General features: G+C 32.6%; 6 protein-coding genes, 1 long non-coding RNA gene, 1 other non-coding gene and 2 pseudogenes across 14 annotated transcripts; 6 read left to right on the forward strand and 4 right to left on the reverse strand.

Moving 5' to 3' along the window:
• Nucleotides 1-9,008: 9,008 nt before the first annotated feature.
• LOC110651493 (protein TOPLESS) lies at nucleotides 9,009-19,524 on the forward strand. Of its 3 annotated transcripts, none has more exons than XM_021806850.2 (27): nucleotides 9,009-9,241; nucleotides 9,727-9,863; nucleotides 9,972-10,151; nucleotides 10,255-10,368; nucleotides 10,446-10,604; nucleotides 10,935-11,112; nucleotides 11,193-11,316; nucleotides 11,434-11,543; nucleotides 11,709-11,874; nucleotides 12,002-12,111; nucleotides 12,194-12,263; nucleotides 12,373-12,446; nucleotides 12,538-12,633; nucleotides 12,707-12,802; nucleotides 12,973-13,100; nucleotides 13,224-13,458; nucleotides 13,555-13,716; nucleotides 13,799-13,903; nucleotides 14,130-14,276; nucleotides 16,019-16,129; nucleotides 16,231-16,410; nucleotides 16,491-16,619; nucleotides 16,712-16,807; nucleotides 17,451-17,645; nucleotides 17,733-17,899; nucleotides 18,640-18,911; nucleotides 19,234-19,524. In XM_021806850.2, the coding sequence occupies exons 2-26, from the start codon at nucleotides 9,784-9,786 to the stop codon at nucleotides 18,845-18,847; spliced, it is 3,420 nt and encodes a 1,139-aa protein (XP_021662542.1). In that variant the 5' UTR covers nucleotides 9,009-9,241; nucleotides 9,727-9,783; the 3' UTR covers nucleotides 18,848-18,911; nucleotides 19,234-19,524. The 3 variants fall into 3 exon arrangements, with proteins under 3 accessions (XP_021662542.1, XP_021662544.1, XP_058004775.1); XM_021806852.2 differs by having other exon boundaries at nucleotides 18,643-18,911; XM_058148792.1 differs by lacking the exon at nucleotides 9,009-9,241 and adding an exon at nucleotides 9,438-9,610.
• Nucleotides 19,525-20,225: 701 nt separating this feature from the next.
• LOC110651495 (terpene synthase 10-like) lies at nucleotides 20,226-24,974 on the reverse strand (annotated as a pseudogene).
• A 12,070-nt stretch (nucleotides 24,975-37,044) lies between these two features.
• LOC110651930 (terpene synthase 10-like) lies at nucleotides 37,045-40,187 on the reverse strand. Its single transcript, XM_058149312.1, has 7 exons — nucleotides 39,943-40,187; nucleotides 39,474-39,738; nucleotides 38,966-39,347; nucleotides 38,448-38,666; nucleotides 38,218-38,356; nucleotides 37,888-38,136; nucleotides 37,045-37,579 (listed from the first exon to the last, which is right to left on the reverse strand). The coding sequence occupies exons 1-7, from the start codon at nucleotides 40,156-40,158 to the stop codon at nucleotides 37,286-37,288; spliced, it is 1,764 nt and encodes a 587-aa protein (XP_058005295.1). The 5' UTR covers nucleotides 40,159-40,187; the 3' UTR covers nucleotides 37,045-37,285.
• A 2,133-nt stretch (nucleotides 40,188-42,320) lies between these two features.
• LOC110651929 (EIN3-binding F-box protein 2) lies at nucleotides 42,321-56,468 on the reverse strand. 5 transcript variants are annotated; one of them, XM_058148795.1, is made up of 18 exons: nucleotides 56,310-56,456; nucleotides 55,795-55,854; nucleotides 54,544-54,834; nucleotides 54,334-54,462; nucleotides 54,028-54,235; nucleotides 51,245-51,391; nucleotides 50,464-50,538; nucleotides 50,040-50,111; nucleotides 49,614-49,685; nucleotides 49,119-49,190; nucleotides 48,932-49,003; nucleotides 48,744-48,851; nucleotides 48,247-48,318; nucleotides 47,475-47,546; nucleotides 46,127-46,270; nucleotides 44,608-44,679; nucleotides 43,391-43,537; nucleotides 42,321-42,929 (listed from the first exon to the last, which is right to left on the reverse strand). In XM_058148795.1, the coding sequence occupies exons 3-18, from the start codon at nucleotides 54,739-54,741 to the stop codon at nucleotides 42,745-42,747; spliced, it is 1,845 nt and encodes a 614-aa protein (XP_058004778.1). In that variant the 5' UTR covers nucleotides 54,742-54,834; nucleotides 55,795-55,854; nucleotides 56,310-56,456; the 3' UTR covers nucleotides 42,321-42,744. The 5 variants fall into 5 exon arrangements, with proteins under 5 accessions (XP_058004778.1, XP_058004780.1, XP_058004776.1 ...); XM_058148797.1 differs by having other exon boundaries at nucleotides 55,156-55,854; XM_058148793.1 differs by lacking the exon at nucleotides 55,795-55,854 and having other exon boundaries at nucleotides 56,310-56,468.
• Nucleotides 56,469-69,048: 12,580 nt separating this feature from the next.
• On the reverse strand, nucleotides 69,049-73,506 carry LOC110651702 (disease resistance protein RPV1). The gene is made up of 5 exons (XM_058148799.1): nucleotides 72,881-73,506; nucleotides 71,628-72,720; nucleotides 71,035-71,466; nucleotides 70,013-70,942; nucleotides 69,049-69,894 (listed from the first exon to the last, which is right to left on the reverse strand). The coding sequence occupies exons 1-5, from the start codon at nucleotides 73,417-73,419 to the stop codon at nucleotides 69,214-69,216; spliced, it is 3,675 nt and encodes a 1,224-aa protein (XP_058004782.1). The 5' UTR covers nucleotides 73,420-73,506; the 3' UTR covers nucleotides 69,049-69,213.
• A 559-nt stretch (nucleotides 73,507-74,065) lies between these two features.
• On the forward strand, nucleotides 74,066-76,498 carry LOC131180863 (histone chaperone cia1-like). The gene is made up of 2 exons (XM_058148800.1): nucleotides 74,066-75,923; nucleotides 76,020-76,498. The coding sequence occupies exons 1-2, from the start codon at nucleotides 75,865-75,867 to the stop codon at nucleotides 76,189-76,191; spliced, it is 231 nt and encodes a 76-aa protein (XP_058004783.1). The 5' UTR covers nucleotides 74,066-75,864; the 3' UTR covers nucleotides 76,192-76,498.
• Nucleotides 76,499-86,756: 10,258 nt separating this feature from the next.
• LOC131180864 (disease resistance protein SUMM2-like) lies at nucleotides 86,757-97,052 on the forward strand (annotated as a pseudogene).
• Nucleotides 91,776-94,423, forward strand: LOC131180865 (uncharacterized). Its single transcript, XR_009149539.1, has 2 exons — nucleotides 91,776-92,394; nucleotides 92,689-94,423. It is a non-coding gene; the product is annotated as an uncharacterized LOC131180865 (long non-coding RNA).
• Nucleotides 97,053-97,708: 656 nt separating the features above from the next.
• On the forward strand, nucleotides 97,709-98,513 carry LOC110649191 (uncharacterized). Its single transcript, XR_009149538.1, has 3 exons — nucleotides 97,709-97,990; nucleotides 98,104-98,190; nucleotides 98,374-98,513. It is a non-coding gene; the product is annotated as an uncharacterized LOC110649191 (transcript).
• A 29,302-nt stretch (nucleotides 98,514-127,815) lies between these two features.
• LOC131180680 (probable disease resistance protein At1g61310) lies at nucleotides 127,816-130,619 on the forward strand. The gene is made up of 7 exons (XM_058148039.1): nucleotides 127,816-128,264; nucleotides 129,075-129,334; nucleotides 129,404-129,619; nucleotides 129,989-130,139; nucleotides 130,196-130,217; nucleotides 130,330-130,408; nucleotides 130,519-130,619. Exons 1-7 carry the CDS (start codon nucleotides 127,816-127,818, stop codon nucleotides 130,617-130,619), a joined length of 1,278 nt encoding a protein of 425 aa, XP_058004022.1.
• Nucleotides 130,620-132,439: the final 1,820 nt, after the last annotated feature.

The raw sequence follows: 132,439 nt of genomic DNA on the forward strand, positions 1-132,439 counted from the left end.
CCTTTTAATTTATTGGCACATCTCCACTTCAACCATCCGGCTTTAATCCTATGACTAACATCCTCCTCACTTCCCCCATCTACTTGAAGGACTGAGCCTAGATATTTAAAGTGATTACTTTGGAACAGTACCACTCCATTCAAACTAACTCATTCCCTATCACCAGTTTGGCCTTCACTGAACTTGCAATGCATGTATTCTGTTTTCGTTTTACTTAACTTAAAACCCTTTGACTCTAGAGTACTTCTCCAAAGTTCTAGCTTCCTATTGACTCCTTCTCGTGTCTCATCTATCAGAACAATATCATCCGCAAACATCATGCACCAAGGAATACTCTCTTGTATATGTTTCGTCAGTTCATCTAAAACTAATGTAAAAAGGTAAGGGCTTATGACTGATCCTTGGTGTAATCCAATTGAGATTGGAAAATCTCTTGTGTCCCCTCCCACTGTGTGCACAATAGTAGTCACTCCTTCATACATATCTTTCAATACTTGTATGTACCTAATAGATACCCTCTTTTGTTCTAACACATTCCCTAAGACCTCTCTTGGAACACCATCATAAGCCTTCTCCAAATCAATAAAAACCATGTGTAGATCTTTCTTCATATCTCTATATTTCTCCATCAAGCTTCTAATGAGAAAGATCGCTTCCATAGTTGAACGACCGGGCATGAAACCAAATTGATTGAGAGAGATAGAAGTATCATGACGTAGTCGATGCTCCACAACTCTCTCCCACAACTTCATAGTATGGCTCATGAGTTTAATTCCCCTATAGTTTGAGCAACTCTGTATGTCTCCCTTATTTTTAAAAATAGGTACTAAAATACTCTTCCTCCATTCATCAGGCATTTTCTTTGAGTTTAGAATCTTATTAAATAATTTAGTTAACCACGCCACTCCCATATCTCCCAAATACTTCCACACTTCAATTGGTATTTCATTGGGTCCACAGGCTTTACCACTTTCATTCTCTTAAGTGCTTCCTTTACTTCTAAAGATCTAATCCTTCTAGTATAATTTACATTCTTTTCTATTGTTCTAAAATCTATATTCACGCTATTTCCATTTTGACTATTATTAAAGAGATCATTAAAATAATTTCTCCATCTTTCTTTAATGTCCTCATCTTTCACCAACACTTTTCCTTCTTTATCCTTAATGCACCTAACTTGATTGAGATCTTGACATTTCCTTTCTCTACTCCTTGCTAATCTATAAATATCTTTCTCCTCTTCTTTAGTTCCAAGTTTCTCATATAACTTTTCAAAGGCCTGTGCTCTTACTTGACTAACTGCCTTTTTTGCCTCTTTCTTTGCTATCTTGTACTGTTCACATGCCTCATTATTATCACATTTAGGTAATTTCTTATACCACTCCCTTTTTCTCTTCACTGCCTTTTGTACTTCCTCATTCCACCACCATCTCTCTTTTGAGGGTGGTCCATGTCCTTTAGACTCTCCAAGTACTTTTCTAGCTACTTCTCTAATCTTTGATGCCATCTGTATCCACATATCATTGGCCTCCATATCTAGCTTCCATACTTCGGACTCGAGAAGCTCATTTTTGAACTTCACTTGCTTTACTCCTTTGAACTCCCACCACTTTGTTCGAGCTACACTATTTCTTATGACCTTACTTGAATTATTCCTAAACTTGACATCCAAGACCACCAACCTATGTTGACTTGTTAAAGCCTCTCCTGGAATGACCTTGCAATCCTTGCATAGAGCTCTATTTGTCTTCCTGGTTAAGAGAAAGTCGATTTGGCTTCTATGTTGCTCACTTTTGAAATTCACTAAATGTGACTCTCTTTTTATAAAGTAGGTATTTGCTAGTATTAGGTCATATGCCATAGCAAAATCCAGGATGCTTTTTCCCTCCTCATTTTGACTGCCAAAACCAAAACCTCCATGAACATTCTCACAACCTTGCCTATCACTTCCTACATGTCCATTCAAATCTCCACCAATGAAAACATTCTCTTCATTCGGTATGCTTTGCATTAAATCATCCATATCTTCCCAAAACCTTTGTTTACTCTCACTGTCTAGTCCTATTTGTGAGGCATAAGCACTAACAATATTTGTTGTTTCTCCTTCTAGTACTAGCTTTACTAGTATAATTCTATCTCCTACTCTTTTCACACATTACTCTGCGTCTTTCAATGTTCATCTATGATTATACCCACTCAGTTCTTGTTTCTCTCCTTTCCAGAAACCACGTTTGTACCACTGAATTACCCACTTCCTTACTTTTCTCTCCTACCCATTTAGTCTCCTGAATGCAAGCAATATTCACCCTTCTCCTTTCCAAGGTATCCACAAGCTCCATTAATTTTCCTGTAAGTGATCCAACATTCCAAGTACCAACCCTAATCCTCCTCCTATCCTGCTCCTTCCTAATTGGTCTCCTTCTATGATATCTTCTATTGTTTTCTATGTCTATCTTGTGTTCTGTTCCACTATTTGTTCTACTATCTGTCCTATGGACTAACTTCTTTACCCACACCCGTCCATGATGTGGGAACCCTTGCTCACTTAACACCACACTCGGGCGCCGGCATGGCGAATCGCTTTCGGTGAACGCCCTACACCCTTGCATATTTATCACTACACCCGGGCTCCGATGTAGCGCGTCGTTAGTAGAGGACGCCCCAACGTTTATATCTTTTGAATCCATATCATAGGGTGTGACGAAATTTTTACGCTGGTTGTCACCTACCGCAACCCTCCTCCTTTGTCCGGGCTTGGGACCGGCTAAGTGCAAACTACTTACGCGGAGTTAATGTGAACAACACATATCATTTATAATTTTTAAATTATACTGTAATGTTCCCTTTCAAATCAAATCTCGAAGTAAATTTTCATACTATTCAATTAGATTAATTCAATTAAAAAGATAATAAATTATATTTACTATTTTTTTATATCTTATAATTACGTAATAGTCTTTTAAAAAATTGAATTATTTATTTTTATTTTATTAATAAATTACTTTTTATTTTCAATATTATTTTATATATATCAAATTGATTTCATTAATTGGCTAATACAGTGACAAATCCTTTTTTAAAAACATTAATAATAAGATAGGCATTATGATTATAGCCTTTAAACTTGTTGTTTAGGCAAAAGATTGTGGGTATTCATGCCTTAGGTTTTAAATGAAATTGACAAGATATGAAGTGTACTTCTCATCTATCTAATATTTAGAGGATTGCATTTCTTTATCCCTTTAATCTTGCTAAAATGAAATTACTGTTGAACAACTTGGAGCATATACCTTCACTTTTCTTGGCAATTATGTGACGTTTCAAGGATCCATGCATAGAATCTCCATGAGCCTTTGTTCTTATCCTCATCTTTTTCTTGTCACCTTCATTGTTACGGTACTCTAAAGAATTCAAGATAAGAAAATAACATTAAAAAAACACTGCAATTACGTGGTATTTACGAGCTCAACTACTTCGCAGAATATAATTTATATAATTTGAAAAATTATTATAATTATCCAATAGGTTTATTCACAATTAAATACTCTAATATAGTAGCCTAATAAGTTATTAGTAGTAAAATGAGTGAGAAATGAAAGAAAAAGGCCTAGTACACAAGAAAATATTATAAAAAGATTTATAGATTTTGAATATTAATTAACATAGACTAGGTGTTTAATAAAATTAAATGATGAAAAAGAATTTATATAACCAGTTTCAAGTAGTTTGAGATTAAAGTTTAATTATTGTTATGTATGAAATGGGTTTATTTTTATTTTAATTATTAAATTTAATTTTTATTTTTAGATTGTAAATAAATATTTTTATCTAAAAAAATCTAGTCAGGTCAATGTCAAGTGTAATTTCAAGAATTTAAATTTTTATGAATAATATAAAATATAAATTAAGTTAATTTTTTAGTTGAAAAAAAAAAGAAAAAAATATTATATAAAATGGAGAATGCATAGTGAAAGAAAAAGCCAAACTTGAGTGTGAAACACAAGAAAGTCTTTTTCAAGTATTTTGTCAAAATCTTGAGGCCAAGTTTTCCCACTAGTGAAAGCAAAGTCTAAAAATAATCAAATTGAGTTTCAAATGCATTTGTTAATTAATTAATCACATTGATGGTTGTATCAATACTTCCTTTTCCCTTCATTTATGGATGCAATTGTGGGGTTTCCTTTTTTTAAAAAAAAAAATAATAATAATATTTTCTAAAGTGTGCCCACAACATTCAATAGTGGGGTTGCAAAAGGATATGTCAAAAAAAAAGGCTTTGATTGAATTCCTTGTCATGGTTTGTTTGTAGCATAAAGGGAATAAGTTTATGAGGTCTATGTACTGTGGTGCTTTCTTCATATATATATATGAATAAGAAATATTACCAGAGAGAGAGAGAAAAAAAAAAAAAAAACTCTTTTTAAGAACTTTCATCCCACATGCTTTGTCTCTAGTTTTTATTCCTTATTTTATTATGATTTTTTTATATAAAAAAATCCTTTTTAAGCAAATCTTTTGTCCAATAGGTTATATGGATGATTTTTTAATGGAAATATAATAAATTGAATAATAATTGATAAATTATATAATAAGAGATAGTTATATATATATATATATATATATATATATATATATATATATATATATATATATATATATATATGAATAACTTTAAAGTTCATTGGTATTTTCTTTAGTTTATAAGGATAATTATTTATTTTGTTTTCACAAATTATTTTTTTTAATTATATTAAGAATGAATAATATAAATATTTATCTCAACAAATTTTATTTTAAATAATTAAAGAGATAATAAATTAAATTTGTTAAGTTAGATTGTACTTTTAAATCAACTTTTTTTTTTGGTAATGAGTTAAAGTATACAATTTGAGATGAAAGAATTCATAAAAAAAACTCATTTATTAATATAGCTTTATAATTTAAACTATAATAAAAAAATGAAGAAAATATATTAAACTAAATTAATTTTTTGAAATTTGAGAATTTTATTTTGGCTAAGTGTATAAATTACAATGTGATTTAATATTTTTTTATGTGTTTTTTTTTATGACAATTTAATGCATCATTGATTTATTAAAAATTAGCAGTTAAATGCATTAACACAATTAAAAATTATGAAGAAACATAAATGAAATAATAAAAAATATTTTTGAAAGCTAAAACATAGATTTATTTATTTTTTATATTTTTTAGAAAATAAAAATTTAATTGTGCTTTAATATTTTTAATTTTGTTAATCCGTTTGATGCTAATAAAAAAAAAAACTGACTTATCAAAAAAATTACATATTTTACTTTTAAAAGCATTAAATTATATAACATTCTCTTATATTTTACCCTTTATTTTTTTTACATTATAATATATATTTAGATATTGAGTTGTGAATCCCATTACAGATAAATTGAATTATGAAGATGATAACTATTATTATTATTATTATTATTATTATTATTATTATTATTATTATTATTATTATTATTATTATTGATGTTGTCATTAGAATCCTCACATATATAGATCTATAAAATAAGAGAGCACTAGTTAGATTTGTTAATCACCATTCTTATACCTAAGTCAATGTTTAAACTAGAGTATAAGAATGAAAATTTGAGCGAATAAAAGTTAGATCTTTGCATACTTATAAGTCCTCGTATGTGGGCATTAGTTGAACTCTCATTCCGATTAAGAATATTGAATTGTGATATAAATTAAATGTCTTTGATGATAGAGCGCTTATTGGACTAAGAGTTATCTTTGGATTAGGATTTTCATTATATTATGTGAGTATCTCAAAATCTAGTCCATGAAGAGAGAAATATCTCATATTTCTTGTCTATGTATTCGAATGCCCATTTTAACTAGTGGGCGATAGGTGAATCGCCCATTAAAATGAATATATTTTGAGCGAATATCACTTAAACGAATTGCATCATCATCATCATTTGTAAAAATGCCAAATTAATTACTGCAAATCAGGCCATTGTTTTGTATATAAATGTTTTCCTAATATGTTGTTTTGTTATTGATTGCTTAATGCTGTTCAGATGCCTGGGTTCTCCTACATCAAATAAATTATCAGGCAGGATCTTCTATTTATTTATTGAATTAATTTAAAGTTCTTGCCTGCACGTGTCATTAGTGTTAACTATTCTCTTCGTAATTAGATTTATATTCGATAATATGAACGCATTTAATGTCCTTGAAATGAGTTGAAATATAGTATATAATAAAATAAAAATTATAAATGATTATTATTAAAATTATTGAAAGAACAAACAACATTTTTAAAGAAAAACTAAAATTAAAATTTTATTATTTTATAATTAATGAGTTTTAAATATTTTTTATATAAAAATAAATAATTAAAAAAAATAAATAAAAAAATTCGAACCCTGAAATCTCCAACAATAAAAAAAAGTAAGAATATGTGAAGATGCCTTATACCATATGGCTTGAAAATTCTATATTTTTATCATTTATGTGTGCGTTTATTGTAACTATTGACAAAAAGGTACCGATCAGATACAGTCTGCCACAGACTGCAACCCTAAAAAATTGTAGACCCCACTCTGACACAGCCACACAACCACTTTGTTCTATTGTCAGTGCGTCGTGCCAACCACGCGCCATCCCCATGAACGTGAGCGTGGGTTTTTTTTTGCTCCCATTTAATGCTAGAATCTTGCCCTTTTCCATCCTTGTTTTTGGTCCTTTCAGGTAATGGTCTTCTGAATTTCACACCTGTCACGCTGTCTTTTATGGACTCTTCTCCACCGTTGATCTCTCTCGTTTCTGGAATTTTATAGATTAGTGCTCTTTCTATGCTCTTCATCTCATCCTTTCTCTCCTGCTCATGTCGTTTTTTTTTTCATTAATTTTTAAAATTTTCTTTTATAATTTTTACACACATTATCTTATATAATTTTAAGACTGGAGATATATTATTTATTTAATAAATATAAATTCAAATCTTTATTTCTTCGATCTTTTACTAAAAAAATATAAAAAATTATATCTTAAATTTAATTATGAAAATTTGCAATGATAATTGTAAAAAAAGGCTAATAATGATGTTTAAATTTTATATTATGAAATTTTTTTTATAGATATTTTATGAGAAGTTAGTGTTAATAAAGACAAATAAATGGATTAAAAGCAACTTAATTAATTATTTTATTTTCAATGCAATGATTTTTAATCTTGTGAATGCATGCAAATGATGAAAAATATCAATAAAATATTTTTATTTTTTTCCTTACATTAATCTAAAAGAATATTCTCAAACAAATAATACTACATTATAGTATATTTTTAATATTTTTATTCATTATTATATTATATCATTATCATATGGGTTGATTTAATAGTTAAAGACATATCATTAATTTAATAACTATCAAGTTCGAGTCATCACTTCTATCCTTTATAAAAAAAAAGATTATATTATTATTAGTTAATTAATAGGGCGGCATGCTAAAAATAATATTTTAATTGAGTGACATCAATTTTTTAAAAATTATGATATTTTAAATTTAAATTTTCATGAAAATCAAATTATTCAAAAAAACAATGCATATAGATTATAAAGAATTATTCATTTATTTCTCATTAAGTAAACTCTAAAAGTGGAATTTTATAAGGTTCATTAATTCTAATAAACATATCTAGAATAACATTCAAATATCATTAGAAGTAAATTTATATCAAGATAGCAAAACATTTTATTTTTCTCATGAAAAAAGGAAGTATAAAATGTTTATTTTATAAAAAATTAATAAATTCATGAATCAAATAGACACTAATGTAAATGCAAGGCATGAAGATACATCTTTAAACTTTTTATGGAAGATGGGTTAATTATGACGTGTATAAATACAACTTTTACCATATTGCATTGGGGTATATATATATATATATATATATATATATATATATATATATATATATATATATATATATATATATATATATAGCATGTAATAATTTATGAGGGGATTGATTAATTGCACTTTAAATAAAGAGAAATTATTATTTCATTTATGTAAATTTTCATAATTATTATTGAATCATTGTTATATAATTTAAAAATTTGATTAAAAATAGAATATATGTATATATAAATTAATAATAAAAATAAAATACAATTAAAATCATAATAATTTTAATAAAATTTTTATTCTCATATAATACATATTCACACACACTCAAATAAATAATTTAGTATTTATATTTTAATTTTAAATCATTTTATATAAATTTTAATATAAATATTTAATTTAATAATTATAAAATCTATTTTTAGTAATAAGATCAACCTATATTATTAATTTATCCATTTATTGCTAACTTTCCATTATCAATCCCGAGCAAAAGCAACGTCCTTTTCTTCCCTTAATATCTCGCGATAAATTTCCAACGAATTTTGAAGCGACGAACTTCATTTCTCATTTCATGCCTCATCCCATATATCGAAATCATGAACCGAAACCACTGTATCACGTGATACAATCAGTACCGCGTCTCCATCTCTGCGCAAACTGATCATCAATGGCAACTCTCGTAATATTCTCCTCAATCTGAGGGCAAACTCACTGCGTCCAGTCCGAGAAAAGATTGTCGTTTCTTGGGGGATCTGAGAGGGTAAAAATCGCTTTCTCAATTTTCATAATATGTTCCTTAGTTCCACCTTCACCTCACTTCATGGCCGATAGATCATTCAACACAATGCATCCTGCAATGCTCTTGGGCACTAATTGCCTATTTGGGTCCCACACTTTTGCTAGAACACCATATTACGGTGGACTATATGTAGATGATATTTCAATCTGGATAGACAGTTGTCAGCTAGAGATTCCGCGCCGATTATCTCGACAAATTGTAGCCGGCTAAGTAGGGACCACAAACAACTGCTCGTATCGATAGGACCAGCTTCATATCATAATAGGATATCATTCAGTTTGATAAGCCATGGGACATGTAGTATGACTTATCACTTCTTTATCTGTCTCCTCTTTCCTATAAAAATCGCCATTCTGCAAGTTTTAATGTTTGTATGTGTATAAATCTAATTTTTCTAGAGAGAGAAGGTTTAGAAAAGGAGAGATAAATCTTGCTTCAATTCTGGAGAGAGAAAGCTGTGGTTTTTAGAAAGAGAAAGCTTCTCTTAGCGGTCGTTGTCTCTCTCGCTCTGGTTCTCTGATCTCTCTGCTTTGTTTATGAGGTGAGTTTCTTAGAAATTTCGCTTATGTAACTTTTTTTTTGTGTTTGTTTTTTATTTTTATTTTTTGAGTGCTCTCTCTCTCTCTCTCTCCCTCTCTCTCCTTTTGCTTGACCTGCTTTTTGTTTGGGTTCATTTTTGCCCTTTGTATCTTTGAATCCTATCTAATATAAAGCTGCTTTCTGTGTCTCTTTGATCCCTGAAAACAATCAAAACCCTAATTTTTCTTTTGTTTTCTCTTCGTTTTACTTGTCTCTGATCCTGATTTCATTTCGCATGTTTCGTAAATGCTTATTTTGCGTAATAATTATGCCCGAAATGATGTTTTTTTGTGTGTTAGTGGAGTATTGGTCGAAAATGATCTGCTTGGAGGTCGATTTCCAAATTTACACGTTATTATTTTTTTTTCTGCTTTTTTTTTTAAAAAAAATAGTGCGTTAGTCTTGGCTGACCCTTTTTTTGGTACTTTTGTGGAATTCCCCACGCAGATCTAGCGTTAATTAGGTGATATTTGAGCATTTCTAAGCGAAAACGGGGCTGTTAAGATGTCCTCTCTCAGTAGAGAGCTTGTGTTCTTGATCCTGCAGTTTCTTGATGAGGAAAAGTTCAAAGAGACTGTTCACAAGTGAGCTTTTCTAACATTTAAGTTATCCGTAATTATTTTTATTTTTAGTTATGTTTCTTATCACTGGCTGATGTGGACACATTTATTACTGTTTCAAATATAAAATAGGCTTGAACAGGAATCTGGGTTTTTCTTTAATATGAAGTATTTTGAGGATGAGGTGCACAGTGGTAATTGGGATGAGGTGGAGAAGTATCTCTCTGGTTTCACAAAAGTCGATGATAATCGATACTCAATGAAAATCTTTTTCGAGATTAGGAAGCAAAAGTATCTTGAAGCATTGGATAAGTAAGCAAAAGATTCCAGTTTTACATCATTTTCTACTTTAGCAGTCGTTGCTTGCACGTAGCAATCGTCTGCATATGGATGACAATGTTTGAGATTTTGATAGGCATGATCGTTCCAAGGCAGTGGATATATTGGTAAAGGATTTGAAAGTGTTTGCCACATTCAATGAGGAGCTTTTCAAGGAAATCACTCAGCTATTGACGTTGGAGAATTTCAGGTATAAGACATGGGAATAATTCAAAGTTTCCATGTGAAATAACTATAGCAGTTGTAATGAAAATGGTCGTCTTACAGGGAGAATGAGCAACTATCCAAATACGGAGACACAAAGTCTGCAAGAGCAATTATGTTGGTGGAGCTCAAGAAGCTTATTGAGGCAAACCCCCTGTTTCGCGATAAATTGCAGTTTCCTAACCTTAAAAATTCAAGGCTGCGGACTCTCATTAACCAAAGGTAATTTTTTAGGGATGCTGTATATTTGAATTTGACCAGATGACATTTGTGGCTTTATGCTTGACTATGTCTAACAGGTTGGTTTTCATCTTTGTAATGTGTGGTTGGGGTTTTGCTTGTGAAACTATGCGTTTTCTGTGTGTTGCTCAAATAATATGCCTTTCTGTCTTAATTTGTGGAATGTATGTGTAAAAGCGTGGAGTGGTTATGCTTATTCAGTTTTAGCCTTTGCAAAATGCACATTAATATTATAGTTTAAGCAGCATCAATTACTTTTTTCACGCCAGATGTTGCCACGAACAAAGAACTTACTTGCTGTGTAAATTACAGCTTGAATTGGCAACATCAACTTTGTAAAAATCCAAGGCCAAATCCAGACATTAAAACTCTCTTTGTGGACCATTCATGTGGGCAACCAAATGGTGCTCGGGCTCCATCACCTGCAAACAATCCACTGCTTGGATCCTTACCAAAAGCTGGAGGGTTTCCTCCTCTTGGTGCACATGGGGTGGGTTGTCTGGCTTGCTCTGTTTTACTACTGTTTGAGCGATGAATTCTAATCTTAGTGTGCTTGTATTTTGTATTTAGCCATTCCAACCTACAGCACCTGTTCCAGCGCCTCTTGCAGGTTGGATGTCTAATCCTTCCACTGTAACTCATCCAGCAGTTTCTGGAGGAGGAGCCATTGGCCTTGGTGCTCCATCAATCCCAGGTTGTATCCATAGTTTTGATATAAATGTCTTAAGTTTTTCCACATTATCATGCTGAGATTGTATGAAGCAGCTAGTTCTTTGTTTTAACAACATATATGTTTTGTTGCCTCGCATAGCTGCTCTGAAGCATCCAAGGACTCCTCCAACTAACCCTTCTGTCGACTATCCATCTGGAGATTCTGATCATGTTGCAAAACGAACAAGGCCTATGGGCATTTCTGATGAGGTAGCAATGCTTTGTTCTCATTGCACGCAGTTATGCGAATATTTATCTAGCCATTGGTTGTCATAAAGCTATCTCTCTTTTCTTATTTATGCTTGTGTAATCACTAAATTATGTTTTTGTGATGTCTGCTGAAATTATGTTATTGATCTTTTCCCATTTATGCAGGTCAATTTGCCGGTTAATGTGTTGCCAGTATCATTTCCAGGACATGGTCATGGTCAGACTTTTAATGCCCCAGATGACTTGCCAAAGACTGTTGCTAGGTCTTTGAATCAGGGATCATCTCCTATGAGCATGGATTTCCATCCTGTTCAACAGACTCTTCTTCTAGGTCTTTTGTTTTTGAGTCTTCCATTTGGTTAATTGGTTGATATTCTGTGTTATTTTGTATGTGAATGTAAGCATTTACCATGTGAATTGTTAAGTGGTTACTGAGTATTTTTAATATACTGCTACAGTTGGTACCAATGTGGGTGATGTTGGGCTGTGGGAAGTTGGTTCTAGGGAACGACTGGTGTTAAGAAACTTCAAAGTTTGGGATCTTAGTACTTGTTCAATGCCTCTGCAGGTTTAGTCATTGTGAAACTTTGTGCTTACTGATTGTTATGTTGGAATTACTGAAAACTGAATTTATTTTTCTTGAAATTCAGGCGGCTCTAGGGAAAGATCCTGTTGTGTCTGTGAACCGTGTGATTTGGAGTCCTGATGGTTCCTTATTTGGTAAGCTAAAATCTTTTGCAATCCATTGTGGCATCATGGAATACATCTATCAAATGCTCTAGGGATGCAAAGGTACTTTACTAATGTGTACTCTCTGTTCCGAGAACAGGAGTTGCATACTCGAGGCACATTGTACAAATATATTCTTACCATGGTGGTGATGATGTAAGGCAGCACTTGGAGGTATACTGAGTTGAGCCAGAATTTGGAGCTTGTTATGTGTGCTCTTTGATTTTCTTAAATACATAATGACAGTAGAGTCTCTGATGTTTAGATTGATGCTCATGTTGGCGGAGTAAATGATCTTGCATTCTCCAACCCTAATAAGCAACTTTGTGTAATAACTTGTGGTGATGACAAGACCATCAAGGTTTGTTTTTCATATTATGTGCCTGTTACCTCTTAGTTGTTATTGGTTGCTTATTTTTATTTTGTAATGCTAGGTATGGGATGCTGCTACTGGTACAAAACAGTATACTTTTGAAGGACATGAGGCTCCTGTTTATTCTGTCTGCCCTCACTATAAGGAAAACATTCAGGTAGCTTGTCAATTTTCACATTAGCTCTCCCCTTCTGTTAGGGGGGGGCCTTCTTTTAATTGTTGCTTGTTTCCTACTTTGGGCTTGCCATGCATTTTTTCCCTTCCTGTAACAAGAAATTGTCAGTCTCCGCATGTGGTTGACATATTCTTGCTTTTTTACCTCGTTAGTTTATTTTTTCAACTGCATTGGATGGGAAGATAAAGGCATGGTTGTATGACAATTTGGGATCTCGAGTTGATTATGAGGCTCCTGGTCGCTGGTGCACAACCATGGCTTACAGTGCTGATGGTACAAGGTTAATATGCTCAACTAAGTGTGCCAGTAATGCTTGTATTTTGAGGTTTATTGGTTTATGGACAAACTAACATCAACCTATTTATTTCTCCCCTTTTCTTTGGGTTAATGGGTGAAAATGTAGGCTTTTTTCATGTGGGACAAGTAAAGAGGGGGAGTCGCATATTGTTGAGTGGAATGAAAGTGAAGGTAATGTGAAAAGGAGCTATCTAGGTTTCCGCAAACGTTCTTTGGGTGTTGTGCAATTTGATACAACAAAGAACCGGTTTTTGGCTGCTGGTGATGATTTTTCTATCAAGTTCTGGGATATGGACAATGTTCAACTTTTGACGTCAATTGATGCTGATGGAGGCCTTCCAGTAAGTTCTTTTTGTACTAGTAAATTGTTAAGAGAATGTGTAGGCAATTGATGCTGATGGCTTCTGGTGCTCTTTTTTTGCTTTACTAATTTGTAGGCAAGTCCACGTATCCGCTTCAACAAAGATGGCACTCTCTTGGCAGTTTCTGCCAATGAGAATGGTATTAAAATATTGGCAAATTCCGATGGTCTTAGATTGTTGCGGTCATTTGAGAATCTCTCTTATGATGCCTCACGAGCATCTGAAACAGTTACGAAGGTAGTATTATTAGATTATTGGCCCTATGCATCATTGTCCTGTTAGCAATCAAGTGTTGCCTAACATGTTTTCTCTTGTGCAGCCTATAATTAGCCCAATCTCAGCAGCAGCGGCAGCAGCAGCAGCTGCTGCAACTAGTGCTGGACTTGCAGATAGAAATGCTTCTATGGTTACTATTCCTGGAATGGTTAGTTGAACACGCTTCTTGTTTTGCATCCACCATTACAATTTCATTCTAAAAACAACTTGAATAGTTACCCTTAATTTGCATAATTACATATTTACTTCTGGTAGTGTATGCTTTATTCATGAGAAGTAGGGTCTTTGGGTATGGCCATGAGCTAATGCACTTTTTGTTAGTACCATATGAATTGTTGTCATAAACTTTACTTAAAGAAAATTGATTTTGGTAGAATGGCGATGCTCGGAACATGGGAGATGTGAAACCTAGAATAAATGAAGAATCCAATGACAAATCGAAGATATGGAAGCTCACTGAAATTAATGAACCATCTCAATGTCGATCCTTAAGGCTTCCTGAAAACTTGAGAGTGAACAAGGTAAATTTTGCTTAATTGCATCCTATTTTATATTTATTTGTTTGCCCCGAACGACTTTCATGGATGATAATGGTTTGATTATCTTTTTGGTCCTGCATGGTAATTTATTGTATTCCTATATTTCTGGCTTTCATGGCAGAGCTGCTTTCCTTTGGACTTTGTTATGTCTGTATCTTGCAGACTTCTTTAAGACATAATGTACAGTCACTGGTGCACATCTTAGTTCAGCACCAGATGCACTATGATTTTGGGGTGTATATTGTACCGTTCATACTCCGACCTTGACATTTGATTTTTGCTTGTACTAAGCTTCTCCTTAATGCCAACACATATACCTTTATGAGTTGACATGGCATGAGAAGGGCTGGTTCAATGTGGCAAGTGAAGCTATTTTTCATTGATGAAATCCTGCTAAAGCATTTTTTAAAATCTTTTTCTGCTATTCAAGATGCATAATTCAAGAGTGTTTCTTAAGTGATAAGGGTTGAAATTGTTTTAAGAACTCTTGAAGGCAGACAACGTATTGGGAACTAACTTTTGAAGATGCTAATTGTGCTTAAACTTGAATGTGCACAACTTGGAGGGCCTATGAACCTCATCATGCAAACTTGTAGGGCCTATGAAGTTATGAAGTAAATAACTTCCAAATTTGCCACCTTAGTAATAATTGTACAAGTGCTGTTAATATGTTACAAATAATGTGATATTATCCTACACCATAAATTTGAAATGAATTCAAGAGGCATAAAGAGTAGATTCCTGTTTTTCTTTTTTAAATGGCTTGATGGTCTTGGTGTGTGAGCATGCAGAAAATGAAAAGTTCTACTTTAGTTATTGGCTAATTGGTGGCATGAAAAGACAAGCTTGATATTAAGCAAATATTTCTCCACTAGGAAAAAATGGATTTAGACAATTGTAAGTTGTAATGGTTAATGAATGATTATTTTCTCGTTATTTCAAAAATCAACCTTGCTTTGTGGGATCAACAGTGGGTAATGGATTGCTAACTGTCCTGAATTGAATTATTGATGTGGTCATGGAGTTCAAGAAAATTCATAGTCAAATGCTCAAGAAATGTAGAATTATGGTTCACTTTTAATGTAGAGTTTATTGGGGAAATTATAGAGTACTTGTTTATTTTATAGTTTTACTTATTTGTCTATTTAAATTAAATACATTAGTCATCAGTCATTTATTTAGGTCTCAAGGATAATTTTGTAATTTCAGATTTTTTAAAAAGATCTAGATTTCTATGGGGTCTTTATTTAGTGTCCTTGTTGGTTTAGGATTACTGTTTGAGTCTATAAATACCTATGTTTGTAATGTTGTTTTGAAGTATTTGATCAATATGAATTCTAGCAATTATGCTTCAAATTGTGTGATGCAATTCAACTCCAGGTGTGATGCCTAAGGAAAGTTTAGGTGTGAAGCCTAAACCTTTTATTTTACTGTTCACAGCTCATAAATCTTCTCCTCTTTGAGCAAATTCGTTTCTCACTTCCATCATTTCACAAACCCTAATTCTCCACCTAAATTCCTGCTCATTTTAGCCTTCTCAAGGCCTCAAATTAACATTAATTCTATGACATGCAGGCTGTCTAGCATCACTGTGGCCATTACTATAATTAATTAGGTTGTGATTCTGTATAAAGTAGACATGCACCCCACTTATAAAACTTTCTTTGGCTCTTTCCTTTTTCCAACAATCATATCCTTATTAGTTTCCTTTTTGAATATTGCAGATATCAAGGTTAATTTATACAAATTCAGGTAATGCCATTTTGGCATTAGCATCAAATGCAATTCATCTTCTATGGAAGTGGCAACGAAGTGACCGTAATTCAACTGGCAAGGTAATATGCAAAGTATTTTTCATCAACCATCTACATTTGTATTTTACTTAAATTTCTAAGTGAATTTCATCATGTGTTAATATTGCTGCTTCATCCTGTAGGCAACTGCCAATGTGTCCCCTCAATTATGGCAACCATCAAGTGGCATTCTGATGACCAATGACATTACTGACACTAACCCTGAAGAGGCTGTCCCATGCTTTGCTTTGTCCAAAAATGATTCTTATGTTATGTCAGCATCTGGAGGAAAGATTTCCCTTTTCAATATGATGACATTTAAGGTACTGCATAAATCCTTGTAATTTGGATTCTTCTGCCAATTTCATTTGGCTTAATTCATCTTACGTTTGATCAAATGCAGACAATGACAACTTTCATGCCACCACCACCTGCAGCAACATTTCTTGCTTTTCATCCTCAAGATAATAATATTATTGCTATTGGCATGGATGATTCCACAATTCAGATCTATAATGTTCGTGTAGATGAGGTACAATTTAGTTGTAAACTGTTATTCCTCTTTTCCTGTTTAGGAGTAACACTTCTTATACCTGTTATTTAGTACTGTTTTTATTGGTGCAGGTCAAGAGTAAGCTCAAAGGCCACTCTAAAAGAATAACGGGCCTTGCCTTCTCCCATGTTCTGAATGTGCTAGTTTCATCGGGAGCAGATGCTCAAGTAATAATTTTCCCATTAGATGTCTTATGCTTAGTCATTTTCATCAGTTTTTTATTGTAGTAGGATTACTACCTATTTAGATTACTGAAGTTGTTTTCCTTTAGTGATGCTCAACTAATAATTTTCCCATTAGATGTCTTATTCTTCGTCACTTTCACCAGTTTTTATTGTAGTAGGATTGCTACCTATTTAGATTACTGAAGTTTTATTCCTTTAATGATGCTCAAGTAATAATTTTCCAATTAGGTGTCTTATGCTTGGTCACTTTCATCAGTTTTTATTGCAGTAGGATTACTACCTATTTAGATTACGGAAGTTGTTTTCCTTTAATATGCATTTATAATGACTTTAATTTGTTCTAATTTGGCCTTTGACATAATTCAGTGTGTCATTAATTTGCAGACACTACAAAATCATTTTTTCGGGTTTCTTAAAAGATGCAGAGATAATAGTGTTTCCCTCTATTTCGTGAATTGTTTTTCCTATTCTCAACTTTTTACATTTTCTGCACTTCTTTACTCTAATATGCAAAGTGACAATTCCCAAGTCTGTAGGCTGCTTTCCTTTGTGGCCTCCACTTTGAATGAATAGTCAAAATTTTGATTTTTGCTCCCTAACCATATCTATTTTGTCCTTTCTCCAGCTTTGTGTATGGAACTCTGATGGATGGGAAAAGCAGAAGACAAGATTCTTGCAAGTTCCACCTGGGAGGACAACAACTGGACAATCAGACACACGTGTACAATTTCATCAGGACCAGATACAATTTCTGGTTGTACATGAGACTCAGCTTGCAATATATGAAGCAACTAAACTAGAGTGTCCATGTCCAAAGCAGGTAGCTTTTGTCACGTTGTGCACCTTCTTGCAGAAGCAACATAATGCATTTTGTTCTTAATGTTTATTTTCTGATTTCTTTGTTTAGTGGGTCACACCTGAATCTTCCGCACCAATCTCTCATGCAACATTCTCATGTGATAGTCAGCTGGTATATGCTAGCTTCTTAGATGCAACAGTCCGTGTGTTTAGTGCTCAAAATTTGAGACTACGTTGTCGCATCAATCCTTCCTCTTATCTTCCTGCTAATGTCAGGTAATGCCCTTGCACCATTTCTTAACATTTGTCTGTTTAAATTCATCTATCCTTTTCTTGGATGACATGTTTGCGCATTAGTTTTTGTTGGTAGGCATTTTCATGTGAAATAATTCCCTATTCGGTGACCAATGGGTATTCTGATTAATTACTGTCGTCATGTTTTTAGGAGGCAAAACTTTAATGAATGGTTACACTAGCACAGCAGAAATAAATCCTAACCAACATTTTGCAATGAGGGTTGCATTTGTCCACCCCCTTTTTTTGTCCACCCCCTTTTTATACTATTAAAATTTGATTTGGCTTATTCTTCCCTCAATACCTTTACAAGGTGGCGGCATATCACATTATTATGTTGTTCTAGAGAAGGCAAATTGTCTGAAGTGTAAACCAAGTAGTGGAATGGGAAAATTTTCATATCAACTCCTTTAATTCTTTCCAAAATATTTATATCCTACCTTAAGGCAATATTCAAAAACAAATAAAGGAAGAAAAAATAAATTTTATTATGATTGAGATCTCTTATCATGTTTAATGCTGAATTAGCAGGAATGAGTTTCAAAAATATGATTAAAGTTGCATTCTCTTTGTTCTGTCATTATCATTCTTTTGATGCTGCATTATTAATTAATTCCATTTATTTTTCTTTCTATGTTATTGCTAGTTTGGTCAGTAACAATATTTAATATTTATATATATGTAACAGCCATTGTCAATTTTGACACTTGTTTACCTTGCAGCAGTTCTAATGTCCACCCACTTGTGATTGCTGCACATCCACAAGAATCAAATCAGTTTGCATTGGGACTATCTGATGGTGGGGTTCATGTCTTTGAACCCCTTGAATCTGAAGGCAAATGGGGAGTGCCGCCTCCTGCTGAGAATGGGTCAGCAAGCAGTGCTGCTCCTCCTGTTGGACCTTCAGGTTCAGACCAAGCCCAGAGATGATCTATTCTCTGCCAGAGCGCAAGTTCTTTTACATACTTGGCTTGCTGGCCTACTCCTAAGTTAGGTATGAGTATGACTGGCTTTTATACTATTTGGTACATGATCATCGGGACAAATCATTTGGTTCAGTCGGTTCAGTTGAAGAAATATACTGTTGACTTGTCTGACTTTGCACGAATATTTCCCTTTGCCCAATCCATAACTAGTTGGTAGATAGATAGGCCAGTCTTTATCCAAAGATCTTCCTTATTGTCTTGCTTTAAACTTAGTCAAATTTGCGTTATACCATCATATTTTCATTTTTTGTTTAGATTTAACTTGATATATGCATATTTCTTCCTCCTCCGAACAGCTATTATCTTGATTCCATTTTTGTTTGTTTGCAGTTTGACGTTCATGATGTGTAATTTACTCAAGGACCAACTTGCAACAGATGTAGATTAAGCATGTTTTGTTAGATACTGTGTAAGGTAAATGCTGTAGGAACATTGTTAGTAAATGCTTTTCACCATTTAGAAAAATATATCTTGAACATTTATTTATTTATTTATTTTGTTCTGTGTTTATTGTCTTTCCTTTCAATTGTTCAATAGTATGAAAATTTTATCTTTTGACCTGAACCCTTGGCATCCTCAAATTTTATCTATGTATGGAAAACTCTTATGTTTATTTTCTCATTCTCTTTCCCTTCTTCATGGAATTTTAGATATCTCATTCCTCACAAGAGATACATTTGTTTATGTATGCTAACTTAGTTGTATCATAAGTATTATCATTAACCTAGATGTGTACTAGGTTGTGATAACTTGGCTCTTGTACCTGCATCTCTGGGATTTTTGTGTGGAACAATTGTAAGATTTTAGCATCTGAAGGATGCAGGCTCATGTTTCTCATCCTTCAACTTACTGTTACCCTTGGCAAAGCATTGTGGGTTTCCAGTTCAAGTTGCCAACATTTGCAATGGTCCAATTTTCCTTCATTTGTTGAACTTAACCACAAATGAATAGTTCTTGCATATTGTCCAGCCTTTGTAGTTACAAGTGCGCAATCAATGTTCAATTCTGTTCTGGTCTAATATGGAGGAGAAGGGAAAATGAAGAATAAACTCCTCTTGGAAGAAATTAGACCATTCCTCTGATATTTTATAATTTTTGAAAATAAAAATAAATGGATGAAAAAAAAACCCCCCATGCCATATGTCGCTTTAACTCTTATATGATGTGATCCATGTTACTCATTTCAATGTTAATTTTGATAAATTGCATTAAATCAACAAAATTCAATTCAATACGCGCTCGGTAGCAAAATTTTTGTTACGAACCGGAGTTTTAAAACTTGTCGAAGAACAGAAATGGAGGAGAGAAACGCGCACAAGAACTCGAGAGAAGAATTTCTCATCATCTCATTCAATGAGTTACGGTTATGGGAATACAAATATTTATATGCAAACGAATACAATAGAGTAACAAAAATACAACAATCCTAATAAGGGTTCTAGCTTAGCATAACGACTACTCCTCTTTCCTCCAGCGTCTTAATAGCTTTAGCCGATGAAAATTCTTCATACTTGAAAATGTTACTTCCCTCCTTGCCACAATACATGGCACCACTTCAGTCTGCAACAATTTTTCACTCGGAAGAATGGCCTAGCAGAAGGGAGTTTTTTAAGTTTTTTGGTGAGAAGAACAAGGAGTAGTACATCCCCTACTTTGGAGGATCTTCTCTTTTCAAATCTAAACATTCATTGAAGATGCATCTCAAGCCCAAAATCTTCTTGGATATTTCTTCTGACCAGTATTCTTCTCCTCTGGTATTTAGTAATAATGTAAGGGGAAAAAAGTATAGGAAGTTTCGTGAGAAGGATGAAACTCACATCACCATCATACACCACTCCATTGCAGAAATAGGATATTTAAAATTTGTTATAAATTGATTTTCCCCATTAGCATCTGAAGTCTGAAGAAGGAGCTACAAAGGAATAGGGTGAACAAGCAATGAAAAGATGCGATCCTTGGTGGTGGAGTCCTCAACAGCATGGCCATCTCCATGCTGGTAAATGCACTGTGACATCCTGGCTAGGTTGATTGCGATGCCAGCAAAAGTTTCTGAGAGATGATCATTACCATTACCATTACCATTGCCAAATCTATCTTCGTTTCTTCATCCATGCTTCCCTAATTAGGTTTCTTCTGTTCTTTCTGGCTTCTTCTTCTGAAGCTCCTGTTTCCTTTATGTAACATTGAATTGATTTTGAAACATCTCCTCTCTTTAATTCATCCTACATAAAGGAGAAAAAAGTATATAAACACCGAGTTATACATGACAGTTCGCCATTTATTTTTTATTTGAATTAAAATTGGAAATCAAACTTGATATCTCATAAAATTTCTGAAGAGTAAATCAACAAAGTTCAAAGTAATGTCTCTTTCCCTTCAAATTTACCCTCCACCAGACATATGAAACACTTTGGACTTTAAATGTAATTTTAATGATATTAATCAAAATAATGGTATTAAAGTAATGATAACAATAGATGAAATCTCATATGGCACTGAACATACCGAGGATGTTTCAAGGTCGTTTGCAAGCCTCATAATGATTGATGAGTATCGAATTATGTCAGGATATTGGCTTAAGCATTCAAATGCCTCATCTGTAATAGGATTTTCCACAAAAACATAATAATGAAGAAGTATCAGCGGAGCTGATATGGAAAGCCAAGCTCTGTCAATGTACTCCAGCAAAGTTGGCATATATCCACTGCAGTACCATTTGGCCTCCAACAGATAACATTCACATAATTCTGCCCACTGAAACTAATTAATTCAATGGTTTAGACAATTCATTTAAGGAATTAATTAAGATGATAATAAATCTGCACCGATTTCTTGAGGTAAGGAATGATGTTAAATCCTTGTTTCCTCAGAGCATCAAAACCCATTTCGTTGATGGAGTTGTAGAGGGCTAGGAAAGTTATCTTCATATAGTCTGGAAGAGGCTCAATTGCATTCACATCCCATCTGAAATTCAAAATCCATAAAAAAGAAGCAACATAGATATGCGTAAATTGATGCTGTTAAGATAGAATTAATGCTACTATAAGTAAAAACCTTTCAGTGGCGTCGGTGAAGAGCTGGAGTTCATCCAGTGTTCCGTAGACATCATAAATATCATCAATTATTGTTACTAGAGAATTGACCTTTGTGGACATTCTCCGACCATAAGAAGTTTTGCCTTAACCTTTATCTTGCAAAGCTCAACTTTTCCCCGAGTCTTATACTGTTCCACCACCTTCACATCACATGAAACCAACAAACTTAATTACAGTATTCATCTTTATTTTTCTTTTGTGGTTAATATTATAGAAAAGTATATACAGAAAAGGGCTACGTTAATTATTAAATTTAATTTAGTTGCGGTAAAATTTTGTGAGGTTTATTATTATTATTATTATTAGTATATATGAATCGAAGAAGTGAATCTCGAACCTGACACCTATCATATGGATAATGTATTTTTATTCACTTGATTAAGTTAGGCTAAACCAATATAGGTAATTACATTTAGATATTCCCATTTCTTTTTTATTATCAAACCAAAAGTATTGAATTTGATTGTGGGATTTTTCCTTTCTTATAGTCTTACTTTTTTTTGTTATGAGCCAGATTTTATTAAAAGAACAAGGTTAAAAGCCTGACAAAGAAAACTGATACAGAACTAAGATAAAGCAACAAACCAAGCCAGACAACTTGCTCCAAAACAAAAAGAGACAAATAGGGACCTAAAACGCTAGCAAACAGAACTAATCAGGTCCAGTATCAGACAAAAAACAAAGAGGCTAGAACAGGGCGAGCAACAATTGAAGGCGAGACTATGAGTAGGAAAACCAAGCAGACCGAAGGCTAAAAACAAGAAGGAAACTTCGAACAAGACAACTCCTCAGCATAAGAAACCAAAACCAAAAGCCTCGAACACTAAAGGGAGAGCACTAGAAAGAGATCCACAATATGATTCAATAATCCCAAAATTTGACAAAATCTCCTCCAATAAGGAATCACAAGATAGAGAAGAAACACAAGCAACAAAAGAACCAGCAAAACTAGATCCAAAAAACAAAGCCAAAACCCAAAAGGGCACCATCAAAAAACCAACTCAAGCAACTGATGCGATTCTTGGCAAGACAAAAAGCATCGCCACGAACGAAGTCCCAAAACAACATTAAAAAAAAAAAAAAAACGCAGAAGCCAAGAGCCACAAAGTCGAAAATTAATCAAATTGACTCATTGAAAAGTTGCCTATTATCTGAGATTTGCTAAGCTAAAAACTCAATAACTTCATCATCTGTTCCATCGAAAGTCAAACTGAGATCTTTAACAAGCTGGAGCGTCACGGTGGCTTCCTTGTGTGGTGAGAGAAGAGAAGACAATTTAGGCTTGGTGCGAATCAGCTTGTTCATTCGGCTGATCTCATTATCTATAGCAAGAAGATATGGATTCTTGGTTCTATTCTTATTCTTGGTTTTGATCTCACTATCTGTATCAAGGAGACATGGATTCTTGGTTGACTTCTTCGATTTCTTCTTGGACTTGGCCATTCTTCTACAGCTCAGCTTAGGATACAGGACCCATAAATGCACAATAGTTCTTGATTTTTCGCAACTTTTAAGAACTCTATTTACCTTAAAATGAGAAAGGGAAATATCAGAATTTAGGCTTCTAACCTGCTCTAAAGGTTTAGGGACTTCAAGACCGAATTAGGAGGTGAAGAGCCAAGTCCGAATTAGTGGTGTTTATTTAAAACAAAGTAAGCATAAAAACCATCTCTAATATACTATTATTTTCTCTAAAAATTGATATTTTGAAAAATAAAACAAAAAGAAATTAGATACAATCTAATAATGCTATTAATTAAATGCTATCATTTGATAAACCATGTGTAAAGTAATACTTGAACTTTAGTTGAGTCTCAAAATCATAAATGGAAATCTTCAGAGAAATGAGCATACCATGACACATATTTCAGATCTTGCTGGTGCACCGCTTGAACATAGTTGAAATCCAATTTAGCAAGCTTTAGAAGAAGAGGATTCAAGGTTTGTTTTCTCTCACAGACATGTATGAACCACCTGGTTTCCAACCTTGGCACCCTCCAATGCAATGGGAGCTCCAAGGCATGGCTTACTAACATAGAAAGATAGGAGTGGGAGTCCTTGTTCTGTTCCACATACTTGCTGTGACGTTCGGTTGAAAATTTTCTTGCATCCTCCAAGACACTCTCACCTTCTTCAAAGAGATACGACGCTTCATACAAAGACAGCATTCCCTCAATATTCTCACACAAGCCCGCTTTGAATTTTCCTTGCTGGTCCTTGAAACGATTGAAAATCTCTGCATCATCATATATTAATCAGCATTTCATTATGATTCACTATTATTAATGATCAAGTTCAAAACCCTTATTTGTTCCAAAAAAATAAAAATAAAAGGAAAAATTTGTTTTTGCATGCGCCTTGAGGTACGTGGAAACCATGTTGTCTTAAGAGTCTAAATTGAAGAGCAGTGGCATATAAATCCTCCTCCATCTTAAAATTACCATGGAAAACGTTCACTAGTGTGTTCTTGATTTCATCTTGAAAATGGTAACCTACTCCAAGTCTTTGCAAAGTATCAATTAGTTCTACTTGATCTAAAGGGTTCATCATCTCTTGGCTATTAATAAGCATCTTCCTTACTTCTTCCTTAAGCTTGTTGATTCGTTTTGTGTGTACTTCTCCCTGTAAATCCACCGAAGCATTTTTATCAGTAATATAATTAAATTGCAGGGAGTCTCTTTAAACAAAACCAAAAATAAGTGGGGATATATATATGCACCAGAAATTCACTCGTGAGTGATTGCACATAATCATAGTCCCATATGGAAGGTTGGTAATTTGCTGATCTTCTAAAAATGTGTTGGCTGGAAATTCTAGGGGCAACCGTACCATATCGAACTGAGCTTGCTGATCCAACTGGGAAGTAGCTGCTGCTTCTAACATGGATTTTCTTGAAACTGCAGATAGCAAAAGAAGCATACAAGCTAAGAGCCATTTGCAAGGGCTTTTTTTGGGGCATATGCCTTTATGAATGTTTAGCGTGTGTGTGTGTATATATATATATATATATATTTAATAAGCAAAGAAGAAATTTACTGAAGTAAAAAAGGAAGGAGGGATAGCTCTTAGCCACACCCAGGCAAAAAAACATGCCAACCTGTAAAAGGCCAATCTCCAAGCTAAAACAAGGACGAAATACAATTACAGGACACTAACCCCTCAAGCCTATCGTTACATACTACCAGACAAAACAAAAAAGCCCCAACACCAACACACCATATAGTGCATGTACTTGCCATTCTGCATATTTAAGTGTCTTTGCATCAACAGTCAAAGGAAACATGTCCAAGAGAGCACCACATGTTATCAGTTACTTGCAGATTATATTTTATACGATGACAATAAATATATATTGATTGTATTTGAGGTGCACTCCACAGATCACTTTCCATCTCTGCTCACTCAAAAAAAAAAAAAATAACAAAACGATGCCACTGAGCCAAAACTAAGCACCCAAACAACAGAACCTAAACAAAATAACACTAAACAAGCCAATTAAGTTTCTTAGAAACAAAAAAGTGAAAACAAAATAACCACAAACCACATATCAGCAATGCAAATTATGGCTTTCCACTCATACTCATAATCTAAGAGCATAATCAAACAAAGGTGCAAAAAGGCAAAATGGCCATCAAGAGAGAGCCATAAACACAGTTCAAAACAGGTTAGGCCCCTTGAGCCGTCGGCAAGGCATACACATCATCAAAAACAGAAGCTAAAAGCTCAAAACAATTACAAACATGCCATAAAATCTTCAGACCTAGTCAAACCCTGCTTTACTAATGAATCTGCAATTGAATTGGCTTCCCTCAAAGAGTGTCTAAAAGGTATTTTGCAATGATTTTAACAGCTCCAAAATTAAATTAACAATCCTTGTGAAACGCCATGGAGCTGACTCTGGATTTAGCAGCCAACTGAATCCATTCATCAAATCAGATTCAATAATAATGAGATTTGCAACACAATTAAGCTCAGGCAAGAGGACTAAGAGCTTAATGGCTCTAAGGATATTTTACAAATTAATCTTTAAATATTATAACTATATATAAATAATTCCTTATAATTTTATAAAATTTTATTTATGTTATTATTATTTTAATGATATTTTAATAATTATATATATACATATTATCAATTTATAATGTTTCATATATTATATTATATTGTCATATTTTAAAAAAATAAAAAATGAATCTAAATGCAAATTGTTAATAAAATAAAATTTCATGGCTAAATTATTTTCATATTAAAAATAGAGTTAAAAATATTTTATTATTTTTGTTAAATTTAATGGAGATTTAATTGTAATTCTAACAGTAGGAACTAATTTATAAATTTATTAAAATGTTAAGTAATAAATTGCTTGATTTTAAAACTGCAAGAATTAATTTGTAGATTTAACTAAATTTCAGAAATTAAATTATTAATAAAATAAAATTTCAGAGACTAAATTATTTTCAGATTAAAAATAAAATTAAGAGTATTTTGATATTTTTGCTAGAATTAATAATAAATTAACTGAAATTCTAACGGTAATGATTAATTTGTAGATTTATTAAAATGTTAAGAACTATATTACTTGATTTTAAAACTATAGAGACTAAATTTTAAATTTAATCAAACCTAGGAACTAAATTATAATTTACCTTTTTTTATCACATTATATTGAATTGTTAATTTCTATATATGTGTTGACAATATTATACATTGTGCTATCCCTTTACTTAATTTTAAGGTATAATTTTTTAATGTATATCTCTTCACATATTATGATAGGTTTGACAATCACTAAATTATTTGGCAAAAAACAAAATCACTAAATTGATCATGTTTCAAATTACTGACCTAATAATTTTTTAATGTATATCTCTCATCAAAGGCATGTTAATACATGCATTTACTAACATCTAATTTTCCTATACTGGGATAAATTAAAAAGAAAAAATGTGTTTAGTCTATTCATTGGATCAAATTGAACACCGATGGTTCATTAATTCCCTTTTCAGGTCGAGCTTTTAGTGGAGGTCTCATTAGGGACTGGTCGGGTTCTTGGTCTGGTCACTGGTGGTTCTGTTCTAAATCTGGGCATGTGTGCCATTGTTAAAGTTGAACAAGGTTAGTGTTTCAAGGGTTGAAGATGGTGCAGTCTCAGGGTTGTGCCTGAGTTATTGTAGAGTGTGATAACCTGGTGTGTAGTCCAATTCTTGGAAGTTAAGGTTACTTGCGTGTAGGGAAGCCAACTAGTTGGCTAAACATGCTTGAAGTTTTCCTCTAAGCAGTCATTTGCGGCACTCTCCTCCCAGTGACTTCTTCCTTGGTTGTTGCATGATAGAATAGGCGTCTCTTATTCTTGCTAGTCGGTGTGTTTGTCCGAGCTCTGCTCATCCTTTCTTAAAAAAAAAAGTGTTAGAACATGAATAAGCATAATAATAACAAACAAAACATGGACCGCCAAATTAACGGATATTAATTTTGGCAATAAAGGCAAAGATGCGATCGTTGGTGGTGGAGTTGTCAACAGCATGGCCATCTCCATGCTGGTAAATGCACTGTGCCATCCTGGCTAGGTTGATTGCAATGCCAACAAAAGTTTCTGAGAGATGATCATTACCAACCTAATCTTCGTTTATCTTCATCCATGCTTCCCTAATTAAGTTTCTTATGTGCTTTCTGGCTTCTTTTTGTGAAGCTCCCGTCCTTCATGTAACATTGAATTGATCTTGGAATATCTCCCCTCTTTAATTCGTCGTACATAAAAAATAAAAAATATAAATAAACACTGCAACGGTCTACTATTTATTTTTCATCTAAATTTTATTAAAATTTAAACTCAAAATCTCATAAACACCATGAAATTAAAGCTTTGCAGTTTTCGATTTTTGACAAATTACCCTAAGCATAATATTTACTAAAGAATTCAAGTATGTATAACATATCAAAATATTACTCTAAGCATAATTTTTATTTTTCATCTGACATGTTATTGATGTTTTATACATATTATATTATGCGAAATTACATTAATTTAAAAAATAAAAATATCTATATTCCGGAAAAAAAGAGATTAATTAATGCCGACAGCAGATCAAGAGCAAACGATCATAGAGAAAGAGACCAATGAAAAGAAAAGATAGCTGGGACAAAATGATTTCTTATTCAATGTTTCGCTTCATCTCTACATAGAGCTAAGTTTTCCAACTCATTAACATCACTTTCTACTGTTTTGCATTTACTTTGTCGAGTAAATGATTTCTTCCTAGAGAACTACGCCTTTGCGTTCCTTCGTAGATAAGCAATTTTCTGAATAATTGCTATTCCAAAATTATTTTAATTAGCATGTTTTTTATATGTATAAATTTAATAGAAATTAATTTTTTATATTTAATTTAAAATTTAATATTATTTATTTTTATTAAATTTATTTTTAATATTTTTTATATAATTTTATTATTAATATTTATAATATGTAACACTTTAATATTTTATTTTTAATTTTACTATTTATTTAGATTTCCAATGAAATTGTGTTTTTTTAATTACTTTTCACAATCTACTTTCTCTAAAAAATAAATTAATTAACATATATAATTAAAATATATTAAATAAACGAATGAAAAAAAATAATTATAAAAAAGAAATAAATGAAAAAATAAAAAATATATAAAAATGTCATTATAATGATTAATAGATAAATAACAAAGACAAATAAAAAAAATAAAAGATAAAAGAAAACAAATGCAAAACTAATATTGCAAGCTCATCTTCATATATATCTACAAGTAGTTATATTTGCCTTGCTATTTTTTTTTTTTCTTGGTATTACTTGATCTTTTAGTTTTGAATTCAATAGTCTTTTCTGAATAGTCCAGAGAATCAGACATTAGCAGAAATGTAAATAAATTTTGAGAACAAAAAATAAAAAAATAAAAACAATTAAAATAAAACAAATAAAAGAATAATTTGAAAGTATTAGATGATCGAAGAAAGTTTCATAATTATCAAATGGCACAAAATACTTATTATTTATGGGCAAAGTGATAAAGAAAAATTTAAAATAAATTTGATTCAATCATTAAACAATTTTAATTGAAAAAGCATTGCACCATTAACTTTTGCATTTAGAGTTTGGCCATTTAATAATTAGTGTTATATGTATGCGAAGAGAGAATATTAGTTTTGACAAAAATACCATTTACTATTTATATTATTTATAAAAATATCAATAAAAATGTATTTATGGTGACAAATATATTAATTTGTTGCTAATAACATATATAGCGACAATGAACTGTTGCTAATCCGCATTATATTTCAAAAATAACTTGCAGTGACAACATTTTTTTTAAATACTTTTAGCAATAGAAGAATATCCATACTAAATTGTCACTATAAATTTTTAACAACGAATATTCATAAATAATTTCAATTTTAATATAATTAGTATAATTAATATAAATTGAATTTTTAATATTATTTTAATAATAATTTTACTTACACCAAAAATCTTATTATAATTTTTAATATAATAATTCTATAATCTTAACCTTATTTTTCATTAAAAATAATTTAATTTATTATAATAAAATTAATAAAAACCTTAAACACCAAATACCACATCTACTAATTTGTTTTATTCATTCTTCGAAATATTTGCAAACTTATAATATAAAACAAATAATATATATATATATATATATATATATCATATCTGCCTCGATCATTGAATCGGTGAAAGCAGGGCGTTTTAAGATTCACCTAGGGTTGAATCAAGATTTAATTAGTATACTATTATATAAATATTAAAATTAATAATAATACTTTATTATAATTAATTGTCACAACTCAACCTATGGGCCAGACCAGTACTAGGATCTGGGACAGCCTAAAGCCCCTAAGACCCGTAGTAAGCCTAATTATTCCTCTACCCAATCCTGAGACCCATTTGGGCCCAATTTCAAGAATTCAGCCAGACTCTGTCCGGCTATAAAATGGACAATATAACGGGGAGTTTTTGACACACCCGACATGTAAACACAATATAAAATAAATTGAAAAGCTCAGTTCACCCTCCACATGCTCATAATATCAAAAATCCAATGGGAGTTCAGCTCCCTCATCCAATCCAGTTATACATGCAATTAATAATCTTACAAATTCAACATTATATTATATTACAGACCCAAATTAATTAAAATACTCTTAACACATGCGGATTCTAAAATTTAACTCAATTGTATAAAATATATTAAATACTACTAATTGACCTGCGAAGAAGAAGAGCAGATTAGTCACAACAAGTAATCCTCCTGTAGCTTGGAAAAATAGATGAACAAGAGTGAGCGTTCGACTCAGAGAGTAAAATACTAATTTTAATCATAATTTCTATAGCTAATTAAAGCTAATGCATCATAAGGCATGGAATGCAATATCATTATAATTTTCATACAAATTACATCATAGCAGTAAAAGGGCAATTTGGAGCACTCACCCACCCAACATTGTACAAACAGTACATATCTGGGACCTGATCCCCTATACAGCTCTCTTAATCTAACCTTTGCCAGCGAGTGTTTCTCAAGCCATGTCTATCTGTCCTGTCCATATCCAATACCATACCATACGCACACCAATACACGCATACTGCTCCAAATTAACACAAATAAGTACTTCATCAATTATGAATGCAATATAAAAAGTGCATAGTGTTTAACTACATAGATATATATTTATAAGTGATGCATGGGCATGCTTGAACATATAATAATATCGAAATTATAATTAAAATTAATATTTTACTCACAGACTTAATCAAGGTCACTGCGGTGGCTGGGTGGAGGAGGAAGGCTGTCCCGGCTCACCTGAAAAATTTTATTACAAATATTTAATATATTTGACTCGATACAAGCTTGGAAAAGACCAATGACACCCTAGGTCATGCCGAAAATCCGGCAGAGTCTTTCCTATACTTAAGACCTACCCAACTTGAAAAAGGGTTCAAAATGCACTTCTATATTCACAAGCCACACATCCACAACTCAATCACATCACATGGCCCTTCCTGGGCTCATCCAAATAGTCAACAACCACAATTTGGAAGATTATAATTTAGTCCATATATTTACCCCTTTTGCAAAAACTACCCAAATGAGCTCTAAAAATTCTAAAATTTTGTCTCGCGGTCTTTAGCAATATTATAGAGCTAACGCAAAAGGAATTATATTTTTCTAACCTACCACGAATATTTTATAGATTTTAATCGAAATCAAGCACTAGATAATTAAGAAAAATGAGGGTTCGGGTTTACCTATGCCAATTCTGACCCTGGAGACGTGTCCGGGATATCTGAAAATGGTGGGGTAGCCTATAACCTTGACCCAATTCGGAGACTTTTTCGGTAGCTTGTTTGCCCGGCTCAAAATTGTAAACCCGAGCAACTATTGAATTTCCTCGAATTGAAGGTACCTACGCGAAGCTCACAACACGAGGGTTAGTATAAAATTTTTACGGAATTTTCTAAACTCATTTAATTCTCGAAAAAACACTGTAAAGTCTCGTGGGACCCACTGAAAAACAGTGTCGGAAAAATTTGAAATGGGTATTGCCGCGAAGCTCTCAACGAGTGGAGCACTCCGGTACTCTCGGATTTTTGGTGGGGTTTACGGTTTTTGAGAAATCTAGCCCAAAAGTCAAAATGGGCTAAAACTTCCAAGGCAAAAATTGGACAAACCGCTTGATGGATTTTGGTGTTCTTGGTGTCTATGGAAAGCTCTCGAGGTGTCGATGGGTTTTGGCACAAGACTCGGTCCAATTGGTGGCCGGATCGGCCGAATTTTGGCCGGGAAGACGAAACGATGCGCGTAGTGCGTAAGCACCTTTGGGCGCGTTCTTCAGGAGCTACAGGCGGCAGCCGGGGAGGGGGAAGGGCTGAGGTGGTTCGCCGACGAGTTGAGGTGGCTAGGGCAGTGGTGAGGCGGCGAGAGGAGGAGAGAGGAGAGAGAAAACGAGAGAGAGAGGGAGGGTGTCGGGGGCGCGCGAAGGAGAAGAAGAAAAAAGAAAATAGGCCTGTCCGATTTGATCGGTCTGATCCGGTCTGATTCGATTTGATCGGTTCGATTCAAGATACCCGAAATTGAATATTTATTTTGCGCTGGAACAAAAAACAAGGCCCAAAATTTAAAAAAAAAAATTCTAGAAAACTCAGAAAAATTCATAGAGTCCAAATATATTTTTAGTTTTGTCATGTGGTCTTTAAATTAATTTTTAAAAATCATCAAAGTTTTATATTTTTGAAAAATCGAACCCGATTTCTAAAATCAAAAAAATTTCAAATAATTTTTCAAAATTCAAATAAAATAAAATATTAATATCTACCCATAAAATAATTAATTTAAAAATTAGGGGTGTAACATTAATATTATTATATATTTTACAAATTATTATTAAAATAAATTTAGTTAAATTTTCATGTGTAAATAATTTTAAAAAAAATTCTGATTTTTAATTAAACTTTTAACTAGTAATATTTAATTATTTATAATAAAGTAATACTTAAAATTTTATAATAAAAAATTAGTTCATATCCATAAAAAATAAATAATATATTAAATTATATAACGTAAAAAATAAAAAAATATTATTTACAATATTATGAAAAGATAATTTAATAATTCAAGTTAAGGCACTAATGTAATAAATTATTAATATTATCAATTATTTAAATTATAAATGGATGAAATAAAGAAAATTTAATTATCTTTACAATAGTTGTAGTATTAATTATTGTAAATTAATATAATAATCTAAATTAGTAAAAGGAATTATTTTACATTGTTTTTATTGGTTATATATATATATTTATATATACATACATATTGGAAAAAATAATACAAATGGTTTGCTCTCATAAAGAGTGCTTGTTGGTCATAAGTTCAACACCCAAGCCTTACAATTTAACTTCTCTAATTTTTTTTTTTTAATAGCTCAGTCGGTTTTTAGCTGGAAAATCGACTCAAACTCCATCAAGTCATCAGTTGGTTACCAGTCAGTTCAAATTGGTTCACACTGATTTTCGCAAATAAGGATTTATTATGTGAACCAAACTGGATCAGGGTTCGATTCTCATTTATTTCAATCCGACCATCTGATTCGGTCTAATTTTGATAACCATGATATATATAATAGGATAAAAAAAATCCTTAATATAATTATAAAATTACTATTAAAGGTTAACTATTTAATTACCATAATTATAAAATTATTATTAAAAGATTTACTATTAATTAAATAAAAGTTTAAATTTATATAAAGAGATATGAAATTTTAGTTCAGTTCATTGACAACTATTTTATTTGTTATAAATTTGTAACATTTCTTTTAAAGAACAGATAAGTTTTAATTAAATATTAAAATAAAGAATTTAAATTTTTTCATGTTAAATGTAACAACTTTATTGGTTACAAATTTATAATTATTTTTCTAAAAAATTTATTTTTATTGATAAAAATATAGCATTACCAACCTCAAATTCGGTCAGGTCATCAGTGTGCTGGTTATCGACCGGTTCAAGTTGGTTCACACTGGTTTTTGCAAATAAGGATTTATTAAGTGAACCAAACGGGATCAAGGTTTGATTCTCAATTAACTCGATCCGACCAACCGATTCGATCCTATTCTGATAACCATTATATATATAATAGGATAACAAAAATATCCTTAACATAACTATAAAATTACTATTAAAGATTAACTATTTAATTATCATAATTATAAAATTATTCCTAAAAAATTAACTATTTAATTAAATAAAGTTAAATTTATATAAATAGATATGAAATTTTAATTTAGTTCATTAACAATTATTTAATTCGTTACAAATTTGTAATATTTCTTTTAAAAAAATATTGGGAACAGATAGGTTTCAACAAAATATTAAAATAAAAAATATAAATTTTTTCAAGTCAAATGTAATAACTTTATTGGTTACAAATTTATAATTTTTTTTTTTCTAAAAAAATTATTGTTATTGATAAAAATATAGCATTACCAACCTCAAACTTGGTCAGGTCATCAATTCGCCGGTTATCAGTAGGTTCAAGTTGGTTCACACTAATTTTTGCAAATAAGGATTTATTAGGTGAACCAAACGGGAGCACGGAGCAGGGTTTGATTCTCAATTAACCCAATCCGACCAACTGATTTGGTCCAATTTTGATAACCATGATATATATATATATATATATATATATATATATATATATATATATATATATATATATAGGATAACAAAAATATCCTTAATATAACTATAAAATTACTATTAAAGATTAAGTATTTAATTATCATAATTATAAAATTATTACTAAAAGATTAACTATTTAATTAAATAAAAGTTTAAATTTATATAAATAGATATGAAATTTTAATTCAGTTTATTGACAACTATTTTATTTGTTACAAATTTGTAACATTTTTTTTTTAAATTAGGAACAGATAAGTTTTAATTAAATAAATCGAGAATTTAAATTTTTTCAAGTCAAATATAACAACTTTATTGGTTACAAATTTATAATTATGTTTCTAAAAAATAATTGTTATTAATAAAAATATAGCATTAGCAACCTTAAAATTTATTTTTATATACAAAAAAATTTTCATTTATTTTATTACTCATTAAAAAATAAAATATTTTTATATTTTCAAATTATTATTAACTATAATAAATTAAAAATAATTTTTATTAAAAAATTGATTAAAATTATTATTTCATTTGAAATTTGACTAATTTAGTTAAACGGAATAAAACTAATACTAACTTTAAAATCTTGATAAAATTAACCGACTTAAAAATTTAAATATAATTTAAAAAAGTTCCTATAGTTTTTTTTTTAATTTATTAGTCCTATTTCTAAATAAATATTTTGTGTCAATAAAATATTTTAATTTATAAATTTATAAAAATTTAAGAAAACTATTCATAATTATTTGATAATTAAGCTTTTAAAAACAAAAACAGATTTTGATTTTGTATTAAAATATAATAAAATATCATAATTCAAATTTAAATGCTCACTCACTTTAAAATTTTATCTATTTAAATAAATTTTATATTATTATATAGTTGTTCAAGTATATAAGTATTTAAAATTATATTAAAAAAATAAAATTAAGATACAATATATAATTGCAATAATATATTTTTAAATTATATAATTTAAATTTTCATCAACATATTTATGATATATACTTTTTTATTATAAATATTTCAATTTATTAAGTTTTTAATTTATATTTCATAAAATTGTAAGTAAAAAATATTAATAAATATAAAAGTATGAATGAGAGAATTTATTTGATTAAATTATTCTGATAATTTTTTAATTTACAATAAATAATAATTAATATATTAAAATCTCAATTTTATATATACATATAACCTATTTCAAAAAATACTTAAAGGCTTAATGGTAAAAAATTATTCTTTACAATTTTTATCATTGTTGCTATTTTTTTTTAAATTTTAACTTTGTATAAAAAGTTTTTTTTTTTTTTAATTATAGTCAAATTTGATTTAAATAAGTTAATGAATTGCAATTTTTTTTTATTTTTAATCTATTTTTCAGTCAATTGACATATTTTGACCATTAATCTATTTTAATTTTCATCACTAACTAAAAATAATAAATATATGTAAAATCAATATAAAATTTATAAAAATTGTCTACAATAGCAAAAGTTGAAAATTTAAATTCTTTACTATTAGGATTAATTTAATTTTTTTAAAATTATGAATAATAAAAAGTAATTATATATTATTCTTAACTTATCATATATTTATATATTTATCAAAATAATATGGTATTAAAGTAATAATAACAATAGATGAAACTATGTTTAACAAGAGGAAAAAAAAAAAAAAACAATAGATGAAATCTCATGGCACTAAACATGCCGATCGAGAAAATTGTGAGTAGGTGTGTGTAGTTTTGGTTTTGATTCATTCATGATAAGAATTGAAATTAAATTTTGATTCTTTTATTTTTTTAATTGAAACTGAAATTAAATTTCAGTTCTGTTATAGTTTAGTTTTAAATACATTTAGTTCTAGTTTAGTACTAGCTAGTTTTAATTTCAATTCCGATGATCGGTTCCTATATTCAAAATTACAATATTATTATATTCCTTTTAAAAAATAAAAATAATTATATATTTTTAACATCAAAATATCAATAAAAAATAATAATATTAATATTAAAATAATAATATTAATATCAAAATAAAATATCAATAGAATAACATAAAATCAAAGTAATAATTCTCACATAAAAATACAAGATAACACTAAATATTTATAATAAGTCATATTATATTTCTATATTCCTAATTATAAAATAACAATAAATCACTTCACAAAAAATTTTGTAAATTATAATTAAAACTTTTTAAAATTAAAAATATGATAGTTAATGTAATTCTAAGTCACTCAATAACATATCTCTTAATAATTATATTCTATTATCTTATACATATTTTTCAATAACATAATTTTTAATTAGAAAGTATACTACATGACTAAAAGGTGAATTTGTCATGTAATTAATGACTGTAAAATAATTTAACATATTTATGATTAAAAGTAATAAAGTTAATATTAAGTTACATATGTACATTTATATTTAAGGACAAATTAGATTATATATACAAAATTAAGGACAAATTAGGTTTTATATATATACAATCTTAGTTGCATATAAAAACATATAATTTTGTTGAAACTATATAATATATCTAAAAAATCATAAAAAATATGTATAATTTTGATTTTTTGGTCTAGTTTGATTTTAGTACGATTTTGATATGATTCTAATTCGGTTCTTGATGAAAAACTAAAATTAAGTTAAAATATTAAAATAAATTTAATTCAATACGATTTTTTAATTCAGTTTGAAATCCAAAAATCATGTAGAACGCTTGTGATTTACAAGCTTCAAAGTCATGGATGAGTATCAAATCATATCAGGATATTGGTTGAAGCATTCCAATGCCTCATTTGTAATTGGATTTTCCACAAATAATAATAATAATAATAATAATGAAGAAGCATCAGCGGAGCTGATATGGAAAGCCAAGCTCTGTCAGTGTACTCCTGCAAAGTTGGCTTACATCCACTTCAGTACCATTTAGCCTCCAAAAGATAACATTTCCATAAATCTGCCCACTGAACAATTTATCTGAAACTAATTAATTAAGATATTAGTTTTTATTTTTTATTTTAATTTTTTAAAAAGGACCTACAAAGGAATAGGGTGAACAAGTAATGATAACATACGATCCTTGGTGGTGGAGTCCTCAACGGCATGGCCATCTCCATGCTGGTAGGTGCACTGTGCCATCCTGGCTAGGTTGACTGCTATGCCAACAAAAGTTTCTGAGAGATGATCATTACCAACTCTATATTCGTTTATCTTCATCCATGCTTCCCTAATTAGGTTTCTTATGTGCTTCCTGGCTTCTTCTTCTGAAGCTCCTGTTCCCTTCATGTAACATTGAATTGATTTTGGAATATCTCCTCGTTTTAATTCATCCTACATAAAAGAAAAAATATATATATATATATATACACACACACAGTATTATACATGACAGTATGCCATTTGTCTCTCATTTGGTTTTTATTAGAACTCCAACTCAATATCTCATAAAATCCGAAGAGTAAATCAACAATGCCCAAACTAATATCTCTTTCCCCTTCAACTTTACCTGCTACGTGTCAGAGTAAATGGGATCTCACAAAACATAGGTAACACTTGGACTTTAAATGTAATCTTAAGATATTAATCAAAATATTTAAGTAATAATAACTATAGATGAAATCTCATGGCACAAAACATACCGAGGATGTTCCAAGGTCGTTTGCAAGCCTCAAAATGATTGATGAGTATCGAATTATATCAGGATATTGGTTTAAGCATTCCAATGCCTCATCTGTAATAGGATTTTCCACAAAAACATAATAATGAAGAAGTATCAGCGGAGCTGATATGGAAAGCCAAGCTCTGTCAATGTACTCCTGCAAAGTTGGCATATATCCACTGCAGTACCATTTGGCCTCTAACAGATAAGATTTACATAATTCTGCCCACTGACCAATTTAGAAACTAATTAATTCAATTGTTTAAACCATTCATTTAAGGAATTAATTAAGATGATAATAAATCTGCACCGATTTCTTGAGGTGGGGAATGATGTTAAATCCTTGTTCCCTCAGAGCATCAAAACCCATTTCGTTGATGGAGTTGTAGAGGGCTAGGAAAGTGATCTTCATATAGTCTGGAAGAGGCTCAATTGCATTCACATCCCATCTGAAATTCAAAATCCATTAATGAGAAGCAACATACATATATGTAAATTGATGCTGTTAAGATAGAATTAATGCTACTAAAAAGTAAAAACCTTTCAACAGCGTCGGTGAAGTGCTGGAGTTCGTCCAGTGTACCATAGACATCATAAATATCATCAATTATTGTTATTAGAGAATTGACCTTTGTGGACATTCTCCTGCCATATCCGTACTCAGGCTCGAATTGAATCCCAAGAGTCCATAAGAAGTTTTGCATTAACCTGTTTCTTGCAAAGCTCAACTTTTTCCCGAGTCTTATACTGTTCCACCACCTTCACATCACATGAAACCAGCAAACTTAATTACAGTACTGATCGTTATTTTCCTTTTGTGGTTAATAGTAGAGGAAAGTATACAGAGTTTATTATTATTATTATTATTATTATTATTATTATTATTATTATTATTATTGTTGGTATTTTTTTTTCTTTGATATGGGAATTGGGAAAGTAAGAAAACTTGTCAGATGAGTGATATATGTTTATTTACTGGACTAGTTTAGGATAGTATTACTTGAATTTTAGTTGAGTCTCAAAATCATAAATGGAAATCTTCAGAGAAATGAGCATACCATGACACATATTTGAGATCTTGCTGGTGCAGCGCTTGGACATGGTTGAAATCCAATTTAGCAAGCTCTAGAAGAAGAGGATTCATGGCTTGTTTTCTCTCGTAGACATGTATGAACCATCTGGCTTCCAACCTTGGCACCCCCCAGTGCAATGGGAGCTCCAAGGCATGGCTTATTAACACAGAAAGATAGGAGTGGGAGTCCTTATTCTGTTCAACATACTCGTTGAGACGTTCAGCTGAAAATTTTCTTGCATCCTCCAAGACACTCTCACCTTCTTCACAAAGATACGATGCTTCATACAAAGATAGTATTCCCTCAAGATTCTCACACAAGCTCGCTTTGAAGTTTCCTTGCTGGTCCTTGAAACGATTGAAAATCTCTGCATTATATATTAATAATGAGTATGTCATTATCATTCACCAACATTAATGGTCAAGTTCAAAACCCTTATTTGTTCTAAAAAATAAATAAATAAATAAAAAGAAAATTTTGTTTGCGCATGCACCTTGAGGTACGTGGAAACCATGTTGTCTTAAGAGTCTAAATTGAAGAGCAGTGGCATGTAAATCTTCCTCCATCTCAGAACTACCATGGAAAATGCTAACTAGTGTGGTCTTTATTTCGTCTTGAAAATGGTAACCTAATCCAAGTCTTTGCAAGGTATCAATTAGCTCTACTTGATCTATAGGTTTCGTCATCTCTTGGCTATTAATAACCATCTTGCTCACTTCTTCCTTGAGCTTGTTGATTCGTTTTGTGTGTACTTCTCCCTGCAAATCCACCAAAGCATTCTTCTATTAATTTTCATCAAAGTATATATATATATATATATATAGAGAGAGAGAGAGAAACACAGCCCCCTCCCCTTTTTTTTTTTCTCTAAATAATATAATTAAATAAAAAGCAGACTCTTTAAACAAAAACAAAAATAAGTGGCTATATATATATATATATATACACACACACACACACACCAGAAATTCACTCCTCAGTGATTGCACGTAATCATAGTCCCAGATGGAAGGTTGGTAATTTGCTGATCTTCTTACAATGTGTTGACTGGAAATTCTAGGGGAGACCGTACCATATCGAACTGGGCTTGCTGATCCAACTGGGAAGTAGCTGCTGCTTCTAAGATGCATTTTCTCGAAACTGCAGATAGCGAAAGAAGCACACAATCTAAGAGCCATTTGCAAGGGCTTTTTTGGGGGAGATATATGCCTTTACGAATGTTTAGTGTGTGTGTGTATATATATATATATATATATATATATAGCTTTTTTTAGTGCAGACACAAAAGACATCATATATATGCTAATTTGCATGAATTTTTATACAATATTTTAATTTATAATATTTTTGCATTTTCCCATTTAACATAAACCAACTGTCATGTATGTAGAACATTCATGTTATCAGTTACTTGAAGATTATATTTTAAAATGATAATAAATATATAAGAATTAAAATTTAGCATACATTATATTATTGATCGTATTTAAGGTGCATAATTTAACTAAATATTTACAGGATTTTAAATTCAAGGATACTTATTATTAATTTATAAAAATTAAAAAATTAATGAATTCTTCTAATTAAGTAGTATTGGATATTAACTATAGCTATAGCAACTTCTCCAGCATGGATGTGGGGGCTGAGGGCTACAAGCCCAGAATCAAAGCTGCTTCATTATAAGCTTTTCTAGTTAATTGCAACTTTATCTCAACGCTTATTGTCTCTCATGTTCGTGGAGTGGCATCTTGTTTACAACTCTAGAGATTATTTTATTAAGTATAACATAATATGCTAAAAAAAATGTTTTTCCAGGAAAAAGTTTGTTTAAATTTTGATAATTATGAATTTAAATCACGAATATGAAGATTTCACTCTGTTTGTTATACCTTCAATTTATGATGGATTAGGTTTTTTTAAAAAAATATTTATCTTTTTTATATTATATTTAAAAGAGAGAAAATAAAGGAATAAAGTAGGAATATGATAATAGTAAGATATGAATGAAAATTATTTGATTTAACTCGTATATAATTATAATTTATTTTATTTTATTTTATTTTATTTTTTATTAATTTTAGTTTATCTATCATCCAAAAATGATTTGGGTGTCTTTAATTTTATATATTTAATTATTAATTTAAAGAAATCACAAGTTTTGTAAATTTATATTTTGAAATTTAATAATTTTTATAAAGGTATTTTAATTTTATTTTTAAATATAATATATCAACACTTATATTTTTATATCAATCAATAATTTATATAAATGAAATTAAGTAAACTTAATTCAAACTTACATTAATTATTAAATTAAAATTCGTTTTAAATATGATAATTTATTAACCAAACCCATTTTAGTAATATCAAATCAAATACTTGAAAAAAACACTCAAATCAATAGAAAATGAAAGCCACCTACCTCGTGTTTGATTTACAAATGAGTTTTTACCACGAAGTTCATCAAGATTCAAAAAATAAGGACGAGGAGGAGGGGAAAAAGGCGGCTACTCACATGGGGACTGCAGATGTGCATTTAAAGCTCTTTCATTCAGCTGTGACGGTTTTGGATAAGGGCAGTTGATTTGGCCATAAACTGCAGTGAGGGCATTGAAAGAAGGGATTGGATGGTATGGAGCCTTTACGCGTTGCGTTAACCAAAGGGTTGGTGGCTTCGCAAAAGACACAGAAATATGAATACACCCAAACAGCAATGTTTGTCAACTATTTCCATTATTCTGACATGATATCTATGCAAATTATTTGCATTTGCCATCCTACCAGCTGACACAAACTGCAAACTAGCGCGCATTGCAATGCAAGGCTACGCATGACCTCCAAAATAAAACATCACCTGTGCCGATCACGTTTCCACCATTATTATTATTAAAATATTATCTTTTGTAAGCAAAGAAATATAACATCCTTTCGAACCTAGAATGACTGAAATAAATAGATTTAACAATGTTACTGGCTCTCTCCCTTTCTTTCCCCGCCAAATTATACTCTTTCTAACTCTTTTTTTTGACTTACAATTAGACTCTCAATTCTCATTTTTGTAGCAAGTAATCAAATTTATCCATATTAACATATGTTGATGCCTACTATGATCAAATTTTTCTTAGCTTCAAGAAGTTGCTGATATATATTATTTCCCAAGTCTAGGTCTAGGATAAATAAATAAATAAACTTTCTTTTGTAGTAATATATTAAATTAAATAAAATTAAAGCTTTTATATAGACAATTAAAATCCCAATCTCATTCTCTCGACTAAATAATAATTTAGAAAATTCAACTAGAATTTCATAGAAGAAAAAAAGGGGTAAATATGCGAACAAATTCAAAATCATATAGAAAACTTAAATGGAATTGGTTTAAGAGGCTGTTCAGATAAGCTGAATATATAGTTATTTATATAGCAACATGGTTAAAAAAAAAAAAAAAAAAAAAACCTTCATCCAAGAATATACACATGGTTCCTTTTTTTTTTTTTTTTTAATCCTAAATTGCCATTGCTCAAAAGACTTGCCAAGGAAGCTTATCTACAGTTTCTTTCATACTAAACGATATGAAAGAAAGCTTCAAATAAGGTGAAAGTTCCTTTTTCAAGCATCCCAAGACCAACATTTAGGTCTACCCATATCATATGTACACTTCTTCATTGGTTCATTTGCCTTTTGCCCCCTAATATTTTTATTTAAAACATCAGAGCTCCTTCATGCCACACTAGCTATTTACAGAATGTCCCACATTACCTCCTCAATTACTCAGGCCGGAAGCTCACCAGTTGAGGGAGGTCAGTTGACTGAAGCTTCTTAATGTCATTAGCTGTCACTTTGCATGACTCCAAGGTCAGTGATTTTAAATTTTTCAGTGGCTTTAAATGCTTCAACCCTGCACTGGTTATACGTGAATTTGACATGTTCAAAGAGACCAATCTTGTCAACCCTGCATGCATAGAGACAGGTGGTGAAGTAAATTTTCTTTGAAAATCCTCAGTAAGCCTATACACACTATAAAAAATGATGCAAACCACTCCACAACAAAATTAAGGGGATTGGGTCACTTTTTTCTATGTTTGGACATTTGAAATATAGTTACTTCAGCAAAAATGGAGGATAATTAAAAAAAATTTACTAGCTAAGCCAGTTATCAGTCGATGCATATAAGGTGTGTTGATGGTAAAAACAGTGCGACTCTGATCTTTAATTAAAAAAAAAGTCAAATACAAGTTTCTGTAAGAAGCACATGAAGTCTACACTAGAATAACTTTATAATAAAAATTTCAGCATTTTAATAAGAAATAGAAGTTCTATATCTATACAAATCATAGATACAGTTTACTGTTTACCCAAAAGAAGCAAATGGAGTTAAGTAATTCATGTAAAGCGAAGTGGGTCAGATCTTACCAGAAATCAATTCCAATGATTTATTTGTTAGATTGCAGTTTTGTGACAAATTTAGCAGCAACAGGGATGAAAGATCTTTAATGTTCCTTACGCCAGCATCAGTTAATCCTCCACCACATATTTCCAAAGACTGAAGATTTTTGAAATCTAAAGCAGCAGCAGCAGCAGCAATTGAACATAGAATGAGAAGGGGAAAAATTAAGGCAGAAGCTTTCTTCCAGAAGGCAGGCAAAATCCAACAAAAAAAAATGTGAACTTTAAACTCGTTCTCAGTGGTGTCATGAAACTATTATCAATAAGATTGTTTTTTCATCTATATCAAAAATTAACGATGAAATAACTAGTTAAGAAAAATGTTTTCCAGCTATCTTAAAGTGATTTTAGCATCATACGAATATTTCAATCACATATCGTGGGGCAGGATAATATTCAGTAGATCAAACTTACGATTGTGATTTATATTAACACCATTACCATCTTATTTCCTATAATGATAAGAACCTAAAAAGCCCATAGATTTATTTCCAAAGTCGCCCTCAATTCTCCCATTGGAATAATAGCCTAAAATCCTTTCTTCTCTAGTAAGCAATATTATCAACCAAAGGCAGCCATAATCTCCAGCCAATATGACTGCAATTTTGTTCTACTCCTTATACCTAGCTTCCTCACAAGCCTGCTCATTTTATGACCAGGAATTCCCAATTCAGCCTGATACTTTTGCTTAAGACCAAGTTTCACACAACTTTAGTCCAACCCAATCCAATTTAATAAAATGTGTATATGTTTTTCATTTATTGGGCCAGCTAGGTCAGGTTGGGCCTGAGAGAAATAGAATTCTCACTCCTAGGAGGAAAACCCTTGTCTAAACCTGACATTTTAATGGGATAGGTGGCTCCAAAGTTTATGAAAAGGTAACTTCCTAATGCAAAACCTACATTTCTAAAGTTTTTTACCCCACATCTATTTAGTTGGTGGAACCTTGAGTTTGTCCCACACCAATAGCATAATCTAACAGCAAAAACAGATGAGGATCAATAATTCTACCAAAATGAGTTTTCAGCTCCATGGTCAAAATGGTGCCATAATCAGACAAAACAAATGACCTATTAAACAAACTTTTCAGCACTGCAGTCAAAATGGTGGTTTGAGTAATTACGCACTCAGCAGCACAAATAACATTTTGGCAGGCAAATTAAAGCAAGTATAACATAGCATACTTCGCAAATAGTTTGTTCCAAAATCCGTAATACGAGCTCCAAAGAGGTCCAGATGGGTCAATCCTGTCAAACCTGCAGAAAGAAAGGCAGAAATACACAGTAAGTTCATGCATCTAGAAATCAGGACGCTTAAGATATTCAATAACTAAAATAAATAATAAAACATTATTCACATATGTTGCTGCTTACAAACTTCAAGTTAAAATAAATATGAATTACATTTTTGTATAAAAATTGTAAACATAGACTCCAAGACTAAGAATCGTTCAATCATTGTTACCTGGAATCCGACTTGGTATGGGTATGGCAAAATGGCATGCCATTTAATTAAATATAGGGCATGTAAGGGGTAGGCTTAGTTGGTACTCTAGTTTGGATCGCGATAAGAGAATTACATTTATCCAGTACGTGAATGATATTTTTGTGGCACAATTCATTTTTTTAATTTTATTTAGCATAATATATTAATAAAAAATAAAATAAAACATTGATGTACTATGAGTAATTAATTAATGTGGTACATTTTTTGACATAATAAACACATTATTCAAAATTTAAAATTAATTTTATTTTTATTATCATTATTAATTGTTTTTAATAATAATAAACAAATACCACAATGTCCCAGGATGCTGAAGTACCACATTTTTTAAGGCGTGTACCAGAACACAGAACGCATGGCACTTGGGTTTTTTGGGAGGGGGTTTGGGGGGCGGCATTCAACTAATACACAACTGCAAATTCCATTACATACATTCTCATAAAGTTGGTTTGTTTCTACTGTCCTTAGCCCAAGAAGCACGGTTCAGATCCAATTGTCTTCAATCCGACGGGGTAAAGAATTACAGAATACACAGACTGTAGAGTCCTTAAAAGAAAATCATATCAGAAGTGGGTTTCCCCATCCCATAGAGGAGAACACTGTTAGATTGACAGATGAACAAAATATTTGGCGCCCAATTGAAAAGCAACATTTTCAGTAGGTTTGGCTTTGAAACACTTGCAAGCCAAGTGGCAGCCTAAAAATCCATTGCACAGGACACACTCTAAGTAGGATGCACATTCAAATTATTAGTCAAACAGGAATTAGAAAAGCACCATAAGAGGGCATCTAGATCTTGTCTTATGAAATAATTGCCATTTTCTCAACAATATAAAAAAAGAGTGTAATCCAACAAAAAAATAGAGTTGATATGGATGCAAAAGTGCATAAAAATATTCTCATGATCTCTTCTGCAACTATAAGTTCATTGCTTTCCAACTCCCCTGCAGTAATACCATCCTTTTTTTTTTCTTGCTTTGAACCGAGGCAACCAGGGTTTTAAATAACAGATGAAATATCCCATATGCAATTAGAAAAGTACCATAAGAGGGCACCTTAACATGAAAACATACATATTTTAGACATTCCAAAGATAAGCTCACTTGAATTGAAGCAACAAGCTAGAAGAGAATTTGAGGAATCAGCAACATCAAGAAAAAGAGCATCTATAGGCACCATCCCCAAAAACAGACTTACTAGTTAGGGCTGCAAGTCCACTATCAGTAATTTGGCGAGCATCAAGATTAAGTGATTTAAGAGATGACAATCCAGACAATTTTCTTATACCACCATCTGTAATCATGGTGAATGACAGATTTACACTCTCCAAATTGGTCAAACCTAAAATGAACAAACCAAGAAGAAATTAGATTATGCAGTGTATATAAACCAAGAAACCACAGTTCATAACAGAAACTGAGGAGAGAATACGTTAGCAACTGCTTGATTATCTCCTCACCAAGCATTTCTAGAGGAACCACTCTATGTTGACTCATGCAGTAAAAATACAACACCCTGTGCTTTTTTGCATCGCAACCATACTCATATCCTATAGATCTTAATATTAGTATTTTATGTTTAAAATTCCACTTAAGACAAAATTGTCATTTCCTCCCTCTAAAATAATCTCAGTATGATTATTTTCCTGAGAACCACCCTTCAATCTGCAACTTTAGGATTCCATTTCATTGATCATTCAGCATGCTTGAGAATATGAGCATGAGCGTGGCAGCTGTTGGATGAGAGTGAAATTTCCCACCCAAGAAATGGAGTGCTCATGCTCATGCACACAAGCTCACTGAAAACCTATCCTTCTATTTCCCTTAAGTAGTCTGCCAGACTGGTTTATGCTTTAATCCATGGGGGTAGCAACCACCAATATCTTTATTTCAAGTAGCCTTTCCAGTTATTTTTCCTTCACTGAGGTAGACGTCAAATGAACTTTTACAATCTTTAAAAAATGTTGCATTAAAAGGATGTACATAAACCAAAAGAAAACCATAATTAATTATAATTTAGACAAAATATTATGAAGTGCTCCTTCAAAAAAACCAGATCCTCAGAGCTAAATCTAGTATTAAACTATCAATGTCTATCCAAATGCTTATTATCTTTGCCAATAGATCAACCTTTAACCTTCAAGGCCTGCACCTCATAGATCTAGACTCAATGGAATAATATTTGGAAGTTATATATTATAGCTAGCTCCAAAGCAATTAAAAGTGTTACTCCATGAGCTTTCCCAAACTATGGCCCCTTATCTAAACATATAAAACTGTCAAAGGTTGCATTTGAATTGAGAAGCTGACATTTCAAATGCAGCAGTAAAAGATGAATACTACCCAAAATAAAAATGGCTGAATGAAATCAATAACTGTAAAGACTCCAAAACAAGCAAAATTGATTACCAAAGGAAGGAATAATCTATCACAAAGATAAATGAACTAACAGAATTCAATCTATAACACAATCAGTTAAGGGAAAGGGAACATCTATTTGAACTTATTTCAAGTATCAAGTCACAAGTAGGATACAAATTTCTAACCAGATAGGTGTCGAAGCCCAGTGCTTCCAACTTCAGTATCTGACAACACTAAGCATTTCAAACATTGAAGGCCTAACAAAACAAATGATATGCAAAATCAGCACTTCCAAAAGAAGGAAAAGGAGAAGTGGAAAAAAGGGCTGCATGGTACACTTCAGACAATATTAAATTAACATAGGGCAAAGAAGGGATGGGAGAAAATAGAGGGGAAAATGTAGTACACATTAGATTGATCATCATTGACTTTGGACTATGCATCAACAAGGCTTTCTGAAAAAAAGTTCCTTTATCAATTTGTTGCCACATAACAAGGCCTCTGATAAAAAACTGGCTTCATGTCAATAGAAAATTGCAATCACACTGTTGATTCTTGACAAAAAATTAAATGTTCACTTTTTTTTTAATTGTTCTTTTAAAAATTTGCAAGTCAACTCTGCAATTTCAGCTACATGTTTGTAACAGAAGCAATGTTTAAAGCATGACCACATTGACTCAAGAAAATTTCTTGATTAATTCCAATCTAATTTGAGATTTTACGTACGACAGAAAACAGAATATCAATTCCATCTACATGACAGATGCAAATGCACATAAAAAATGAATCGGCAAAACCTAAACCCATGTATTACATTGACACAACATCTTTGACTACATAGTTCTTATATTTAATTATAAAATACAAGCATGCTTCTAGATAACCTTTTAATTAAAATAAATTTTCAAAAATTGAAATAAAAACATTAGACAAAGCAGTGGCAAGCCATTTAATAACCTGTTATATTAGCCAGGCCCTCATCATCAATTCTACAAGAATCCAAGTTCAAGCTCTCCAAATTTGTCAAACCTGCTCAAAACAATTCAAAAGAAATAATTTCCGAAAGAAGACCATCTAAAATAAATTTTTATAGTTTATCAACCCATTAGAATGCAAACCCATTTGTGTTTCCAAATTTTTTAAACATGCCATTGCGATAATTCCAGAAAAAATAAAGATATTCAATAAATTTTTATAACTCATTAACAGCTAACAAGAAATTTTGCCCATAGATTGGAAATTTAAAACAACTGCAATAAATTTCAGAAACATTTTGCCAACAATTAACCAAAACGCAACCAAATACTGAACAATATTGATGTTTAACTAGCATGTGTTCAGGGCAGACGAAATTCAATGGGAAAAGTAGTAGCAACTTAGTATACAGTTAAAACATTAGCGCAACAAATTCTATGGATGAAGAAATATCAGAGCTCTGTTTAGTGTTTATGAACCAAGGGAGGATTGCATCATGGTACATCTTTCAGTTCCCTTCAGAAGTCCATAATTTCTCCATGCTTTCTCATCTTTTTCAACCATATTATTATATCCAGAAATCTTATCTACAATTGATGGAAACAAACATAAAAGAAATTATTATCTACAAGTCTTGGCATGAATAAAGATGAGAAAAAGAAAGTACCTTTCAGGTGTACCAAACATGCATCTGTGATGTCACTGAAGCCCAAGTTTAGCACCTTTAGTTTTCTGAGCTCTGTGAAAGGAAAGCCAAGACAGAAGAATGGGATCATTTCTAACATTTTAGCATGCATTAGCTACGATTTTAAAATACCATACAAGATTCGGTTGAAAATATGAATTGTACTTACTGGAAAAACCCTCACATCCTTCATCAGAAAGATGGCATCTGTTAAGATTCAAATACGACAGTGAAGCAAGAGCTACAGAAAAAAAAGGGTATTTAAGAAGTCAGATTAAACCCAAGCTATTGCAAAAGATTAAATAGATTCAGTTTACAAAATAAAGATATAATAAGCAATTTTTTTTTTTTAAACTATGTCCACAGATAGACACTCATTATATTATATTCCCCAAAGACTTTCTATAGTCACAATCATAGGAAAAACAAGCCTATCAAGCAAGCATCAAAAGTCAATTTCAAACAAACAGAAGGAATGAGTTAGGTGCATAGTATGCCACAAATCATCAAAAGTAGATTCTCATAATTTGCCAAGTGAGACACTGCATATATCACTGATAATAATAATAATAATAATAATAATAATAATAATAATAATAATAATAATAATAATAAAAGCTTTAATGACCAATAGAAATGTTAAGCAGTCAAACGGAATGCAAACCTGAGAGAGTATCCAAGCATGCAGCCGTGACAGGGCACCCTTCTAAGTTTAACAGATTAAGCTTATGTAAACCTGAACCACATAACTAGAAATCAACATTTTTCCTTTTGGGATGTAAGAATTAACTTCAATAATAATTAAGAAAATTTATATGTTACTAAGCCAAATAACAAAAGGACAATATTGCTATATAAAGTTGTCACAATGTGAGAGAATGCTTAAAAGTACTGGTTGGGCACCTCTAAGAGTACAAGAAGTATCACATAACCAACAAGGATGTACCTCCCCTAGGAAATACACCTACCGCATGGTGTCTGCTTGGTTACATTAACACTTACTGAGCAAAGAATGGAACTGTCCATATTTTCCAAGAATATGGCATAATTAACTATTTTAATATTAATATAAAAATATGAGAATTAATACCTTTTAAATAAGAAATGCCGATATCCGTAACCTTGCTGCAGGAGATTTGTAATACTTTCAAATTCGTCAACCCTGAAACAGAATTTAATGAGCAATTAGCCCACCTGGCAAAAATGGAAAATTAATATATGAAGTTGAATTTAAAATATTTGCAATTTTCACATCAACTTATCTTGACAAATAGAGAACTATTTCAAAATTCAAATTCCTATTCTTTTTATTCTCAAGTCCAAAAACTTGTAAAGGCACACCCTCAAGTAGTAAGAGTAATTCTATCAAGTCGTTGTCAATGCAAGCCATTCAACAACACTGACCTAACCAAAATTCTATCAAGCTGGCACATATCTAGTGCATGCACTTCTCTCTCTCTCTCTCTCTCTCTCTCTTTTTTTGGGGGTGGGGGTGGGAAGGAGAGGCATATTACCAGAAAGATGCTTTATATCAGCATCCGTTATGCAGTTACACCATTTGATATTAAGTGACTCCAACTTTGTCAACCCTGTAGTATAATGACAGATCCCATAAAGATTAATTAAAAATTGAAATATTAACACATTCACTAGGTAATATTGCAGCTTGAAAGCTCCAAGTTCAAGCTTCACCATCTTAAATTCTTCAATTATATCACACACAACAAGTACACATGCAAGAATAGATAAATGTAATGACTCTACATAAATACTTCCAGCTGCAACTGTGTCAGTCCAAACGTGCATACTGTTACATACAAACATACAAACAGAGCTTTGAAGGATTTCAAAAATAAAATTTCCAAAAATATAACTGCCTAGCTTCAAGGATATAAGGAATACAATACAACACAACAATGATAGTACTACATGATTCTCAGAAAAAGACACAGATACAGAGGCACAAGTGCAAACGTTTATCTGCAAAGAGAGACTGTCATATGTAAGCTTGAACAATACACAATTTTAATGCTGCTATTTTAGAGAGAATAGAAACCAATAAACCAATATAGATCACTTAAAGGAATCCAAACAAAACTTAGCCAAAACAATTAAACTCTGTATTGTATCTACTAAGTAAACAAGTCATATTCTCAAGCAAAAGCCATAACTAAACAATATCCCAACCAAAATTATGGTAAATTACCATTGTAAAGACAGGCATTTCTTTTATAAATAAAGAAATTTAGAAAGTTTTCTAATCAAGTCAAGACTACCTTTAAAGGTTAATAATACCTTTCAGATGAACAAGTCCACCTCCAATGCCAGGACACCTCTCCAAATCCAATTTCACCAAGTTAACTAAGCTAGCAAAGGCACTCATGCCTTGCGCTGTAATTGAATCATTTCTTCTAAAACTCAAACTTGTCAAGTTTGAGAGGCCTGTAGATTTTCAAAAAGAGAATATTACCAAAACTAATCCCAATTACGGCTGCATACTATTCCCATAATTTTTAGAAAAATGAAGGGTCAAAAAGATCCAATAGAGAAAAGGATAATAAAAATAGAAGATAGTGCAATGGAGATATCAAAAGATACATAAATTAATGAATAGAAGTCAGGAAAACAGTACCCCAATTAGGGGGTGGTTAGAGTTGAAGAAGAAATTGTACCTAAAATCTCCTCTTTAAAGGTGCAACTATCAATTGGCCTATGCATCACAGAAAAGAGTAAATTGGTAATGCTCAATTTTCATTTAAAATAAAGAAAGGGAACAGCAAAATTCCTTGACTCCTAACTCCCCACTTTCCCGAAATGGCAACTGCACCTCTCACATTAAGAATGGGGAGATTATCAGATTACCAGCTCACATAGGAAAAAAGAACCAGGTTCTAAATAACAATACTGATAGTAGTATTGGTTAGTTTCCCGTGCAACTGTATCAGACCTTATTGGACCATACTGGACCATATTGCTCAGTGCTACAGTGAACATTTTTAAAAAGATTCAAAAATGACTTGAATCAATAATAAACAGGAACTTGACTAAATAGGCAGCTCTCTTGCTGATCAAACTGATCAAACAATAAATCATTGCTTAAAACAAATAAGAAAAAGCCAAACAAATAAAAAAAAACAAAACTTATACCTTGTTTTGCATAAGGCTTTTGAAGCAACCATTGTAACTGAACACATCAAGTGTTTTGATGCCAAAACAGTAGAATTTTGAAGCCAAAACAAGAATCTAAAGGGCACAAATGAAAGAAAGAGAGCTAGACAGGAGTTCATTTTGCAGCTACTGGGTAAGCGAGAATAAGATTGTAGGCAGATATAAAAGGAATACTAGTTTTCTGTGTTTACATTAGCAACCAAATATGGTTAAATAGCTGTAAAATAATCGTATGACGTATATTGGACTGTAACACCCGTATTGTTCAGTATTGCCTAATCCTGTAACACTGCCTTAAAATTCAGGGTGGTAATGGCTCATATGGGACATATCAGCCTTTTCTAATACCCTGTAAAGGACTCCATATTTAGATATGATTGAAGTTGTCCAAAAATTAAAAGGCATCTCAATAATGAACTATCACTCAATGCATGAATCCAGCAAAGAAAAAACTGCTCTTACTTTGCTTAAAAACAAAGAAAACAGGAGATTACAAAAAACACAATGAGTTATAACCAAAAGAACCAGTCATAAATGAGATAGCCCATCTTACTTTACATAAAACCAAAGAGATCAGGAGATTACAAAAGACATACTGAGTTACAACCAAGAGAACCAGTCATGAATGAGAAACCAAATCAGAACCACAATTACAGCAACTTTGCATCCAGAGAACAACTAAGCTAAAGTTGGACAGAATTATGGAATATGTTAATGAGTGATATATGAATGCTGATTATATTTGAATTTCAGCCTTTTGTTTTCATTTGATATAAAGCAACTTGACTGACATACAACTTTAGGATCATTATTTTCAACTATTATCACAGTGATCTTCACAAATCAACATAGTAGAACACAGTATACTAGAACAATAATCAGGATGCATGAAAGCCTATAGCCAGATATATAAGATAATACTAACAGCTAGCATGATAGGCATGCCAAGTTGATATGAACATCTTTCAAGGTTCTCTCCCAACCAATACGATACAAAGGGAAATAAATAGCTAAATAATCATGAAAAAGAAATTAAGCTAGTATAGCATCCATTGTCTGGTATAATAATGGCTGGGGACAAATGCATTACCAAACTACACTGAGAATGGGAACTCAACTAAGCACAACCTAAACCTATTTGAATTAGCTCTAAATCTCTTTTCTACATTCAGCCCATTTAGACTCCAAAGTTTCATTAGCTGTTGAAATATAACACTGAATATTGGGGGAAAAAAAACTCATAAAACCACATAAAAAGTTATTAGAATTTCACATCCCACACATGAAACCATTTAATCCTTTTAGGCCTCTCCTCGTGCCATACTTTGATGCTTAAACTTGATAAAATTCAAATGAAGGTAAACTATCCATATGCCTAAGATTTATAATATTCCTAGCTTAACAGGACATAGAATTCTATTCATGGATAAACTACTCATCAGAGGAAAGTCCAGAAGGGAAGTGACCAAACAATCTAAAAATTATTTTAAAGTAGCTGGGAGCATTAGACAAAAAAATGCTTAAATAAACCCACAGAGACATATGATGTATCCAGAAAATGGTACATAAAAATAGAAATCTGAGTGTTGCTACTGGCTAAGCAGTTAGACTTGGCTTTCCTCTGAAGCACAGAGGTCAACTGGCTAAAAGAAATGCCAATAATCCAGCATGTGGGGCAAGATAAAGGATTCCATTTTATTCTAGTTTTCTTAGGTCAAGAATTATACCATTGCATTCACAATCACTTTGTTCCATTACTTTATTGTTTTATTACTTTACATTACTCCTACTTTTGTCCTACACCATTTTCCACAAGTTCCAAAAAATATCATTATAGTGCTTATGAACTGTATAACTAGGACTAAAAACGAAATAATGTTGGGGGAGGAGAGGGGGCAGAGAGAGATTACCACTAATTTGATTAAGCCCAAGGTCTGAAATCTGGTCACAATAATTAAAATTTAAGGCTTGAAGGTTTGTACAGCCTTTTAGATGAATCAATCCAGAATCAGTGACATCTGAACCAGAAAGATCCACAGAAAGTAAAGATATTCCTTGTGAAGAGATTACATCCATCCAACTATCATTAACCCCAGGGCATTCTCCCAAGTGAAGATCCTGCCATATCCACAAGCAGATTTGCAAATGCAACAATCAACAAGCAAACAATGACAAAGATCTTCAAATAATTAGCCAAATAACTAGCAGGAAATTACCTGGAGAGCACAATCTCGGAAAGCTTTAAGAGAAATATCAGTCAAACGTTGAGAATACACTAATTCATTGAAGATCTGCTGACTAATGTCCCTTGGAAGCATAGAAAATGTACTATATTTATCTATGTCCTGTTCGAGTAAAAAGATATAGCTATCAGTGTGTCTGGAAAACAATTTGGGGATCTTGATACGGCACCAAACAGAATGTACCTCACGTATGTTTTGGATGCACAATTCCATGAGGGATGGACATCTCTGATTTCCCCGCTGCGGTTCACAAGCAGGCCTAGAAAATGAAGTTGCTAACCACTTTGAGCTCGCACTTTTGCTATATCTTCTAGAAATCCCATTATGAAAATTATCTACATTGTCCAATTGATCTCTCTTCCTAGAACAAGCTCCCCCCATTGAGGAAATATCCTTTAATCAACTATATGTCATAAAAACTGCAGCAGCACACTACCCTAACCATCCAATTACAATTATGCACTCTACTTCACCCTGTAAAAATAAGAAAGAGTATAGCAGAATAAGTATTCAGTACAAGAATCATCAAGTATTAGGCTCCTAAAAAGAATTTTCAACAATTCCTTGTTATAAAAGAGACATTTCTTTCAACAGGGAATTCTTGAAAATACTTCTGAGAAGGGAATTCTGAAGAGCTCCTTTTCTTGAAGAACTAACATGAAATGGAAAATCAAAGTACATATATGGAAGCACCACTGACAAATATAAGCACCAAAGAATATTGTTTTGATAAATTATTCAGCAGTCTTTAGAAGGAAAGTTAATTTACATTTAGGAGGGAGAACTATTGCATACCTAGGCGTGTATGGATTATATAACTCTCATTTTGAGACACCACCCTCACTCCAAAAAGCAGTAGACTATAAGGTTTCTTCTCCAGAAAAATTATTAATAACAAAATGCATAACAAAATTCCCATAATGCATTCTAATTAAGGCATTCATACCGTCTTTTAGACAAAAGTGCAAACATAACAAAATTAATGCTGTTGCTGGAAATAAAGATTTCATGTAAGGTTAACTAAGCAACAGTTGCCTATTTAAAACATCAAGGCCTAGCAAAAGCTCTGCAGAACCAACAAAGCAAATACCACAGACTACTAAAAACAACACAAAAATGTCCAAACAATTAAAGGTATATTAAAAAACAACAATAATTACCTAAAACACTTTCCCTAATAACAAATTGAAGTCATTTACAGTTTGACATGATCATTAATAACTAAAATTACCATTTTAGCACACTTAAGCTCGTTAAAAAAGTAGGTTTTTTAGCAAGTGAACATAATCACATAAGAAGTACAAATGAACCATCTCCCAAAAAGAAAAATATTATAACTAGAAAAGGGCCATTTTCCAGAAAAATTAACGGTAAAAAAAATAAATAATTTGATACTTTTCATTCCAAAAGAAAAAATCAAACTGAAAAACTCACAGGACAGGTGACCAGACTGATATAGATTCACAATTGAGGAACAGTTAAACCGTGTCATATCTTCAAAAATAAAGAATTCAAATTTATAATCAGACTAACAAATTTTCTCAGCAACCAAAAAAAAAAACACTGAATAGCAAAATAAGCAAACATGAAACAGAAAACTGTTAAGGAAAGGGTGGATAATAAGGTAACTTTGTACCCAGACAGATAACAACAATTAATTCAAAAAAAGACTTGAACAGAGATGTTTGATCATTAACAAAAAAAAAAAAAAAGAAAAAAGCTAAAACCGAGCGAGGAAAAAAAGGAATTTATTTTTTTCATAAAGCTAACATACATGTACCCATCAGGATAACGACTAAAGCTCAAAAAGTGCGATTCCATTCCCCAGAAAGATTTCCACAAATCATTTTCCAAGGAAACAAACACACTCGAAACCATACCACAATAAAACAGGTACAAACATGAAAGAAAGAGAAACGCATAAGCGATTCTCCAATCCCCACAAATACCTCATGATCGATTATTGGAACCGATTCTATTTTTCTACGGAATTCTCTGATCACCGAAAACTAAAACACAGAAGAGAAAAGAGAGAGCAGAGAGTGGAGGAAACATTGCAGAATAGTGAAGCCGGAGTAAAAGAATAGAAAAGGGCAAGGTGGCTGTGACCGAACCAGAGTCCCAGACCATTCGATGACATACACGTGGAATAGAGTCAGCGAGAAAGGAAAAAGGCGGGATCGGCGTTAGGTGCACTGAATGAAGAAAGATGAGATAATAGGGAGAGAAATGTGGGGCCCGTTGAATGGAGTTAAGATTTTTTTTTTTTTAATTTTCTATAGTCTTTCAGGATCGCTTTGCTTTATCCATTAACGTAAATGGGGCCCATTGGGTTTTCTTTAGAGGATAGTGCACGCAAAGGTTTTTTATTATTATTTTTTGATTGATAATGATGATTATCTTACGAGTAATTAAAAATTTAGTATGATTGCGGTGGGCGCCTAAGGATAAAGTTGAGTGATTAACGCTAGTATGCAATTATCAGCTTTTTAATGGGTGTAAATATTCACTAAGATTTATTTAATATAGTTTATTAGTATTTAAAATTATAATTTTAATAATAAATACACTTAATTAATATAAAAAATATATTTATCATAAAAATTTAATTCCCACTACGTTAAAAAAGTTTTAATAATAAATATAAAAAGTACGTTAAATAAATTTTAATAAGTTATTTAATGTTTTTTAAAAAATAGTTCTCTTGAGATTGTAAATTAAATGTGATGTGTGTATGTAAATAAATTATATAAAAATAATAATTTTATTAAAATTATTATAATTTTATTAATGATTTATTCTCTTTGTTGAGCCGTATGAATATATTTTATTTATTAAAAAAAATAGTAATAAGTAGTCTTAAGGGCTTGGAGAAAAAAAAAATCTTATGGGCTTTTAAATGAGTCTCAATAGTCAATATGAGCCCACGGTTTTATATTTAGGAGACTTCAAATATTCAAATATTCTAATCTAAATAATCATTTATAATTTAAAATAATTTTATCTTTAAAATTTGAGTATGCGAGAAAAGCCATTTTATTTAAATTTTTTATTTATAATTAATTAATATTTTAAATAAAATCAAACTTACAATTAAAATAATATTTTAACAATTAAAATGATTAATGAGTTCTAGTAAAAAATAGAATATAGGGTGGGGTTTTCAATGGATTTTGAGTAGGAAGGGAGGATAGCAATAATATGATATACGTGAAAACTATCTGAAACCCAAATTAGGTTACTATTCTTAATATCTTAAATAATTTTAATCAATTCTAAACTTAATTAGTATTGCTTGAATAATTCTTGAATATTCAACTCGTTTAATTTTATAAATTTTAATTAATAATAATATATATAATATATTTTTATTAATAATAATTTATATTTTAAAAAGTAATAATTTATAAAATATTTAAATGCTATTATTTAAATATAATATATAAGAATATATAAATATTATTATTTATATATATTATATTTAATTATTTATTTATTTAAAATTTTGAGGTGGATTTGAAAGAAACTATATTTTTCGCCCTGCTTTGCTTTATCAATTGTAGGGTAAATTATAATTTTATCTATAAGGTTTATCAAAACTTATAATTTAATTTTTATATTTTTAAAATAAATTAATTAATTTTTGATATTCGATAAAATCTATAACTTAATTTCTGTGATTAAAATTTCATTAAGTTACTATTAATTTTAAAAAAAATATCAAATTATCCTTATTTTTATTTTTAATATGAAAATAATTTAATTCTTAAGGTATTATTTTATTAATAATTTAGTTTTTAATGTTTTCTTTTATTAACAACTTATTTCATATATTTTTAAAATATGAGTCTCACTAGATTAAATAAATTTTAAATTTAAATTATTAAAATATAAATTAATTACTTTAAGGATATTTTAACTACAGCCTGTCATTTCATTTCAACTTGTAGTTCAATTTTACTGTGACCCCTTCAGTCTTCTAGTTTTGCCTCTGTCGATGGCTAGTTTGTAGGGATAGATTTCGGGTATAATATCAACATGCCTGTGGATTTTTTAAACTTTTAGATTTCACATGGTGAGGGACACATTAATGAAATTCTATTGGGAAAGTGTTTTTATGCTTTGGATTCCATGGATAAATTTTAATAATTGTCCTAAATTTTAGAAGTTGTAATAGAATTATCATTAAAATAACGAAAATAATATAAGAATGGCTTTTATTAAACTCAATGACATCAACAACTTCAATTATTTATTTATTTATTTAATAATAGCATAATCTAAAATCGTTTAGAATGGAGAAAGAGAATTTATATAGTCGACTCTAAATTCTTGGGACAAAGGATTAGTTGAGTTGAGATTTCAAACATTTTTTTTTATCTTTTTTTGTTATTCTTCCTAAGATTTCCACATATTTCCATTGTAACACCCCAAAATTTTAAATTTTTTATTTTATGAGTAATATTAGTATTTTAGTTTTATTTAAATTTTAAGAAATTATTTGAGATTTTTTTCGGATTTTAAAAATCGGGTTCGATTTTTCGAAAATATAAATTTGATGATTTTTAAAAATTTATTTAAAAACCACGTGGCAAAACTAAAAGTATATTTGGAGTATAATTTTTGTTTAAATTTTTGAATTTTGGACCTCGCTTTTGATCGAGTAAAAATTCAAAATTTTATATTGAATCGGACCGACCGGATCGGACCGCTCCTCCCCTTTTTCTTCCTGTCTCCTCCCCTTCTCTCTTTCTCCCGCTTTCTCTCTCCTCCCTCCTAGCTCGCCGACCACCTCCCGCCCCACCTCCTTCCCGCGCGAACTCCCTCCCTTGCGCGCAGTTTGACTTCCCGGCCAATATCCGGCCGATCCGGCCACCAATCGGATCGGGTCTTGTGTCTAAAATCATCTACTCGTCGAGTGCTTTCCATAGACACCAAGAACGCCGAAATCCATTGAGCGGTTTGTCCAATTTTTGCCCGGGAAGTTTTAGCCCATTTTGACTTTCGGGCTAAATTTCGTGAATCCTAGAAAACCGAGTAAGCGCTCCACTCGCCGAGAGCTTTGCGCGACATAAATTTAATTTTGTTTCGATGGTTCCCACGGAACTTTGCAGTGTTTTTTCGAGTATTAAATGAGCTTAGAAAATTCTAAAAAATTTATGTACTAACCCCCGTGTTGTGGGCTTCGTGTAGGTATCCTCAATTCGCGGAAATTTGTGATTGATGCAAATTTGGAAAAGTCGAGGTTTTGGCTACTCCCCCATTGTCAGACGTCCCAAGCGCGTTCCCGAAGTCGGAATCGGCAAAGGTAAACCCGAACCTTGCTTTTTCGTAATTTTCTAGTGCTTAAATAGGATTAAAAATTTATAAAATATTCGTGGTAGCTCAGAAAATTATGATTCTTTTTGCAATAGCCTAGTAATATTGCTAAGGACCGCAGGGAAAAGTTTTAGAATTTTTAGAGCTTGTTTGTGTAGTTTTTGCAAAAATGATCAATTATAAGGACTAAATTGAAATTTTACCTATTGTGATTGATGACTAATTAGATGGGCGTGATGTGATTGAGTTGTGGATATATGGATTGTGAATATAGAAGTGTGTTTTGAGCCATTTTGCAGGTTGGGTAGGTCCTAGGTATAGGAGAGACTTTACCGGATTTTCGGCACGACTTAGGACGTATTTGATCTTTTCTTGATTGTATTGAGTCATTTGTATTAAATAATTGTAATGTAATTATCAGGTGAGCCAGGACAGCCTTCTTCCTCCACCGACCGTTGTCAAGTCTGTGAGTAAAATATTAATTTTAATTGTAATTTCACTATTATTATATGTTCAAGCATGCCCATGCATCACTTATATGCATATATTTATGTAGTTAAACTCTAGGCACGATTTATGTTACATTGATAACTGTTAAAGTGCCATGGATGTTGTTGTGGTAATTTGGAGCAGTGTGCGTGCATTGGCGTGCGTGTGATGTGGTGTGGACTATGGATAGTAGTCACGCTTGAGTTCTTCATTGGGACCCGATCCTGGGTAGTCACGCTTGAGTTCTTCGGGACCCCGATTTGGTTTATTAAGCGAAAGTCCGCTTGAGTTCTTCCGGCACCAAGTTGGATTTAAGAGACTCCCATTTATTATGATTGATATCACTGGGTGTGTGAGTGCTCCAAATTGCCTTTTTGATGTTATGATGTGAAAATGTTGTTGATGTTGCATTTCACTCTACAGGGTGCATTAGTTTTAGATAGTTATAGAGATTATGGTTAAAATTGATATTTTACTCTAACGACGCTGCCCTGTTCAATATTTTTGGAGGATTTTATTGTGGTTAACCTGCTTTTCTTCTTCGCAGGTTGTTATTCAATATTTGTGTAATTTTATTTACTCCTAGATTTTTCGCATGTGTTAGAAATATTTAAATGATTCGGGTCTGTAATATAATTATTATGTGGACCTGTAAAAAAAATTATTATATGCATGTTTGATGGACTGGATGAGGGAGCTGAGCTCCCATTTATCATTATGTTGATTTGAGTATATGGATGGTGAGCTGAGCTCCCCAAGTGATCATATATTTTGTTTACAGGTCCGGTGGGTCAAAAACTCCCCGTTGAAAGGTCTATTTTATGGTCGGACTCTGTCCGGTTGATTTCTTGAAATTGAGCCCAAATGGGCCTTAGAGTTGGGTTAAGTGAATAGTTAGGCTTACTACGGGCCTCGGGGCTTTAGCCCATAGGTTGGGTCGTGACAAATGTGGTATCAGAGCTTAGGCTCCAGATTCTTAGGGAAAAATTATCTAAGTGTTGGGAAGAGTCCACTAGGAGTCACATGCGGAAAAATAGGGTCCACATTCGTCTTGCATTGTCATCTTTGCTTCTAGTTTCTGCTTCATATATTGTGTGTAAATATGAGTCTATAGAGCTATGTAATGTGCAGTTTTGAATTTTGTGGGCTAATGCTGCTGAATTTCAGGAAAATGCGTGATGTGCTGACGAGGTGTCAGATGAGGCGCAGGAGGCGGGGTAGGAGGCCTAGCAAGTAGAAGAGATCGATCTTTCATGGCACAGGTCCCATGGACTCTATGGGAGAACCATCGATATGATGGCACAATATATGGTCCACCCACCCACCGCACCAAGAGGAGAACCTTACAAACATATCATAAATTTCAAAAAATTGGTGCCTGGTACTTATGATGTGTCAGATGATGCATATCGGTTTTGGATTCATTGGTGATAGAAGACTTATAGAGTGTATGCGATGTCATGGGGCCTATGCCTAGACAATGGATGAATGACTACATATTACCTCGGATGGAGGGTTTGTCGTGGACTCAGTTTGTGGAACTGTTCATCAATCGGTTTGTGCCAAAAAGCTTCAGAGATTAGAAGCAGTGGGCCTTTGAGGCCTTAAGACAGAATGGTAGGTCTGTAGATGAATATGCGAATTGAGTATATATGCCCAGCTATAGAAACTATGAAGGTGAAAAGATTCCTAAAGGGGCTTAAGGTATGCGAACACAGCCATGATGTCCGATCCTTTTGATGTGGTGGTTGATCGAGCTTGAGATTAGCTATTGGATGACAGCGGAAGAGCAAAGAAAAATAGAGTGAGGGTTCTACCTGTTCCCCAAATGGGTACTCAGTAATTACATAGGAAAAAGTATGAACAAGAATAGTTGTTTTAGACACAAACCTCGAGGCACTGATACGGATCTAGCGGTGGTCACGTTCAGATATTCCTTAGCACCTTGTGCACAGTGTGGAAGAGGACATTCAGGACCTTGTTTGATGGGTTCAGAGTATGCGTGTGGCCAACAGTCACTTTGCTAGGGAATGCCCGTGTTCAATGAGCCACGATGGGGTCACAGGTTCTTGCAAATGTTCCTTGTATCCGGTGCTTCTAGCATGGGGCCGAGGACAAGGGGGACGTGGATTTGGAGGCGGTCAGAGGTAGAAGTCGCGCCACTCGTAGGGGTCAAGCTCGGGTTTTCACGACCCACTAGGATGCTCAAGCTTCAAATGGTATTCTTCCTATGAGGCTCGTGTTTTAATAGATCTGCTACGCACTCATTTGTCTCCGTGTTTGCCATGAGGTTGGGTAGAAACCCTACAACCTTAGAATTTCCTTTGTATCTACCCCACTTAGTGATAACATAGATGTAGATATGGTTTTTCCGTAGTAGTGGTGGATGGAAAGATCCTCCCAGACTTGGTTCCTCTACTGATTGATTTTGATGTAATTTTGGAAATGGGTGGTTGGCAACTCATTATGCCACCTTAGACTGCAGGAACAAAGGTGTATTTTCACATACGGTGTGGAAGAGGTAAGCTTTGATCGTGACAGGAGCATGGCTCCATATAAGTTGGTGTCAGCAATTAGCGCTAGAAAAATGTTGAGGCGTGGATGCCCAAGGGATTTGGCATTGGTGAGAGATACATAGAAGGTGTCAACATGGAAAATGTTCTGTTGTCGAGAATTCATGGATGTCTTCGAAGAGCTTCGGGGTTGCCACAGAAAAGGGAATAGAGTTACGCATTGATGTTATTTACAAACCCCATATCCATGCCACCTTACAGGATGGCCCAGAATTAAAAGAGTTAAAGGAGCAAGTTGGACAAAGGTTTCATACGTCCGAGCACTTCACCCTGGGGTGCTCCTGTTCTATTTGTGAGAAAGAAGGATGGGTCATTGAGGTTGTGTATTGACTACAGACAGCTGAACAAGGTGACTATGAAGAACAAGTATCCACTTCCTCGGATCGACGATCTGTTTGATCAGCTTCAAGGGGCTAGATTCTTTTCCCAGATAGATCTGCGATCAGGCTACCATCAGTTGAGAATCAGGAATGAGGACGTGTCCAAAACGGCATTCAGGACAAGATATGGTCATTATGAGTTCTTGGTGATGTCTTTTGGACTCACTAATGCACCAGCAGCCTTCATGGACTTGATGAACAGGGTGTTCAAGCCATTTTTGAACCGTTTTGTCATCGTATTTATAGATGACATTTTGGTATACTCTCGGACCAAGGAAGAACACGTGTGGCACTTGAGGATGGTGTTGCAGACTTTGAGGGAGCACCAGCTGTATGCCAAATTTTCGAAATACGAATTTTGGCTAGAAAGTATCTCATTCTTAGGACACGTGGTTTCTAGTGAAGGTATTCAAGTGGATCCCAAGAAAATTGAAGCTGTAACTGATTGGCTTAGGCCTACAACAGTCACTGAGGTGCGAAGTTTTCTAGGTCTAGCTGGCTACTATAGGCTTTTTGTGCAAGATTTTTCCAGGATAGCGGCTCCCCTAACTAAGTTAACTCGAAAGAATGTTCCATTCATTTGGACAGATGACTGTGAGAAAAGCTTCCAGAAGCTTAAGGAGTGTCTAACTACTGCCCCTGTGTTGACACTACCAATGAATGGTGAAGGATACACCGTGTATTGTGACGCCTCCAGAGTTGGCCTAGGGTGTGTTTTGATACAGAATGGAAAAGTAGTGGCTTATGCTTCAAGACAGCTGAAGAGGCATGAGCAAAACTACCCTACCCATGATTTGGAAATGGCGGCTGTAGTCTTTGCACTAAAAATCTGGAGACACTACCTGTATGGTGAAGTGTGCGAGATATACACCGACCACAAGAGTTTGAAGTACATCTTCCAACAGAGTGATTTAAACTTGAGACAGAGGAGATGGATGGAGCTTACGAAGACTATGATTGCACCATCCAACCACAGGAAGGCCAATGTAGTAGCAGATGCTTTGAGCAGAAAATCTTACATTTCAGAAAAGACCGTTGATTCGGGAAATACATGAGTTGATGGATCAAGGTTTAATCCTAGATCTTTCAGATGAGGGGGTATTGCTGGCTCATTTTTCAGTGAGGCCAAACTTGAGAGACAGAATTAGAGTTTCCCAGCACAGAGACCAACAATTGATGAAGATCATAGAAAGAGTAGAGCAAGGTGAAGGTGGTGACTTTGGATTTGCCAATGATGGCGCCCTAGTGCATGGTTCTAGGATATGTGTGCCCGATGTGGACAATCTCAGAAATTAAATCATGCAAGAGGCACACTATACACTGTACAATGTCCACCCAGGTTCCACCAAGATGTACCATGATGTGAAAGATAGCTACTGGTGGAATGGCATGAAGAGAGACATAGCAGACTTTGTCCAAGTGCTTGACTTGTCAGAAGGTGAAGTATGAACACTGCAGGAGCTCCCTATCCCAGAATGGAAGTGGGAAATGATCACTATGGATTTTGTGACTGGGTTGCCTCATACCCCGCGAGGATATGATTCCATATGGGTAATTGTAGACCGCTTAACCAAATTAGCTCACTTCTTGCCTGTGAAGACTATATATTATGTGGCACAGTACGCCCGACTCTACATTCGAGAAATAGTCAGATTGCATGGAGTTTCAGCTTCCATAATATTTCACTTCTCGGTTTTGGAGAAAGTTACAGAGGCACTTGGAACACGATTGAACTTGATGCGGCCTTCCACCTCAAAGGACAATCCAAACACTATAAGACATGCTTCGCATGAGTGTTTTGGATTTTGGAGGTCAATGGGATGATCAGTTAGCTTTGGTGGAGTTTGCCTACAACAAATTCCAAAGATAGGGATGGCACCCTATGAGGCACTATATGGAAGAAAGTGTAGGTCTCCTCTGTGTTGGACGGAAATGGAAGAAGCGAAGATGCATGATGTAGACCTAGTGCAGTACACTTCAGAGATAGTTCCCTTAATCAGGGAACGATTGAAAACATCTTTCAGTAGGCATAAGAGTTATGCAGACCCCAGACGGAGGGATGTGGAGTTTGCAGTAGGCGACTATGTATTCCTGAAGGTTTCTCCGATGAAGGGAGTGATGAGATTTGGAAAGAAGGGCAAGTTGGCACCTCGGTATATTGGACCTTTTGAGGTTACTGATAGAGTTGGAGCAGTTGCCTACCGGTTGGAGCTACCACCCAACCTTTCTCACGTTCATCCTGTATTTCACATCTCCATGCTCAGGAAATACATTCCAGATCCTTCTCATGTACTACTGCTAGATTTAATGGAGCTAAAGGATAATTTGACATTTAAGGAGCAACCTGTAGCCATAGTGGACTACCAAGTGAGACAGCTAAGATCAAAACAGATCCCTATGGTTAAGGTCTTGTGGAGGAGCCAGTCGGTGGAAGAGTGTACTTGGGAGTCAGAACGGGACATGCGTAGCAAGTACCCTTATCTGTTCAATGTGTAATCTTGTACTTTATTCTGCCTTGTGTAAAAATTCGATGACGAATTTTCTGTAAGGGGGGAAGAATGTAACACCCCAAAATTTTAAATTTTTTATTTTATGAGTAATATTGGTATTTTAGTTTTATTTAAATTTTAAGAAATTATTTGAGATTTTTTTCGGATTTTAAAAATCGGGTTCGATTTTCCTAAAATATAAACTTTGATGATTTTTAAAAATTTATTTAAAGACCACGTGGCAAAACTAAAAATATATTTGGAGTCTACGAATTTTGTTTAAATTTTTGAAATTTTTGGACCTCGTTAGTAAAAATTCAAAATTTTGTATTTCGAATCGACCGAATCAAGGCCGAATTGGACCGCTCCTCTCCCTTTTTCTTCCTCCGCGTCTCCTCCCCCTTCTCTCTTTCTCCCGCTTTCTCTCTCCTCCGACCACCTCCCCACCCAGCGCGCCATCCCACCTCCTTCCGCCTCCCCAGAACTCCTCCGACTTCGGCCAAAATTCGGTCGATCCCGGGTCTTGTGTCTAAAATCATCTACGCGTCGAGAGCTTTCCATAGACACCAAGATCGCCGAAATCCATCAAGCGGTTTGTCCAAGTTTTGCCGGAAGTTTTAGCCCATTTTGACTAGATTTAAACCGTGAATCCCACGAGAAAACCGAGAGTACGAGCGCTCCACTCGTCGAGGGCTTCGGCGACATAAATTTCAAATTTTTCCGTGGGTCCCAGTTTTTCCGAGCATTAAATGAGCTTAGAAAATTCTGAAAAATTTATGTACTAACCCCCGTGTTGTGGGCTTCGTGTAGGTATCCTCAATTCGAGGAAATTGACCAGTGCAAATTTAAAAGTCTCCGAATTGGACCGAGGTTTTGGCTATCCCCCCATTGTCAGATGTCCCGAGCGTGTTCCAGAAGTCAGAATCGGCAAAGGTAAACCCGAACCTTGCTTTTTCGTAATTTTCTAGTGCTTAAATAGGATTAAAAATTCATAAAATATTCGTGGTAGCTCAGAAAATTATGATTCTTTTTGCAATAGCCTAGTAATATTGCTAAGGACCGTGGGGAAAAGTTTTAGAATTTTTAGAGCTTGTTTGGGTAGTTTTTGCAAAAATAATCAATTATAAGGACTAAATTGAAATTTTACATATTGTGATTGATGACTAATTTGATGGGCCCAGGAGGGGCTGTGTGATGTGATTGAGTTGTAGATATATGAATTGTAAATATAGAAGTGTGTTTTGAGACATTTTGCAGGTTGGGTAGGTCCTAGGTATAGGAAAGACTCTGTCGGATTTTTGGCATGACTTAGGACGTATTTGGTCTTTTCTTGATTTTATTGAGTCATTTGTATTAAATAATTGTAATGTAATTGTCCTTCTTCCTCCGTTGTCAAGTCTGTGAGTAAAATATTAATTTTAATTGTAATTTCACTATTATTATATGTTCAAACATGCCCATGCATCACTTATATGCATATATTTATGTAGTTAAACTCTAGGCACGATTTATGTTGCATTGATAACTGTTAAAGTGCCATGGATGTTGTTGTGGTAATTTGGAGCAGTGTGCGTGCGTGTGATGTGGTGTAGACTATGGATAGGACGTGTAGTCACGGCTTGAGTTCTTCGCTGGGACCCGATCCTTCGGGGGGTAGTCACGGCTTGAGTTCTTCGCTGGGACCCCCGATTTGGTTTATTAAGTGAAAGTCCGGCTTGAGTTCTTCGCTGGCACCAGGTTGGATTTAAGAGAGCTGTATAGGGGATCAACTCCCATATATTATAATTGATATCACTGGGTGTGTGAGTGCTCCAAATTGCCTTTTTGATGTTATGATGTGAAAATATTGTTGATATTGCATTTCACTCTACAGGGTGCATTAGTTTTAGATAGTTATAGAGATTATGGTTAAAATTGATATTTTACTCTCTGAGTCGAACGCTCACTCCTGTTCAATATTTTTTTCAGGCTACATGAGGATTTTATTGTGGTTAACCTGCTTTTCTTCTTCGCAGGTTGTTTTCAATATTTGTGTAATTTTATTTACTCCTAGATTTTCCGCATGTGTTAGAAATATTTAAATGATTCGGGTCTGTAATATAATTATTATGTGGACCTGTAAAAAAAATTATTATATGCATGTTTGATGGACTGGATGAGGGAGCTGAGCTCCCATTTATCATTATATTGATTTGAGTATATGGAGGGTGAGTTGAGCTCCCCAGGTGATGATATATTTTGTTTACAGGTCGGATGGGTCAAAAACTCCCCGTTGAAAGGTCCATTTTATGGCCGGACTCTGTCCGGTTGATTTCTTGAAATTGAGCCCAAATGGGCCTTAGAGTTGGGTTAAGTGAATAGTTAGGCTTACTACGGGCCTCAGGGGCTTTAGGCTGGCCCAGGTCCTAGTGTCGGTCCGGCCCATAGGTTGGGTCGTGACATCCATTGCCAGATATGCTAGAAGAATAGAATCTAGTATAGATTTCAAGAGTTATCTCTAAACTTTAAGAATTGTAACAAAAATATTTTTGAACTTAAAAATATAATATAAAATCCCTTGAACTTTAAAATTTTATTTAGTAAAAATCCTTTTACTCTCAAAAGTTGGTTTATACAATTCAGAGTGGCAGTGACATGAACAATTCTTTCTCCTTTATATGACAGTAGCAAAACCGGCTATGATTTTCTTCATAGATCAAACATAAAAGAATCTCAGCCATATAATATAATGAAGCGCTAGATGTATAGTTGTTGATCAGAGGGACCTTACCTCTGAAAAAGAACAGTAATTGTTCGTGTTATTATCTCTTAAAATTGTCAACATTAGCATATTACTTATAAATTGCCTATTGAGGGTTATGAGAGTTTTACTGTGCAAAATTTTAAAATTTAAAGAATTTATATTACATTTTTAAGTTTAAAGACATTTTTATTACAATTCTTAAAGTTTAGAGATAACTCTTGAAATTTATACTAGATTATATTCTTGTAGCATATCTGACAATGGAAATCTGTGGAAGAATAACAAAAAGAGATAAAAAAAAAAATTTGTTTGAAATCTGCTATTATTAAATAAATAAATAAATAACTGAACTTGTTGATGTCATTGAGTTTAATAAAAGCCATTCTTGTATTATTTTCGTTATTTTGTGAAAGAATAAATGGAATAAATGGAGTTGCAAGCATCATGGCTTGTACTTACTTTGGCGTGTTGTGTAAGAGGGAGTTCACGACATATTCCAAGGCTCACCAGATCGGCTATGGCGCCCAGATGAACCTAGAATAAACAAGATTTTTTTCATAGAGAAGAACTTGGACAAACAGGAGCTAGAAAAAGGCTTCAAAGCCTGTTTGCTATGATTGCTTACAGAAGGTGTCATTGTGTTTCGGCTTTCATCAGTTGCTCGTATCATAAACCGAGGGTCTGATATTTGATGGTTGATAAAATGATAATGGATAATGTAAATGGATGTAATGAAGAACAATATACTTTCAATAAGAACCTAAGATTATAAAGATGACTTATTAACAGTCCATCGAGTCTCTACAATGGTTTTCTATTTTGTGCAGAAATACAAGCATCATTGAACGAGGACATTGAGGCTAAGTCCAAATTTCAGTTTCAGTTCCACTTTCAGTTTCGGTGTCCAACATTTTCTCCTCATTCTCATCAGTTTCAGGGTCTTCCCTTCTCTCCTCGAATATGTACTCATAGCCACTCAAATTATCCCAGTCATATCTTCCTGATCCTTGATGCGTTTGAAATTTGTGATGGCAAAGAAAATATGAAGCTGTTCCCAACTCATATGCTGACATATCTGCATCTCCCATCGTTGGGTACTGAGAACTGCTGCTTTGGACAATTTCAGGGGCATCCTTGTTTTCTTTCTCGTATATGAGGCGGATCCCACACTCCTTTACATGTAAACCTGATGCCATCTCCGCTATAACGTGCACTTCATCCCCCGCTTCCAGCTGATCGCCAAACGTCCAGTGGCTTAACCATAACATATCTTGGGGCACTTCTGGAATCCCATAGAACGTTGGGCTATATGTCCACTTTACACCCTTAGTTTTATTGTTGATTTTAGCGCAATTGTCATCTATATGCCCACCATCTCCAAGATTCATATACAGAATGCATAAACTCAGACCTTTGATCTTGTGACCAGGAACTGGTTGGATGTCAAAAGATATTGAAGGACTCTCAGTTTTTGGTCTAAAACACTCTGGAACTCTACTTCCTGGAAGAAATATGCTGAATATTCCACATTCATGCAGCACCTATGCCATAGGAATTGTAATTTGTAATTAGCCAAAATGGATTTGGGACATTGTAGACATGAGAAAATGTATCAAGTGTATTAGAGATAAAAATGAAACCAGAGTAGTTAGATATTACCTGAATACTTGTCTTCATTTCTGTGCATGCCAGAGCATTCGACATTTCCACTTCAATTCCTTTCAAAGATTCCAAATCGAACAATCCCACATTATTGAGTATTTCTGTGTTGATTCCTAGTGGTTCTAATTTGAATAAACCTTGAACCTCAACCAGCTTTTCACAACCAAAAATTTCCAAGTCTAGTGATTTCAACAAGTTTGGCAGATTTGTAATCCTTTCTAATGATGTGCAGTCTTCTGCCTTCAAAGAGTTTAAACTTGTTGGAAGCTCAGGAAGTGATTGAAGACTTACACACCGATCTAAGACAAGGGACTCGAGCATAATGAGGCTGTTGATGCTCTCTGGTAGGCAACGAATTGGGTTTCCACTTAGATTTAGGTACTCTAAGGAAGGCAGGCAGCTAAGATCTCCAGGAATAGCAGTATCTGAAAGGCTGCAGTCTGCAAGACTTAGGCTTACTAAAAAGTGAGGTAGGAAGGATAATGAAAAACTGGTTGATTTTGCCCATCTTTTTTGCAATAGCCAAGACCACGAGGTTGAATGCCATAATGACAAACCAAGTTCCTTCAAATCTCCAGTGCTGGAGTTCACTTGGTTTATGGCAATTCTGTCTGCATGGAGCACCTTCAACGACTGCAACTTAGCAAGCTCCTTCGGTAGCTCAAAAAGATTTGAGCAACCTGATATGGTAAGTTCTTCAAGAGATTCCAGCATAGTAATTTCTTCTGGAAGCTTCTTGAGGCTTTTGCAGTCTCTTAAATTCAATATTACAAGCCTCTCTAAGCCTCCAATGGATTCATCAATATCAACCAAGCTTGTACAATCTTTGAGCGCCAATTTCTCAAGACTAGGGAGCCCTCTGAAGTCAGGGGTTCTAACAAGGCCATGGGAATGACTAAGGTTAAGTATTTTCAGCTCTACAAGAAACTGTTAAAAAGAAAGTAGTTAGCCACCTTCAGTATATGATTGGTCCACACAATACTCACACAAATAGATAGAGAGATAGATAAGTGTCATACCCTGATTCCCTTCCATAGATATTTTACTTTGCTATTGCGCATATCAAGAACAACAAGCTTGTCCAGGCAGAGATCAATTGGTATAGATTTCAAAGGGAATCCACGCCAACACAACCATACTAAACTTCTGGGAAATTCCTTGTAGCCTCCATTAAGTTCTGCATAATTGAGGTTGAGCAATTTTAGTCTTACCATCTTCTCAAATGCCCATGTAGAAAATGAACGTATTGGAGCAGTGTTTGCTGGTTGCCATGAAAAGATGCTAAGCCTACGCCTTTTCAAATTATTTTCTTCATCCGGCAACCTTGATTTTTCATTAGAATCTTCATCATCATATTGTTTTGCGAGAAGTGCAAATGCATTTTTCCTTCTGCGCTTGTCTTCTGTTAGCTTTGGTAAGTTGAGGCTGAGGCCCCTGATTGATTCCGTACCCTGCACCCACATAATAGAAGGAAAAAATTTAGAAAGGGATGAATTATAAGCTTGCTCAATTGCATGCGCACACACGCACACATCTTTTCCTATCATTCATAGACATGACAATTATCTTATCTTTTCCTATCATTCATAGCCATGACAATTATCTTTCTTACGATATTTTCTCGCAATACAATGGTTGCATCCTTAGGATCCCACAGTCTGCTACGTTTTCCAGGGTCATCAGGTGATTCTTCGCGAACAATTTGCCGTCCCATGTCTCTAAGTAATTGATGCACCATCAACCTGTTTTCTTCATTGACAGTTACTAGGCATCTATCAATGAGATTTTGAATGCCAAGTATGGCATAAAAATCACAGCCATCCAGTATTCTAATAGCATACTCTATGACCATTCCGGTGAAAAAACAAGCTATATCAAGGAATAGGCTTTTGTCATGGTCATCCTGAAGAGAATCAAAGCTTATTCTAAGAATATGCTGAATTTTACTATCAGCAATTTTTTCCAACTTCTGTAATGCATTTTCCCAAACAATTGTAGTTTTGCCAGATAAAGAAGAACCCAAGACTTGAAGTGCTAAAGGGAGTCCACCACAATGACGAGCCACGTTTTCAGAATGCTTCTGGTAGCCATCCGCAGGATGATCTTGGCCAAAGGCATGCCAACTTAAGAGCCGAAGTGATTCTTTATCATCCAATTCCTTAACTTCAAACCTGAAAATAAATCTTAGTAAATGCTCATGCCTTGTTGTTATAATAATTTTGCTTCCTGGATGAAACCATTCCCGCATTCCAACTATTGCATTGAATTGGTCCACATCATCAACATCATCAAGAACGAGTAGAACTCTTTTGCCGTACAAAACATCTCTGATCCTAGTAATCCCTTCATCAACATTGTATATTTTGCTTGTTTTTCCCTTTACTAGATCAGAAAGAAGTTGCCTCTGCAATCGAATCAGGCCATTGGGTAGTTCGGAAGTTTCTCTGATATTTGCGAGAAAGCTTCTTCCATCAAATTTGTTGAAGTTTAGATTATAAACTATCTTGGCAATGGTTGTTTTCCCAATGCCACCAATCCCATAGATTGTAGCTATCTCAACATCATCCGACCCATCTTGCAACCATTGATTAATTCGTGCTATACGAGAATCCATTCCAACTAAACAGGGAGTGACATCGAGCACTGTCCGACTCAATTTGTTCTCAACCTCTCTTACAATGTTTTGAATAAACTGAGATTCGTACCTAAAAATGATAAACATTAAACAAGCACAATTAGCAGAATGAGAATTGTTCCAAACCAGAATCTAATTCCAATCTTATTCAGTGCTTGAAAATTTTTTATCAACTAAAGCAGAGCAAGAAGTCAAAATCTCCCAGATAGAGTTTCTTGAAAACTACATACCCATCTTGTAGAACCATCCCTCCCAGATCTGCAGCTTCTCTTAGAGCTTCCCTCCACTGCTCAACTCTGCCCATGTCCTCCTTGAAGTCCTTTTCATGCCTAGCAAACGCTTCACCGTATCTTCCTGCCTGGTTTCTGACTTGGTATGGATCCACATCGTAGAAAATTGGAACCACAACATGCCCAACAAGTCTTCTGCGTTCCATGATCATCACAAGCTCGTCTAGGCACCATCTTGAAGAAGCATAGTCTTTTGAAAGTACAATTATGGATAACTTTGACTCTCTTATTGCTCTTTGAATTTCTAACTCAATGTTCTCTCCTCTTTGGATTTCATCGTCGTCCCGGAATGTGTGGATTCCTTGTTGAACCAGAGCTGTATAGAGGTGATCGGTAAAATTCTTGCGGGTGTCTCCACCTCTAAAACTCAAGAAGACATGGTAAGAACATGAAGCCGTTGAAGAGGAGGCTTCTTGGGCTTCTGCAGCTGCCATTGAAGAACAGACCTCAAAGGGATTATGGATGAAAGCAAAGACCATATAGAGAAGGGAAAATGTTAATTAACGCTAACAGTATGATGCGAAAATTGAAGGGGCAGAAATAGAAAAACAAGGGCGAGTTTTTCAAGGCCAATTTACCATCTTTTTATCGCTATTAATATTATTCATATTTTAAAAAAATAAATAATTTGGTCTATATAATTTATTTCATTAAATATTTTTAATTTTTTTTATCTATTTTTAAAATATATTATGTTTTGTCATCCAATTGATATGATTAACGGTATATAAATTAATTATTTACTTTTTAAAAAATATAAATATTAAAATATTAATTATACTAAAATTTAAGAATTAAAAACTAAAGCACCTTTTGCAAAAAGTTTAATTAATTAGCAAGTTTCTATCCGCAGCTTGAGAGTTGAAAAAGTTAGGATGCGGTCACATAAGACATTATCTTTCAATCCAAGGGCACAAATGCTGATGTGGCCTGCAACGTAGGCCAGTGGATCCACATGCTGATGTGGCAATACAGTGGTGGGTTAAAATAAAATGATTAATTATATATTAAAAAATAATATATTTTTTTAATATAAAAAAATAAATCTTTTTTACAATATAAGAAATAAAAATTATATATATATATATATATATATATATATATAGAGGTGCTCCTAATAAATACATGAAAAGGATCAAAACGCTGAGAAATTATGTAGTGAATTTCTTGCTCTCTCAGATGAAAAAAAAAAAAAAAAGAATTCCTGCAATCATTTCTGCCCCTGTTCGGTGTGCGAGTCTTCTTGCCTAATGATACAAAAAAAATTTCCTGCTCCGATCGCTGAAAAAAGCGCTTCTCTCTCTATGCCTCCCTATCTCTCAGTGTCTCTATCTTCTGGCTGGGTGATTTCAAGAAAATTTATATACAGACCAATAAATATGGATAGTGTTTCACACCGCCGTAATACTGCAATCTGTGGTGGTGGAGACTGCTCTGCTTGCTCAAAAGTCTCTGCTTTCTCTCCTCTTTGTGATGCATTGCTCTGTCTCCAAATTCTAGTCTCTAATCTTTGTGTTTTGCATCTTTTGTTGCAATATTAGGAGTTGATAGGATGGTTTTATTTGATTTTAAGGATGTCTTCTTTGATGGCTAGCTCTCTGAGGAAAAGGGTATTTTGTATGCAAGGATCTCTTATGGAGAACCATTTTGTGATTAATAACGTGTTAGTACAAATTAATATAATTCCATAGACAGGAACTTTATGATTACGAGTTTATCTTTGTAAAGCAGTAGCACTTTCTGTGTTGCTACTTTCTCTTAAAGTTATTGTTTTTATCAAATGCTGCTAGACTTCTTGGGACATTCACGGTTTTTGTTTGAGTTTTTCCCTTCTGTAACATTTATGGGGTATTATTCTTTTTAATTCGTTTTGTTGAATTAAGCACTGGGCTATTTTGCTTAATTACTGTTGGTTTGGAATGTAGCTGTTCTTAGCTATTTTTGTTGTGATGAGATTGTGGGAACTGGATGATATTGAAACATTTTTTTCCCATTTATTCCTCTCTATTTTGGGACATGAGAAAGCTAAAGCCAAATCTTTCACTATGATTTGTGACAATTTTTCTTTATCATTTGTCTTTGGAACATGTTCTGACTAATTATATAGTTTTATTAAATTAAGGAGCGCTAATCTTTAGATTTATAGCTCTCATTTCGAATTTCATAGTTCTTAATAGAAAGCATAATGAAAAACCAGGCGTCTGACAAAATTTTGGGATTCTAGATTGACAAACTTAATGAATGATTTAAGAGGGCTTTACTAGTGTTCTTGACATATGTAAGGTTGGATCTATTTTCATTTGGGCATGAAAATAGTTCATTCACTTTATAAGATTGGATCAAGTATATACGTGCCATTTTGCTGCAACCTCTTTTGCTGTGTGATGAGTTTGGTTTCTATTTATTAAATGTAGTTTTCGGTGCAGAACCTTGGTTTACATATATGTTTGTAGTTGTCAAATATTTCTCATATTGCTACCTGAATGGTCTGTTTGGTGTCGACTGAGCCTTGCTCTTTTCTTTTTATTGCTCTTTTAACTATATTTCCTTGCTTGTATTAGAAGTGATCTTTTTGCTTGCTATATGCGGGTTATCTTTATTTATTTTCATTACAATCGATTTTGCTATGAAATAAGTGTGAGCTATTGTGCAATAGTAAGATTGCTCTTTCATGATTTGAGGTTCATGTGCTCAAATAATGGAAGCTATGGACTCCTAACCTTTCCCAAAGTCTGCAATATGGGATTCTCATGCCAGTGGACACCCTTTTCCTTTATAAAAAAAGGGCCTTTTTTTAAAAAAAAAAATTATGTTTTGAATGTCTTAGCTTTTCATGAAGTTTCAAGAATCTTTATTTGGCATTTTTAGCTGTTCTTGTATGCATCATATGTCTGCCATTACTTGTTTTATATTTTTATTTTTAGATGAGATCTCATCCAGACTATGTTGATATTGTACCAGATTTGATTGCAACTGATATGAGGTAGAGACAAATTTATTCTTTTTTGTTTTGAAGTCAACATTAAATGTTCATTATTAAGGTATGAAAAAGTGTCATGCCAGTGGAAATGCTTTGCAGATATCCTTTGGCTGAACTAAATAGATTGGAAAAGCGTTCATCTGAATGTAAGGATGCTGGTCAAACAGAGGAGGATAGCGATGATGGTGATAGTGATGGTGATGGTGATCAGGATGGTGATGGTGATCAGTATGATGATTCATCCAGAGAGGAAGTGATGGTGAAGAAATGAATTCTGAGACTGAGGCAAGTGGTGATGGAGAGAGCAATGATGACAATGACGATGACAATGAAGACGAAGATGAAGATGATGATGATGAGGAGGAGGAAGAAGATGATGAGGAAGATGAAGAGGAAGAAACCCAGCAACCTTCTAAAAGGAAGAAATGAGAAAAACATTGTTTTCACTTTTTTTCTTTAGATTGGAGGAATCTTATTTTATTAAATGTTGACAAAGTAAAAAATTCAAACCATTAGTTTTCACAGAGCTCAAAACTATTTCTTTTGAATACTAAACCCTCTTCCTTGCTTGGTGTTTTGATTGGTCTTCCCCAAATTAACCATTAGTATCTGAGTTCTAAGTGCTGCTTCACATTTGGTTGAACTTTAACAGAACAAGCTATGGCAAATTTAAGATGGCATTGAATACATCTGTTTGTAAATGATTCCATCAACATAAATCAATACTCCATAGCAGCAAAACAAGCAAGATAATGACACATTAATTTTGTTATATAGAAGTTTATTGTATGTGAGCAGGTCAATTTAACTAGGTATATTCCTTTTCTAATAAAACCGGTTTATTATTTTTAAGTTATTATAAATTTTTTATACTAATTAAATTATAATATTTTAATTAAATAATTAAACTAATATTTAATTATTATATATAAATAATTATATATAATAATTTCATATTATAAACTATTGATACACGTATGCTTCAAATGCTATTATAATTAAATTCTTCCATGCCTTGTTACTTTGTCAGTGTGCGTCCTCTGATCTTTCAATATATATATATATATATATACACACACACACACACGTGTGTGTGTGTAAGATCCTCTTTAAATAAATTTAATATATCCCCTAAATTTTGGACAAATTTTGATATATATATATATATACACACATTTGTGTAAGATCCTCTTTAAATAAATTTAATATATCCTTTAAATTTTGTACAAATTTTGATAACTGTGTCTGAACTTATTTAGTTGTAATATTACAATTTCTTAACTTAAAAATATAACAAAACCCTATCAACTTTTAAATTTTGTACAGTAAAATATCTCTAACATTCAATTACCGATTTTTCAGTTAGATACTAACCTGTATAGTTTCAATATGGAGTTTAGTCAGTATTTCTCTTTTTTCTCTCAAGTCATGTGTAAATTGAATCATTCTTCTTTCTGTAGACAGAATAATTTTTCATGTGTAGAAAGAATAATTTTACACTTTACATACGAGAGGAGAGAGAAATATTGTCTAAGCGCTATACGGGAGCTATTCACGTCAGTTTCTAATTGAAAAATTAGTAATTGAAAGTCAGAGAAATTTTTCTGTGCAAAATTTAAAAGTTTAGGAAATTTTATGTTACATTTTAAAATTGAAGGACTATAATATTACAACTATATAAGCTTAGAGGCGATTGTTAAAATTATTCATAAATTCTTTCTTTTCCTTCTTTTCAATCTTTGGTTAAAAATTTAAGCTTTTTTTTTAAATAAATTATTTATGAAAAAATATTGAATTAAAATTTTCACATAATTATATTTATTTTTAAAATAAAATTTTTAAAATATTTTTTTTAATTAAAAAAAATTAACTTAAAAAATTAATTAAATTAAATTCTCATACTATTTCCAAGCAAGATTTAATGAAATACTCCGTCTTTGTTTTTATTCTGTTTTTAGGTGGTTAATAATAATATTAACAAGTGAAGACACCATGTTGGAGTCGGCAGAATAAGGGATAAACCGTGACATTTTTTTTTATTATATCTTATAAAATATAATTACATAATTTAACAAAAATTAAAATTGTAAAATTTTATTTGATATACATCTCAAGTAAGCTATTTTTTATGTAATGTATAATTCCAACATCTCAACAACCCTCGGAATTTTTGGTTTATGATGAACAAACTAGTTTTTTAAAATGAAAGACAATATAAGATTACTTACATATGAAAAATTAAAAAAAAAAAAGTCTTTTTTCGTATAAAATTTGAACATTTAAAATTGTAAATTTAATTAATTTTTATAAAAATGATAATTTAATATAATATAAATTTTAAATATTTACCATACGGGTTGTATTCAGTTAATGCTTCTAAATTCCCATATTTTCTAAAACCAAACAATGGATTTATTTAAAAAAAAAAAAGGTAAAATCTAAACACGGTGAAATAAAAGGTCAAATTCCTAATTTATGGTTTTTGAAAGGAATTTATTCACTTTTCGAGTTTTTATTTATTAAGGTTCTGTTTATTTTACTGTATATATGAAAATATTTACATAAAAAATATTTTTTTATAAAAATATTTTTTATTATTTAATTATAATCTTAAATTAATAATATATATTTTTATTATACACATAAATATTTTTCACATTTTAAATAAAAATATTAAAATATAAAATATTATTTTATTTTTTAAAAATTAAAAGTCATTTTTCTTAAAAATATATTTTTAAGAAAAATATTTATCCCAAAATCAGCAAAACCTAAAGAAAAAAAATTTATTAATATATTTTAATTTACTGATATTAAAATATTTTTAAGATTATAAAATCTCAGAGTTCGAATCTATTAGAGCTAATAATAAAAAAAACCATTTTTTATAAAAAAAAAATCATATATATATAGTAAGCTAAGACATCACCACTTAAATAATATTACGAGTTATTTTAGAAATTCTTGTGATTTATTTAATTTTAATTAGAATTTAAATTTAAAACCATTACAAAATTATTTTTATAATAACACAATTAGACAAAAATATTGGTAAAGGGTTTCAACTCAAGGTCCAACTTGACGGGCTCAATTTTAATTTTTTTTAAACTGATGTCCAATGTCATCTGTCCTCGGCCCATTGCCACTAACACCAAACATATGCTGCGCTTCTCTCTCTCACATCTCTGAGAAGTCTGCCCTGCTGGTCAACTCTCTGTTAGATCCAAATCGATATTGTGTTTCTAAACGAGCTGAGCCCCTGGTTTTCTTTCCAACTACCTTGGGCCATGGAAGCTGCAGCCGTGCAAGCAACTGTTCCAGCCATCGGAGAGGTCATCAAGCTCTCCTTTTGTTTTGTTTGCAGCCGCGGAGATTATTTCGCTGAACTGGAAGACAATCTCGGAACGTTGAGAAATGAAGTTGTCCGCTTACTAGACTTGCTGGAGCACGTACTTTCGAGGATCAGACGAGAGAATGGACCACGGATGCAGAAAAGATACCAAGTAGAGGACTGGCTCAACAGGGTCGATGTGTTTCAAACTGAAACTGTCCAAATCATTGCAGATGCAGAGGAAGAAATTCAAGAAAAATGTATCAGATTTTTCTGTCCCAAGAACTGCTGCTCTTGTAATAGGGTGGGAATTAGGGTGACCAACAAACTAGAAAATGTGAAGGAATTGTTAAGGGATGGTAATTTCACTGATGTGGTAGAGAGTAATCCTGATGCAGAGAATAATTTGGTTAACACGGTTACGGAATTTTTTCTGCAGAGTACCCAGCGGGTGATACGAATTTTTGGGTTAAGAGCAACTGATGAGATTCAGGTATAATCACTCGAATCCAAAATTTGATCGGAAATTAAGAAAGCATAAATTTTTTAGGAGTTTTAAAGGGCAAAATTAGGTGCATTCTTTAAAATGGAGAGTTAATTTATTGTTTGTATTGTCCTTGTTACTGTGCATCCAGTAGAAAGCGTGTTGTTTGTATACTTCGCTATTCCAATAATGATCTCCTATCCTGTTTGTGCTGTATATTCACAACTTCTACAAATTTGGTTTCTGCATTTTTTTACTGGGTGCTGCTGTCTGTGAATCCCGAGTTAGCAAATCGGTTTAATGAATCTTGGACAGCCTACAAATATGGATAAATGTGAGGTCGGTGGCTAGACATATCTGAATTGGTGTATTGGAGCTTATTTATAAGAATTTTAGAGATTTTTTTTTACGGGGATGTTATTGATAACATTCAGCTGTCTCCTAAAAATATGCCTTTTTAGCGTGATTCCTAGCGGAAATCTCACTTTTAACTATTATTATCAAACTTGCTTCCAATGATCCGATCTTACTCCAATATTCCGGCCTTTTTTAAGATTGGTTCAACTGTCCGGCTTTTTCTGATTTTCACAGTGCTCTAACTGTGTTTTCCGAACTCTAACTTATAACATATTTGAACTGAGATTGATCTTCTACCTTATTTGATCGGATTTCTTAGATTTGATCTGTTAGAAAGTGATTCGGGTTTTTGGGCATACTATATCACTGGGTATATAGAGATAAAGTTAAAAATGATAAATTTTAGTAATAAAAATGATGAAATTTATTAAATATATTTTTTAAATAAATTTGAAGGAAATCTAATTGTGATGCAATATTCTATTCAAATTGGCTTGTGGAATGTTTGGACACAGAAAAAATTGGAGCGGGTAAGGTTGAGAAAGTTTTGCTACATGTTAAATATTTTTGCCGGCTTAATGCTCAATTTGCTTCTATGTCTAATTTGGTTGATTTTTTTTATTTTTTAGCCTAATTAATTTACAAATTTCAATTTAAGTTTAATTTGAGAATTTCGAATTACAAGGTGGGTGAATTAAATTATTGTAAGATTAATAATTAATTTGCCCCTTGAAGTTATTTAAGTATGTCTAATTTCATTCAATTTTAATTAATAAGAAAAAACTACTTAAATGTTTTTTATTATTAAAATATATAATATTCTAATTTAATTAATTATATAAAAATATAAATTTATAATATTTTTATATTTTAATATTATTATTTATAATTAATTTAAATATTTATTTTAATTTATCTAATTTTAATTAATATTAATTATAATAACTTAAATATTTATTTTAATTTATTTAATTTTAGTTAATTATATCAAAATATTAAAAAATAATATTTTACTAATTAATTAATCAATTAATATCAGAATGGACTAAATTAAAAATAATTAATAAGTATAAAGAGTAAATTAAATATAATTTATGCACTTAGCTTCACTTGTTAATTATTGGACTCAATTGAGTAAATTAAAATTTTTTAAGCGAAGTTAAGCTAAAAATATAAAAAATAGATTGAATTGAGGGGACATTTAATTCGGATACTTGCTTTTAATTTTTAATTTAAAATATTTTTTAATTAATAAGTTAAATTAAAAATAATTAATTTATTTTTTAATAAAATTATATAAAAATAATTTTTAAATAATTTAAATATTTAATTAAAATGTTTTTAAAAATAATTTAATTAACTAAAAATACTAAAAAGATATATAATTAATAAACGATTCAATCTCATTATTTTTTTTTCTTAAATATCAATCACACTAATTTTGATTATTATTAAAAAATAAAATTTTAAATCAGAATAATAAATTATAAATTTATAAGAAAATAAAAAAATATCGAACTTTCTTTTATTCACATAATAATCTATTTTCATATTGTACCATTTATTAATTTGATCAATCTAATAAAGTAGAAATAAATTGTTAAAAAAAGGACTAAAATTAAATTTAAGTTAAAATTTAAGCTTAATTTAGTAAAAAATTAAAAAGATTAAAATTTTTATTTCTTGATTTAGTGAAAAATTAAAATAAATTTCAAAATTAAAAAATTTAATTTCTTAAATTATTAATTTTTAAGTTGAAATGAATTTAAATTGTAATTTTTAATTTAATTTAAATTAAAAATTATAAATAATTAGATTAAAGATCTTCAATAAGTATAATTAGTATGTGGGTGGAATTGAGTATAAATTAATTAAATTTAATTAAAATTTAAATTTAAATTTCGTAATTTTAAAAAGATTTTAAAAATATTTTTATAATAAAACAATTAGACAAAAACATTGGTAAATGTTCAATGTTCAACTTGGCATTTGGGAAAAAAAAAAAAAGTCCAACTTGGTAGGCGCATAACAGCTATTAGCCAGTAGGGAGGCGGCCCAAAGCTGCTCCAGTAATTATTGTGAAATTTTATTTTTTTTACATAAATTGAATTTATTATATATTAAAATAAAAATTTTATTATAAAATTTAACTATTTAATATATAAATTTTATATAATTATATTTTAAATTTATAATAAATTAAATTTAAATAAAAATTTTTTATTTTATAAACTTTTATTAGTTAAACTTAATATATTATAAATTTAAGAAAAAAAAATATATAGTGAAATTTATTTATAAATAAATAAATTTAATAAATAAATTTTATATAATTGTGTCTTAAATTTATAATGATTAAATTTAAATAAAAATTTTTTAATTTTAAATAGACACATAAATTAATAGAAAATGAATATATATAATTATAAAATTATTATTAAAAATATTTATTAAGAAATTATTTAAAAATATTCTAATTTTTTGAGATTCATTGTATATGTTCACTTCTCACCGACCATTGGAATTTCTGGCTTGTGAAGAACAAACTAGTTTTTCTAAAAATGAAAGAAAATTAAAGATTATAAAAATTAATCGCTTTCGTATAAAATTTGAAAATTTAAAATTTTTAAAATTTAAATTGTAAAATTAATTATAATTTATATAAATGATAATATAATATAAGTTTTAAATATTCACCATACGGGTTCTAAAACCAAACAATGGATTTTTTTTCTCCTAATATATACTTTTCAAATAAGAATTCATTATTATGTCAAAAATAAAAAGAATTAGTTCCCTTAAAAATAAAAACCTAACATATATTTATATATTCAGCTCAGATATCACTCCATAAATAATATTGCGATTTATTTTAGAAAACCTTTTGATTTATTTAATTATAATTATAATTTAAATTTAACATTTTATAATTTTAAAATGATTCCCGAATTATTTTTATAATAAGACAATTAAACAAAGGCATTGGTAGAGAAGAGGGTTTCAACTGGACAGGCTCATACAGGCAAGTGGGAGTGTAGGACAGCACGCCACTGCCCGAGTAATTATTATGTAAAACTATAATTTTATGTAGGCACACAAATCGATAAGAAATGGACTAGCAAACAAAACCCATTTTAAAAAGTCTAACACTATTCTTAGTAATAGATTTAATTTTATATGTGCATGCACATTGTTTTAACATATTTTTTTAATTTAAATTAAATATATTATAAATTATATTAAAATTTAAGAACAAAGCAATTTTATTTTTTTTTTTACTTACAAATTAAATTTACACATTTAATAGACTAACTAAGCTAAATAGATGTTATGACAAGTCTATAAATATTATTTTTAGATAACAATAATAATTATAAAATTATAATAATAAAATAATAATAATATCAATCAAAATCTTATTATCTTAAAGTAGTATTTATGAAAAAAAATATTGCTAAAATAAATCAATTGTTATTATGCTTTCTTCCTTATAATGAGATGAAAGTCTAATGCTTTATTAATGTAATGCTACATAAAGTGAGATTTGTATATATCATAAAGTAAAATTTTATTAAAATTGATTTAATAAAAATAATAACAATTAATGCATTGAATGATTAAAATATAATAATTAAAAAAAATAAAATACTACAAAAATAATTTGAATTCATACACCAATAATTAAGTTGTTTGAAACTTACAATAAAAAAATAAAAAATTTGAAAACTCATCCAATAAAATAAAACTCACAAATAAAAAATTGATGGTAATTCTAGTATTCCTTCTAATTTAAAAATTTAACTAATTGAAAAGGAAAAAAAATAGAATAACATATCAAAATATTTCATTATATATCATATACATATTAAAACATATTATTTTTTCTAAAAAAATAAAATTTGTTAAAAAATAAAGATGCTAAAAATAAAAACCCACAATAGGTAAGATTATAACATTGCTATTATAATAGTGAGTTACACTTTATTAAAAAAATATATTTCAAAATTATCTCAATGAAAACCATAATTATTAAATAATTTATAAGATATTGAAAATAAAATAAAAATTTAAAATGAGAAATTACTATATATATATATATATATATATATATATATATATATAAATAAAAGAAAAAAAAGTGCATAAAATCTCTAGCCGTTTAGCAGAATGTAAAAGGAGAGAGTTAAAGAAAGGAATATGCAGGAAGAAAATCACAATTTAAATAAAATTAAAATAAAAATAAAAAATAGGAGCAAATAAAAACTTTTACTATTAGAAACAGTGAAAGTAAGTCCTCTTTTAATATAGTAATGGATTTCCTCTTTTTAATGTTAAAAAATACTTAAAAAATGAACTTATTATTTAATTATATTATAAAATTCAAATTATAATTTAGTAATAATCTTACGGCATAGAAAATTATGAATTCAAAACTTAATGATTAAAAAAATGATACAATCAAATTTCATTATAAGTCGTTGCTTGAAATTTTACAAATATTTATAGCGTGAAAACAAAAATTATATATATATATATATATATATATATCGTACTATAAAAATGATATCAGTGCATATATTTATTTTTAATTTTATTTAATATAAGATTTATTTTTTTTGTTGTACCTCTTTGATAGGATTGAGGGATCAAAATTAATAAAAATTTTGAATAAATTTAAATTCAGAAATATGCATACATTTTTTTTGTTGTAACTCTTTGATTTCATGCCCGGTCGTTCAACTATGAAAGCGATCTTTCTCATTAGAAGCTTGATGGAGAATTATAGAGATATGAAGAAAGATCTACACATGATTTTTATTGATTTGGAGAAGGCTTGTGATAGTATTTCAAGAAAGGTCTTATGGAATGTGTTAGAACAAAAGAGGGTATTTATTAGGTACATACAAGTATTGAAAGATATGTATGAAGGAGCAACTACTATTGTGCGCATAGTGAGAGGGGACACAAGAGATTTTCCGATCTCAATTGGATTACACCAAGGATCAGCCGTAAGCCCTTACCTTTTTACATTAGTTTTAGATGAACTGACGAAACATATACAAGAGAGTATTCATTGGTGCATGATGTTTGCGGATGATATTGTTTTGATAGATGAGACACGAGAAGGAGTCAATAGAAAGCTAGAACTTTGGAGAAGCACTCTAGAGTCAAAGGGTTTTAAGTTAAGTAGAACGAAGACAGAATACATGCATTGCAAGTTCAGTGAAGGCCAAACTAGTGATAGGGAAAGAGTTAGTTTGAATGGAGTGATATTGCTCCAAAGTAATGACTTTAAATATCTAGGCTCAGTCCTTCAAGTAGATGGGGGATGTGAGGAGGATGTTAGTCATATGATTAAAGCCGGATGGTTGAAGTGGAGACGTGCCACGGGAGTTTTATGTGATCGTAAGATTCCCAATAAATTGAAAGTAAAATTTTACCGTACAGCCATACGATCGGCTATGTTATATGGTAGTGAGTGTTGGGCACTGAAAGAGTTGTATGCATCTAAGATAAGAGTTGCAGAGATGAGAATGTTAAGGTGGATGAGTGGCCATACTAGACTAAATAAAGTTTGTAATGAGAGTATTAGAGAAAAGGTAGGAGTGGTGCCAATTGAAGATAAGTTGAGAGAATGGAGATTGAAGTGGTTTGGTCATGTGAATTGTAAACATACGGAGGCTCCAATTAGACAACTAGAGCACATTAGATTAGAGGATATAAAGAGAAAAAGGGATAGACCTAAATTGACTTGGAGGAGAGTAGTACAACATGATCTATAAGTATTACACATTTTTGAGGATTTAACCCAAAATCGTTCAGAATGGAGAAAGCGGATCCATATAGTCAACCCCAAATTTTTGGGATAAAGGCTTAGTTGAGTTGAGTTGAGTTGAGTTGTATGAATTTGCAAACAATATGCATGATTCTAGTTGGTATGAATTTTACCGTACAGCCATACGATCGACTATGTTATATGGTAGTGAGTGTTGGGCACTGAAAGAGTTGTATGCATCTAAGATAAGAGTTGCAGAGATGAGAATGTTAAGGTGGATGAGTGGCCATACTAGACTAAATAAAGTTTGTAATGAGAGTATTAGAGAAAAGGTAGGAGTGGTGCCAATTGAAGATAAGTTGAGAGAAGGGAGATTGAGGTGGTTTGGTCATGTGAATTGTAGACATACGGAGGCTCCAGTTAGACAACTAGAACACATTAGATTAGAGGATATAAAGAGAAAAAGTGATAGACCTAAATTGACTTGGAGGAGAGTAGTACAACATGATCCAGAAGTATTACACATTTCTGAGGATTTAACCCAAAATCATTCAGAATGGAGAAAGCGAATCCATATAGTCAACCCCAAATTTTTGGGATAAAGGCTTAGTTGAGTTGAGTTGAGTTGTATGAATTTGCAAACAATATGCATGATTCTAGTTGGGCTGAACTTAATTTTTAAAAGTATAAAAATTTTATAAAAAAATTATAATTTTTTAATTAATTATATATATAATATTAATTTTTTAACTGGAGCTTGTAAAAGATTTTTTCGGCCCGGCCCGAAGCCTACTGTTTCATACCGTTTCATACTTTGATTATTTGTTGATCTTCTGAAATTTTTAGCCGTTGGATTATTTACAGGTGCCAATTCCACAATCAGAAATAGTGCATCTTGTGTTCTGTTTCAGCGTTCAGACAAAACTTGCCCACCCTGCACGCCAAATGGGTTTTCTGGAAATTAAACTTTATCCTTCTCCTTGGGTCTTGTTTAATTCCTCCCTATCAATGATCATGAATTTCTTTTCTGTTAAATCAGAGGTATCTGTTTACTTCTTCTGAATTTAAAGGTCATGAAAGCCTTTTCGGAATCATTTGTTCGCCCAATCTGGGGCCTTCCCAAGATCTTAAGGTGTTGCAATGAAAATAGTTCCAAATATATTTTTGAGATGGAAGACAATCTTGATTCCTTAAAAGATGCAGTGGAGCAGCTGAAGAATAAGAAGGAAGACATAAAGTTGAGGGTGAAGCGTGAAGAGAGCTCATACAAGGAGTGCATCTATAAAGTAACTGATTGGCTTTACAGGGCAGACTGCTTGGAAGCACAAGCCAACAAAATTATCGCAGAAGGTGAAGAAGAACTTCAGAAGAGAAGGCATGGATGTTGCAGTTCCCAAAACTTGAGCTGTGAAGTGGGGAACAAAGTTTGTGAAGTGCTCAAAGCTGTCCAAAAAAGTCTGATTGAAGGTAATTTTGATGTTGTGGTGAAGAGAACGCCTCATGATGTTGTAGATGTGATTCATGTGGAGACGACTGTGGGTTTTGAATCCAAATTGGACGATGTTTGGAGATGCCTCTATGACGAAAGTCTCAGAATTATCGGAATATATGGAATGCCTGGTGTAGGTAAATCTACTCTTTTAAAAAAAGTCAGCGATGAGCTTGTTGGAACTCACAATTCTACAGTAGTGATTTGGGTTGACGTATCCAAAGAAGCATGTCTGGACACCATCCAGAATGCTATTCGCAACCAGTTAGGGATACCCGATGAAACATGGAAAAATACAGACAAGGGAAATAGAGCTGCAGAGATATCAAGGTTGTTAGACAGCAGAAAGTTCATATTGATTTTAGATGATTTATGGGATAGATTGGATCTCTCAAATGTTGGGGTTCCTCAATCTAATAGGTCCAAAATAGTGTTCACAACTAGATCAGAAGGAGTTTGTGATGACATGAATGCTCAGATAAAATTGAAATTGAAGTGTATGTCGCAGGAAGAAGCAATGAGATTGTTCTGGATGGAGGTTGGTGAGGAAACTAGAAATTCTCGTGCCCAATTTGAATATGTTGTTGAGACGCTTAACAAAGAAGTTTGTCAAGGTTTACCACTCGCTCTCATTGTTATTAGTCAAGTATTGGCTGGGATGAGGGATCCTGAGGAGTGGGAGCATGCAATAAGCAAATTGCAAAATCACCCATCAAAGCTGCCAGGTATGGATCATATTTTTCATATTTTTGAGCCCAGTTATGATAGATTAGAGGATGCTATTATCAAAGATTGTTTCCTGTATAATTCCATACTACCGGGTGAGATTAGAAAAGATGAACTTATTAATTTATGGATTGGAGAAGGGTTTTTGGATATGTCTACTAAGTATTTGGGAGAATATATTATCAAAAGATTAGAGCTATCATGCCTTTTGGAGAGTGATGAATTAAATGATTCTGTTAGGATGCATGGTGTTTCTCGTGTTTTTGGCTTGTGGTTAGCTCATGAATATGGGAAAAAGGATAATAAGATTTTGTTACAAGAACGAGATTCTACAAAATGGATTGAGGCTGTGAGAATATCAATAGATGGGCAGATTGACGTGGAACCTCCTCCAACTCCTTGTTTGCAAGTCCAGACTTTGCTTATTAGGGATACCAACTTGAGCGTATTTCCGACCTGGATTTTGCATTCGAAAAAAGCTTTGACAGTTTTAGACTTGTCAAAAAATATCTGGTTAGCTGAGTTACCTGATAGCATTGGTGCATTAATTAACTTGCATTATATTAACCTCTCTTTTACAAGCATAAAGGAACTGCCAATTGAAGTAAAGAATTTGAAAAATCTGAAAGTTTTGCTTTTGGATTATACTAAAAGGTTTCAAATTATACCCAAGGGAGTGATATCAAGTTTTCCATCATTGCAATTGTTCAGCAAGTTAGATAATGAAAGCTTTGATGACACGACCTTATTGGAGGAGTTGAAATGCAGTGATTGCGTGAATGACATAAATGTAAGCCTATTCAGTGATCAAACTGTTGAAAGGCTGTTGAATTCTCAAAAATTACTAAATTGCATTAGAAATCTATCACTTAGAGAAATAAAGAGTCTCAACATATCAGTTTCAGTTCTATCAAGAATGGTGCATCTGGAGGAGCTAATTATAGAAGATTGTGAATGTTTACATTTTGAAAGTGACAATGACCAGTACTACGTCTTGAACATTCGTGGTCTACGGATACAGGGTTGTTCCACAATAGATGATTTGACATGGCTTATTTTTGCTCCAAGGCTTAAAACTCTTGATTTGCGTAGTTGTAGATCATTACTTCAAGTTATAGGCAATGATTTCAAAAGTGAAGAAATCAAAGAACTTGACCAACGTTTGGGCATATTCTCAAATTTGAAGAAATTATATTTGGGAGATCTACCAAGTCTGCGGTGCATCTGTGCTCAAGTCTTGCACTTTCCAATCCTTGAGGTTATGCTTGTTATTGATTGCCCGAATTTACTGAACCTCCCGTTTGATCTACATAGTGCAAGGAGGTTGAGGGAAATAAAAGGAACTAGAAGCTGGTGGAACCAATTGCACTGGAAAAATACGGCGGCCAGAGATGCTTTCGCTTTGAAATTCCAAGGTCACACCCTACTCTTCCTCTTTAATGCAATAATGCCCCTTTTTACTTTCTAAGAAGTTAAGAATTTTTGTACATTCTGATTATGAACATATAAAGCGTGTAACATGCACGCACACACAAAGTTAACCTTTTATCAATTTGAGTAAAATATTAAGTTGAATTCCACTTTTCTTATGCTAAAAAAGGAATGAAAAAAAATATAAGTTTTTTTTTTTTAATTAATGGATGAACATTATATTTGTAAGTGAAGGTAAACCACGCTTTGTAATGAATCAATAAATTCTACAGAATGATGATAAGCATTTCTTTAACTGAAAATATACCGATATCTAATTATTACAGTTAACGTCAAATAATTTAAAAGAAATTTAATACATGATTGCTAATTCATTATCTCTCCTTATATAGATGGCTTTGAAGCCGACCGATTTCAGGAAATCCGTTACTCCAGGACTGCTCCTCCGCTTACGGACCAACAAGAGGTGATGGGGCCTCCTACTAGAGGTATCTTGTTATTTACCTTAAATTAGTATTTAGAGCACATGCGCATTAATTCAGGAATTAATATTATATTATATTTTATTAAATGATTATAAATTAATTTTTTTCACAAATTAATAATAATTTAACTAATTCATAATAATTAGTATAGTTTTGTAATTGAGATATCAAATTATTAACAATACAAGCAAAACAATAAAAAAAGTAATGTACATTCTCATAAACATAATTTTCTTTCAATTTTTCATACAACTAAATAACATAAAGTCCGTAATGAGAGTATTAGAGAAAAGGTCGGAGTGGTGCCAATTGAAGATAAGTTGAGAGAAGGGAGATTGAGGTGGTTTTTAGACAAGTAGAGCACATTAAGTTAGATGATAGAAAGAAAAAAAAGGGGTAGACCTTAATTGACTTGGAGGAGAGTAGTACAACATGATTTAGAAGCATTATACATTTCTGAGGATTTAACCAAAATCGTTCAGAGTGGAAAAAGAGAATCCATATAGCCGACCTCAAATTTTTGGGATAAAGGCTTAGTTGAGTTGAGTTGAGTTTAAATAACATAAAGTAATATGACGTAATTTTTTGAGTTATACTGGTTGTATTCGCGCCTTGATAAATCATGTTAGGGTATATATATATATATATATATATTATTTTTTATGTACATTTATAAATGAGATTTAATTTAATAGTGTTAAAGTTATCTTTAAGATTATGAAATTTCAAATTCAAGCTCCAACCAAAGCTAAATAATATTTTTTTGTGCTATTACATTTATTATATCTACTATTTTTTTTAATTGCATCATTAGTAATAATACAAGTTTTGCAATTTCTCTAAGTATATATAAAAAAAAAACTTAAATGAACTTTTTCCGGAATTGGAGGTCAATTTACAAAATAATCCAAAACATAGCACACATTATCAATTTCACTAGATTCTTTTAATTTTATTAATTTATACTTAATTTTTATATATTTTTTTTATTAATTTTAGAAAATCATTCTTAAATTAATGAAAATATTATTTTGTTACATATAGAATCTAATAAAATAACATTAGATATTATTTTATTATTGAATCTAAAAAATATTATTTTAATTATATTTTCTTTGATATCTCTTCCTTCTCTCTTCTCATAATTCCAAAATTTCATCTCTCTTTCATGACTTTAGGCCTAGTATATGATGAATTCACCAGTTCAAGTAAACAGAAGATCTCTCTCTCTCTCTCTCTCTCGCTCTCTCTAATGACTTTTGGCCTGGTATATGGTGAATCCACCGGTTCAAGTAAATAGATGGCTTGGAACAATATTATATTTTTTGGAAAGAAATAAAGAAAAAGAGACAGGAGTGGAAAAATATGAATATACTAAAATAATAATATTTTGTTTAATTAAGGAACAAAAATTTTTAGTCAATAATTCACATATCAAATAATAAGAGTTGTTAATAATATTAATAATTCATGTTTTAGGTAGTATCCTTGAAATTCTATTTTATATTCTAATTTGACCTTTGCATCTAAGTCAAAACAAATTTGAATAAGGGAATTTTTATATGAATTTTTATATTATAAATAAATTTTTTATTTTTTTCTTTTCAGTTACGTGTTGATCTTATGATCCTTTCAATTATGAAATATTTTTTTAATGTTAAATAAATAAGAAAATAAAAAAAAACTAGGTATATAATGGTAAAAAATCCTGAATATTATAAAATTAATATATATATATATATATTAATTTTATCAAATTTTAACCCAAACTATTAATATTGATAACGATTGAATAAATTTAAATTGAAATATACATGTAAAGCTTACAAAATTATTTAATAAGAAAAAAAGTTGCATGGAATTTTTTTTTTTCTTGATGCTAATTTGAGCTTTGTAATTATCAAAGGATAGGCTTTTCTCTTTCTTTACCTTTCTGAAATTCCATTAATTTGAAGTTGTTTAGTGTTAGAAGTGATAAGATTCTGTGCTCAACTCAGGGGATTATTATGAAAAGTCAATATATTTTTTTATATATTTTTATTTAGTGTAAAATTTATATTCCTAAATAGATAGAGATTTGCATTTATAAATAGATGGAGATTTGTATTCCTAATTAATAGAGCATAATTTTAGAGATTTTTTTTTCTTATTTAGGAATTTGAGTTATATATGAATATGTGATATTCCGTTCTATCAAAGGTAGAAAAATAATAATACAAATATAATATTTGTGGTTCTCTTCCCTCATTTTCTTTCTTTCTTATTTTTCTAATTCTTAAATTCTTTAACATTTAGTTTTGGTTAGAGTAATAGGAAATGCTACAGCTCTAGTTAGCTTTTGTTGAAAAGTATAAATTATGTTGGATTTTTTTTTGTTGAGGGTGTTCGATTCTAGGTAAGTTGAGAGAAGGGAGATTGAGGTGGTTTGGTCATGTGAAACGTAGACATACGGAGGCTCTAGTTAAACAAGTAGAGCACATTAGGTTAGAGGATAGAAAGAAAAAAAGGGGTAGACCTAAATTGACTTGGAGGAGAGTAGTACAACATGACCTAGTTACACATTTCTGAGAATTTAACCCAAAATCGTTCAGAGTGGAGAAAGCGAATCCATATAGCCGATCCCAAATTTTTGGGATAAAGGCTTAGTTGAGTTGAGTTGAGTTGAGTTGAGAAGAGTGTTCGATTCTAGTTCTGGTTCAGAATCTGTCTAGAAATTGAAATTGAATCAAAATTTCGGTACAGTTCCGCTTTGGTTTTTGGATATTTTAGTTCTCAGTTTTGATTTGGTTAAGTATGGTTCCAGTTTAATCCTTGATTTTTAAAAATAATTTTATGCAACTTTTTATATGAAAAGTTATACATATGAATTAGCATTTTAACTTTAAAGTTGATTATTAATGCACAATATATTATATAATATACCTTTTAACTATTTTTTTAATTGTATAATATTTACCTATATATATATATAATGATGCACGGAAACGACAATGCTCGACGTTTCCATGTTTTGGAAAGATTTTCGACTTGAAAACGGCGAGACACGGAGTGGAGGCGTTTCGAGCCCGTTTCATGAAATTTGGAGATTTAATGTGTTTCGGATGTTGGAAACGCGTTTCTTTAAAATTAAAAAAAAAAAAGGGAAATTGATGTTAGGTTAAAAACGCTATAAAACAAAGAGGTAGGGGTTGTATCGCAAAAGAAGAAGAAGAAGAAGAAAAAAGAAAGAAAGAAAGAAGAAGACTTATTTGGCAGCAACAGTGGTGACGGCAGCTAGATCATCGGATGGCGGCGAGGCAGACACAATTTTCCTCTTTGGGTTTTGATCCTCTAACTGTTGAGCTGTTTTCTTTGGGCTCTATTACTTGCTTTATGAAGATAGGAGCAGAAGTTACATTATATATAAAGAATGATAAAATAATTGTAAAAAGATGTGTTTTATTTTAGTTTTATATTTATTATGTTTTTATATAAAGATAGATAACTTAGCAGACTAGCTCAACTGTTTAAATTCATGTTTCTCAGTTCCAAAGGAGAAACATTTTCAAGGAAATTAATGTTTTTTTTTAAGTGAGAAAATTGAATCAATTTGAACCTTATAATTCATCTATTTTTATGTAATGTGGCCATCAAGCATTTAAGATTTTTTATGGGCGATTAACTTTAATAATTGCAATGTAAAAGGCAATCTTTCTAGTATTAAGGCCTTATTATACCATTGTGGCCATTGAAACTTTGTTAAAATGTTATCTCACATTAAAAGAATATAAAATGAAAAACCTACATATAAATAATTGGTTTGCAATATTAAAATTTTATTTTTTTTAATATTTGAATGTGTTGTATTTTATATTTTTCTGAGTATAAAACTTATATACATGTATTTTTTTTTATATGGTTAAATGTTGCTTTGGACTTTATTTATTGTTCATGATTTGTGTGGTTGGACATATATATATATATATAATCTTAATTACATTTTCATTGAAATATATAATTGTATTAAAAATATATAATACATCTAAAAAATATATAAAAAAGGTATAAAATCGATACTCAGTTGATATGGATTTGGTTCAGTTATTAGTAAAGAATCAAAATCAAATCAATTCATAAAAAAGGGTTCGATTTGATTGAGACCTGAGAAATGTACACAGCCATGTTTTTTGTTTCCATTGTCGGCGTTAGATTCTGTTTGGTTCCTCAGAAAAGTTAAGGAAGACGGAAAAGCAAGCATTTTGGTTCTTTAACCTTTGGGATTCAGTTCTAATATCCAATTAAGCTTTACAGTTTATCTATTGATTTCGTTGCAGAATTTTATAGTGTTACCATTCTTTTCATTAGAACTTTTGTCTCACCATCGAATAAGTTTGCCACGTCGCTTGATTATGATTTTATTTTTTTTTATTTTTTATTAAGTATGGACGGCAAAAAATATATAAATGAACACAAACCTCTGGCGAATGGATATTAGCTGCAACCATTTTGGCAATTGGCGTGGCTGACTTGGGGCTTTGATTTCTGCAAGAAAGAAGCAATAACTGTTCAAAGTTTTGCCTCCAGTTATTTATTTTCCCTCAAATTAACTGGCAACTTTGGCAAGATTTGGATATTTATTTTTCGGCTAATTATTAGATACACCGGGAGCACTAAAAAATAGTGTTCCCTGTCTCACAGAAAAGTGGGTCCTTCCTATAATACAGAGAGTGAATCCTACATGATTGTGAGAGATGGTGCATGTGCACCGGGTGCACCTCATAATTTCTCTTATTTTTCTTGTCATCTATTGGTCGGATGTTGAGTTATAGAGTGCTCTTTTCTGATTTGGTGTTGTAGATGCTTTGATGGATTTACAAGATTTATGTGTTTTAATTGTCAATTTTGCAGGGGAAGATCCAAAATATGGTGGTAAAGGTGGATATGATGCGAGTGGATCTGGCAGAGTCTCGACTGTCACAGTGCCTTCAACTCCTCGGACAAAGGGTGAGATCTTGCAGTCCTCCAATTTGAGGAGCTTTAGCTTTAGTGAGCTAAAGGCAGCAACTAGGAACTTCCGTCCGGATTGTGTTTTGGGTGAAGGAGGATTTGGTTGTGTTTACAAAGGATGGATTGATGAGCATTCTCTAACACCTGTCAGGCCTCGAACCGGCATGGCCATTGCTGTGAGGAGGCTTAACCAAGAGGGCGTCTGGGGTCATCAGGAATGGCTGGTAAGTATCCCTTTTGTGATTTGCTTGTCTGCCTGTTCCTGAAGCTGTCATTACGGTAACATTTAAAGACATCATGATTGATAAATGTTATTTGTATGTCACTTGAATTTTGAATCTCTCATTGAGGGTGCAGGGCATAGATATTCGAAAACACACTAGGTTAGAGTTTTCAGAGTTTTGAGTGATAGTATCTTGCTCTTTTTAGTAAAACTTTTTACCCAAGAACGTAGACTTTACAATCAAAATCTTGTGTTATTATTTTCTCTGATTATGCAATTCTGTGTGCTTTAAATTTGCGTGCCTATATAACGTGCTTCTTGAAATCCAGACGGAAATCTTCTTTCTCGAGCAGCTTCATCATCCAAATATTGTGAAATTGATTGGATACTGCTTAGAAGATGACCATCGGCTTCTGGTTTATGAGTTCATGCCAAGGGGCAGCTTGGAGAATCACCTCTTTAGAAGTGCGTAATTCATATCCTCCTCAGTGTAGCCATTTCAACTTTTTCAGCATGGTGTAACAGTTTCTATGACTTCTGATATCTCAAATAAAATCCTTGTTTGAAATAGTAACGTTGTTGGAACAGGATCTAATGTTCAACCGCTCTCTTGGAACCTCCGAATTAAGATTTCCCTTGATGCTGCTAGGGGTCTATCATTTCTTCATAGTGATGAGGCCAAAGTGATACATCGAAACCTTAAGGCTTCTAATATTCTTCTTGATTCAGTGAGTGAATGTTTTAAATTTGGCTTGTACAGGAGTTGCAGGAATTGCACCTCTCTAACTCATCCCTCTTTCTTAAACTGTAATATGACAGAACTATAATGCCAAACTCTCCGATTTTTGGTTGGCCAAGGATGGGCCAACTGGTAGTAAGAGCCATGTTTCGACGCGAGTAATGGGTACCTATGGGTATGCAGCACCAGAGTATATAGCCACAGGTATCTTTTTTTCTATTCTCGACTATGCTTAAGTTCATATTTGACATTACTGTTTCTTGTTGAAAAATTGATTCTCTGCTTTGTGCTTAACTATCATCATACTAATCAAATGCTTATGGATCCTCTGAAATAGATGTGGATTTATATGAATTATGGCTTTTACCTACTTTTATCTCACTCTGTTTATTTCTTATGAAGGTCATCTAACTGCGAAGAGTGACACATACAGTTTCGGGGTTGTTCTTCTTGAAATTTTATCTGGCAGGCGAGCCATAGACAAAAGCAAGCCTTACAGAGAACAAAATTTAGTTGAGTGGGCAAGGCCTTTTCTTGGCAGCAAACGCAAAGTTTTCCAAGTTATGGATGCACGACTTGAAGGCCAGTATTCATTGAAAGACGCACTAAAAGCAGCTAATCTTGCAGTCCAGTGCCTATCAACAGAACCAAGGTTTAGGCCTAATATGGAAGAAGTGGTAAAAGCATTGGAACAATTGCTCGAGTCCATTGACAACCCGAAAAGTTCATCGAAGTTCAAGCAATGATCCTAGATATCGTAGGAAAAGCACCAATGGCATTTCTGATGGAAAAGCTGCCAGTTATCCAAGGCTATCTGCTTCTCGTCCGCATGCGTAAGAGAGATTATGCGCTTTACTCTATATCTGAAGAATTACGATTTGCATTGTATGGGTATACGTAGTATGTAACATAATAATCTGTACAGTTCTTCAATTCCATAACATCTAAATTTGACATTTCTTTGATGTATTTTCGTTTTGGCATTTGGTGATGATTCACATGCAACTTCTGTAATTGTCAACAAGCTTGTTAGCAGTACAATTTGAGGGATGCGATGCCTCTGCACAGTTGATAATTAATAACATAAACGTACATTTGTCAACAATTTTGCATAATTCATACCTCGATTGTCAGAAGCTCAAGATTAGAGCAAAAACAAAGTTACCCACGCAGAAGGAATGTTGTACAGCTAGGTGAAGTTCATCCTGCAGAAAATGTATTTGACTGTTGATCTTGGAGACCTTTCATATATTAAAAGAAAATTATGGACAAATATATGAAAAACATTAACTTCATGGAAGTTCCTAGTTAGGGAACTGAAATTGTTACCAAACTATCAAAAACATGTTCTCATGAATCATTCAAAATGCTTTCATTTATGAAGCAGAACCTTTGCTACAGAAAATTTTGAGCGTCTAAGCTTCAAGAAAAATTTTATTAATTGATTACCTTTCAACATCATAATCCTAAAAATGACTTAGATAGTAATTATTAGAAAAAAAATTATTTAAATGTAATAAATTTATTTTTGTGCAATTGAATATTTGAATGGATAAAAAAATATTTACAAGCAAATATTATTTTTTTTATTCAAAAGTGTCATGGTGTTTAATTTGATTTATAAATAAGTGAAATCTATTTATAAGTGGAAAGCTACAAGTAGATTAACAGTTTAGCTTATAAAAACTACCTAAAATAAGTAGAAAGTTAAGTAAGATTCTTTATTTATAACTTATCTATTTGTTTTAAATTAGTGTTCTAAGAGAAAAAAAAAATTGCAAAATTGCAATACAATATGAAATTCAAATACCTCATTATTTGAGATCCACATCCAAATGGCCCCGAAGATTATATTTTGAGGAAGATAAGTTAGATATACTTACCTCTGATTTACAAGTACGTTTATTTCTTATTTACCTTAGCTTTCCACTGATCTTGTAGTTACTGATTAAATTGGAGGACAACAGATTGATTAAAACTGTTGGCATACCAGTTGAAGATGAAAAAGGTTCAATGCGCCTTACTGCATGTGTCTAATCTCAGGTGATTTTGCAACCTGAGGATTAGCTACTGCAAATTTATTTTCCTTTCTTTTGCTGCTCATGCTGGTTTTATGAGCTCATGTAACTTTCTTGTTTTCACTTTTGATTATTTAGGTTGGCTGTCCAATGCGTTGCTCATTCTGTGCCACCGGAAAAGGAGGGTATTCAAGAAATCTTCAAAGGCATGAAATTGTTGAGCAGGTCTGTGTCACATTTCTCATCCATATTTGTTCATCAGAGCCATCATTGCTTATGATTGTTAGGATGCTATATCAACACCATGGAAAAATAAGGTCAAAAAGTAGCATTTTATTGCTTTCATCACTTTTAAATGACAAAAATCTGATATTCACAATTTACTCTAGATATGTTTTACGTAAACAGGTTTTGGCTATTGAGGAGATCTTCAAACTTTGAGTGACAAACGTAGTCTTTATGGGAATGGGTGAACCAACGCTGAACTTGAAGTCTGTCTTCAAAGCTCACCGATGCTTGAATAAGGTGAATTTTTATTTATTTTATCTATCAGCAATTTATCCTGTTGCTTCATTAGAATATTAAATTATTATTGATTACCTCTTCTATTTATTTATTTTTTTTAATATTACTGTTTTTTAGTGTTTTTTTGCCCATAGGCCCTGAGATTTTCAAAAAATTAGGAATATAATAGTTTTTTTAACAAAAATAAAAATTAAATTACCTTAACCTTTATATCTTTTCATTTAGAAATGTAATACTCAATTTTTTAAAATTTTATAATAATTTACTTATACGATTAAAATACTATATAATTAATCTTTAAAATTTTGCTTTAAATAACATTTAGTCCTTGAATTTTTAGGTAAAATTAATTTTTAATTTTTAAAAAAATTAAAGATAAGAGACTAAAATGTTATTTTATCTAAAAAATTAAAAGAAAAGTTATTCAACATAGGTGACAGATTAAAATGCAATAAAAAATTATTAAAATTTATATTATTTTTATATAAAAAAATTATTTAATTCAATTCATAAAACTGAATATGCAAGTGAGAATTTCACTCATTATTAATATGTTTAATAATTTTCCCAACAGAAGAAAATCTAACCCTTTTTTTTTTTAGGTAAATAATGTGTTTAGAGATTTAGCTAGAACTTTTTTTTTAAAAAAAAAAAACTACACTAACAAATCAATGAGGATTTCTAATGTTGTAGATTTTTAGAGCTATTATTCTATTAAATATGTTCTAAAACAACAGAGCTAGAAATTTTAATCTAATACTTAGATTTCTTGATAAATTAATAATGAAAGATCAATTTTAGTGCATTCTCTCTTTTTCTCTTATTTAATTATTCTAACGTTCTATTGAGTTAGGTGAATTTTCTTTAATAATAAAATTTAATGAGTTAGTAAAAAATTTAGAGATATGAATATATAGTTTTATGTAAAATTATCTCTAAATTTAGAAATTTTTATCAATTTTTTTGAAAAATTTATAATTTCAATTGTATGTTAATTAATTTTTTATTTATTTTTATTTTTTTAAAAAAATATATATTTATTTTCATAAAATTTTTTAAAATGGATCCCAAAGTAAAATTTTTGTGTCTCCAGCTTAAACTAATTTTTTCTAATGAATTTTCTATAAATAAGTCACATTTAGATTGTAAAATACAATTATATGTATATATATATATCGTGTGTGAATATAGACAGTTTGCAATAGCTCCTAAAAAATGCCACCAAATTGACCAAACAAAATAGCTGCCAAAGTTTCCTTACCAAACTTCTCCACGAGCAACCAAATTTGACTAAACAAATGGCCGCCAAAGTTTCCTTGCCAAACTTCTCCACTAGCCACCAACTAGTACAACTTCTTTGGCAGCATTGAATTTTGAAAGCCGAAACTATTTTTTTGAATTAAAAAAAGTAATTTAAAAAAAATTATATTATTACTTTAGTGTTCTTATGACTAAAATTAATCAAATTTAATATTTAATTATTTTTTAATACTCTCTAACTAATATATTTAAAAGAATGATTTTCTTAACAATAGTTTCAACAGCAATGTCAAACGGACTAATAGTTGACTCATTGACTCTTCCGAGCATAGTTATTAAACCTAAATTAAACGGATCAATGAATTGAATTTTAAACCGATTTAAATATATAATTAAATTAAAAAAAAGAGTGAATTAGTATAATTTAGTTGATGACAAGGTTAAAAAGTAACTATGTCAACATTTATAACATCAGTAAAGTAAATAAGTTAAAAAAAAAAAAGCCGACACTTTTAAAATTGATTGACAATGAGCGGCTTAGCTTGTTCATTTACCATATATTTAGTTGTTTAGAATTTTTAATTATTTTTTATTGTTCAATTTATTTTTACATTAAAAATAAAAACTTACACATTATGAAAATTAAGAATATTTTAATTGAGTCTGAATTTTTTTTATAATTTTTTTTGTTATATTTGTGGCTTTGAAATTTTGGATATATTTTTCATGAACCCGAATTGTGACCCGACTCGAAAGTTTCGCGCTGCGACCCGATTAGGATAAAAAGTTAGATCTGTGGTGGTAGCGAAGGGCACGGGCCAATAGAACCAGTATAAATATTGTAATATTCTATATTTTGTGGTAGAGTTGTGAGATATTCGGGAAACACACTGATGTTAGGGTTTGAGAGTTTTGATTGATTGTATCTTGCTCTTTTCATCATAGTGGAACTTTTTTCTCTTGTCTTGCCCGTAGACGTAGACCTTACGGTTGAACCACGTTAAATTCTGTGTTATTCTTCTTCTCTTTTAAATACTGTGTGATTGTGCGATTTATGTGTGTGCTTTATATTTGTGTACTTGTTATAACAAACTGGTATCAGAGCTTTTTGCACAAAACCTAAGGTTTACAGATGGCATCGTCTTCAACAAAGTATGAGATGGAGAAGTTTGATGGTGGATCGAGGGTCAGTCTGTGGAAGATTAAAATTAAATCTTCCTTGATCCTACAAGGTCTATGGAAGGCAATTGAGGATAACTTTCCAAAAGGTATGAAAGAGGCAGAGAAGACTGATCTAAAGGAGAGAGCCTTGAGTGCGATTTTAATGAGCGTAACTGATAATGTTTTACGTGAGATTGCTGGTGAAAGCTCAGCATCTGCGGCATGAAAGAAATTAGAGGAGTTATTCTCTGCCAAATCACTAATCAATAACTTGTATCTAAAGAAAAGACTTTACAATCTGAGAATAAGCGAAGGTACGCCCATTCAAGAACATCTGGATGAATTCAATTCAATCATTATGGATCTGAAGAATATTGATATTGAGATTGATAGTGAGGATCAGGCCCTTATTGTGTTATGTTCTTTGCCATCCTCCTATGAAACTTTTGTTGATACTCTGTTGTATGGAAAAGACAGTATTTCACTAGACGATGTTAGTAATTCTCTAAAATCGAAGGAGTTGAAAAAGAAATTTCCAGATAATAGAGAAAAGTTTGAGGGGGAAGGTTTGGTGAGTAGGGGAAGAACACATTCAAGGGAGGGTTCTTCCAGCAGGAAGAAATCTAAGGCCAGATCTAAGTCAAGAATGAAAAAGGCCAACTGTTTTGAGTGCGGGGAGCAAGGTCACTACAGGAGAGACTGTCCCAAGTTGAAAAATAAAAAGGGAAAACAACCAGAAAGTTCTGCGAATGTGGTTGATAGTTTTATTTGATTCTGGTGGTGATGACAGTGCTAGAAAAATTTTATCCATGAGTTCAGATCATGGACAAAATTCCTGGATTCTTGATACTGGTGCTACTTATAACATGTGTCTACACAAAAACTGGTTTGTCACTTACAAACAAATGAGTGGCAAGGTGTTTCTGAGCAATGATCGTGCATTGTCTGTTGAAGGAATTGGTAACATCCGATTGAGGATGTTTGATGGCGTTGTCAGAGCTATAGAGTGTTGACATGTTCCAGGACTAAAGAGGAACCTGATTTCTCTTGGGACATTTGACTCTCATGGATTCAAAAACCTTGCAGAGAATGGAGTTCTCAAAGTGTGCAAGGGCTCTATGGTACTCATGAAGAGCAGTTTGGTTTCAGGATTGTATTTTCTTCAAGGCAGTACAATTTCAGGGGAAGCTGCAGTAGCATCCAGAAGCAATAATCAGAATCAGACTCAATTGTGGCATATGCGTCTTGGTCATATGAGTGAAAGAGGATTATATGTGCTAAGCAAGAGGAATTTGTTGGACAGGCAGAAAACAGAATCTATGGACTTTTGTGAACACTGTGTGTTTAGCAAACAGACCAGGGTGAAGTTTGATAAAAAGGCAATGCGCAAGACCAGAGGAACGGTGGATTATATCCACTCAGATCTATGGAGTCCTAACAGAATCCCTTCCAAGAGCGGTGCCAGGTACTTCATGACTTTGATTGATGATTACTCTCGGATGGTATGGGTGTATTTTCTGAAAACAAAAGATGAGGCATTTTCAACCTTTGTAAAGTGGAAGACGATGATTGAGAAGTAGACAGAAAAGAAGGTCAAGCATCTTAGAACTAATAACGGGTTAGAATTTCGCAATCGTGAGTTCGATGCATTCTGCAGCAATGAAAGTATAGTGAGACATCACACTTGTACAAGGACATCACAATAGAATAATATTGCAGAACGTATGAACAGAACGCTTTGTGACAAAGCACGAAGCATGCTCTCACATTCAGAATTGGGAAAGGATTCTGGGCTGAAGCAATTAATACAGCCTGTTTCTTAGTTAATAGATCTCCATCTACAGCTATTGAGTGCAAAACTCCTTTTGAGATCTGGTTCGGTTCACCTGCTGATTACTCTCAGCTGAGAGTATTTGGTTGCCCTGCTTATGCTCATGTGAGAGATGGTAAGCTTGAGCCGAGGGCAAGAAAATGCATATTTCTAGGGTATGCATCTGGAGTGAAAGGCTACAGGTTGTGGTGCAATGATCCAAAGTCTCCAGGATTAATTATCAGCAGGGATGTGACATTTAATGAGTCTGCTTCATTGGATAGTCAGAGGGAGAAGTCAATAGCAGAATCAGATCACGGTGTCAGAGAATAGGTGGAGCTTGATATTGATACTTCAGCAGTTCAGTCCAGTGATTCAGAGGATGAGGTGCAAGATCCTGATCAACAAGAGGATGCACCTGAGCAACAGCAACAGGAACCATATAGCATTGCAACTGGTAGAGAGAGAAGACAGATTAGACCACCGCAGAGATATGCATATGCAGATCTAGTTGCGTTTGCCTTGTCAGTTGCTGAGACAGTTGATGTGCATGAACCCAGCAATTATAGAGAAGCTATTTCTTGTTCAGATGCAGATCAGTGGGTCGGTGCTATGAGTGAAGAAATTGAATCTCTTCACAAGAATCAGACTTGGGAGCTTGTAACATTGCCTAAGGGACAAAAAGTGGTAGGTTGTAAATGGGTGTTCAAGAAAAAGGAAGGCACTTCAAGGGTTGAAGTACCTCAATATAAGGCATGGTTGGTAGCAAAAGGCTTTACTCAGAGAAAAGGAATTGACTTTAATGAAGTATTTTCTCTAGTTATGAAGCATAGTTCTATCAGAGTCTTACTTACTATGGTTGCTCTTCATGATTTAGAGCAACTATATGTGAAGACAACATTTTTGCATGGTGAGTTGGAGGAGCAAATTTATATGAGTTAGCCTGAGGGATTTCTCATTCCAGGTATGGAAAATCGTGTTTGCTTACTTAAGAAATCTTTATATGGTCTAAAATAGTCTCCTAGGCAGTGGTACAAAAGATTTGATACATTCATGGTTCCTAATGGCTTTAATCGAAGTTCATATGACAGTTGTGTGTATCATAAGAAGCATTCAGATAATTCCTTTGTTTATTTGCTATTATATGTGGATGACATGCTTATTGCTGCTAAAAGCATGTCACAAAATAACATTCTAAAAAAGTAGTTGAGTGATGAGTTTGAGATGAAAGATTTGGGTGCTACAAAGAAGATATTGGGAATGGAAATTACCAGGGATAGAAGTGTTGGGAAGCTTTTCTTGTCTCAACAGGCTTATATTGAGAAAGTACTTAAGCGTTTCAACATGAATAATGCTAAGCCTATGACTATTCCGTCTGCTACCCATTTCAAGTTATCTGCAAACATGTCACCCAAAACAGATGAGGAGATGGAGCACATGTTTAGTGTTCCCTATTCGAGTATTGTTGGTAGCATCATGTATGCTATGGTATGCACCCAACCTGACATTTTACATGCAGTTAGTGTTGTGAGTAGATACATGGCGTGTCCTGGGAAAGAGCAGTGGCAGGCAGTGAAATGGATTTTGAGGTATTTGAAGGGTACTACAGATGTTGGTCTGACATTTGACAGGGCCAAGATGAGTGATTCTGTTGTTGGCTATGTGGATTCAGATTTTGTAGGTGACTTAGACAAGAGGAGATCTTTGACAGGTTATTTGTTTACTCTTTCTGGAAGTGCCATCAGTTGGAAGGTAACATTGCAAGCTACAGTTGCTTTGTCTACCATAGAGGTTGAATATATGACCTTAGCAGAGGCAATAAAGGAAATTTTATGGTTACAAGGTTTGGTGGGTGATCTTGGGCTGATATAGAACAAGGCAATAGTGTTTTGTTACAGCCAGAGTGTAATACATCTCACAAAAAATCAGATGTACCATGAGCGAACTAAGTACATTGATGTCAGATATCACTTCATTTGAGACATTATATCTCAAGGGACTGTAGTTGTGCAGAAAGTCTCTACACATGATAATCCAGCAGATATGATGACCAAGGGAGTCCCAGTTAGCAAGTTTAGGCATTACCTAGACTTGGTTGATGTTTGTAGTGCTCAGTAATGCCCTTGCGAGGGCATATGACAAGACAGAGTGTTTTGTGGTTATTTTGTTAATGATAGAGGAAATTCAAACCAATGGGAAGAATTGTTATATTTGTGTCTTTGAAATTTTAGATATATTTTTCATGAACCCGAATTGTGACCCGACTCGAAAGTTTCGCGCTGCGACTCGATTGGGATAAAAAGTTAGATCTGTAGTGGTAGCGGAGGGTGCGGGCCGATAGGACCAGTATAAATATTGTAATATTCTACATTTTACGATAGAGTTGTGAGATATTCGGGAAACACATTGGGGTTAGAGTTTAAGAGTTCTGATTGATTATACCTTGTTCTTTTCATCATAGTAAAATTTTTTTTCTCTTCTCTTGCCCGTGAACGTAGACCTTACAGTTGAATCACGTTAAATCCTTGTATTATTCTTTTTCTCTTTTCAATACTATGTAATTGTGTGATTTGTGTGTGTACCTTAGATTTACGTGCTTATTATAACATTTTTAATAAGTAAAATTATTTTTAAATACATGTAAAATTATTTAAAAATAGTTTTACTCATCAGAAAATTATGAAAAAATATTTTTGGATTCCTTAAAATTTTATTAAAATATTTTTGGATTCCTTAAAATTTTATTAATTTTTTCGATGTGTAAGTTTTTTTTTTTTAATTTTAAATGTAGGATCAAACTGAACATTCAAAAAAATAATTTTACTGTATTTTACTTCTAAAGTCAAGATAAATATTTTTACAAATAAAAAATTAAGAAAAAAAATTATTTTTTATTTTTTAATAATATTCTTGACTTTTTTTTACCTAAAATTTTATATTTTTAATGCAGGATTAAATATAGCATCTATCAAAAGGGGTCTTATAAAAAATATTATCTTCTTATAATTTAACTGAAAAATATTTAAACGGGTATTATTGGTAATGTTTAGCGATTCATTTAAATATGCAACAACGATGCCTAAGTGTGTCCCTATTCCAAGTATCAAATATAAAAACTTTCACATAAAAAAAATTAAGAATATTATGAAATGAATTACATACAAAATTATTTAAAAATGGTTTTATGCATTGAAAATTTATGAGAAAAAATATTTTTAAATTCCTTACAATATTTTTAATTATCTTAACGTGAAAGTTTTATTTTTTATGTAGAAATAAATTAGATAGTAAAAAATAATTAAAATTTGTAAAAAACTAAATATGCAGTTTAAGTTAGTATCTTTTATTTTTATATATATATCAGAAGTGTTGGCTTTTTTACGTTACTATATATAAGATTAAATATATATATATATATATATATATATATATATATATATATATATATATATATATTTAATTCTATAATAATATAATAAATTTTATAAAATAACAACATTAAAAAGATAGTTGTACATTTATAAAAAATTTAATATGCATTATATTATTCCAATATTTATATATAAAATTTAAAATGTAAATATAATTTAATAACTGTTAAAATTTTGATTTTAAATAATTAAAATTTAGTTAATTATAGATTTATTTTTTGTAATAAATGTTACAATAAATTATTTTTAATAACTTATTAATTGAATCATTGATGAACTGATTGAATCAATAACCGTTAATCAGATCTTTCAATTAGATCAACCTCTGAGCCATATTTAATAACATGGCTTCCTACAAGCATTCTTATCAAATCTCGCTATATTTTTTGACAAAAACCTTCTAGGGCCTCCAATAATAATAATAATAATAATAATAATAAACCCTCCTCTAATTTGATAAAATTTATATTTACATCTCTACTTGTAGAAACATAAATTAAATAGTCCTTGAGTTTTTTTTTTTTTTATAAAAAATATACACTTCAATCATTTTGTGAAATTTTAGTGCTCTATTTTTTGAGTAAAATAATTGCTGAATACATAGTTTTTAGAAATTAAAAAGATTTTTCATTTAAAATTCAAGAGTTAAAATCTTGTTCAAAATAAAGTTTTAAAAATTAAAACATAATATAGTTATTGAAAGGAATAAAGTGTAAAGAAAATAAAAATTACTTAAATGACATTTTAAAATATAATGATATAATTACAAATTTTGTCAATCCTAAATGAATGGAGGACAATTCGCCCATGGCTCCTGTGTTTTTGTGAAGGGTAAAGGGTAAAGGGGTTAACATTCCACCCTTCCATTTTTTTTTTTTAAGACTAGTATTAATTTGAAGCAAGATATAATTATTTTAATTATATATAATAATTAAATAAAAATTAATTATTTAAATAAAATAATAAAATTTTATAAGAATTAATATTAAAATTTACTAGTATAATATAATATATAAATGTGTACAATTTTTTATTCCTATTATTTTATTATTCTTATCAAATTTTTACCTAAGATAAAATTTCTTAACATATGAGAATTTTATTATCTTTGACTATTATCAGACTAGGTTTTGTGTCCATCTCGTTCTACACTTCGAGAGCTTTCCATAGACACTAAGAATATGAATTTTTATCGAGCGGTTTGTCCAATTTTTGCCCGAGAAGTTTTAGCCAATTTCAACTTTTGGGTTAAATTTCTCACAAACCGAAAATCCCACAGAGATTCTGAGAGTATCAGCATGCTCCACTTGATGAGAGTTTTGCGGTAATATAAATTTCAAAATTTTTCGATACCGAAAATCTAGTAGATCCCACGGATTTTGAAGTGTTTTTTCGAGCTTTAAATGAACTTATTTAATTTCATAAAAATTATAATCTAACCCCTGGTGTTGTGGGCTTCGCATCGGTGCCTATGTTTTGCAAAAATTCGGCCGGCACCTAGATTCGCATTTTCAAGCCGGACAGATAGGTTGCCGAAGCCATTTAGGAATTGGGTCGAAATCGCAGTCCTTCCCACCATTTTCAGACACTCTGGATGCGTATCAAGTGTCAGAATTGGTATAGGTAAACCTGAATCCTCAATTCCCTTATTTACCTAGTGCCGAGTTTTGAATAAAAATCTATAAAATATTTGTGGGTAGTTAGAAAATTATAATTCCTTTTGCAATAGCTTATTAACATTATTAAGGACCATGGGGCAAAATTTTAGAATTTTTAGAGCTCGTTTGAGTATTTTTGCAAAATGTCAGTTTTAGGGATTAAAACGTAATTTTTTGACTTTATGGGTTTTGCCTGGTTTGGAGGGCTCAAGAGGGGCCATGTGATGTTGATGAGATATGGATATGAGATTTGTGATTTAGAAGTGTTATTTGGATCACTTTGCAGGTTGGATAGGTCCTAGGTATAGGGGGAACTCTGTTGGATTTTCGACAAAATTTAGGCTGTCCTTTGACTCTTTAAAGTTTTATTTTAAGTAAATATTGATAAATTTGTGATATAATTTTTAGGTGATTCGGGTCAGCCTTCTTCCTCCTTCCAGTAGCCGCAATGACTTTTGGAGTACTGTGAGTATATATTGATTTTATTTACAATTTCAATATTATTATATATTCAAGGCATGCTCATGCATCACATATATATATAGTTAAATATTAGGCACGCTTTGTGTTGTATTATTGTTTGATGATTTTGATATAGGTATTGCCTCAGAGTAATTTAGAGCAGTGTGCGTGTGTCAGCATGCATGTGGTGTACTGGTAATGGATATGGGTAGGGCAGACAAATTGGCTTGAGCTAGTCTCGCTTGGGGGTCGATCATTTTTTGTGATAAGTCAGGGTGAGTACGGCTTTGAGTTGATTTTGCTGATCCCTGCATTTCGATTATTAAGAGAAAGTATAGCTCGAGTTGATCTCGCTGACAGGCATTAGATTAAGAGAGCTGTATAGGAGATCAGCTCCCATATTATATATGTTGATGTGACACACGGGTGCGTGAGTGCTCCAAATTATTCTTTATGTGAGTGTTGTTTGAATTTGGCTGAATATGATAATCTGTGTTGCATTTTATCATTAGGGATACATTAGTGTTAGCTAGTTATAGAAATTATACTTAAAATCAATATCTTACTTTATGAGTCAAATGTTCACTCCTGTTCACTCATTTTTCTAGGTTATAGGAGGATTTTTTCTTTGTGATTAACCTGCTTTCTTCCTCGTAGGTCTAGAGTTGTAGTATCTATATTTTATGTTGTTATTTTGAAATCTAGAACTCCGCATGTGCTAGGAGTATCTTATTTGGTTTGAGAATTATAGAAGATTATTATTTTGAAATTGTAAACTTAATATTATGCATGTATGGTTGAATGGGATGGACATATTTTTATGATAGATGAGGGAGCTGAGTTCCCATTTGATTAAATTGCTTGACTAAGGATTATGAGGGTGAGCTGAGCTCCCCATATATATATATATTGTGATCACAAGTCGGGTGAGCTAAAGACTCCCCATTGGATAGTCCAGTTTATGGCTGGATTCTGTTTGATTGATTTCCTGAAAATGGGCTTTGGATGTCGGCCTTAAGTTTTGGGCTAGAAATAGTTAGACTTACTACGGGCTTTGGGGGCCTTATGTTGACCCAAGTCCTAGTGCCAGCCTGACCCATAATTTGAGTCGTGACAATTTTGTACCTTTTAATCTTAACCCTTTATTCTTTGTAAAAATTAATTTAGACTCTAGTACCAAAAAGTAATAAAACAAAATAGTTCCAAATTAGTCCTAACCATTAAATATTTTAGAAATTGATTTTGGACCTTATATTAGGAGTTTATTAAAGAAATAACAGTAGATTTTAGTACCATTAAATCCTGAAGTTTATGAAAGAAATAAAAATAAATTTTAGTACTATTAAATCCTAACTCTTTTTTTAGAGATTAAATTTCCACCATTAGATTAAGAATTAGTTAAAGTAAAAAATTAAAGACAAATTAATACAATTTATTTTCTACCTTTAATTTAATTTATAAAGATAGATTCTTAACCCTTGGATTAAAAAGCAATAAGAACAAAATTGTCTTGGCCTTTGATTTTTTTTTTTTTTTACTTTAATTTTTCACCATTAGATCAAAAAGTGAAAAAACCAAAATTATATACTCAAATCTCAACCCTTCTTTTTTTTTTTTTAATCTTTAATCACCACCATTGATCGTAGGGTTTACTCTTCTATAAATACTCTCTTTACTAAAGTTCAAGGGGAAGAGTGGATTTTGGGTGAAAAAGTTAAAAAGAAAAAATCTTTTGAAGCTTTCTCTCAAAACCACATTCACTCTCACATTCAAAACCCATTTTCTTCTTGATGCTACCTTTAATCCTCTCTATTTGAACAGACCCTCTCACTTTAGTCTCCTCTTCAAAGTCTCATTCTTCCTCCACGACACCACACAGAAACTCACCATTTTCTGGATTTTCAAAGTGCAACATCTCTTTTCACGGTTTGGATTTGAATATCAGCCTTTCGTTCCTCCCTATTCTACTCACGCGTCTCTGTCATTGTTGACCACACATTTTTCTCATTCAAACTTCTGCTTTGGTGGGTATGGGTAAGAATCTTTGTAATGTTATAGGTTATAGATTTTAATATAACAGAGCCATTTTTTTTTAAGTTGCTGTCTCTTGTTCTATTCAAATTGTATTTTGGTATTGAAAGTGTTCATTGTTTTTTTTTTTTTTGGCCAAATTACTTTCATGGTTAGAGCTCCTAAAATTAATTCTTATGGCCAATATATTTGAAGTCAATCAATTTGTGTGGGTTATAGGTAGAAATGTTTGCTATCGATTTGTGAGAATAGGGGAATGATTTTATGAGAAGGAATCTGGGTAGGTCATCTTTGTTCATTCGCAATCTGTTACCCAACTCATTTTCTTTGTTTATACAATCTGATATTGATAGCATTGTAGGAATGCATCTGATAATATGCTTTGGTTGATAGATGTTGAGAGTCGTTGAGATTTTAATGCCTTGTGAGATTTTTTTTTTCCTCATATGCTGTTATTGTTGCAATAGAGAATGTTTGGACTAATAATGTATGGGTAAAATGTATGCCTAATGTTGGATAAAATAGGATGTTATTGAACTGAAGTGTGAAATATCTTTTGTGAGGCCTTGCTATTATAATATTTCTCTATAGAATATGACCTTTTCCTTGAAATATCATGTTGATGTGGTTTTAAGAGATCGCATTGTGAATACTTTATTAGTCTTGTCAAATTAGAGAGTCTGCAGATGAACCAATTTATTTTATTTTCAAAAGGGGTTTTCTTTCTTATTAAAAAAATATATATATCTTTTTAGTAGTTAAAGGGGTACCCTTAAGCTACTTAAGTAGGGCAGTATCTCTTAAGTTTTCCTAATTTATTAAAACTATTAAGTTAAATAAAATTTGTCTAAAAATACCTTTTTTAGTAGTTAAAGGGGTTAACCCTTAACTACTTAAATAGGGGATACCTCTTAAATTGTTCCTAATTTATTTAAATCAAATAAAATTTTTTATAAAAATATCTTTCAGTAGTTAAAAAGGAGTACTCCTTAAATTGTTATCAATTTATTAAAATTATTTAAATCAAATTTTTTAAAATATCTTTTTAGTAGTTAAAGGAGGTATCCCTTAAACTACTTAAATAACGAGATACTCTTTAATTTGTTATTAATTTATTAAAATTATTTAAGTCGTATAAAAATCATTCTATAAAAATATCTTTTTAGTAGTCAAAGGGGTACCCCTTGAATTTAAAAAAAAAAAAAAAACCTGAATTCTTTGATTAAAAAAAAATCACTCAATTCATTTTCATCTTAGTAAGTTTAAAGCTTTTCTTCAAGTCATCCAATTGAATAGCTTTTATAAGAATTAGTTTTATTTTTGGTGAAGTTCTTTCACTCTTTTTGTTTTTACTATTTAAGTTTTGAAAGGGTAAAATAAATAAAAAATCTTGTTAAAAGGAATAAGAAATAAAAGTATTTTAAGTTTAGTTTAATTTTAGCCAAGCTAAGGCCTTACCTAAAACTTAAGTCAACCTCTAGTTGAGTCATTTTGCTTTTTGTGAAAATTCTTATTCAGATAGAAGATGTATGAATAAATGTGCAGGCCAGGATGACAATGTAACGCCCATGCTCCAACCACTAGAGGAATTATCCATTTTGGCCCACCCTATTGTGAGCCTCACGATTTTGTCCCATAGGTGGAATTGAGAACTTCCCAGGAGGTCACCCATCCTAGAATTTCTTTCAAGCAAGCACACATAACCCGGAGTTATTCAAACTCTCTAGGCCATTATACCAAAAGGCGCCTTTAGTGATTAGTTTCCCCATTTCAATGTATGATTCGGTTCATTCCTACCCCCCATTTGGACAAGGGCACCAACGAGCCTTGCCCTCCCAGAGGACTACTCTAGCCAAGACCTTCCCTTTCCGCACGGGATGTTACAAGCCCACCAGCTTTTGTCTGGTTCGTCCCCGAACCACACATCTATTAGAGGGGGTCCGGCTCTGATACCAACTTTGATGGTATTAAAGCTTAGGCTCTAGATTCATGGGAAAGTGCATGTCTAGGGATTTAAAAGGGGTCTTGTTAGGAGGTCACATATGGAGTATAGAATCCTATTTCATCTTCTTCTATAACTCCTTATTTATAGATTCTGCATTATACCTTGGGTAATATAAGAGTGCTTCAGTTAGTGTCTTGATTTTCGTGGAGTACATAGAGATGTGAAGTAGAGTTGGCAGACGTGTTGAGGTCTGCTATGAGAATACGTACTCCAAAGAATGTTGTGTTTTTTGCTAGTATAGAGCTAATGATGTGCCTATCTAGTGCAAGGTACTAGTATTTAAAGGTGAGTTATGACTGCATAGCTGCCCTAGATGGGAGTGAGGGCACCATTGCTAATAGTCATCAATGGATAGCCTAGTCAAAGTAAGTGTATAGTATTAGTGAGTTCAAGAGAGATAAGAGGATCGAGAAATCTGGTATATGGGACATACCGTAGTAACTATACAATGTTCTCGATGTTTATACTGTAAGCTACAGATTACAGTGCCAACATGGGATTATTGTGTAGAGCTGCATGCTTTCCAGTGGTGCACCATGATGAGGGTGTTTGCAGATAGTCTATGTTTTGGTATAGTTATGCTAGAACAGAATTTTATTTCTGCTGAAGACTTTAGGACTCCTAGTTAGCAGTTTAAGAACCTAGAGATAAAATATCAAAGGTCGTAGTTGGGTGATAACTAGAGTCATTGACTCAGTTATCCTAACTTGAGTGCAGAGTTATAGCATAAGTGGCATGAAATTAGAGATTTTTAGCACGGTTGCAGTGTAGTGATGACACCTACTTAGTGGGATCATCTGGTCTTCGGTATGAGATCGTTGATAGTGTTGGCGTTACGGTGGACATATTGCCTAAAGTTTGATGAAGGTAACACCTTCTTTGTGTGATAGTGGAGCGTAAGTATGGCTCTACTCCCTAAAGGAGACTAGAGGTTACGAATAATATTCATAGTTTGCGAAATGGCATCTTAGGAAAGTTTACAGTATAAGAAGAGAGCATATAACTTTATATAGTTGTGAAAATGCGGTAGATGTAGTACCTCTCTTATAGTCAATTATGCTGCAAAGAATGGTAATGTCTTCTCAGGAGAGACCAAAAAGTACCACTAAAATAATGATTTGTGGAATAATGTCCTAAATGGGACTGTAGTGTGATAAAGAATAGTTGGCTTAGGTACCCCCCTTAGGGAGAGTACGATTTTTGTTATAAGGATCATAAGGGATCAGATCATGATAGATGCAGAGCTTTTGAGCAGCAAGGAAAAAGGGGATCCTATAGATTCCCTCCTTGAGGTATTAGAGGGTAGTTTGTAGCTAAGCAGAGGAAAGGACAATGACTGCAAGTCATCGAGAATAAGTCAATAGATAAAAGGAATTATAGAAATGAAAATTTGAATGGTTGGTCTCAGATATAACGGGAGAAGAATGGAATTAAGGAATAAACTAATCAAGGTTCTATTTTGGGTAAGATAAAAGAGATGAATTAAAGAGCAAATGAAATAGCCAAGAATAGGACAAGATTAGAAAGATCAAAGTGAGATATAAAGTACATAAAGTGCCATCCTGGGCAAGGTAAATAGGATGAACTGAAAAGCAATATTAAAAATCCCGAATGAGATTACCTGAGTGAGGACAGTTGTCAAGAAATAGAATCCAAAAGTGTAGGACATAGAGCTGATCATAATTGATGTAGTGTTAGGAGCAAAAATGTAAAGCTCAAAGTCGCAGGATAAAGATTAGACTATCTATTTTCTATTCCCAAGGTGGAATAATGGCCAATGGGATAAAATCTCTTCACCTTGTTGACAGTATGAGCAAAGTTAGTTGAGGAAATGCAATTAGAGCAAGCGAAAGTTATAGGATGTACAGTCATATCATGAATTGTCCTATCAAGCAAGGGAATGAATTAATAAGTAATAAGTTAAATAAAAGTAAACCTAATGGTTCAAACAGGCATGACGAACAAAAAGGTTGGTGGAAAATGGCGCATAAGCGTAGGACTTGAATATAGATGGTGAGATAGCAATTATGGGGTCTGCAATCAAGGGTTAGGTAAGTATTTTCGGTATGACCTATAGGGTCACTTTGTAAGGAAATATGAATGAAAATAAGTGACAGAACGACAGTAGAAGATAGAGCTGGAAGAGATATGTATGAGTGGTAGTCACAAGTCACTGAGAAATACAAGGATAAGAGTTATAGCAGTAAGTATGATTGGAATTAATTCTAGAAGAGTCTGTTAGTGAGAGGTATCTTCTAGAATACAGTAAAACATAGGAATGCCAAGGAGCGAGGGTAGGCAAAAAGGATAAAAATAGAGTATAAGTAGAGATAGTAAATCTTAAGATGATATGTTAGCCAATTGATGGTACAACAGAAGGATGGTCACGATTGATATCTTATAAAAAGGAGATGATGAAATTTCAAGAAAAAGACTAAATAAGTAAGGAAAATTATGTGAAGGTGACCCAGTATTTAAGAATTTGGTAGGCACCAGTCTATACACATTCTCCTTAAAAGAAAATGACGTTAAGTGTGTACCTACTGTTAAGTATGAAAGAATGATTAGAGTAGTGACAGGAGTTAAATCGACTTAGTTATTAGGGCTTGCAACCTTTTTGAACTATAAGCTGAAGGAAGTACTATTTATGGATGAGTTACAGTGGATGAAATTGTTGCTGATGGGTAAATTTGATGCTGAAGTTTGGAGAGCTGTGGGCAGTGTATGTGGTTATATTAAGGAGAATGGACATGTGAAGTATCTTGTCTGGAATTATGGCATAGCACACATTTCCCATAGCCATGTCAATTCGGGTGGAACTTATAGTTTCAAGGGCTCCTATCTAACCATGATGAGCGATTTCCTACAAAGGGTGATAGGGAATGATAACTTGTGATGGTCAAGTTAGAAAAGAAGATACAAGAAGAATTTTCTATGGTCAATCACTGGTGTTACATAATGTGAAGGATATGCTGGTAGGAGCCAATCATAAGATTAGAATTCCGGAAGTGATGGAACTAGTAAACAAGATAGGACTAAGAAATAAAAAGTAGATTAAAGTTGACGATGGAATGGACATCTTTGGAGGAAAAGGTATAAGGGTGAGAGAGGACAAAAGTTAAAGAATAAGTACGGTAGGTTGGAAAGATACCAACAATAGCAGAAACGGAAAAAAGAAGTGGATAAGATCTAAAGGATAGGAGAAAAGCTTAGTAGAGTTGGTTACAATGATGAGAATAAGAAGGAACAAGTATGCTAGGGACACACTAAGAGATGTTTAAAATAAGTTATGGTGAGATGATAGACTAAACGAATAATGGAGCATCGATTTAAGTACCAATGTGTCCAAAAGTACGTCAGATTATAAGAAATTTCAAGTAAAAGTCAAGGAACTCTCTTTTTAGGAAATGAGTAGGCTATAATAAGTAGTGTTGACTGGGTGGAACTCTACACAACTAATTACCTAAGATAGGTAGGAATTGTTATAAAGAACTCTTTGGTGACACAAAGTAAGTTAGAAGCTTGCAGTATCATGGAATTAGGAAGGTAAAAATGTTTTTAGTATGGGAGGATCTAGCTAAAGCTTCAATGGCCAACAGAATTAGCAATGATCTTGGGTAAGGTGCATGCAAAAGTAATTGTTTTAGAAGAGTGTTTCATGAGACGTTGTAAAACAGACCATATGAGTCACATCCTTACACCACAGAGATTGGTAATATAGGGGAACAAAGGCTAGTACTGCAGGATACCATATCAGAGTGCAGAAGAAGCATAGCTGGTGTAGGTACACTTGGCATTTAAATGGAACTCTACATGACTAGTTGCATAAGATGGATAGGAGTTGGTCTAAGGACCTTAGTAATGACACAAAGGAGATTGGAAATTTGAAGTATCATGGGAGTGAGAAGATGCATAAGTATTGACCATTGAGGTCATAGAACAAGTAGAAATTTCAAATGAGATGCCTTTGACAGGTGCTACAGGAAAGTATCTCATAGGATACTATAGGATAAGGAACATAAGTTATGTCTTTGGGAAGTAGAGATTGTTAAAATAGAGGAATGGATACTAAAGTCACTAAAAGATACATTAAGACACAATGAAGGAAGCACCAAAGCTGATTGAAGTTATGAGATATCAAGTCAAGTGTAGTGGAGGTATAATGAGTACTGAAGATGTCAGAAAAAGATTGATGAGTGGTTTGAGGTACGAGTTTCGCTATGAAATGATGATGATAGCTAAGACACTACAACAGATAAAAGAGCTATGCAGATCCTAGGCGAAAGGATTTAGAGTTTGCAGTGGACGATTATGTATTCTTGAAGGTCTCTCTGATGAAGGGAGTTATGAGATTTGGGAAGAAGGGCAAGCTCGCATCCCGATACATAGGGCCTTTTGAGATTACTGATGGAGTTGGAGCAGAGGCCTATCGGTTGGAGTTACCACCAAGCTTTTCTCACGTCCACCCAGTGTCCCACATTTTCATGCTTAGGAAGTACATACCTGATCCTTTCCATGTGTTATAACCTGATACAGTGGAGTTAAAGGAAAACCTAACCTTCGAGGAGCAACCAGTAGCCATAGTGAACTTTCAGATGCAGTAGCTATGGTCAAAACAGATCTCTATTGTTAAAGTTTTATGGAGGCGCCAATCGGTAGAAGAGTGTACCTGAGAGTTAGAGCAAGACATGCACAATAAATACCCATACTTGTCCATTGTGTAATCTTGTAATTTTTTATTCTACCTTGTGTAAAATTTGATGACGAATTTTCTGTAAGAGAGGGAAAATGTAACACCCCTAATTTTCAAATAATTATTTTATATGTAAATATAAATATTTTAGTCTAACCCTTGGTGTTGTGAGCTTTGCGTAGGTACTTTCATTTTGTGACAATTCAACGGTCACCCAGATCTGCAATTTCGAGCCGAGCAGATAAACTGCTGGAATCACTTCGAAATCGAGTCAAAGTTATAGGCTAACCCACCTTTTTCAAATGCCTTGGATGCATTTAAAGCGTCAGAATTGGCATAGGTAAATCCGAACTCCGAGTTTCTTCAATTTTATAGTGCGGGATTTAGAATAAAATTCCATAAAATATTCATGGGTAGCTAGAAAATTATAATTTCTTTTGCTTTAGCTCTATAATATTGCTAAGGACCGCGGGATAAAATTTTAGAATTTTTAGAGCTAGCTAGAATGACTTTTGCAAAATATTCATTTTAAGCCTTATAATTAAATTGCTAGATTATGTGAGATTTGCCTGAGTTAGAGGGCCCAGGAGAGGCCATGTGTTGTTGTTGAGATGATGTGTGGCTTTAGAAGTGTGATTTGAACTACTTTGCAGGTTGGGTAGGTCTTAGGTACAAGAGAGGCTCTACCGGATTTTCGACATAAATTAGGGTGTCCTTATTTCTTTAAAATTTTAATTTGGGTTAGCATTAATAAATTTATAACATAATTATCTAGGTGATCAAAGTCATCCCCATATATATGCATGTAGTTCAATATTAGGCATGCTTCGTATTGTATTTGTACTTGATGAATACTATTTTCGTTACTGTGTTTTGATAATCTGGAGCTCTGTGTGTGTGTCGGCGTGCGTGTGGTGTGATGGATATGGGTAGGATGGGAAAATCGACTTGAGCTAGTCTCGCTTAGGGCCCAATCATTTTTGAGGAATTCAGGGTGAGTACAATTTTGAGTTGATCTCGCTGATCCTCACATATGGATTATTAAACGAAAATCCAACTCGAGTTGATCTTGCTAGCAGGCCTTGGATTAAAATAGCTGGGTAGGGGGATTAGCTCCCCATATATGAATATGTGAGTATGTATTTGACCCGGGTGCTGAGTATGGATTTGACTCGGGTGCGTGAGTGCTCTAGCTTATCTTTGATGTGATTTAATATGATTTGTATGACTTGTGTGAAGATAATGCATTTCATTTCTAAGGGTGTATTAGAATTAGATAGTTATAGAAATTGTATATAAAATAAATATTTACTCTTTAAGTCGAACGCTCACTCATATTTACCCTATTTTTCTAGGATACGGAAGGAGTGCTTTTTCAGAATAACCTATCTTCTTTCTCAAAGGTTTATTATTAGTTATTTATTTGTAATATTATTTTTTTTAATTTGAAATCTAGAACTCCGCATGTGCTAGCAGTATTGTGGATCTTGTTAGAGATAGTATTAAATTGAGTTTTTGATTTTTCACTGAATGAGAAAAATTTTTATGATGTATAAATAATTTGTAAATGGTAGTAATAGGGTTGAGCTGGGCTCCTCTCACTTTAGTAGCTTATAATCATTGGGTTGGGTTAGGTTGGCCCGAATTGAAATGAAATATTTTTATTTTATTTTATTTATTTAAATGTTGGGCCTCAGATTTGGGCATTGGTTATGGATTTGGGAACAGTAAGACTTATTACGAGTATCGGGGGATTTATGCCGGCCCAGGTCCTAATGCCGGTCCGGCCTGTGAGATCGGGTCATGATAGACAATTTTAAACAAGTTGTGCTATGCTAAAGATTTAGAAAATGTCCAGTTTTTAGAAAAAACTCTGTACGTAATGATATATTTGATGTGAATTGTATTAGGTCTTTTTGTTAATAAATTATGTTTAACTTATGAATGATGAAATGTGTATGCTACCTTTTTTAGTTTAATTAAATTAGTTAAGGTCAAGTTTGTGATTAATTAGTACCAATTATGAGACTTTGATCTATTTAGTGGAGTATCCACGACTTGGTTAAACTCTTTAGGCATTAATTGACACATTCTTTCAATCAGATGTTAGTTAAAAGGAATAGAAGTCTTATCCTATATTAATTCAACTTTTTTTTATGATGATTATTAAATTATGTTTAACTTATTAATAATAAAATGAATTTTTTAGTTTGATTGAATTAATAAAAATTAAGATTGTGGTTAATTAATATCGATGATAAGATTTTAATTCTGTTTAGTAGCATACCAGCTGATGGGTCAAACGCTTTAAGTCTTAATTAACACATTTATTTTAAATGGGGTACTGTTAAAAAGAATAGAATTCTTGACTTGTATTAATTCAACCCCTTTTCAATCTTAAATTATTTTTAACTTATTGATAATAAAATGGATTTTTTTAAAATTAATTAAAGTTTAATTAAATTAATAAAGATTAAAATTGTGATTAACTAGTACTGATGATGAGAATTTGATCTTGCTAATTGGGGTACCTGCTAATAAGTTAAACTCCTTAGGTATTAATTAACACATTCTTTTTAATGTGGGTACTGATAAAAATAAATGGAAGCCTTAATCTAAGTTAATTTAATTTCTTGATTGATAATTGAATTATGCTTTGAAAAATCAAATTTTCATTTTTTATTCTAAAATAGCTTTCACTTTTAACAATATAGTTCCATCTTCAAAATTTATCTCTTTTAATTTTAAGCAAAACTTAAATTTTAGGTAGCAAATGACTCAATGTTCACTTTTATTTGTGGCACATGTTTTAAATTTTAGCAAATTTAGTTTTCATTAAGAAATTATAGATTTTATTTTATTTTCCTGCAAAATACCTCTCTTTTAATAATTTAAAATTATGGTTCCTTCTCATAAAAATCACCGGTTTGTGAACTTGAAAGCCCCTTCTTTAACCATGCTATTTTAATTATTTTCTTACACATTTAAAAAAAATCAATATTTAAAAATCAACATTTTTTTAAAATAAAAATCAATAAAATAAAATAAAATAAAATGGAGTCAAAATTTACTGTTAGGGTCGCTTCACTTACTTCTTCACTTACTTTTGTGTTTGACTTACCCTAATAGTGAGATATTTATGTGTTTCTACATCTATGCATTTTTATCTTTCTTGAACAAACACAAGGAACCAATATTATAGTTTAAACTCTATTAAAATTATTGATATTAAATTATTGTGACCACTATTAAATCTACCCATCTAAATTGTGGGGTGCCTAACACTTTCTTCGCATGTATACGGACTCCGAATTCTTTTCTCTTAAAATTAAAGTGGGGACTCTTCGCTTTCCATTTAAGTCAAAATTACCTAGCGGCTTCAAAATCCTTACAACAAAGCCCTCAGAACTCGAGCACTTCTGAAGTAGAGAACAGAGTTTATGAAAAACTCAAAGTTGTCAATAAAATTCTAATCGAAGGTGATTTTGATGTTGTGGTAGAAAGAACGTCTCATGATGTTGTAGATGTGATTTCTGTGGAGACAACTGTGGGTTTTGAATCCAAATTGGATGATGTTTGGAGATGCCTCGAGAACGAAAGTCTCCAAATTATCGAAATATATGGAATGCCAGGTGTGGGTAAATCTGCTCTTTTAAAAAAAGTCCATAGTGAGCTTATTGGAAGACACCATTCTACTGTATTGATTTGGGTTGATGTATCTAAAGAAGCATGCCTGGACGACATCCAGAATGTTATTCGCAACTAGTTAGCAATTCCCGGTGAAACATGGGAAAATAAGACAAGATAAATAAAGCTGCAGAGATACGAAGGTTGTTAGAAAATACAAAGTACAAACTATTTTTAGATGACTTATGGCATATTAGATCTCTCAAGTATTGGGGTCCCTCGGCCTAATTGGTCCAATGGTTCCAAAATAGTGTTTGCAGCCAGATCAAAGAAAATTTGTGATGACATGAATGCTCAAATAAAATTGAAATTGAAGTGTATATTGCAGGAAGAATCATTGAAATTGTTTTGGATGAAGGTTGGTGAAGACCCTCGGAATTCTCATACCAAGGTGGAATATGTTGCCCAAATGCTTAATGCAGAAGTTTGCCAAGGTTTACCACTTGCTCTCATTGCTATTTGACAAGCATTGGCAAGGAATCCAGAGGAGTGGAAGCATGCAATAAGCATAATGCAAAATTAACCATCAAGGCTATCAGGAATGGATAATATTTTTCATATTCTTGAGCCAGGCATGAATCATACTTTTCATATTCTTGAGCCTAGTTATGAAAGATTGGAAGATGATATCCTTAAAGATTGTTTGATGTATATTTCCATTCTATCTGGTGTGATTACTGTCGCAAAGGTTTTTGCGGTCGCCTGGACAAATACTCACCGAAGTGGGAAAAGTGAGGAATCTCCACTTTAATTTTGAGGAAAATTAAAGAAAACCATTTGTAATAATAATTTAAAGAAAAAACCACTTCGAAAACAGAGATTTTAGGTTCGAGGTCCGTATACGAGTGGGGAAGGTGTTAGGCACCCCACCTCGTCCCTCAACGAGGGTAAACAAACTTAATGTTATGCTTTTTATAAATTAAAACTGATAATTAGGGGGTTAAAATGATGATGTCAATCCTTTGTTAGGATAAAAGAAATATTTAATATTTCACTATTTAGGATTGCCCAAGAACACGAGTACATGAGACGGCTCTTCAGTGAATAGTTGTTACGTAATGGATTTTGTTGGGGGTTAATTTGATTTTTGAAGTTATGGTATTTTAGTTAGGATTTAAGTTAAGAGTATTCGGGTAAGAACTCTCTCCTAATCTATTGATATATTTTGTTAAGAATTTTAAGCGGGAGATTTCGGATAAGAACTCTCCTCCGATCTCCATATATTTTATTAAGATTTTGGCTGAGAATCGGGTAAGAACTCTCCCCCGATCTCTTAAAGTATTCTGTTTAAAGTTTAAGTGAGGGATCTCAGATAAGAACTCTCCTCCGATCTCCACATATTTTTAAATTTTGGCTGAGAATCGGGTAAGAACTCTCCCCTGATCTCTTAAAGTATTCTGTTAAAAATTTAAGTGAAGGATCTCGGATAAGAACTCTCCTCCGATCTCCACATATTTTAAATTTTGGCTGAGAATCGGGTAAGAACTCTCCCCCCGAGATCTTAGTGTTGAAAATTATAATTGAGAACTCAGGTAAAGATGCTCCCCCAGTCTCTTTATGTGTTGCGTTAAAAATTAGATTGAGTCCGAGTAAGAACTCTCTCCCCGAACTCATAATGTGTTTATTATAATGGTATTCGTAGGAGTTTCGTAATTAAGGATTCAAATAAAAGGTCTCCTTTTGGAGTATTGAATATGAAGGAAACCCGTGCAAAGCTTTTCCTAGCCTATAGGACCTTATAACTAAGAAGAGGATGAAAGACCGAACTCCTTTCCGATCTTTTGCGTGATCGCTTTATCTGAACTCTTTGGTCCGATCTCTTTTAGTTGCTCGCTCGGGATCCGAACTTATTTTGATTCCCGATCTATTGCCTCATCCCCTGGGCTCGTTCTGTGGCCCGACCTCATGATTTATTTATTCAACATAATCCTGTTCCCCATCCTATTCAACCCTTTTGCTATACCCCTTCTTATTCAGTCCCAAAAACTCTTGTTAAGATACTCTTACCTATACTCTTTAGAGTATTTACGAACCGCTGAGGACTCGAACATCTACTCTTGAAGGGATTGAAAAATAAATGATGATAAATGGACTGAATGAAATAAAAGAAGATACTGGGAATAGCTATTGACCTAAGTAATCTATTTTGAGATGTAGTGCGACTGGATATCAAAGAAATTTTAAAGGGAAACTGGAAAAAAATAAAATAAAGATATTCGATAAAATAACGATTTAGACGCTTACCTGTAGGAAGTTGAAGAGATAAATGAGTTAACTCTGGTGTCCATAAGTCCTGCAGAAGTGAAAGTTGGCGGCAGAAGGACTCGAACTTGCTCGATGTAATGGGAATAGATCGGAACCAAGTTAAGCTTGGAGAGTAATGTGCTGATAATAGAGCGGTGAAAATGAAACTGAACGAAAATGGCTTCACAGAGTAATGAACAAGCACTGAAAATGAAAATCTCAGGGTTCAAAGCTCCTTTTTGTGAAAATACTTAAGAAAACTAGTTTCTAAAGTTTCTCAACCCTATGAAAGCTCAAAATGGTAAGTTGCAAGACTGAATCAAATTTTAGAGTCTTTCCACTATAATCACCACTTCTCTTTTTTTTTCGTCCCTCTACAGTATTGCATGTAGGTATTTATAGGGAATGGGTGCCTATAATGAAGGGTCAAGATCTCGCCAGGGGAGACGGAGGGTTCAGATTCAAAAAGACATAATCTGATGTGTGGGAATTAAATAGAATCAAGATGGAGGGCTAGGATCCCATTCAGAATATCCATCCTTTCTTCTTTTAATCCAACGGCTCAGAGTCTTGCCTTATAAGATGGATCCGAGGGCTGAAAATAAAAAGCGTCGAACCTGTCGTCTGCTTTTTGATCCAAGGGCTCTGGATCCATCCTTATGATTATGATCAATGGTGGAGATCGAGATGTACAGGACTGCCATAACTGTTTTGGCTTCTATCAGCTAGGTGGGCTTTTTCTACAGTTGAGGCATGTGGTGAGGATCTGATCACGCCTGCAACGCTTTAACTAACTCGATTCTGATGATAAAGAGAGTTAATTGAAAATTATTTAATCTTTCTATGCTTTTCGATCTCTATATTCTTCCGATCTCCCTATTACGACCCTCTCCTTTTCCGATCTCTCTCTTGTATTGGGTCCCCTCTCATTTCCCGATCTCTCCCATTCTAGATCTTTCCTCTTTATTTGACTTGCCTTGGTCAAAGCAATTAATTCTTCAGTTACCGATGCATCTACTTCGATTTCTGTATGCAATAAATGCCCAGGCTCTATACATATGCACCTACGGGAAATCCCCTTCACACTTCACTTTTCCTCTTTTAGTTTGTTTTTAATGCTCCACTTCTCCAATTTTAGCTTTTCCAGTGATAATTCTGATTATGGTGGCCGATTTTTGATCTTTTTTCGTCTGTTTTCTTCGCCCTTCGCCTGAAAATTTATGACCCCGGTGATCGGAGAACTATGGGGACATCATCTAATGACAGTGAGGGAACCAGACTAATTTACCAATCAAGATCGAAAGTGATGATCGTGCTGATCTCGAATCGATCTACCGGTAAAATCAGTAAACCGATCTTGAGCAAGAGGACTGCTAATTTCAATTTTAATATCAGTGACTACCTCTTGAAGTTCATTTGGCTTCTGACCACAACGGGTGTCCTAACTGCAACTTGGTTCTGGTCGATGACATCGGCGATGACTCCACTCAATATCATGAGAGTCATAGTCACCCAATATGAGCTGCACATCTATCCAATACTTGTGGCTGGCTTTCTAATCAAATACATCTTTTGATTCAGCCACAAGACTAAGCTTTAACATAGGCCAGCATTTGGAGTAGCTTTAAGTTAGGTATAATGTAGTGCTGATCTTTAGAGATTGCCCAAATGATGTAATCCAATCTCTAATCTTTAAAGATCGCCCTAATGATGTAATCCGATCTTTTGAGATCGCCCAAATGATGTAATCCAATCTTTTGGAAATGAAATGAAATTTTTATTTAAATGTTTTTATTTTATTATTGCATTAGTTATTTTCCGATCTCTTATATGTGTATCCGATCTAATCCCTAAATGAATCACCATTAGCCGATCAGTGGTTTTGGAAGTTTGTTCAATCCGAAGACCTTGGCTAATCGATCTCATTTATTCGATTTTTATTATATTTCTAGAACCTTCTTGTGACGTATCAAGGAAGCGGGCGGTTCTGCTAACCGATGCGTCGGTTGGGACTTTGTGAGCATTTAATGCTCAAATGGGTATAAATAGGGGAGAGGTGAGTCAGTTGTTTCCTTATGTCATTTTCAGAACTTCCCTAGCAATCTCAGCATTTTCTCTCATTTTCTCAAGTTTTCAGGCACCGATCACACTCTAGTAAGGATTTTAATTTCCTTTCTTGGTTAATTTCTTTTTGTTTTTCCGAAAATGAGCAGTGTCGAGGGTTAGAGAGCTGCGAGCCCACCTTCCATCCATATTTCATGGACCTCGAAAGAAGGTGACACGACAGGACCAAGCAAACGCCCGAGCATGGCCATTGTTTTGGTTACTGGTCCAGCCACCAGATTGAGGCGAGAAGCGTCTTTGAGAAGAGAAAACCTGCCAGTTGATGAGTTACCTTCGGTCCTAAGAGACCGATCTCCAATCTATAAGCCAAGAGTATAATCTGCGAATCGACTCTTTTGAGTTAATCAAATGCCATGGCGATCTTCGAGCTGATCACTTCTTTGATGAAGGCGATCTCCTCATGGTATATGAAGAGCAGCTGAAGGCCAGACTCTGTTTTCCTTTGGACGAATTTTACAAGGTCGTCCTAAAGTTTCACCATGTCTCGGTAGCTCAAATGCATCCGAACTCCTGACGGACTTTAGCAGCCTTCCAGGGCCTCTGTCGAGCTAAGAGACTGGAGCCCACGACTAAAGTCTTTGTCGAGCTGCATAGGCTTGCCGAAGGAAGGATGACGAATTTTGGTTCTTTCAGACAAAGCTGAACTGTGGGCTCTTCACCGATCTCCCTTCTTCACTGAAGAACTGGAAGAACCGGTTCTTTATATTGAGGAGCAAGATTCCAAATGGCTTTGAGGGTATCCCACGGAGTTGGCAACACCTGATCTCTACAATTCCAAAGAAGATCACCTTAAATAAGGACGAAGGCGCCATGGTGAAAGAGTTAAAGTCCCAGGCATCCACCCATAAATTCTCGTGCTTAGATGCGATTATGGCCGAACTGAAGTGATGGATGATGCGGTTGATCACTGATGAAGACTATGAGCTTCAACTCACTGACCTCGGCTTGGTACAATCCATATTTCTAGCCTCTGAATCTTAGTGAACTCATTGACTTCTTCTCTGTGTAGGTATGGCAAGTGGCGACACTTCTAAGGTGCGGGCAATGAAGGAGGCCACTGTTACCGCTGCTCAGACTCCTCAGCAAGAATTGATAGAAGTACCGAGCTCACCTCCCCGACCTCAGGAGCAGCCGATCCCAGAAGTTGAGGTCATCACTCCTCCTCCTCAGCAGATTGAACTTCCACCTCCTCTGCCTCCTCCAATCTCTTTCAATGTGGAAGGGGAGTCTTCTAGTCCTATAGTTAGGATGCTTTCTCGAGGCGCTCAACTCCTGATTTAATCGCTAGAAAGGAACCGCTCCACTCGAGGGAATCTTGGCCTTGCTAAAGTCATGGGTGCCTCCATCTGCTTCCAAGAAGATCAGAACAGGTTGGCAGAGGAGAGCATCGATGATATCTTAACTCAAACAATGAGCTTGGGCTTGGAGGCCATTACAAATCAGCATGTAATCAGAGAGAAAACCCACGCCTTAAGGAGGGAGATTCTTAAGGCAGTCCAGGATGCCTCAGTTGCATAGGCTCAACTCTCCTCTGCTAATGACTATATCGCCAGACTGGAAGATCGAATGAAGCATTACAAAGAGAAAATAGCCGAGGTGGAGCGGGAACTTGAAGTCACCCAAGCTGGTCGATCTGCTAATCTCACTCATTTCGCTGAGGAACTTCGAGCGAAGGAGGAGGAGCTCCGAGCCAAGGATGAGGAGCTCCAGGCCAAAGAAGAGGAAAGCACAATGAAAGAGGCTGGGGCATATGTGAACGCCCATAATGATCTCCTGGCTGAGCTGAGGAAGCGTTATCCTGAGGAGGACTTCTCCTGGATGAATCAGCTCATTCCAGAGGCCGAAGAGGAGAGTGATGAGGAACTCGAGAGAGAGGGGGATCAGAGAGCTGATAATATACCTGGGGAGCAAGCTGGGGGAGATCCACCTGTTGAATGACTTGTATATATTTTTTTATTTTTAAATGAATAAAAATCATTTTTTTGTTTAATTCCTTAATGAGATTGGAAAGCGTTTAAATTTTCTGAGTACTTAACTGATTGAACGTATTTGAATATTAAACCTGAAAGCGATTATTAATCAGAGTATAAGAGATCGAAAAAACATTACACGTAAGCATGAGATCGGACTAAGTCATGACCAAATACCGGGTAAAACTTTAGAACATTAGAATTGTAAAGATTTGACATTGACTTGAACTCTTAAGATCAGAATCGTCATTAGACCGGATAGAAACATTAACTTTATTTTAAGGAAAATCTGGGATCTCCAAACGAGAAGCCCGATCACATCATTAGTAGAATGAAGTTCCGCAATATTTGTACAGAGAGATCGGAGAATATCAATAGGCAAGATTGGATGGTCTGGAGATCCAATATTGATTCGAACCCATCTGATAAGAAATCGGAAAATAATTAACTTGAGCGTGAGATCAGTTCGTTCCTGGGACGAACGAGTGATCTATAAGTCCGATAAAGCTATTCGTCATTGGAGACATCGGTTGAGAGCGGATAATGAAGTTAAGAATTTGAAAGTTCCTTGACTTCGGAGGTCGGCCAAAATATGGTGTCTACAATTACCAAAGATGAACTTATTGAGATATGGATTGGATAAGGGTTTTTGGACATATCTAATAACGATTTGGGGGAATATATTATCCAAAGGTTAGAGCTATCTGGCCTATTGGAGAGTCATGAATTGAGTGATTCCTTGTGGATAGCTCGTAAATGTGAGAAAGAGGAGTAATATTTTGGGAACAAATGTCTAAAGAATGGACTGAGGCTGTGAGAATATCAATTAATGGTCATATTGACTTAGCAGCACCTCCAAGTCCTTGCCTCCGAGTACAAACTTTGCTTATTAGGGATAGCAACGGAAGTGCATTACCGACCAAATTTTTGCAATTTATGAATGCTTTGGGAATTTTGGATTTGTCAAAAAATAGGAGGTTAGATGAGTTACCTAGTGGCATCGGTTCATTAATCAATCTGCATTATCTTAATCTCTCCTTTACAAACATAAAGCAACTGCCACTTGAATCGAAGAATTTGGAAAATCTGGTGGTTTTGCTTGTGGATTATACTGGAAAACTTCAAATTATACCTAAGGAAGTGATATCAAGTTTTTCATCATTGCAAGTATTTAGCAAGTTAGCAATGAAACCTTCAATGACGCAACCTTGTTACAAGAGTTGGAATGCATTGACTGCGTGAGTGACATATGTATCAGCCTATTCAACTGGCAAGCTGTTGAAAAGATGTTGGATTCTCAAAAATTGCAAAGTTGCATTAGAAAGCTTTCACTCATCAGGTTTGGAGTTTTTTACTAAAGGGGTGTAATAAAAAAAAAATTACACAAAAAAAAGTGGGTTTGAATTTAATTATAAAAAATGGTAAATTATGCTGAGGTGAAAGATGTGGGGGCAGAACGTAATTATAATAGCGTTTCTAGAGTCTGGACGCTATTATAAATAGTATCTAATAATTAAACAAAATAAAATAGTTAAAAAAATTTAAAGTAAAAGCTAGACGATACTATAAGTAGCGTCCAACTTTTACTTTAAATTTTTTAATTATTTTATTTATTAAAATTATTTTTTATTTAATTAAAATTTAATTTAATTTTAAATAAAAAATAATTTTTTATAATAAAAATATTATAATATATAATATTAATTATTATAATATTATTTATTAAAATAATATTTATATTTTATTTAAAATATAAAATAAAATAATTAAAAAATTTAAAGTGAAAGGTGGATGCTACTATTTTAAAGTGGAAGTTGGGATGTTACTATAAGTAGTGTCCATCTTTCACTTTAAATTTTTTAATTATTTTATTTTATTTAAATATTGAACGCTATACAACCAAACCCTTAAAATGTTATTATAATTAACGTTCCGTTCACAAATCTTTCAACTCAGCATAATTCACTCCTTTTTTTGTAATTAAATTCAAACCTACCATTTTTTAGTATAATTTTTTTTATTACACCCTTTCTGTAAAAAACTCTCAGGTTTGAAGGGATTCTCAAGATACCAGTTCCAATTTCGTTCAGGATGGTACACTTGGAGGAACTTATTGCAGAAAATTGTAAACATCTCCAATTTGAAACTGAAGATAGCCAGTACTATGTCTTGAACATTCGTGGACTATGGATTTGGCGTTGTTCCACACTTGATAATTTGCGATGGCTCATTTTTCCTCGGAGACTTGAAACTCTTGATGTGCGTAGCTGTGCATCATTGCTTCACGTTATAGGCAACGATTTCGAAGGTGAATAAATCAGAGAAATTGATGAATGTCTTGGCATCTTCTCAAATCTAAAGAAATTATATTTGGAAGATCTACCATGGCTACTGCGCATTTGCCCTCGAGTCTTACGATTTCCAACTCTTGAGGATGTGCTTGTCATTGATTGCCCAAATTTACTAAAGCTTCCGGTTGATCCACACAGTGCGAGAAGGTTAAGAGAAATAAAAAGTAGAAACTGGTGGGAGCAGCTGCATTGGGAACCGGAGGATATAGTCTTCAGAGATGCTTTGGCTTTGAAATTCCAAGGTCATACTCTAATCTTTTTCTTCAATACGCCCTTTTAATTTGTAAGAAGTTTAAGAATTTAGTACATTCTCTTTATAAACATATACAACCTACAGCATCCACAAAATTAACCTTCTTTCAACTTTGAGTAAAATATTTTCTTATAAATGAAAACAATGGGAAAAAAAAAAGCTGCAAGTCTTTTCTGTTAAAAGGGTGAACATGTATTGGTAAATGAAGGTAAACCGAGGTATCAAATTATTATTTATTTGAAGCTTGATTTGGATGAATACATTTAAAATCCAAGATTTATTTATTTTTAATACAAATTATATTTATATTAAAGATATAAAAATATTTGATTTCCTTGCTTCATGAGGCTGCTTGCAGATGATTGCCCAAATCTAGGCAGACTAACATTCGATTCTGACAGTGCAAAGAATCTAAACGAAATAGAAGAACAGAGAAGCTGGTGGAATAAGTCGCAGTCGAAGGGCAAAGAAACAGAGGACACTTTCTCCCAGAAATATCTAAAAAATGGGTAAGTAAGTTAGCCCATTCTTGTATGGTTGACGTATATTTGTCCCCATTGCATAGAACTCAAACAAACAAGAATGGGGTATTTTACTTTTATTGGTCCTGCATAGAAAGTTAGATATTTGATTATGAGAGTGTAGAAATTATTTGAACATTCATATATAATTAACATGGATTTATTTTGTTCACTGCAGCAAAAAATAGTGTTCAATGAGAACGTGCTTGAAATAGAGGCCAGAAGAAGAGTCCTACAGATTGTAGCCAATTTTTCAGGTAAACAAAACATTTAGTAAAATTTTAAATTCCATGTCCCAACCTGAAGACATTGGAATAATAATTCAGTGTTGGAATGCTTACTTTTATGATTCGTCGGATATCCATAGGTGTGGACTACATAGGTATAGAAAAGGATAAAAGCCGGATAAGCGTTCAAGCTGGGCAAACTGAAGAAAAGAAGGTGGGCTATGCAAAGCGTGCAAACTGAAGAGATTGAAGAGCTCACCGCGGCTTCTTCTCAGTGCATTTCTTTAATAGACGTTTAGCTCTCTAGTTTGAGTTATGCTACCAGATCTTCTGGTGTTAGTTCCTCTTCTATGGAGATTTTTGTGCATAAGTTTGAGTTTTATTTCAGATCTCAAAATTTCTTGGTTGGGTCTACCTGCTGACCAGGAGAATTTTTTAACGAAAATTTCTTGGCTCGCATACCCGATGACCAAGTAAATTTTCTGGTGGCTGGCTTTTTATTTAATTTTGAGGTGTGGTCGGAGCATTGGACTGGTCCCAGAATCCAAACTTCTATCTAGTCCACAGCTTCTAAAGGAGGCGATGCATGGCTGCACCAACTTTGTATTGCCATTGTTTAAAGATAGTAACAGGTTGGGCCACTGTTCAAAGATAGTAACAGGATGGGTAATCACGAAAATTACAAATATGAATTTAATTATTATTTTAATATTCAAACTCACCACTATTCCAATTAAAATTCTGTTAAATTATATGCGCCCATTCCAAATTTGATTATCATTACATATATATTTTATATTTAGTTATTTATTTATATAGACAGTTTTGAGTAATTGATATGCAATATAAGAAATTCAAATTTGAACAAATTATGGGTACAATTACTGAATTAAAATCTAATTACACATTATTCCTATTAAGATTCAATCAAATATCTAAAAATATTAAATTTATAGTCATCCCTAATTATTATGGTTCCTTTTATTTAGAGGGTATGTATGGTTCCTTTATTTGGAGGGTGTGTATGAAAATCAACTAATTTAAATTTATAAGCATTTAAAATTTTAAATAGTTACATGTTTAATTAAAGTGATTATTACTAATTGATAAGTAGTTGATGTGTTTGATAATGTAACACCCTAGGCAAATCTCACATCGGCAAAACACGGGAGAGATGCTGGGTTTATAAGTTGACAATATCACCCATTACATTAGTCCCATAAGGGGTGGATTGTAACAGCAAATCCACATCGGCAAAACATGGGAGAGAGGGTTTATAAGTTGGTGGGCTTCACGAGCCCAATGGCGGCCCACTAGTGATATTGTCAATTTATAAACATCTCTCGTGTTACAATCCACCTTTGAGGGACTGGGCCTCTCGCGAGGTTGCCCCCCCCATCCGCCTTGGTTGCGTGGAGCTGCTCGATACCACAAATGTAACTAGTGATATTGTTGTTACAAAAATTAGCTTATAAGCACATTTATTATTAAAATGACTAAAAAAGATATTAAATGAAATTTATAAGAAAGAATATAGAATGCCGTAGTTCAAAAGTTCAGTTTGACTCCTCCACATTTTCTGCTTTGGACCCTAAATTATTTTCCCCTCCACACCACCTAAGTGTAATTTTCGGCCCCTTACACGTAAGGGTGAGCATTCGGTTCAAACCGAAATTGAACCGAATTAAATTACCAAAATCAAATTACTGTATTTTAGAACTGAACTGAACAGAAATAAATGAAAAATCGAATCGAACCGAACCGCTTTATTTCTATTCGGTTTGTTTCAAACTGATTGATTACGAATTTGTTTGATTTTTTAATTTAGACTTCATTTTCAAGTTATTTGGTTTGATTTTAACCTTAGTTTGAACTTAATAACCATTAATCAATGAAATTAAGTAATTTATATATATATAATTACATATAATTCATAAATTCTCCATAAAAATAAAAAATACTATTCAATTCGATTCGGTTCAAACCGATTTTTTTCTCTAAAACATAATCAAACCAAATTATATCAAAAATCGAACCAAATTAAGGCGGTTCAATTTAATT

Source organism: Hevea brasiliensis, chromosome 6 (assembly GCF_030052815.1).
Source record: "Hevea brasiliensis isolate MT/VB/25A 57/8 chromosome 6, ASM3005281v1, whole genome shotgun sequence".
Lineage (NCBI taxonomy): Eukaryota > Viridiplantae > Streptophyta > Magnoliopsida > Malpighiales > Euphorbiaceae > Hevea > Hevea brasiliensis.

Bases quoted from the DNA above. Each gene is read 5' to 3' on its own strand.
- LOC110651930 (XM_058149312.1), bottom strand. From the start codon at position 40,158: ATGGCTCTTAGATTGTGTGCTTCTTTCGCTATCTGCAGTTTCGAGAAA. The intron at 39,348-39,473 runs GTGCATGCGCAA...TATATAATGCAG, and splicing joins TGGTTTCCACGTACCTCAAG to AGATTTTCAATCGTTTCAAG. The intron at 37,580-37,887 runs GTATGTTTTGTG...TCTTTTATGTAG, and splicing joins ACGACCTTGGAACATCCTCG to GATGAATTAAAACGAGGAGA.
- LOC131180863 (XM_058148800.1), top strand. From the start codon at position 75,865: ATGAGATCTCATCCAGACTATGTTGATATTGTACCAGATTTGATTGCA. The intron at 75,924-76,019 runs GTAGAGACAAAT...AATGCTTTGCAG, and splicing joins TTGATTGCAACTGATATGAG to ATATCCTTTGGCTGAACTAA.
- LOC110651493 (XM_021806850.2), top strand. From the start codon at position 9,784: ATGTCCTCTCTCAGTAGAGAGCTTGTGTTCTTGATCCTGCAGTTTCTT. The intron at 9,864-9,971 runs GTGAGCTTTTCT...AATATAAAATAG, and splicing joins TTCAAAGAGACTGTTCACAA to GCTTGAACAGGAATCTGGGT. The intron at 12,112-12,193 runs GTTTAGTCATTG...CTTGAAATTCAG, and splicing joins CTTGTTCAATGCCTCTGCAG to GCGGCTCTAGGGAAAGATCC.
- LOC110651702 (XM_058148799.1), bottom strand. From the start codon at position 73,419: ATGGTCTTTGCTTTCATCCATAATCCCTTTGAGGTCTGTTCTTCAATG. The intron at 70,943-71,034 runs GTATGACACTTA...TCTTTTTAACAG, and splicing joins ATCTATGGAAGGGAATCAGG to TTTCTTGTAGAGCTGAAAAT. The intron at 69,895-70,012 runs GTAATATCTAAC...CCTATGGCATAG, and splicing joins AAATGAAGACAAGTATTCAG to GTGCTGCATGAATGTGGAAT.
- LOC131180680 (XM_058148039.1), top strand. From the start codon at position 127,816: ATGTCTAAAGAATGGACTGAGGCTGTGAGAATATCAATTAATGGTCAT. The intron at 129,620-129,988 runs GTCATACTCTAA...GGCTGCTTGCAG, and splicing joins TTTGGCTTTGAAATTCCAAG to ATGATTGCCCAAATCTAGGC. The intron at 130,140-130,195 runs GTAAGTAAGTTA...CCCATTGCATAG, and splicing joins CAGAAATATCTAAAAAATGG to AACTCAAACAAACAAGAATG.
- LOC110651929 (XM_058148793.1), bottom strand. From the start codon at position 54,741: ATGGGGGGAGCTTGTTCTAGGAAGAGAGATCAATTGGACAATGTAGAT. The intron at 49,686-50,039 runs GTATTAATTCTC...TATGTGGTTCAG, and splicing joins CGGCATTTCTTATTTAAAAG to GTTTACATAAGCTTAATCTG. The intron at 46,271-47,474 runs GTTAGAAATTTG...TGTTCATTTTAG, and splicing joins TGGGCTTCGACACCTATCTG to GTTTGACCAATTTGGAGAGT.